The sequence below is a fragment of the Athene noctua genome, chromosome 5, assembly GCF_965140245.1.
Source record: "Athene noctua chromosome 5, bAthNoc1.hap1.1, whole genome shotgun sequence".
In the NCBI taxonomy this organism is placed as follows: domain Eukaryota; kingdom Metazoa; phylum Chordata; class Aves; order Strigiformes; family Strigidae; genus Athene; species Athene noctua.
This window is the reverse complement of record NC_134041.1, coordinates 60787779-60909674: the sequence shown is the minus strand read 5'-3', so window position 1 is coordinate 60909674 and position 121896 is coordinate 60787779. Positions and strand designations below refer to the sequence as shown.

General features: G+C 42.7%; 4 protein-coding genes and 1 non-coding gene across 5 annotated transcripts; 3 read left to right on the top strand and 2 right to left on the bottom strand.

Annotated features, from left to right (window-relative positions):
* Positions 1–224: 224 nt before the first annotated feature.
* SFXN4 (sideroflexin 4) lies at positions 225–13293 on the top strand. Its single transcript, XM_074907827.1, has 14 exons — positions 225–282; positions 377–442; positions 2531–2605; positions 3557–3583; positions 3681–3735; positions 4518–4543; positions 5987–6037; positions 6123–6188; positions 6312–6380; positions 7629–7719; positions 9341–9456; positions 10421–10506; positions 11598–11712; positions 12897–13293. Exons 1-14 carry the CDS (start codon positions 244–246, stop codon positions 12972–12974), a joined length of 960 nt encoding a protein of 319 aa, XP_074763928.1. The 5' UTR covers positions 225–243; the 3' UTR covers positions 12975–13293.
* Positions 13294–17811: 4518 nt separating this feature from the next.
* DENND10 (DENN domain containing 10) lies at positions 17812–27563 on the bottom strand. The gene is made up of 9 exons (XM_074907826.1): positions 27487–27563; positions 26684–26880; positions 25367–25446; positions 23681–23829; positions 23382–23493; positions 22932–23032; positions 21742–21849; positions 21062–21156; positions 17812–20388 (listed from the first exon to the last, which is right to left on the bottom strand). Exons 1-9 carry the CDS (start codon positions 27530–27532, stop codon positions 20212–20214), a joined length of 1065 nt encoding a protein of 354 aa, XP_074763927.1. The 5' UTR covers positions 27533–27563; the 3' UTR covers positions 17812–20211.
* Positions 27564–30364: 2801 nt separating this feature from the next.
* Positions 30365–64334, top strand: EIF3A (eukaryotic translation initiation factor 3 subunit A). Its single transcript, XM_074907825.1, has 22 exons — positions 30365–30499; positions 34121–34311; positions 34508–34644; positions 35679–35842; positions 37147–37346; positions 38735–38943; positions 39942–40113; positions 41138–41242; positions 42025–42123; positions 42836–42952; positions 43951–44136; positions 46820–47167; positions 47711–47815; positions 49552–49665; positions 49951–50073; positions 51064–51217; positions 52242–52426; positions 53976–54064; positions 58538–59319; positions 60636–60810; positions 61245–61414; positions 62772–64334. The coding sequence occupies exons 1-22, from the start codon at positions 30451–30453 to the stop codon at positions 63011–63013; spliced, it is 4116 nt and encodes a 1371-aa protein (XP_074763926.1). The 5' UTR covers positions 30365–30450; the 3' UTR covers positions 63014–64334.
* On the top strand, positions 42494–42627 carry LOC141961560 (small nucleolar RNA SNORA19). Its single transcript, XR_012633792.1, has one exon. It is a non-coding gene; the product is annotated as a small nucleolar RNA SNORA19 (small nucleolar RNA).
* Positions 64335–70496: 6162 nt separating the features above from the next.
* NANOS1 (nanos C2HC-type zinc finger 1) lies at positions 70497–71705 on the bottom strand. Its single transcript, XM_074908475.1, has one exon. The coding sequence runs from the start codon at positions 71598–71600 to the stop codon at positions 70815–70817; it is 786 nt and encodes a 261-aa protein (XP_074764576.1). The 5' UTR covers positions 71601–71705; the 3' UTR covers positions 70497–70814.
* Positions 71706–121896: the final 50191 nt, after the last annotated feature.

Sequence of the window (121896 nt, the reverse complement as noted above, 5' to 3'; positions counted from 1 at the left end):
TCCGCTCCGGGGCCTGCCCTGAGGGGAGCCCCGGGCTGCAGGCCGCGGCCTCCCTCCTCCTCCTGCTGTGCTCAGGGCCCAGCCCGCGCCTGAGGGCGGGAAGGCGGCCCAGCGCCACGGCCCGGCCCGGCCCGGCCCGGCCCATCCCGGCGGGCGGGATGCCGGCGCGGCGGCAGCGTTCCCGGGCGGAGCGTGCAGCCGCCGGACCGTCCCCCGGCGGCGCCTTTCCGGTGCGGCGGCTCCATGGATCCCAACCTGCGGTTCTGGCGGGCGGAAGGCCAGGTCAGGGGCTGCGGGGACGCGGCCCGGGGCAGCGCGGCTCGGGTGGGCTGCTGCGGAAATAACGCCTCGTCTCCCTGAAACGTGTCTCCATCAGTCTTTTTTCCAGAGGTTTCTTCTCTGGGCGGACGTCTTGGATCCTTTGCTGCTCCTGAAATCCGCCGTGAGTACCGCGGGCCGCGCTGCCGTTCGAAGCTGGGGGTGACAGGAGGGACGGTGTTTTGGGGCCCGGGGGGGGACACAGGCTCCCCCCGCAGCCCCTGGCGGCGGGACGTGGCCATACGTGTATGCGTTTCTGTGTGTAATTCCATAAAGGTCATTTCTAGACACCGCCGTTTCAGCAGCCCTGTTCACGCCGTGGCTGCTGTGCCAACAGCTGAATTAGCCCAGTTATAAAGGCAGGAGCGAGGAAGCGAGCACCTGGGCGGGCTGTTCTTAAATACAGACTCGTGGCGGGGAGCTGTCACCGTTTTGGAGAGGACAGGTTTGCTAAACAGCATCGCAGGCACCCAAAATCTCTGCTGGCTAACCCATATACCCATCCTTGCAGTGCAGCTTAATCTGAAGTTCATGAAGCTCTTTGATTCTCCTCCAAGTGGCTATACTGAAATTAATCCTCCCCTAGGAGGGAGCATGCCTGATTTGGAGGCCCTTTTCATACCAGAGAATGATTATTACAACTTTAATTATTGAAAGCATGACACGAAACACATCAAAGTGTAGCTTCTAAATTTCATGAACTGTCCAGAGTGTGGAGAAGAGGAGGCTGAGGGGAGACCTCATCCCCCTCTACAACTCTCTGAAAGGTTGCAGAGAGCTGGGGATGAGCCTCTTTAACCAAGTAGTAAGCAGTAGGACAAGAGGTAATGGTCTCAAATTGCACCAGGGAAGGTTTAGGCTGGATATTAGGAAGCATTTCTTTACAGAAGGGGTTGTTGGGCGTTGGAATGGGCTGCCCAGGGAGGTGGTAGAGTCCCCATCCCTGGAGGGGTTTAAGAGTAGGGTCGCTGAGTGATATGGTGTAGTTGGGAACTGTCAGTGTTACGTTAATGGTTGGACTGGATGATCTTCAAGGTCCTTTCCAACCTAGCTGATTCTGTGATTCTGTGACAGCAAAATTCTGGGGGAGATGTGCTTTTCTGTCAATTCACTTCTGTATAGTTTTATCAGGGGTGACAGCATATTGTATGAGAGTTGGCTGGTTGGTCAGGATGTTAAAGAGATTTTTTTTTATAGATTTTTTTTTTTAATTTTTAAAGGGAAAGCTCCATTAAAGCAAAAGAATACCCTCAAAATTTGTGTACATGAGATATTTCCTTGTCACTTTCAGAATTAGTGTGTTGTGTCTATCTATTAATCTATCTATATTTGTGTATATATGGTATGAATACATATCTCCATATATATTTACATGTGCAAATAATATAATTTAGTAAAAGTACATTATATCTATAAACACCAACAAGAAAATTTTATAGTACATTTAAGGATTTGGAACTCTGGGATTGGTTTACACCTCCTTGAATATAGTGTTGTAAATAGAGATGTGTCTGTTGAAGAAAAATCACATCATCTCCTAAATTCTCCCAGGAGGGGCAGCTTTTTTGTGTAGCCTGTGGCTAACTACATGAAGTTACAGTTTTATTCTCTTCTTAGTGTAGCTGTTTCGCAATTTATATTATCTCAATATAAATTATCACAATTTATATATATCACAATAATTTAAGACAAGTTTAAAGGAAGAGTGTAAGATGCAAAACTTCATCACACATTTGTGCACATGTAGGAACATCTAGTAATGCTGTGACTCATTTCTGGTAATTTTAAAAGTCTGGTTTGGAATTTCATTTTAAAGTCACCTAGTTGCCTGTGGGGATATCAGGTAGTTGCTGTGGCAGCACATCTTTGAGTTTGCCAGCACACGTGGATGACTAAGTGCAATATTAACATTTGATTTCAGTGAGGTTTTTCATATGTTTCCAGTGAAATTCCAGTGAATTTGTGTAATGGGTTGAGGGATTGATACTGAAAGGGATCAAGGGAGCCTGAATAATCTAAAAGTTTCTATGGTGGTGAACTGGTTGTGTGTCTAGGTACATTCTTCCTTTCACTGCTCTGGGGAGGGAAAGGAGCATTATTAGCTTGACATTCTAGGTTTGTATTTAGAGTGTCTTATAATTGATATATTGCACTTCAGAATATTTAAGTCTGATGTTTTTTTTCTGTTTGTTTTGTTTTTTCTCAAATGTAGGATGAAATAAGAACCACCAGGTTATTCATAGAAAACAGTGGGAAGACCCTAAGCGAGCCCATAAAGAATGATCAGGTATTTTGAAGTGCAGTTTATAGGAGATTGAGGTGTCCTGTTTCACGGCTGAAATAGTTGATATTAATATAAGATCTATCAGACAAAATACTGAGATTTGGGTACAAGGGATAACGTAAGAAAAACTCATTGCTACAGAGATTTTTCTAATCAATGAATCTAATAGGAATTACTTTGTGACTTCAATGCAAATTGCAGTATTATCATCCTGAAGAATGCTAGGTTGTGTATCCTATAGATGAGTTTAAAAGACGCTTTCAGATCACTCTTGGAATCACTGCTTTAAACTTGTCTGTCCTCAGCAGGGGTGATATCGATAGGTGATAAATATGCAGAATGGTTAATGAGCTCATTTTGAATCCTAGATGTTGCATCACCATACAAAGGGCAGGTTGGTTTGGTTTCACATCTCATAAAATGACCAGTAGCAGTACTTGGGTGGGAAACCTACTGTCAGAATTACTGGAAAGTAGTGCTGAACCCTTTCTTTGTTAGGAGTCTTTCTTTTGACTCAGTGTGGGCTCAGCTCTTCCCATCTGGTATTTAGTACCTTGTGTGTCAAAGTCTGAAAGGAGAAATGAAAACTTCTGTGTTTCCAGAAAAACTAAAGTCTTAAGTAACTGTTCAGGCTTTTAGCCATATTTAAGTTGTTGTTTTCTGTTTTAAAATACCGACTAGCTTAACTTTTTAAAATTAACTTTCTGTTCTGCCATAGTGTGTGTTTTGGTGCTGTTATACAGCACATGGGTTGTGAGTAACTTATGTTCTGCAAGGAGTATGTGGAGATAAATGTTAGGGAAAAAATAATTAAAGGGCTGTATACATATATAATACTCCATATTAAAAAAAAAAAAAGTTACTGGAAAAAAAAGGATATAATAAATTTAGAAAGAAGATTTTATCCTGTCTCTTCTGAAACTTGACTACTAACCTAATTTTCAAATTGTTTAGACAAAACAAGCCTTCCTGCTAAGCCTGGTAAGTTTACAAAATACTTAGAAATCTTCCCTCTTTCCTTCCCTCTTCCCTTTCCAGGTGGTCCAATTTGACTTTTTTCGTTTTATTTTCTTTTAAGTCCAGTGTACATCCTGATACAGGCAAGATAATTCCTGTTGTGTTTAGACCTCCGGGTAAGTTCCCTTAAGAGAAGTTTTGTGAATGTGACTGAAGCATCAAAGGGGAATAGCTCTAAGGAAATAGCCACAGTGATACTCTATATAGAAAAACAAGTAGACTTTTACTTCTGTTAGTTGCATTGTCATGTCTGTTGAAGATTTATTTATTCCTGCAGTCATCCTGAGGAATTTTTCCCACAGTTCATCTTCTCAGCTAGAATGGAAATAGTCCGACCAGAGTCTCTGTTTTTTGTCACTACAGAATGAGCTCCCAAATCCCTCCACACGTAAAGCAGTCTACTATAAGCTAAGTTTTCACTTGATGGATGTGGCTACTGTATGAATTTACTTGCTGTGGTGGCAGATAAAGTCTGTTTGGGGTAATGTTGGAGCCCAGACAGCACAGGCTGTTAATCAGATATAACCATACTTAGGCTATTTACTTATTATCGTGTATAACCACTCACAGCTGTGACAGCCTTTGTTGCCACCTATCTCTTTTTGAACTGAGTAAGGAGAAACAATTTTTTCTTAGAAACTGATATAGTTCCCGAGTAGCCATGTTGAGTGGAGTTCATAAGGGTTCTTTTTGACTAAAACCTGTGACTAGATATTCTGGCTTCCTGAATGAGGAACGAGAGACAAAGGTTAGAATTGAAGTCTGTGGTGATGGTGGATTTTTGTGGGCAGTGATTTACTTAGAGCTGAAACTAGAGAGGGGATGTAAGGGTAATTTTCTGCTCAAAATCTAGACTCAGTAGTTATTTTTACTGAAATTAAGTTTTCTTTCTTTTTAGCCTTCTTGCCCATATGTCTTCCATTGGTGAGTAATCATGAAAGATACTAGTGTACCACAGGGCTTACATTTTTCCAACAAAGCCAGGAGTTGGAAGGAGAGAATAGAAGGTTTAAGGCTTCTTAGTTGTATTTTCAGCATAAGTTTCTTAAAAGACATCTATTTTATGGGAACTGCTGAGTAATCTAGAAATTGAGCCCTTAAGGAATCTCATTGGGAGTTCAAACCTGTTAGCCCCCTGCCTTCAACAGTATTTAGGGAGATTGTTCAGGCATGAAGGTCAGCTTTCTGATGCAAGGTAAAATACGCTGGGTGTTGAGAACAAGGCCTGGTTTTGGTCTGTTTAATTTATAAAAACTGGAACTGCAGTAGGAAGGAGTCAGACCTTCTGTTCTGTGTTTCAGACCCAGAATATGATTTTTTTCTTATGTAAATTGTGCATTTGCAAGTTAGAAGTGGTGTGGTTAAGAAATCATAAAATATATTATAATAAATTATTGTACTGCTCAAAAAATGCACCATTTTGTTTAATAAATTTGTAGCTGCAGTTATACACATGCTTATTTATTTAGATGTGTTTGCCTTTCGTTTTGGCACATGAGTATACATACTGACATGTGTCATTCCATACAGAGATTACAGCATGAACTAACATGCCGCTACTAGAACGTGTAACAGCCATCAAGACTTTCATTAAATTAATTAAGAACAGTTATAAAATTAACATAAATATTTCTTTTTGATATTTACAGCTTAATGCTCTTTTGTAGATGTGGTTAGATTCAGCGCTGCATTAAAAATAAAGATAGTTGATCCACTAGTATTAAATGAATTACTGATCCTCCTCTGAGGCTTTGGGCATTCCATGCCTTCCCTTATTCAATATTTGCCTTACCTTGATTGACTCTGTATTTTGAGAGTACTCTACACCTAGTAGGCCAGACCTCAAGAAAGGCTGTGGTTTATCATGAATTATGCTGTGGTTTATTATTATTGATATTATTGTTATTCACTGTCAAAATTGGGAATTAAATCCTAGAATCTTTGATCTTGGATCAGGTAGATCTAGTATTTATATACCCACTAGCCAAAACAATCTGATCCTTTCCCAATCACTATTTTAATTACATTTTCATTATTTTAGTGGTTTTATTTGCATCTATTTAGTCTTCACAGGTACATATGCTTTTTTTATTTTGGATAAGAAAGGATCTTGCCCAAATATTCTTGCACACTGTGTTTTGATCACTGTGTGTTTTATACTGGATAGAGAAAGTGAGTATGTGACATCTGTGGCAAGAAAGTGTGTTAGCCTAGAATCAAGGCAAATGGCTTTGGGTGCTGAGTGGAGCCTTTGACACCACTGCAAATAATAACACAGCAGTTCTCTTTGTGCTCTAGTCCACCACTGCTTACCAAAAAACTTCTAGACTCATCAAACCTAATTTTCTTGTGGGGCTTTCTTCTTAGGTCATTGTTTCTTCTCTTCATAGCCAGGTGAAGAAAAATTTTTTTTGTCAGGTAATTCCTTCTTTCTTTCTACATTTACAAGTCTTCTAGTCTCAATCCCAAATTCATTTTTGCTTATAATCTCTTGTTTCTGCAGTTTGCATTTCACACATATACCACAGGATTTGCCCTGTTAAATGGAAATGGTACCACAAAGGCTGAAGTATGTGTCAGTTTTTATTTTTGAAATCATCTTAATTCTACAAGACCATTGTGAATGTGATTTACAAGTGTTTCACAAATGTATTTATGTACTTATGTAGTGTGTTTCTTCTGTCCTTCTTAGGAGTACTCGGTTCAACAGAAGCAGATCTTCTATGGCTTGGGAGCCATTTCCTATGCAGCATGTATTGGTGTATGTATTTGCTCAGTGATTGCTTTCCTGAGAAGGAGTAGGCACTGAGATACTCACGCTGCCAGATATCCTTCAGGATTGTGCTCCAGTGCTCTACTCTGATGTTTTGTCCCAAAACTGTTCAGAAAGAATTTTCTTGATCATCTGTCAGCCTTGCTTGGCTTCCTCTGATGCTTCCTCTTCTGTCCTTCTATTATTCTGCAAGCTTTAGAAAATGGGTAGTGAGAGGAAGTAGCCAGGGTTTACAAATGCAGAGTAACTCTGGGTTGCTGTAGCTGATTTTTTGATGTAGTGCTATGGAAGAGGTCTGTCTCAGTCTAAACAAGTGATGAAATCTGCGGGCATCTGCACTGGAGAGAGTTAGCTCAGATCCCAGCAGCAGCATAGCCATGAAAGTGCTGCACTGAATGCAGGTAATTAGCCTTCCAGGAGGGGGAGGTACCTAGCTAGCTCTGTGCTGAAACAGGAATTTACAGTTTCTGGAGTTTGCTACGTCAGAATGAGCTCTGGTATCCTCATGACACTCATTGCAAGTGTAGATGCCCCTGTGATGCATTTCCTCACTCTCCACGCTGAACTGTGATTTTTATAAGCCTTCTGGCATCAAATTAAGGCTGTTCTTATTTTTGTTAGATGGACTTTCACCTCTGTCCTCTAGGCAAAACAGCTGGGCCAGCAGCGCTCAGGACTTTGCAGAGGTCTGAGGAGGCAGCTATGCCCACGGGTGCATGTGGGAGTTCTTCCCCTTTGTCCGCCAAGGGAGGCTCTGAGCACTAACTGGTGTCCTGGCCATTTATTCCTAAACAAAACTTCCTGCAAGTGTATTATGGGAATATAGAATTGGGCTGAAACTGCAGAGAATCAGCAACAAATACACAAGTAAACCAGGTTTCCTGTTTGGGGGAGAGAGCGGTATGTGACACAAGGCAATTGGACAGATGTCCAAGGAATATTAGTCAGAGGTAATTGTTTCCCTTTTACTGTCTTTGTATTCGTACTGCTATTGTCCTATACATAATAATGTTTAATGCTTTTTTTATCATAATATTTTGTATTCTTACCTCAGAGAGTATACCTTCAGTAACTAGAGAACATAGGTATTTTGTTGGAATGTTAAACCAAGGCATTTATTTTTATAGATGATAACTATGTATCAAGTCACAGATTTATTTTCCTAACCTGTTACACGTACTGAAATGCTGCACATTTTTTTTAATAGAAGGTGCCTGTTTCCTCCCAATGCCTTAGGCTCTTCCTCTTGTCTTCATAAATCGTTACAAGCTGAAGAGTTCGTTAACGCAACTAGTCGTCCAGAAACTTCTACCTGCTCCTCTTCTTGGTGAGTATACAGAAACTGGGCAGTGTGCAGCTGGTCTGAGGAGTTTTTGCTGCCTCCCTCTGACTACAGAATTCCCCTGCCCTTGCACAGATGTGGTCTGACTGTTGCTGAGCGGCCCTCGCTGGCTGCATTTGAGTACTGTCCTCTCCGTGTGAGAGTTAACACTCACTGATCAGTGTAGCTGACCTCTCTGATTCTTGCTGGTTTTTAGTTTTAGAGCTACAGAGCACTCTCCTGACCTTTGTATGCATGACGGGGGACTATTTTTGCAAAGACACCCAGGGATGCAGTCGGTATTTTTCTTTGACTTGCACATTATACCTGAAACCTTCAGGAGTGCCAGGAGGAATCAGGAGGGCAGTAGCCTGGAATTGATGTGACCTGGTGTGGCACATACATGACACCAGAGTGTGACACAGCTCTAGGTGTGCATTGGCGTAGTTCCTTACTCAGGCTGGGGCTGCTGCCAATGTAGAAACTGCTGACAGGGAGTTGTTACAACAAAGTATTATTAACCTTGCAAGGCTACTGAAACAGCTCTACTGACATAGTGAAGTTGTACCAGGACAAATTTAACTATTTGGTGTCATTAACTGGTTTTCTAATGCCATTGAAGAAACTTTTTACCTTTCCTAGGGGGAAACTGGTAAAATTAAAACACATCATCACCTCTGTTCCAAGTTGTGTGAGAAGGCTACCCAGATCTTTCTGATGATCTCCATTAGAGCTTTCTGGCTTGTTTTCCTTGGAGCAGGTGTTAAAATGTGCTTCCATTTTCTTGAATGTAGAGAGAAACCTGAGAGTAATTGACTAATATTAGTCCAGCATTTGAAAAGTGTCATTTGTTACACTGATATTTTTATTAAACAGCCCTGCCAAAAACTAATAAAAATAGAAATCTGCTATTTCAAGCAAGGTCAGTTTGCCAGACTATTCCCTGTTATGCCTAGACCTTGGTCTAGAAAAGAGAAAGGAGAAAACCAGCTAGATTACTAACTCCCACTTGATATGGCCTTTGTAAGTGCCGGTGGTTTAGGCTTCTCTTCTGAGTGACTGACTGTGGGATGGGTGTTTTCAGGTACCTTGTGAAGCTGGGTCTGGAGAAGACTGAGACATTCTCATCTAGGACCCAGCTGAAGCACTGCCACTTGTGACAGACATGCAACTGGGCAGAGAAGTGCCATAATGGAACATATTAGAGCCAGTGCTCCCCTGGCACCGTGCCTTTCAAATTAGAGGTGTGGCCTTTACTTAAAGTCTGTTCCCTTCAGGGTCTTTTCTTCTGTGCTGGATTTTGCACTGACCACTACAAAACCTACCAACACCACAAATCCCTCCCCTTTCTCTTCAGAACAAAGTACTCGTAGTTTGAGCTGGATGGCAGTGATTGAAAACTCTTGAGTCCATAATGATAAAGCACCTTTTAGGTCTGGGGCCTTAAAATCTTGCTCAAGCTTCTGAAACAAAGATCAAGATCCCAAGTAGATTTTTATGGGGCAGTCTCTTAAGCTGCCAGGTTATTCAGTTGTGAACTGTTGAACTGGAAATGTAAAATGCATGTAATTATGAATGTTACTATTGAGATAGTCCTTTCAAAGCAAAACCCTCTTTAACTCTGCAGGCTTGATGAGTGCATTTACTGTGGTGGTGGTGAGAAGCCCAGAATTTGAGAATGGAATTGAAGTGATGGACAAGAATGGCACGGTTATAGGAGTGTCACAGAAGGCTGGTCAGAAGGTAGGCGAGCGGGTGGAGGCCTCTCTCAACTTGCCTTTCATTCCCTGCTGAGTGCAGAATGTGATGCTGAGAGTAGAGTTGGATATATTGAAATGAGGAATCCCAGATCAGGTGCTGAATCTTTGGGTAGCCTTGGACTAGGTCTCTGGAACCAGGTTCCACAACCCTTGTGTCTTCAAGGGTTGGCAGCCTCCCTAAACCAATATACTGAGTTGAGCCACAGAGACACCAGCACAGGCATTTCTGCTTTCCCTGGTCACCTCAGAAGGAGACAAGACCCTTGGGACCTTCTTCTGATGGGGCACCTCAGAGAAAAAAAGCCCTGTGTTGTACCTATCACATGCACCTTCTACAGTGGGAGTATTATTATTTAAAGCCTGTGCCTCCCACAGTGTGCGAATGCATTTTATCCTGGGGCTCCAGTTGCTGATCAAACCAACTCTGTATTTCCTCCTTGCCTTGCTCATCAACATCCACTGTAGAGCCTGGCACAGGAATTAGAGCAAGGAGTCATATTTTATGTGATCCTCCCTTTCTATGCTGCTGTCCAGAGGGGAAGAAACAGCTAGATAAGCATAAAGATTTGTGGACTGCTAGAGAGAACTTCAAATTTGACACAGGGTACCTAGGATGCCCAGAAGTTATAACCATTTGAAAAAAGTTCAGCACAACTTAAAAAAACCAAGTCTCAGCAAAATGATTACTGTGGTAGGAAAACTCAATATGGCATCATGAATTCCTTTTGAGGAATTTCTTAGTCACAAGTGGAATATTTGTCACTCAGAGGAGTTTAGTTCCCATTTAAGAAAGAATTCCTCAAACAGTTGTTTTTATCCCTCATTTACTGTTGCTTGAGAAGTCTAATACTTTTGAGTATTAGACAAAAAAGTGCTCACAGCAGCATACAGTATTTGAAGCTGCACGGAGCACTGCTTTTAACATTTATTTTTCTCTCTCCCTGGAGGCCGTTAAAGAAACAGCATTGTCGAGAGCCGTCTTGTTTGGGACAACATCCCTTGTGCCACCTGTGCTTATGCACTTTGTGGAGAGGTAGGAGCTACTGCAAAAGGGCTGGGGGTGTCTGGTCAGTGTGTATTCTGGTTTTTCATCTGGCTGTTGCCACTTGTCAATTTTCTTCTTGGGTTTGTTGTATTACTTGGCTTGGTAGAAGTGATTATCTGGGAAATTTCTGTTCAGCTACTGTGATTTCAATTAGATAAGTAAATGAATCTGGTTTATGTCCACATCCATGCTTTGAGGGTTTGCAGGAGATTGTGTAAAAATCTGAGGATCTCCTCTCTTCTCCCATGCAGGAAACATGTTTGTGCTCTCCTGACAGGCTGTTTTCCAGCACCTGGGCTCCCTAACTTGATTTGAGTCCCCATGTCTGGTGTCAAGGTTGTTCAGAGCATTTAGCTTAGATTTGTTATTGCTGAAGAGACAATATGGTACTTGGATTCGCAGCTAAACCTGAATCCCAACTTCCAAATAGCTTTCCATGTGTTATAAAACATTTTATTGCTTTTTCAACGTTTAGAAACGCTGTATCATAAGAAGAATTCATTGTATGTTTTATCAGAGAACTCTTAGCCTGCCCTGAGCCTTTGGTAGGGATCATCTATGTCATGTAAACAATACAGACAATTCAGTATTGCCTAAATCAATTCCCTATCCTGCTTTGTTAGCTTAAAGCACTTCCATTATCAGAAGACATTAATGCAGATGTAAGATAGAACTCGATATATTTTTTAAATTTTAAGTTTTCCACAAGGCAAAGCAGGACTGCCCAGAGGAAGTAAATCTGAAAGGAAGGAGGGTAATGCAAGAAAAATCTTAGTCAAAGGACCAAACACTTTAAAGCACTATGCCCCTTCTCTTGTCATTTTGATCTTGCTGCTTATTTTCTTAATCTTGTATTGGTAATCTGGGCCTGTAAAATGCTGCAGCTACATACAAAACAAAGGGAAAGAACAGGAAGTTAGGAACCAACATAGGAAATAAAGTAAGGAAACGTCTTTGGGATTCATAAGCCGAAGTTATTACTAATTTCAGTGCAATTTCAACCACTAAACCAGTAGCTAATTCTCTTTGTCTCACTGTCAGATTATTTTTCATATTTACTTTTTCAATGTCTTGGACAGAGCAAAATTTAAGAGAACTCCACATTCTTTGGCTGCAATGAGAATGCTTGCGATTATGACTGTTATAGTAGGGATGCTGCCAGTTTCACTTAGTATGTTCCCGCAGTGTGGGGAGGTAAGTCCTTTCATTGGAACTGATTTAGGATTATTGTTATATTAAATAGTCACTCTGTTAACTATGGCAAACAGTCTTAAGGCCACATAGAAAAAATCAATAGGATTAATGTGGTTGTGCATCTAAAATGGGGCAGTGGAGAGGCTGCTTGTGAAGGCCTGTGTACTAGGTGAAGGCTTACAGGACTTGCTAGGGCTACATTGCCTTGTGTGTTATTTATATTTACACCTTCTAAGGCAGATTTAGCAGATTTTTACCACAGTCTGAAGCAACCAAGGTCAGGAGAGCTATCTTAAAGATTAAAACCAAGGCTCTCCAGCACTGTTTTCAGTCTTGTCAGAGATAGGAAGGATATAGATGAGAAATTTTTTTTTCATGCAAAGTCAGCATGAGCTCATGGGAGGGGTAAACCAACTCCCAGGCAGTATCTCTTCACCGTGCCTTACTGACCTGAGAAGTGTGATCTGTTCCCTGGCAGAGTATGCCTTCCTGGAAGGCCTGAAATGGGGGCTGCAGCCCTTGAACCTTGGGCTTTGGAGAGAGGAGCCTGGGGTTCCTTTCTGCATTTATGTCTTCGCCCTCATCAGCAATCTGTGAATATTCTCGGAAAATCACAGACTGGGCTCTTGCAATTTTCAGTGATTATTTGCCTAAACTTTCTGCCATTGTAATTTTTTTTTTTTCAGATTTCTTAATCTCTTATGGCAGCAAGGGTAAACTGAACATAAATGAGGAGACTTGTGAGAAATTATGTACTGAGAGTTGGGCTGGTTGGTTCCCTTTGAGCTTCCCAATTGCTCAGCCCACAGCAGTCACCCAAATATATTTATGGTTGGACTTAATGATCTTAAAGGTCTTCTCCAACCAAAATCATTCTATAGTGAATGAAGGTAACATCACTAATGCTCTGTTTAGATCTCGGGAGTACCTCTAATTTTAAATAAAACATATTTATTCCCTTATGTGTGTGCATGTAGAGAATGTCAGAGAAGAAAAAAAAAAAAAAAAGGCTCCAAAACAAGAAAATCCCTCAAATGCCCAAATAAACAAAGAACCCAAAATCCCATAGAGTCTTGCTTGTGAATAAAGTATTTCAGTTTGTGCAAGTTCAGTGCAGTAAAGATGACTTAATGTATACTTACCAGGATATGGTGGTGTTGATTCCCTTTTACTATACATTGCAGATAAAGCGAGCAGACCTTGAACCAGAACTTCTCTCATCTACAGAGGAAACGGAGTTATTCTACAATAGGGGAATTTAGAGATTGGCTTTAATATATCGGTGTGGGCTCTGACTGAAGTAAATCTTGAATGCATCAAGAAATTCAACTGGCACATGTGACTGAACCATGACTTTGTGGTGGTGTGTGTACCAGATTTGGTGTACAAGTGTGTGGTCTATAAAGAGGCAGAACTTGCAAAATGATTTTGCAAGCCCAAGCCCACAGGCAGGTATGTACATGTAACTCAATGCTGTAAATGATATTTGTACTAGAAAGCACTGTAACACAGCATCTGTCACAAACTGTGTTCTGTATGCTTCCTCGTGCGATTGATTTCTTAATTAAAAAACTGTTGACTACGAAAGTTTGCTTTGCTGCTGCTTTCCAGGAACACAGCTGCTAAAGGCATTAACATCAGTAGTCCTTCGGGTGAAGTCAAGCTGTTTCTTCTCAGAATACTGACTTTGTGTGTTTCATTGTACTATTAACACTCATTTCAAGGATGATGCAGGAGTGAGGTAGCCATTAAAGTGGTATTAGACAAAGCAACCCTGACGGCAATATAATATTAATTAGTTGTTTAAGAATGTTCAGGAACTGGGTGCCAAACTTGGCTACAAAGTGACTCCTGACTTACTCAACATCCTTGAAGGAGGTTGTGAGGCCTGATGCTCCTTGAGCTTTAGAACTACTTTTTTTTTTTTTTTTTTTTTTTATTTTATTTACACTGAAGCCACTGGGAAATCCTGTGGCTTTCTGCCCTTGTGGTGGGCAATCAGGAATCCCTGCTTTTGCAGGTTGACAGTGTTTACCCCAAAAAAAGCTGTCTTTTGAGATGTGGCATAAAGGTTAGCCTGTTGGTCGGTGCGGTGATGAACTTTGCTGATCATACAAAATTGTTCAGGGACCAGGGCTGTCTGTGAAGAGCTGCAGGAAGAGCTTGCAATACCAGATGTAAAAACAGGTAAAAAACCAAACAAAACAAAAGGAAAACTGAAAAGTATTGAGTTTGGCAGAGGGTATAACCCAGCTCCACAGGTGGGCTGTGAGCTGACTGCTAACATAAGGAGTGGGATTAGGGGTAGTGGCAGATGGCTCAACATGTAGATGAACTTGGGCATTACAGGTACTGAAAGCTGACATGTATTTAAGAGGACAATTGGCATTTCCATCAAAGGGAATCCATTGAAGGATACTAAAATCATGGAGACTACAAAAGCAAAAGTTCATAAGCTCCAGAGTGTGGAAGGAGTAAACAGCTCTTGCTCTCTTCTTGTGTCTGTTTTTGGTGGCCACTGGGATATGACATTTGGCTGAACAGATCTTTGGTCTGGCCCAGTACAGCTGCTTTCATATGGTTTGCTGACCAGCCACAAAATCAAGATCAGACCTTCTCCTGGGGGAACAAGGTAGAAGGAAGCTCCACAAGTCGGGTAGAAGACCCTGTGGTTGTGATAACTACAGGCAGGGGTCATGGGAGAGGTGGCTCTAAGGTCACCGAAGATGTTACGTGTGTGAGGTCCTGCTAAGGCTGTGCATGACAAGGATAAATATGCACTGAATAACATAATTACTTTCTCAGAAATAGTTTTACAAGTATAGACTCTGAAGCCTGCCATAATTTAACTTCCTTAGTGCACATTACACAGGTCCTCGCTCTCCTGCTGGAGGACTTGATTTCTTTCCACAGTGTGAGGGAACCAATGGCTCCCCAATCCACTCCCTGCCCACAGGAAGACAGCACCATAGAGCATAGTGAGGAAAAAGAGCAGGCCTGGTCTCTCGCAGGAAAACTGTTCCTGCTGTGCTTTTGGCACTGAACAAAAGCAGGAAGTAGGGGGTTGAGTTTAGTTTCTTGTTTGAGTTTTGCCTTTTTTGAGCCTTCCTCTAACAACTTACTGCAGGGAAGGGTCAGACAAGGAACAGGAGAGGGGAGAAGCAGCCCATGGTAAGGAGCTGTAACTTGAGGGGAACATGCTGTAAAGCTCCAGGAAGACCATGTGGATACTGTCTGTAAGTTGCCCAACCTAAGAGTGGCAAAGAATTTGTACTACTCCACTGGAGGACTGTAGTGAATTTTTAAAGGTAAAGGCTTATTTACACCTACTGAACTCAACAGAGATGGCTTAGCCTTGCCTTTGTGGGTCATGCTCTTAAGTACATAGTAAAATCCCATCACAGTCAACAACACAAAAGCAATAAAAGCAATTGTACTGTGCCAGACCAAAGGTCTGCCTAGCCAGATGTCATCTCCAACGGCAGCCGAAAGGAGACACAAGAAAAGATCACATCAGTCTCAGCTCCCCTGAGCTGAGAGGACACTAGGGAGAAGGAGTTTGCCCTGCTGTTCTTCCTTACATCCCACAGGGTCAGGTGGAACAGGCCTGCAGTCCCAGCCTGCCCCTCTCAATCGTGTGTTTCCTTCAAAATCTTTGAGTGGCACAGCCACTGTCCTAAAGTTAAATAGAAAAATAGGGGTTTAGAGAATTTATCTTATTTCAATAACACACCAAAGACAAACTCAGATGGGGTCTAATTCCACTCTCAGTAAACATTAATTGGCACTACAATGAAGACCCACACCTCTCCCTACTGCTTTTTTAAACATAATTTAAGAACAGCTGAAGTAAATGCTAGTTACATGAACCACAGTGGAAGAAAAGAGGAAAAAACACAAAAAAGTAGAGCAAAGTCAACAAATTGAAGGTAACGCATTCACAAACTTCAAATTGTCATGGTAACTAGACAAGCTATAAATTCTCTGGCACCACACTTGGATGTTTTAAGCAAATTGATGTCATTACAACTTTGTGAGTAAGGCTTATGGAATAGGTCTGGTAATAGTGTCTGTTATTACAGCTGCCCATTATCAAACCCTACCAGCTTCTTACTGAATACATGACTGGAAATTTGCCATATTAAACTACTCAGCCCCCTCAGGGTTATTAAATACCTGTTTTCCTTCCCCCACTCTCAGAAATGTTTCTATTGCACTAACCAGAATTTTCCAGGAGAGGAGGGCAGACCCCTGCCATTTAAGTTGTCAGCCTGGGTGATTCTGCTGCTTCCCCAATTAGGGCAGGGCAAATACAACGCTAAAAAGGCCCTGGCGTCCTTAGTCTTGAAATAGTCATTACAAGACTAGACCCAGAACTGCTGATAGTCCAGAGGGATGAAGTAAGTGAGGGGAACAAGACTGGGACAAGCAGGAAAGCATCATGTTTGAAGGACTTGGAAGAATCAGCACCTACAGGAAGACCTTCCCTATTGTAACTTGGAATAGATTAACAACACACCAGCCCAAGGCAGGTCTGCCTCCTGCCTTTAGCACCAGCTGGTGTGTTAAATGACAGTGTTTGTGGTGGAACCAGTTTAAGGTGGGATAAATGACAATAGATGGAAGGTTTTGGCTTCAAGGAAGGTGTAAGTCTCCTGCTAGCAGTACCCCACCTACTCGGTTTGTCATCTTGAAATTTAAGAATGTACAATGAGGCTTCCATGTCCCTTTCATGTAGCTTAAAAAAAAAAAAAAAAAAAAAATCAGCCACTCCCCTGTTAGGAACTCCTGAGATCAAAGCATTTCCTCAGCTGGAGGTTGTGCCCGCTTATCCCCACGGGCCACGGGGTGGAGGAAGGAAGGATGCAGGCAGGGAGGGAGCCCTGCACTGCGGCTCCTTCCCCATCAGAGAGCGAACACCATGCCCCGTGCTGCACAGGGACGCTGGGGAAGGAGCTGCTGCCCAGCCTTTAGAGACTCCCCTCTGAATCTCAGATCATTCAGCAGCTACAAGGAATGACCTCACTTGACCCAAAAATCCCTCTGACTCAAACTCCAGTCAGACAGCTGCCATGGGGAGGGGGTAAGGCAGCTGTGAACTTCCTACCCTGAGCTTTATGCTTGTTTTTTTATCTAGAAACTCAGCTGCTTCAAATGGCATCTCACAACACACTATTTGCACATCTTCATTACATCTTCCTCCTTTCAGTAGGTGGGGGACTTAAGCAGTCGGAGGCTGAAATCAGAAGCAGCCTGTAGTTTTAAGACAGATGCTGTCAGATGTCCTGCATCAATTTTTTCCAGGTTACACAGCCTTTTATTGCTCTCAACCAAAACATTCACCCTCACACTTGCCCATGGAGGAAAACAAGGCTGGCCAGCTTCTACCAGGGACTAAAACCCCAGGGATAACAGCATTAGAAACAACAGAGTTAGCCTTAAGGGACTACCCTAATTTACTCAGCAAAATCACAGCTGAAGGGATTGACTGTAGTCCAGCTCCCCTCTGCAAGCCTTTGCTCCATTCACTATCTACCTTCCAGTATCTGCAACCATAGAGCAGATGTTATGCTACAGCTGTCATCACACTGGTTCACACCAGCAATGAGCAGGGCCTATCTTTTGCCTCAGCTGAGGAAGGAGCAGTGCTGCAATTTTCATTTGAATTCTAGGCTTTCAATTATTCTATGTGCTGCATGCCTTTTGGAGGCATGTCTCCTAGCAGGTCGACAGGAACCATCATTCACCACTTAATATTTATCCAAGAACAGAAAGGTAGTAAGATGAGAAGGCATGAATGAAAATTTCATTTTACACAGTATTTGCTTCTAGGAGGAAAAAGAAAGGATCTCATCTGACTTTGCAAAACCAGCAACTGCACACAGAGTCTGCTCGCATGCAACGTGGGGAAAGGGAAGTGAGAAATAAGCCGAAATCTTTCCCTGTCCTGACCCTCCAGATTTTTCTATTTTATTCTAAATCTTTTTAAGAGGAAACAGTGTCAACAGTCATTATGAAAATTCAAGAACATCAGGATAATCTCTTGAAAGTACTGAAGCTGAGGGAGGCCAATACAACTTCCTCAGTGCTGACAAAAAAAAAAGCACATATGACAAAACTGTCTGAATGTATAGTAGTACATTTCTGACCTAAACATCAAGCTGTAGCTTAATCCCAGTACTGAGAAACTACGAGCCGAGGCCTGTGATTCAGTGGTCAGAACTACTCAGGAATACATTTACATAAATTAAGGGTAGACTGTTCAGGATTTTTTTAATGACACAAGCGTACTATGAGTCCAGTTCCTTAAGTGCAAAATTATATTTCATTTGTTTCACACAAACATCTGAATACAAGATCTAACACAACGCCAAGACTTTCAACTTAAACATTTCCAAAACAGAAAGCAAAGTAAGCATTCAATATTTAGTTTGTAACTGAGCTTCTCTGCTTTTTGTGGTTGCCTCTAACACCCATACTACCCTAATAATATACCTTAAAGCTTTTTGTTAATATGAGAAGCTATGTGAATTTCTTCAGTTACAATATGGTGTTAAAACAGATGACAGAAAGCATGGTCAGGTTTTTCTTGGTTAAAGACTTCCATTTCAGTGGACTTTAAAGAAGGTCCTGAATGGAATTTTCAGCATAATTTTGCAGTTGTGCTATTCCAACTGTTGTAGAAGTCCCAAACCAGAAGCAGCAATACTAAAGAATCATTAAGGAAAAACATTAATGGGCAAATGGTGAGAAAAAGCTGCAGAGCACTTGCAGGTAAACTAAGGCAACTGCAGTATTTTTCTCAAAGTTAAAAAAAAAAGCACACTCTTCTGTGTTCAGAATTTAAACTGCAGAGTAAGTGTTTAAGGTAGAGTTTCATACCCCTGAAAATAGGGGATTATTCTGAAGCAGTTTCATTTACTGACTGTAATAACGAGCCATTTTATACAGATGCCATATTCCTTACCGACATTCTAAAATAGATTCCCTTAATGTATGCAACATAACAAAAGGACAACCCTTTTTCAAACCAATATTGCTTGCACATAGTTATTGATGAGCTCTACCAGTTTCAGAATAGCAAACATCCAATTATTTAACAATATAAATACTGATTACTAAAGTTTTAATCATAAGTATAAAATCTCTATGTAAAACAACATGCCACAGCCTATCTGTACAAAGGCCAGGAAAAAGGTTATTTTTTCTTATATCAAAGTGCTACTGCAGAACTGAGTGATTTGTTGTGGACATTTCTGAAGAAATACAGATCATTTGGCTCAGAGTATTTCCCTACAAAGAATCAAAGTTCTTCTCAGAAGATTACAAAGCAGTTAGTTTCAAGCTGCTCAATGAAAAAAAAAAAAATAAAAAAAAAAATCTCTGGAGTTATGGCTATGCAACCAAATAAGTAGGCAAATTTTAATTTTCTCGAAACTATTTCCCAGTTTTCACTGTAACTTCAAAAGTTTCCATCTACATTTAGCCTACCCAGAGCACCATCAGATAGTACCTGTGTTACAGCTCAAGCAGTTTAAGAGGTTGATGCTCTACCTGTGGTACCTGGCCATTTGAACATTTCTAGTCCATTTGGCTTTAACTAATCTGATTTTCTGTCAAATGGATCAGGAATGAATGGCCAGGTATCTTCTCAGCAGAGAACCCCTTCTTAAATGACTCCAGCTGTAAAGCAGCACTTCTCTGTGAGCGCCCTAAGAAGTTCCAAAAGTCCTCTTTTCCCACCACCAGAGGCGTGGGATGGAGTGAAAGAGGGAAAAAAACTCTAAGGCAAGAGTGTAAAAGAGATGCAAAAACTTCCACTTGAGCTTTAGAATACCTCTTCCTTTATACACTAAGGCTACCACATCAGATTTTCCCAGACATCCTTTTTTGTACCTGGACACTTTAAAGTAGAAATAAGAGAACTTGTCTATTTATTTGGGATTCCCAGGGGCAGTCTAGAGCAAGAGCAGTATCTGACAGGTTGACTGACATACCTGAAGCCCAGAATGAGCACTCAGACCACCAGCACGTTCCGTGTATCCCTGTGCAGAGACTAGCACATCCAAACCACACTGGTTTTACAGCACATGCACTACTGCCCGTGTTCCAGACCCCAGGAAGACAAGTCAGAGCAAGAACAGAGATGTCCGACACCTCAAACCTGCAGGTCGAACAACCACTAGGTTATAACCAAGTCTGGCACAGCCAGGACACACGGGTCTATGCTGCTTGTCTACACACTCACGTTGTGATATGAAATACAGGAGCCATAATATACAAAGTTATAGTTGGGGAAAGATAATGATACCAGGAATGTTCCCAAATACGCCTCCATATGTTCCCAGTCAAGCTCCAATATTCTTCATTATATCACGGTAAATATGACATTCACTCTTATACCTTTAATTTTTCCATATAAAGTATCAAGTAGTATACCTATCTGTAAGGCAAAGACAGTATTTCTGAGTTGGTCCATAACACTGTGGTGCATCAAAATCAGATTTTGAGCATTTGTTCAGCAGCTGCTAAATGAAAAAGAAAGTTTTCCGTAGCTGGTGGAAATCGCTTTTGTTTCAGGGCCTCTGAGTTAAGGGTTGGTTTTTCATTGCCATCGGAAACTTCAGTAAGTGAGGCTAAAGTAGCCAAGATTTCTTTTGTCTTCAGAGAAATATCCTTCAAGAACAGAAAAAAACCCAACCATGAATACAGTATGAGGTATTATAACAGGTTTTAACATACAGTTACTAAAAAAAAAAATCAATATCGAGCAAAAAACAAATAATTAGAAATAGTTAATTTTAAATAAAGACCTCATTTATTTTAAGGGAAACTTGCAGCAGCCCTTCATCCTGCTTTGTGTAATGCTGAATAAAAGGAGGACAGCCACTCCACAGGCTCCTCTCACTGGGCTGAGCTCTTTGCACTAAGTTGCTCAGTTGTGAAATGTCTAATAATCTATTAGACAGAGGAAGAAGTGAAAAAAATCATCATAAAAATCAAGCTTTACAGCTGAGAAGCCATAGCTCAGTAGGACTTTTTCAAAGGTATTGAGCAAAATACATGCTTTGTAGAATAAAACTGGGAAACTAGTTTTACTGGATGTCCTATAATCAGTACAGTTTCTGAAGTTTCTTCAGCAACGTGATTACCCAAGAGATAATATAAACCAAGAATGTCACCCTTAAAAACCTGTATGAAGAATAAAAATGCTCATTTGTAATAATGCAGAGGGTAGAAAAGACAGACTAATTCTCAGGGACAATCTTCCTCCTACTCCCCTCCTTCTGCCAAGATTTAGCAATAGAAAAAATGTCACTAGATTTAAAAATAAAAATACGGTATTAACCTTAATGACTTGGCTGTCTGATTTATCTGGATCTTCTGCAGACTGAACAATTAGTAGTCCAATTTCTTTATGAAGTTTTCCCATTGTCATTGCCTCTGAGTAAGAAAAAAGACACACATTCATATAAAATGACCATTTTTTGTGTTATCTAGAAATACATATGAATAACAAGCCAAAACAAGGAGTCCTCTTCATGACTGCCATTTGAAATCTATCAGTAAAGGCAGTAACCTGACGTATCAATAGCCATGCCAGCACAGGCAAATTGTCTACCTCTAAGTGGCCCAAAGCAGATGATAAGGAGCAGCAAGATGACAAGCAACATACAAGCTTTCCTTTCAAACAGTCCCCAGTCTCCAAGTATTTAATGCAATGTTTTTCCAAAGGCTCATGTGGTATCTCAGCACTCAGCTGAATGTCTCTTCCATGTAACTGTCTAACATGGATGCTTTGAAATCTCAATTGTACATTTGTTGGAAGATAAGCATGTCTTTCCAAATTCCAACTTTCATCAGTCTTCCAGGGTCTCAGTAAAACTGAAAGACAAAAGCTTACATACTGACTTTTCAGACCCTGGATAGAAGAAGGATCAAGACTGCTTGACCTACAGCAAGGTTCAGCAATTACAATCAACTCTGGAATAAACAGCCTCTCAATACAAAATATAAAAAGCAACCAACCTTTTACTACAGGGGAAATAGTGATCTCACTATCTGCCAAATTCACATGCACATCATAGAGGTCTGGTCTACTGTTCACTTCGGAATCTGTAAATCCAGCAATGTAACCTAGAGAGCAGAATTTCGGCAAGATTATAATCTTCATAACCAAAACAAAATCAAGATATTGAGGAAAATCACAGTCCTAAAGTCTGTTCTAAGTTTGATGTAATACTCATTAGGCCTAGGTTGCTCTCTTGATATTATCAGTCATTTAACAAGCCCATCCAGCAGAATGTTATGCTTCTGAGGAGCTTAAAAATCAACTTCGAAAATTGCTTTGAACATGAACCACTAACACTACATGCAATATAAAAAAAGTTATGAAATGTTAAACTCTTCCTACCATGCTACTAAAATTATTCATTTGAAAATGAAAAAGCCACTGAACTTCCTCTTTAAAACAATCTCCAGATAAACCCAGAAGATTTTCTTGTTTATACACGCCAGGTGAGGAAACTTAGAGCAGCTTTTCTCTTCAGAAGATGTTTAGTGAGTTAAAACAAGCACTGTTGGTAATGTAATAGAAATACTGAAGATGAGCAGTCTTCTTGCTCAGTATTCTGTATAAAAAAAGACTCTGAATTGTCACGTTATGTGTCACGCTAATCTCTCCATACACCAAGGGCTCTTTCTGGATTATGTGTTAAGTACTACACATCCACAGCAAGGTGTCACACAGATCAAACTCCTACATAGCTGGTAAAGTCTACCTGTGATTAGGAGCCAGAGACTTCACTGACAACACTGAATAAAAATTTGGAACTTCAGAATTAGGAAAAAAAAAAAAAATCCTAAAAATACAGTTACTAGCTATGTGTAGAAATTGGAGTAGCTTGTCTGAAGTGAGCTGCTTCTGTACAACAGTGACTTTCAATCTCTCTGATCACAAAAGTCTCAAAGCCGCTTTGCATCTGTGATTAGGGGTATACTGATATGGATCCACCCAGAACCACCAGATTAACTAGTTATTTTTTTAATATACTTGTTTAGTTGATTTGCCTTTTCCTCAAGAAAATTATGCTGTTTAACTTTGAACAATAGCATTAACAGCAAAGTAACCATTTTTTCCACCCAAAGAGCAAGACCTTGCAGCAACAGAAAATGGAATTAAATTTTCTTTATATTTTTGATTAATAAATTATCACTACCTGTGCAGGCTTTTAAAGCTTCCACTTCCTCCTCATTTAGATGGACATATGAATGAAGAATTGACCAGTCTTGTCGATGCCACACTAAAGCAGGCAAAGTCCTAGAGAAATGAGATTGGTACTTGACACACGGTAGATTTTTACTTACACTAATTAAAGTTTCACAGTATGAAATGCATGTTCTAAAAACAAACTAGTATGACTAGGTCTCATTTGGCATGCATATACATGAAGTAGAGACTTCTATCGGTGCAAGCAGAGTTCATCACTCATACTACAGTTAAATTTCTCGAGTTGATGAACTCATGCCTAAAGCTTTAAGAGGGATTTAGCACAATTTCAATAAAGAGGTTTAATAAAGACTTTTTTCCCCCAAAATACGGGCATTTCTCTTAATGAAGGTTCAAAATCTGTTGGATTTTTGGGGGTTGGTGGGGATTGATGAAGTACCTGGTAAACTCCTGGATAGCTTCTATTCTAGGATGGTACACTACAATTCTCTTCTTTAACATCAGTGCCGTATATAAGATAACTGTTTCCATTCCAAACTGAGAAACTATATCTAGAGAGGAAAATTATTTTATAGAAAAGATATACATGCTTTTATTATAATTTGTTTTTTGAAGAAGCTTCATCATAACAGCAGAGATAATACTTTAACAGTATTTACTTGAAGAACACATGAAAACTGGCTTATATTTTATATTGTACAAATGAAATCGGAATAGAAACTTCTGGTATTAATTAACCTTTGATGGAACCAGCAAGATAAGCCTTCCGAGCATCAAAATCCTTGCTGAGGAAAGATCCATTCTCTTCGCTTTGGCAGATCCCCTTTGTAAGGACTGCAATGTAACTCTCCATCATTTTAACTGGACTTCCATGCTTCCAGTAGATTCTGTGCGAAAAGAAGAGTCTGGTATTTTGACTGCAATCATTACAGCAGACATGAAAAAAGAAAATCACAGTATCACAAATAACAATATTATTGGCAAGAATTCTTACTTTTTGCATACCTGGTTCATTTTTAAAATACTAAACTAGAAGTGTTTCAACATGCACACAAAAACATGTTTGTCTTTCAGGATAAAAAACTACCTTGTATTTTTATTTGAGTCTCCTATTTTATGGAAGAACCAACATTTACCAACACAGAAACATAGCATAAAAGTGTAAGCAGGTGTTCAGACTAAGGATTCTTTGCAGACTTGGAAGGTACCTGCTTTATGAAAGAGTAACTACTACAGTAACTTCTGTTACTACATGCAGACCATATGACTAGTTAGTTTTTAATTTTTTTACCCAAGTATCATTAGACCCTTTTTTTATACTCTGTTAAATGATAAAAGAAAAATATAGACGTGTTCTTGATATTCATTAAAAAAAACCCCAAACACCTAACAATCACAAAACAACCATACACCAACAAAACCCACGCACTTCTAGCTGTCTTCCAGACAGCAGAGACACACCATAACCTATTTTACAGGTTAGGGTACTTCAGGAATAGCACCGAAGCTCTCAACTACCTGTTTTCCATATTAACTATAATACAAAGCTATGTCACATTTGAAACTCAATTATCACGTTTAAAGGAATCCATCCTGTAATTGAAAAGAAATATTAGCTGATAAATCAGCATTAATGTGATTCACAATGAATCTGGTATTTCGTATTTCAGTGAAAAGGAACAATTTGTTTTTCAATGCCCATCAGAAGTGGTAAACCCAACAGCATTCCCACGTCTGCAATACAATAACCTCACAATTGCACACAATTAGTGGCAAAATCTCAGGGAATACTCTTGGTATCAAAAACCAGGACGTGACTAATTTGGGAACTGAAGGAAGAGCAAAGAAAGATACAGAGAGAGATCATGAGAACGGGGATGTGGAGGAAAGTGAGCAAATGGTACAAGGGACGGAGAAGATGGCAGCCTGGTTGGAAGAAGGGAGAAGAGAGAGCCACAGACCTCAAGAGGCAGAGGGCTGTCATTTTCCTAGAGGAAGGGCAAAAACATCCCTGGGTGCTGTACTTAGCTCAGGAAAGTTGCAAGTGTCTGTAGTAGAGATGTAGAAGGATGCAAGTTGCCCACTAGACACATGGTGACCTTTGACTACACAGCACTGACCTCTTCCCAAATGTTTATACTTTTTAAAATACGCTCTCAGAGAAAATGAGCGGGTGGGTGAGTGGTGGTGGCATCTGTCTGGAGAAGACACATGGAAACCTATCACATTCAACCAACACTTCCTGCATGAACTCAAGATAAGATCAAATCAAAGATTTATATAAACGGAGACACAGTTTGTAGGACTGAGTTTCCAGCAGATCATTAGATCAAATGCAAACACAACACAATGACATTTGATCTTTTGCCTTGGCAAGATCTAAACGTGCAGCCAGCAGTACATCAAAACAGCTTTTATACGGACCTACACAGTATCCTAGTAAAGGCTGCGTATTTCTCTGGGTTGAAGTCTTTGGCCATCAGAACAATGGAGAAGTGGGTCACCTGGGCAAGACACACGCACAGAAAAATAAACAGCTTATTTAATGACCTCATACAAACAGTCTTTTTCACATTATTGAACTTACTCCAGTACTTTGACAAGGTGTTTCAATTAAAAATGAAACACTGAACAGTAGTGGCAGATCCCAGTTACTAACTGCAGAAAAAGTCTGGTTAACAGACTCCTGATGTGACTCATTTCCATTGAGTCAGCTCTAGTACATACTATCTTTTGCTTAATCTACTCTTACAGAGTTGCTTTCCTTTTAGCTCATGAGATTATTTTAAAAGAAAGGCATTTTTCTTCCCCACAGCAGGTAGGAAACTTCCAGAATCTGTTGCCAAAGGAGGCTGCGGAGGCAAACAGCATCAATATATTTAGAGAGAACAGAAAAAAATTCACAGATAGCAGGTCCACAAACAGAAATACTGTTTAACTTCCCTAATCAAATGACTGTGGGTTGAGACAGCATGAGGCTAAAAGTCTGCAGGCAGTGACTAGGCTCACACGTCCTCCTTAAATAGCACCTCCCACTGCAACTGTCCGAGACAGCACTGGGACACTTTATTCTATTTTATGTTTTTCACATTGTTAAGGTTCATAGGAGATGTAAGCTTGGAGTGAGGAAACACAAGCAGCATTTTGCTGTGGGCATGAAAAATTACCACATTATCTTTCTACTTAAAAAAAATAGCGTGAATATGAAAAATGGAATAAACTTAACAGACAATTTAATGAACTACATAACAGGGAAAGTATAGAACATACAAGTATACTTGCAGTCTCCCAGTTATCAGTGCAGTAGAAAAGAAAGTACTTATATAATTCAATCCTTTAGAGAAAAAAGCATCAAGTTCTATATGAACAAGATTTTGGACACTATGAAAGACCTTTTGCAGAATTTTTTTGACAAAAACAGAAAAAAATTGCTGAAGTAGAAATGCATAGTGACTAGAAATAGTGGCATGAAATAGCATTTCTATTTTAATACAAGGAATCTAAATTGGGTGATGAGTATCTCAATCCCTCTGCGATTCCATCAAATATATGTCTTGGCGAAGAACAAAATGTGGACTGGTTAGCTAGCTGGGTAAGAGCTGCATCTGTTGAGCACACAAAACCTTGAATCCCTTCCTTTCCTCAGAGCATACAATGGGAAAACACTGCTTAAACTGCCAGAGGAAACTCTGCACAAGTCTTCCCTGCATTCTACTGAAAAAACAGATGACCAGGTCCTACCTTTTTCAAGGCTGGAGAATCTTGAACTTCCACAGTTGTGATGTAGAACCACGATCTTTTATACTGGCCAAATACAAACGTATGAAGCAATTTATTTTCATCTGTGAGGCAGCACTTTCGCAGCAACAGACTCCTCAGTTCAGCTGTTACAGATGGATAACACCAAACCCACAAAGCATCTCCATTGGTGTCTTTTTCTATGGTGGAAAGATGTTCACTGTGAGAATGCCAAACAGCAGCAAGGAAGTAAATCGATGGGTTAATCAGGGTTGTTTCCTGGTATCAGATTAAAATTCCACTTTACCCTGACCCTAGACACCCAGTTCTGCCACTACAGTTGAAGCTGTAGGGCAGCACTTGTGCTACGGGTCTTATTTTTAAAGTGTTAATAAATATCCACTCTTGATCTGCTTCACGAGGTCAAAACAGCACCAAGAGTTTGAATACACATTATTATGAGCAAGGCACTGACCAAAGAGCACCTAGATCAGCTAATTTATGATTTCCCCTGCTTTTCCTATTTCTGCTTTCATACCAAAACCTCAGAAGCCGCGAACCCAAGACACTTTGCCCTAGTTCTGCACGGTTTAGCTCTGCAAGAGGCAGACCGGGACGCCAGCCCCAGCGAACCGACACCCTCCGCCCGACCACAGGCTGGCAGGCGCCCGGCCGCGACAGGCCCTGCGGCCGCTGCTCGGCGAGGCACTGCTAACCGGCACCCCCCGCCAGCCCCGAGCCCCGTCCCAGCCCTCCCAGCAGCCTCCCGCGCCGCAGCCCTTGCCCCGGGCCGGGGGGGCCCTTACCGATGAGCCCCACAGCCAGCAGCGGCTGCGCCTCCGACTCCGCCATGTTCCGGCCCCGCCGCCTTCCGCCCGCCGCAAGCCCCGCCCCTGGCCCCGCCCCTCACCCCGGGCGCGCCCCCTCACCCCCCCCCGGCCGCCATTTGCTCGGCGCTGCGGCACCTCCCTCACCCTGCCTGTGGTACCCGCCCGCGTTTTCCAGCAGTAACTGGAGAAAAAAACAAAAAAACCCAACACCTTTTGAAAAAAAATACCGTTTTCCTCACCTTTATTATTTCGCTTTGTAAGCCGCAGGAGACAATTTACATGGAGTGTTACACAGAAGGAGGTGGCCTTGCTGGCAACCGCCTCCCAAAGTCACAGCCAGACTGTGTGGAATTAAGCCCAAAATCCAGGCCGCCCCAGTGCTGCTGCTGCTGGGCTGGTTTGTGCCTGAAACACGGCCTGAGTAAGGTGAGAAATATTCATAAAGCGTAACAGTAGTTCCTGACTAACTAGATGCATCAAGTTTACCTGAAAATTAAGATCTAGTTTTCAAGTTTGGGTGAACAATGGTACCTGAATACCACATACAGAAGCCATAGTGCACAAACTCTGCTGATGGCATTAATTAGGAAGAGACAGATCTGGAAGAAAAAAACTGAAATACCCTGGATAACTACATAAGCATCGGAAGCCACTAAAGAAAATGTGCAGTCCTGGGAGAGAGGCCAGGCCTGTCAAAGATCACGCCTGGCTAGGCAACACACTACAGGGCAGCCTATCATATGATTTTCATAAAGGCATAAATCTAAGGCATTTCATATACTTAACTACCATGCAGAAAGAAGCATGAGGAGTCAGACTGTAAGAGCTGCTCCTGACATAAAATTGATTCAAGCCTGGAGGGCTTTCAGGAACTTCAGAAAGATTTTTAAAAAGTGGAGCAGGCTCCCAGATAGCAAATGCTGCTATGAAACAGCAATAAATATCAGGCAACACAGCCGTGGTCCCCTGTCAGAGCAGGTGCCCCCCAGAGAAGGCTGCCATCCCTTAGGGTAGGCACTGGCTCCGGCGACACGGTGCAGGCGGCCCACGGATGCTGGGGAGCTGCCACCCAGACTTAGGTGGTATCTCTGGTTCTCATCTGACAGACTTCTAAATTAATTTTATGAAGACAAGAAAAAGACTTGTTCAGCACGATGAATAGCTTAATGAAGAGTCTACTGAATGTATCACTGTGGTTTGAAACAGGAACAACTAGGCTGCCAGAGAGTTCAGAATGCAGACCGGACTAAAATACCATCACAGAAATCAATAGTGTGGCCTGATGGAGAACACTGTGTATGATACCCACCACCAGATCTCACAGAGGTACAGAGGACACAAGGACATGGAGAAACTCCCAGTGAAGAGAGCCTGAAAGGCAAAGTTGCACTCCCTCCCCGGCTTTTTTATTAATTCTGGAATGAAGGCTCATGCAATATTGTGAAAACGCATCAGTGTTACATGGATACGCTGATGGTGCTTGAAGCTTCCATACGGTGACTGTGTCTTCTTAGTCTTAACTATTTTTTTGTTTAGCAGGAAACTGGGATTACAAGCCAACATTAATTTTTTTGAATATGTTTTAATAATGGTTACAAACCTTTCTAGTGGCCATGCAAGATGGTTAATATAAACAGTACGCAAAAAGAAACCAAGCAACAAGTATACAGACAGAAATGTATCAAAACAGAAATTCAAAAGACAAGAACAGGCTGGCTGTCTTCAGTCATCATAAACAGACTTCCTCTCCATCTACCTACATATTTTTTGAAAAATCATACTTAGATATACTTAAGAAATCAGTGTGAGACAGCGAGATCTGCAGAGGTTCACAGCTAGTCACGATGTCATCCATGATCCAGCTGCAGAGGGGTGCATTTCTGCTGAAAGGCTGAAAAGCAGTGTTTAGCACTTACATGGAGACACACTATTCTGGTGTTTACTCATCCAAAATATCCCATTAGTCACACATTCCCTTGCTACTGTTCCACTGCTTTTGTTGCTGTTGTTACGAGACTTTCGTGTCTAATTCATGTATCTTTGTACAGCTTCCCCTGTCTCTCCACGTGCCAACAGAAATTTTCACATCAGTGTTTTTGAAAAACACATGCTAGCACTGGAAGTTATCACAGGTACACTCATATGAATATTACTCTTAAGACTTAAGAGAACAGTTGTGTTCCTCTGGTACAGTTTCTCACATTTTTAAGATTAAGAACGAAATCTGCAGCTGATGACTACATACACCCACAGGGCCTTTCTGAAAGTTAAGTGCACCCAAGTACACTTTCTGAACCAGCTGAACGAGTTGTCAAGAGCAAAGGCTCAGCATACGTGATGCCTGCTTTGCGAAAATATTCTTCTGCATTAAATTTAATTAATTCAATGCCTTAAGGCTAAGTTAGCCAAACGGCTTCGTGGAACTCCACAACCTGGCCCCCTTGATTGGGAGGGCTGCCACCCCCTCTGAGGGTCTGATCGAGCCAGGGCCTGCCCCGCGCTGACGGCTACACGGGGCTGGCGGCCCCCGGACAGGCCGCTGCGAGCGGCCCTGCCTCTGTGGCAAACCTAACCGGGTTCCTGCCCTGTAACGCCGCCGTGCCCGAGCCTCCGCCGGGATGCCACTTGGGCACTAACGACGGGAACCAGCCGCGGCAGACACACCCCACCGGGACCTCCCAGCTGGCCGGGCCGGGCCCTGCCCCGGTAAGGCCGCGCTCCGGGGCCGCCGCCTCCTGGCGATGGCCTCCCGCTCCCGCCGCCGCCGCCAGCCGCCCCGCCCCGCCCCGCCCGCGCGCGCGCCAGGAGGGGCTTCCGCTTCCGGCGACGTCAGCGCGCGCGGGTGAGGGGCCGCCCCTCCCTTTCCGGCCTCGCAGGCTGCCTGGCTGGAGCACGGAGCGAGCCGCCGCCGCCGCCCTGTGAGGAGAGGCCGCCGCCATCATGCCGGTGTACTTCCAGCGGCCCGAGAATGCCCTGAAGCGGGCGAACGGTCAGTGCTGGCCGCCCCTTCCAACCCTCTGGCCCCCTCCCCTGCCCCGCCGGTTCGCCTCCCGCTCCCCCGCGCCATGGAGGGCAGCGTGCTCCGCGCCGCTCCTCTCCGCTCCCTGCGGCCGCGCCGGGCCGTGCCCGCCCTAAGGGCTCCTTCGCGGCGCGGGGCCTCGGCGGGCGCCTGCCTGGCGCTGAGGAGAGGCCTCCCGGGAGCGGCGCGGCGCCGCCTTGCTGTGAGGAAATGGCCGAAGCCTGCCGGCGTCGGCCGCGCCGCATGGCGGAGGCGAGGCCCGGGCGGCCGCGGGGAGCGGGCCCGGCCCGGCTCCGCCTCCCTCTCCCCGGCGGGGCCCCCGGCCGCCCGCGGGTGGAGGCGGTGGGCAGGCTCTGGGCGAAGGGGGGGTCGCGGCGGCGGGAGCTTGTTCCGCCGAGGGCAGCGCGGCCCGGGCCCCGTGGCCCCTTAACCTGCGGCCCTGCTCCGGCGGGAGCCGCGGCAAAGCCGGCGCCCTGCCTGTCGCCGGGAAGGGGCTCTGCGCTGGCCGGGGGCTTGGCGTGAGGCGTCCGGCCCGGATCTCTCACCTCCTCTGGAATGATTTCAAAACTGGTCTGATCCCGGGCCCTGTGGGCTTCATATTTAGTAGTCCCATCCTTCATGTGACTCTGGTGAGAATGCAAATGATTAAACTTCTTAAAGGTTGCACAAGCTGATGCCTGAGTTTGCCCCTGGAATAGAAACCACTGTGCTGTAGCTGTCACTTGCTGACTGCCACATATAAAGCTGGACTGGTTATACTTATCAGCTCTCTTCTTTCAGGCTAAATATATGGCTTTGACTCTTCTTTTTTTGTAGTACGCTATTTTAAGCACTTAGCAAGACCATTTAGACCCTTCATTGTCACAGGTCTGATGAGACTTAAAGACATCCAAATATTACAGATAACGTACAGATCTTGAAATGATAGCTGAAGAGGCTGCGTAGACTGGGGGCTATATGTAATTCAAGCACTTGGTATTTTAACAAGAAAATACAAATAAAGTAGTGCATGTTCTCAAGATTTCTAATCTGAAATTCATTGTAAAAATCATTCCCACAAAGATGAAAAGATAGAAGGTAGAATGGGCTTCAGTCAACTTTCAAAGATGAAATTGGTTTTTAGCAGTCCTTTTACTGGAAAAGATGTACATGCCATGGTTAATTAAAATTCATAATTGTTAGGTAGAGTAGGTTATACTTACTTGGTGAGCAAGTCACACTGCTGGAATATTGACCTTAAACTGTTTAACATTTTATCATTGCTGTCAGGGTATTGAAGAGCAGCTTTAAATTGAGATCTCTTGCACTGCTGCAAGTCTACTACATTCTGAGGAAATGAAGGAGTAGAGTAGTACAATAAAGAGTGAGAAGTCATACCTAAGGCAGATTGTATGTTGCAGGAAGCAGTTTAGTGTTAAACTGATGTTTCAAATTGGAACATTCAGTGCAGTCCAGAGTTTCAGTGTTTGTATGTTATATGTAAGGCTTAAGCGAGCATTTAGGAGCACTTAATGCTTTGGGTTCTCAGTGACCTCAACGTAGATACGTGGTGTTTGGAAAGAAAGCTTGAATAATTGTCAATATGAAAGGCTTTTTTTCCGTATAAATGATAAATGTAGGTCAAAGCCAACGCTTAGCTAGCATTAATATCTGTCATTGCTTTGTAGGCAAGGATGTAATGCAACTTTTGGGAGTGTTTTATTGTTGCAGACACTGAGTTTGCTCTCTGCTAGAGATATTGGATAACATGTACATCTTTACAGAAGGTGACAAAGATGTTACATTTTCTGAGATTGAAAATACAGCTTAATTTGGGATTTTGGGTTAGCACCAGATGAGTTGTCAGTGGGTGTCAGCCAGTCCTCCTTCCCTCAGAGCTTCAGTTGCTGTTTTGGATACCTTTTAGCATTTTAATTGGTATAACAAAAAAGAAAAAAAATCTGACAGCTATTCAGGGGCTGAGGCTTTCCATTTTATCTGTTACAAGTCTTTGTTTCCATCATTTGCAGTTTCTACTGCCAGGCACGGTGATGTGTACTGTATTTGGCTCTTCGGGTTCACTTTGTGTGGGCTTTTACTACAGTGTCTGTTAAATTAGCCTTAAGTATTTGACGTACTCGTAAGAACTTGCTTGACCAGAGTTAATTAAAAGTTTCAAGACAATATGAATTAATTTTTGTGCTTTGTCCAGTTGGTTATAGATCACTGAGAGTTGTGGTTGGAGTGGCCTGGCATTGTTGCAAGATTAAACTTGCCTTTCAAGTTTATTTTCATAAATTAAAAATTGGAAAGCTGAGCAGTAATTGTATCAAAAGCAGCACTTGAGATAGAATAACAGTGCAATTTATGGGATGGAGGATAGCTTTATTAAACTTCACTCAGTGAGTAAAAAAAATACTGCTGAACACTCTCACACTGTAACCTTAATTATCTTTGGATGTAACAGTATGTTTTTTCTAGAAAGGAACTTGCTCGCCTTACGCAAGCTCATTATTTACATAAACTAAGCCCTGAATACATGCTGTTGTGGTTCTTAAACTAAAACTACGCTACTGCTTTCAAAATACATCTTTTAGCCATCTTTAACATTGAATCTAACATTCCAAAACCTAGAACCTCTGATGTCTGAGCACCTCGAGCAGGCCCCTGCTTTAACCCTGCCTTTATTTCTTCAGCTATGTAGTGATTTCCAAAGTACTCCATGGGAAGTACTGATGCCACCCTGCAGCCTTTAAGAATATAGACATTTCCTTTTAGCTGTACTCAACTTCTCTGTCTTTTAAACCTGTTGGCTTCCCATTCTCAGTGCTCTTTTGTCTTGCTTTTCTGCAGTTAAGAGTACACTTAGAGTAGGACCTGTCTGTATGCTGATAGCTGGCTGTGCTGCTTGGGTATTTGCTCGTGGATGGTTTGCTGTATTTTGGTCTGAGCAGAACAGTGGTATATGTGGTGTATCATAGATGGGAACCGTTGTGATGCTGAGAGATCCTGTTAGTAACAGCAGCTGCTTAGGAAATGAATAAATGGGGCACTGGTTCAAAAAATGTCTGACCCTTTAGACTGTAGCAGCTTTAGTGTAATTGTTCTATAAACAGAATGTCTAGACTGTTTAGAGTTTAAAAAAAAAATCCTGAGTGAGGTTTGTTTCTTTCTTGGCTCGAGGGCAGAACTTTTTTAAAAGTCACATTCACGGAATGGCTTGCAGCTTGTTGAATGATAGTGATAGGCGCTGTACTACAAGCCTCATGGTGTGTATTTGTTGTCCTTCTTGATGAAACTGGCTTTAAAACTGGATGTGTGTACTTTATTGATATCTAAGAAGTGCCCAGTCACACCTTGATGAATGGAGAAACAACGCTCCTATCCTGAAATGTTCATGTTAATGGAGAGGTCTGCGTTTGTTTGCCAGTTATGTCATTGAAAGATTGCCACTGCAGTTGCAGCTGCCAGATTTTTTTATATGGCCAGCTAAATCAAACCATCAATGAACTTTGGTTAGAGTTGATTAAATTCTGAAAGTTTACAGTGTTAAGCATAAAAACATGCATCTTCTGGTTTGCAAGTCTTTTGCTAATTGGATTTTACTTTCAGAATTCCTTGAGGTTGGCAAAAAGCAGCCTGCCCTTGATGTTCTCTACGATGTTATGAAAAGTAAAAAACACCGAACATGGCAGAAAATCCACGAGCCAATTATGCTGAAGTACCTGGAACTCTGTGTGGATCTCCGCAAGAGTCACCTGGCCAAAGAAGGACTGTACCAGTACAAGAATATTTGCCAGCAGGTATGGCTTTGGATTTTTTTTTTAATTTGTAGCAAGCATAGTGTGTGTCAGCTGATATGATCTAAAAGTAACTGGTTGGTCTTGGGTTAGAATTAATCTGCCTTTTAGATGTTCCTAGTTTTGTAGTATTTACATTGCAAATATTTGCTGCCTATTGTGGCTGGAAACATCTTCCCATTTTTTACCTTTGATGTAGGTGAACATCAAATCTTTGGAGGATGTTGTTCGAGCCTATTTAAAATTAGCTGAAGAAAAAACAGAAGCAGCTAAGGAAGAATCCCAGCAGATGGTACTGGACATAGAAGACTTAGATAACATTCAAACTCCAGAAAGGTAAGTGGCCTGTTTTTAAAATGTAGCAATTCACACCAAAGTGTCCTTATTTTCATGAAGGGTGTTGGCAATTCAGAGAAGTGAGGTGTAAAGATGTTGAATTGAATACTAGTGCGTGTTCTAGAGGTTCTAAATGTAGGGGAAAAAAAATAGGAATGGTATTTTGCATTGAATAAAATCCTAACTCCAAGTAAAGAAAAGTAAGTAGTAAAGAATAGAAAACGTAGGTACGGTGGAAGCAGTTCTGGGAGTTTAGTTACTCTTTTCTAGGGTCTGCTGAGATTGCATCTGTAATAGTATTGGAGAGTTTATTATTGAAAGCTGCTCATTATCAGTTGATGTACAAATGCTATTAATTATATTAGACCAATTTAATTCTTGTATGTGATAACCTCCAGCCTTTCTGACTGCGTTGTGCACGTGCAAATGAACGGTAACGTTACTCTATACTTACCTGGGTAACTGATGAAGTAATAGAAGAAAGGGCACAGAAAGTAAATTCAGAGTGTTACAATTAATTGGATGGATAATGAGTATGTAGAAGGAATGACAAAAACAATCAGTAAATATATCTGCTTTAGATTGTGTATAGACCTTCACTTAGACTTGAAAGCATTGCTGGTGACTAAAAAGAAAGTTTCAGCAAGTAGGGAAGTAGCTGAGTAGACAGTGATATTTGAGTCTAACAGTGTGCAGCTCCCTGGTAGAAGAGGAAAGGTGAAAATCCTGGGATTAGTTTCCTTTGTGAAGGATGCAAAAGCTCCTGATGTCTCGTATCTCTGGAACTTGTACATGTCAGCTGTATATGCAGGGAGCAAAGTGAAACTTTACAGCAAGAAAAGTTACCTACATCCTTTAAAGAAAAAGGGAGAAGTCTGAGGGACCAGTTCTAAAATAAGCAACAGACTGTTCAGCAGCAATTAGCTGTTCAGATTTGTGCAGTCTCACCTTAGATATTCATAAGAAATGTTGCTGAGAATTGTGGGGAATAAAACACTTTTTCTCTCCCCCCCTTACCCTCCTGCCCTGACTAGTGTTCTTTTGAGTGCTGTAAGTGGAGAAGACACCCAGGATCGTACTGACCGACTGCTTTTGACACCCTGGGTTAAGTTTCTGTGGGAGTCATATAGACAATGTTTGGATCTTCTCCGAAATAACTCACGAGTGGAACGCCTGTACCATGACATTGCACAGCAAGGTATGTTGAAGAGATGGAAACGCAGGGAGTTTAATGAGTATAATGAGATCTAGGACTTCTGTATCACATCCTGAAAACTAGAAAATTAAAGGTTATTTCTGTTTGGATATTGCTTCAGAGTCAGAAATACATTTATCTCTTAAGCATATGTATGTATACATACTGTTCTTAAAATTACGGAGATTTCTTAAAATTACTGAGGTTTCTGGGCACCGATCTTTTCTTGTAACAGAGCCTGCAAGGAAGAAGTTATTTTTTCGTGAACATATTGAGAATATGAGAATTACTGGTGTTGCATCTTTATTTTTTCTAACTTGCTGATCAAAATTAGTTATGTTTATTCAGAATGGCAAATGTGTCTTCCATTAATATATTCTGTGTCAGCTAACTTCAAAAACTAGTGTACACAAGAGGGTACTGTAAAATTATGATGCGCTATCAATTTTGACACAGATGTAACTGAGCAAAATATTATGCAGAAGGTAATAGGAAAAAGTTTAATTCTTTCTGGCATTAGTCTGCAAAAATTGACTTTATAAGAATGAATATTCACAGGTTAATCTTTTTTTAAGGGTGAGAGATGAGCAGAAAAATGTTTTCCTTTGTTTATATAACTTAGGGCTCTGTATTTTTGAAAAAAAAAAAATCTGTTAGATTTTTAACTCTGCATCCAAATTGTGCAGGTACATTAGGAAAGATGACTGTCAGATGAGTTCTAGGTGCTTTAATGTATTTAAGCCTTTGTGCTACAGTGTTGAGGCATCGTTTTGTGCCTGTTTCTGGTTGGTAGAGATACTTTAGAATTTTCAGAGTGACAGTGGCAGAACAAAACCAGATTTTTAAGAGGAGCTATGGGATCGAAGACAAATTTTTTTCCACGTCCTTTCCAGTCATTTGAACACTTCATTTAGCTTTACCATATTTAGATGACTTGAGAATTTTTTCCCACATTTTACAAAGCCAAAACCTGAATCCATGCTATTCACAGAAGTTTATTTGCATTTAGTTCAAAAGAAAAGCTAGAATCACTGCTTAAATTAGAATGTTTTTAAAGAGACTCAAAGGATTCCTTTGCTCCTTAAGCTTAATTATGTAGAAGCATCTTCATTTTTTGAGGTCAAGATGGAAGTGCTCTGCTCTGTCACTCATTAAGCGTGACAGTTAGATTGCATTTTGTATGATATGTCTTTGGACTGTAAATGAAGATTCTTTAAACTTACTAATTTACATATATTAATCCCATCTAGAACTACCCTGAAGTCACCATTAGTGAACATTCTTAATTTATATTGTTATTTTTGCAGCTTTCAAGTTCTGCCTGCAGTACACGCGTAAAGCTGAGTTCCGTAAACTCTGTGATAACCTGCGAATGCATCTGGGGCAGATCCAGCGTCATCATAACCAAAGCACAGCAATCAACCTCAACAATCCTGACAGTCAGTCGATGCACTTGGAGACCAGGCTTGTGCAACTTGACAGTGCTATTAGCATGGAGCTGTGGCAGGTATGCAGCAGGGCTCCTGTAATCACACTGTAGTCGCCAGCTTTTCCAGAACCTGTTCCATGCAGATCATGTTTCATAGTATATGCTCCAAGGTAAAGATGGGATAACAGCTAAAAAATAAAAGTTAATATCTAGCCTGTGGTACTACCTGCATATTTAATATTTACTCTGATGTTCCTGTGTAGCATTTCAAACTAAGCTTTTTCTGGTAGTAATAAATTGTAAAGTACTCACTTTGAATTGTTAAAGTGAGAAGTTGATGATGACACCTTCATCTCTGCCATCTTGCATTCTCGTGTACTATATCACAGGGAAGTTGTTGATAAACGTTAAAGCCTGCTCTTAGGCTGGGACCCTGGCATTGCTGGTTGAATTATCACAGAATCATAGAATGGTTTGTGTTGGAAGGGACCTTAAAGGTCATCCAGTTCAAACCCCCCTGCCACGGGCAGGGCCACCTTCCACTAGCCCAGGTTGCCCAAAGCCCCGTCCAACCTGGCCTTGAACCCTTCCAGGGAGGGGGCAGCCACAGCTTCTCTGGGCAGCCTGTGCCAGGGCCTCACCCCCCTCACAGGGAAGAATTTCTTCCTTAGATCTAATCTAAATCTCCCCTCTTTCAGTTTAAAACCATTACCCCTAATCCTGTCCCTATGCCCCCTGATAGAGTCCTTCCCCATGTTCCCTGTAGCCCCTTTAAGAACTGAGAGGTCACTATAAGATCTCCCTGGAGCCTTCCCTTCTCCGGCTGAACACCCCCAACTTTTGTATCTAGCCAATGAGGACATTATCAAAACAGACTTTTCAAAGAGGTGCTTTGCTTTGCCAACCTTTCTAATGTCAAATTCCTTAAAAAAACAAGGTTGTAATTTTTTGATTTTGTGAATTTTGAGAATGTTCTTTGTTGTGTTGTTTCCATTTTAGGTATGTAAGTAGTTACATGCAAGGCATTTCCAAGATTATGTGTATTTTTAGGAAAACTATACCCATTTCGATCACAAAAAATATTTCTATGAAAAATGGTAAAACCAGTAAATAGTAGAATTGGTATAATAGTAAAAAAGTAGAAGTTGTTATTCTGGTTTGTTAGGGGTTTTTTTTCCCCTTGGTTTGTATCTTGAAAATCTGAAAGAAATGAGTTTTCAAAAAATTATGCAAACTATTTGCAAACTACCAAATTCTAAGCAGGTAGTTAATTAATTTGCAGTATGTCCAAATCATTTCTTTATTAGGAAAGAAGTATTTAATTTCATGTAGCTGGCAAAACTGAAGATCACAGCTTTCGTTAAGTATATTATAGCCTTACAACCTTTAGTGAATGTATATTTTTTTGGGTGTTGCCAAAGACTTTCCTAAAACTAAGTGTATTTTTTTGGGGGTGTTTTTTTTAGGAAGCTTTCAAAGCAGTGGAAGATATTCATGGGCTATTTGCATTGTCTAAGAAACCACCCAAACCACAACTGATGGCAAATTACTATCACAAAGTTTCAACTGTCTTCTGGAAATCGGGAAATGCCCTTTTTCATGCATCCACACTTCACCGGCTTTATCACTTATCAAGAGAAATGCGAAAGAATCTCACACAAGAGGAGATGCAGAGGTGGGGAAAGATATTTAATGTGATCTCAGATTTTATTTTTAAACCCATAGATTTAAAAATTGTACCCCAAAAGAAGTAGATGACGTGTATGGTTATGAGCAGCTCTGCTTAAAGTGGCCAGCACTCATTGCCTCAAAAGAAACTTAAAGCAAGAAGGGTGGTTGACAAAGCTACTGTGTAAATAATGTAAACATCAGGATCACCTCAGGTAGGTTTCCTTCTCTGTTACTGACTGGGAAGCTAAGCAAGTTAATAAGTATCTGTGTTTTGCTTCCTTTTTCTCTTCTGAGTGGTGGTATTTACTTCACGAGGTTTCACTATAACTTGTGTAAACTTTTCCTTAATATATAAAAGTCTGTATAGCCAAATGGCCTTTAATTTTGTGGTACCAGGTATGATACTGGCAAGGCTTTTGAGGAATGTAGAATCGTTGACTGCATTAGCCTCTGAAGTTCATGTACAGGCCTTTATAAAATCAGAATCTGGGGGGAATAAATACCCTATGGAAATTCTTATATTCCTGTTCATCTGGGTACTAAGGTCAGAATTTAAATATTTAATGTCATTTGTATTGTTACATCAAAAGGTACATCTGGCTTGCACGGTAGCTTTTAAAAATCAATGCAGTCAAAATCAATGGTATGGATTTGCAGTTAAAATAAGTTTTTAAAGGTGCTGCTTTCTGCTGTTTTCATTGTTTTATAGTATCTTGATGTTTACAGAGGTGTCTTAAATTTCCTTATTATTTCTATGTATATATATGTATATACACACATTGTAATTAAAGATGTTTATTAAAATATTTCCCTTGGTTACTAAGAACACTACATTCTGTACTTTTATTGCACGGTTTGTCCTGTTTTCTGTTATTGCTGGTATTTTTACAGTTTTGCATCATGAATACTACTCATTCCTACTCTTGAACTGGCACATATATGAAAAGAAATTAATTGGTGTTCTCTTGAAGTTCATCTTTTGCGGTTGTACTTTGTCAACAGGATGTCTACTCGCGTCCTTTTGGCTACTCTGTCAATTCCTATAACTCCTGAGAGAACTGATATTGCTCGCCTTCTGGATATGGATGGCATCATTGTTGAGAAACAGCGACGTCTGGCAACCCTGTTGGGTCTTCAGGCCCCACCCACACGTGGCAGTCTCATTAATGATATGGTAGGTAGTGGTGGTCAGGTGAGCAGCTTTTAAATATTGAGTCCTCTTTTTGGACTTTTCCTTCTAGAGCACTGTATTTAGTTACGGGACAGCAGGTCAGAAGTTAAAAAACAGCTCTATTGTTAATTGTATAACTTATGCTATAGCATTAAAATTTCATGTTGACAAGGACTGTTTGGAAATGGCAGCAATAATGAGAGGCCTGAATGCTTGTGTGCACTAAAGAGATTCAGTATTGTCCTTTGTGTCACCCAAGCAACAAATGTCAGTTTGAAACTGAGGGGTTTGGAAGGGTTTGTGACCTAGAACTGTTTTTTTTCCCCTACTCTGAGGTATGTAATTAACTGATCCTAGTGTTTATTCTTCTGTTTTAAATGTATTTTGGATAAGCACAGATCAGATATCAAATTGCGGACCATAAGGATCTGAGCGACTATGAAAACTTCCTTGTGTTTATTTTGAAGGGAGGTTAGATTTACCTGTCTTCAGATCTTCTCAGATACTCATAAACAAATTAGGCATTCAGTCATAGTTAGGTATTTTCAGAGGATGCTTGAATTTCTTGCAGTCATTTGCATGCATGCCTAAAACTTACATTCAAGGTTCATTTTTTAATTTATGTTAATTCTTCTGGTACCTCTCCAGTTTGCCTTAAAACCACTATTTAAAGCTTCAGAAGTTTACTCATGAACAGAGATATGTGGCTTTTTTAGAAGTGGGCCTACATCTGTGTACTAAGACTTGTGTCTTAGAAATGGCTAATAAGTTGAGGGTGTTACTCTAGTCTAAACACTTATTTTGATATATTCTTTGTCTACTTTCCATTTTTAAATACAGTTAAGTGGTGTAGCATAGAGTTATTTTCAGTGCCATTAAGAATGCAGCAATAAAAAATAAGTAGTCTCCTGTATTAAAAGGTACATGTGGTGCCTATTTTACTTCATGAATATAAAATTCTTAAAGCACAACTATTTGTTAATGCTGTATTTATTTTGAGATCTTTGGATTTTTTTGTTGACTGTAGGTAAGGTTCAACGTAGTGCAATATGTTGTTCCAGAAGTGAAAGAACTTTACAATTGGCTTGAAGTAGACTTTCACCCGCTCAAGTTATGTAGCCGTGTCAGCAAGGTAAGTTTTGTAGCGCTGTGTATTTAGTAATTGGTCTTGACTAATAGTCTGTTATTTGAGTATTGGTTTGTGGTACATACCAGCTAGCTGCTTCTATTGCCAGAATTTTCAGTGGTAGGCTTTATTTGGTCAAATTCCATTATAACGATGTCTAGGTAACAGAATACACCAGTTTATTGAAATAGAATGAAAATTCATTCAGGTCTTGAGGGTGCTGTTCATAGGGCCCCGCTAAAGGTGCAGAGTTTTGGGAACGTATCAGAAGAATGTCTTGGTGGAGATGATACTTCGTTAAATCTTGTTTAAATAGGCAGAAATGAGAAAACTGTGTGCGCACATGTACATGTGCATGCAAATGGCTTGCGTGGGAAGTGGAGAAATACACCAATGACTGTTTTTACTATTAACATGTAGAGTATTGAGAGGTAAAACAATGTGAGAGTGTTGATTAGGTTAACGTAAGTTCTGCAATTGATGAAGCACATCATGTTCTTTTTCTTTGATAGTGGGAACAAAGATATTTGAGGTGCTAAAAGGAACGTGAAGGTAAATTAGCAGTGTGGTAAAATGTTGCCAGTACTGTCAGTCACCTTCATACAAAAAATGCTAGCTACCCATTAAAAGTATCAAAAGACACACTTCAGTAAAACAGTGTAGTATCTGGACAGAAGTGCTGTTGTTTCATGAGCTGTAGAATAGAAGTATTTAAGAACCATGCTTCGTACTTTAATGTTGAAGTTTTTAAGGGGTGCAGATAGAGTAACTTTTCAGAATTTTGATAGGTTCTGAACTGGGTGAAGGACCAAGCTGAAAAGGAACCTGAACTCCAGCTGTATGTTCCTCACCTGCAGAACAATACCATTCTTCGCCTTCTGCAGCAGGTATGAATAAATAAAATGTGTGTTCCTAAGTATACATAAGTTAGAAAATGCTTTAGAAGAATGCTAAGATGGAAACTTCCATGTTGAAATAATTTTTTTCTATTGAATAGAATACCATTGTGATTTCGAAATACTTTTTTCCCAGTATATAACCTGTTTCTTCAGGTTTGTACGTCATTTAGGTACAGCATAGAGTAGTTATACTTAATAGTGGCTGCATACAGTGGCATAGTCTCTTGCCTAGATTTTTTTCATTACAGATCTGTGATGTCTTTTTTAAGGTAATTCATTGTTTCTTAAAACGTTTTGTGGTGTAAGGTTTGAGTAGGGTGGTTTGATTTTGTTTTGTTGTCTTTAGGTGTTTTGTAAAGTGCACATTTCATTGACCTGCTTTCGTTACAAGTGACGAGCAGTGTTATTTCTGATGTGCTAAAGAAATAGTTGAAGGCTAATTAGCAGCATAAGCTCTCTGTAGTTACTGCTGCCAGTCTCCTTCATACAAAGAAACCATTCAGGAACAGCATTTAATCATAGGTTTAAGTTTGAATATAGTACAGAAATAAAATCCTGAAAGGGTATTTGTAATTCTGTGAATACGTATATGTTCATTTGTTGACAATTGAGTATGTTAGCTTTATAGCCTGTACAACAACTTTTATTGCTGATCTCTTTTTAATGAGGAAAAGTACCTGCTGTTTCTGTTCACATACAGGTGGCCCAGATTTATCAAAGCATTGAATTTTCTCGTCTGGCTACCCTGGTGCCTTTTGTTGATGCTTTCCAGCTGGAACGTAGTATCGTTGATGCAGCCAGACATTGTGACTTACAAGTAAGTGATGTAAAAAGTCTTCTGTGAGATGGTGTATGAATTCCTGGGTATTACATTGAATGAAAAACTGACTGACATTGAACCCAAGGAAGACAATTGATTCTGATAGATGGAGATAAACTAAAGTAAAATATGCATGTGACAATAAATTAAGAACTGATAATTATTTGCATTCTGGTGTGTATTTCTGATTTAGGTTAGCAATCATTAATATAAGTCCAGTAGAAGTAAAAGTTGAAATAAAATTTGCTGAAACTTGCCCTGTGAACCCCAGTCATTTAGTCCAGCATATCCTGAAGCAAATCTAACAAACAGGGATGCGAATTTCTGCCTATGCTGAATTAGTTGTGCAAGACCAAAGAGCTAGCAGTTGCTGACGTTGGTTTTTGTCTAACCAAGTGACTGAAGTAAACACCAGTGTCTGAAATGTGCCCCGATGTCTGAGACGTTTCAGCTGCTGTTGAAGATCGCATTTTTGGTAAAGTTGTCTTTATTGAAAGAACAGCCTGTAATGAAATGTTTAAGCTGGTGATGAGATACAAGTAGTTTTCGTTGAGGTTGCTTTAGTAATTACCCATTTAGGTTTTTAGATAAAGCTGAGTTAATGCATTTAGGTTAACACACAGATTCAGCTTACATTTTAGATGTTGAAATTGTCTGCATTAAAGTCAGGATTCTTGTTTTGCATATTGATAATGTGGAGAAATAGGCAACAATCATTTGTCTAGCAGTGCTTGTTTCAGAGAATCATTGAAAGTTCAGCTTCTTCAAGTGGAATTTTTTTTTTTTGTATAAACAATGGAAATCAAACCTTTATTCACAGTGCTATTTTTCTTCTACTAATTTGGGATTTTTCATAGTCTGGTGTAGCTAAAACTTTTTAAAAATAATTTCTGCTTAGGGCTTCTGTTGAGTCACATTGGTCGTAGGCAGAGCAACAGAGAAATTGTTTAATAAATAATAGAATGCTTTTTCTTCCTGTTTGTTACTTTGCAAAGGTGCGCCTTGATCATACTACCCGGACACTGAGTTTTGGCTCAGATTTGAACTACAGTACTCGAGAAGATGCTCCACTAGGCCCTCAGCTACAGAGCATGCCTTCTGAGCAAATTAGAAATCAATTGACTGCTATGTCCTCAGCTCTAGCTAAGGCTCTTGCAGTCATTAAGCCTCCTCACTTACTGGTAAGCCATTTTAAGTCTTCTGAAGATGTTGACAAATTCTGACGTTTCCCCTGTGTGCCTTGTGTGACGTTTATCTGTTGCCTTTATGCAGCCTTTTATTTTTTTTGCCTTTTGTTATTTTTTTGCTTGTCTGATTCACTGCTCCAGGCAGTAGTATGTTCTCAGTGCAGTGGCAATCAGGATTGTTACTGCTGTCCCCTTTGCAGAATAAATAATTGATCCTTGAGGTGTTAATATATACAAATGTAGTGTAACATTAATGTATTTATTAAAGACAAAGTATTCTGCATCTGTTACATACTCATCTATTCTAATAGGTGTAAATTTTCTGGTTTAACAAGACAAGCTTGTTTTGTAGTTGTGAGATCATACTTGAAGGAGTTACTTGGTTTACCTTTCCTTGACACAGGAAGGGCAGTCAGCTGTCTAATGATTAATTTAACGTGACACTGCAAGGATTTGAGCAGGTAGTGATTGATGCTTTTGTACACTGGTTTATTTTCAGAAGTGTGTTGCTCTGTTTTTCAGAGCATTGTGGTAACAATCTTTGATCTAATTTGACAGTAATAACGGTCTTCATTTATATACTTGTGGATTAAGTAGAAATGTAAGCTAATAGCTTTGGTATAAAGTATTGAGTTTAGATTTTAAGGAATGTATTTTCTCAGATGAGATGTACATTTTCATTTTTTTTAGCCTGGTGGTAGTCAGCTATTTGTGCTTGTAAAGAAGAGTAAGTCATTCTTAAATGCACCCAATTAGTTAGTGTTTGGTCATAACTAAAATCATGTTAAAATGTACACAACAGGCCCGAGTAAATTGCCAGTGCTGCATATATCAGGTTTAGGATGTACTGAATAATAATTTACCCATAGGTGGACCTACAGAGCTAGGATTTGTTTAAAATTTTGCCAGCATTTTTGAAAATCCAAGAGTCTGCTTTCTTTATTCTTCCTGGAGAAACTGCTGTTGTGAAGAACCTGGAATGTAACTTCATAGTGGAATCTAAAAACGCAAATAAAAGATCCCACAACTCAAGAACTGTCCTGTCCTTGTCACTCCCTGTCCTCCTCAACTGGGGCTGTTGGCTTCAGGGTCGACTCACCGATGAGCTCACATTTCAGGTTCTCCAGAGCCTCCTAGGAGCAAGGTGTAAATCAGTCTCGGATTTCCAGCATGCTTTGGTTGTGGCAAGTTAAACCTTCACTTCTCTTAAAAGAGCAGTGGTAATTTTTTCTTTTGTTCCATGTTTATGAAGATTTCATAGCAAACATATCAAATATTTTTATATATGGAAAAAAGGCTGATAGCAAGATGTCAATGTTAGATTCTTTACGTGGTTTGAAATACTAAGTAATGTTCTCAAAATACAGACATGCAAAGTAGGACTGTATCATGATACCTTGCTTATGCTAGCATGAACATATATTAACTGGTTTATAGTGTTTAAAAATATTTCCGTATAAGTTTCCCCTAAAAAGATTTTATTAATGCTTGGTATTGGACGTATTGTTGGTTTGAAAGAAAAAACATGCTTTATCTGTACATTAGATAGAAATGACAAATGGGCTTATACTTGACATGTTAGTACAATTAGCTGAATAAGACATAAATGCTAGTAATTATGCTTGTAAAATTGGAGTACAGTATCAAGGTTAATACCACTCTGTGTGGTTAGAGAAGCTACAGAGCAAGTTGAGTTGATACCCTTTTTTCCTTTGCTGTTCAGATCAAAACTTTTCCCTTTTTTCCATGTGCTTTCTTTCAAATTTGTTATAATTCACAAAATTGTTAAATTCATCTAAAGCTTTTCATTTTTGTATTTCTGGCACCTCCATTTATCTTAAAATGCTTGCAGATCTGCAACAAAGTATGGGTGTCCCAGTGTTTTTGTTGAATGCCCTAGAAGTGACAGATGACTAAAAATACCTCTGAGCTAGCTCACATTTCAAGAGCAGCATGACAGAGGGAGTGTAGTGAGCTGGTAGGGCTGCAGGGTTTTGCTGCTTGCTGGGGCAATTAAAATAATGGGCTGGCACAGTTACACCTCTTCATGTGCGCAGCATGAATCTCTACAAGGAACTGTATAGGTACTCTGGAGGAGAGTGGCAGGGCGGTGAGAATTAAAGAACAGTCCATATTCTAGTGTCTAGAAGTCTAGTGCTTCTTATAATTTAAACAGTCTTATAGGCAATGTTTATACCGAAATTGCTGATGCATCAGTTTCTTATTATCTCACAGATAGTGCTTTGTGTCAATTACGATATTTTTCTTTTGTGTGTTTGGAAAAAACCCAAAACTTTAAAAACAAGGGAGCTTTGGTGCTCTACTTGTTAACACATGCAGAGACAAGCAAGGTTGACACTCCCCTTTCAGTTAGAACCTTAAATATCAGTAACATATGGGCATGCAATATTTTTGGACAGAAAAAGTGTGAAACTAAGATGTGTTGCAGAATATTGTCTTACAGACAACTTTTTGCTTGTGCATGTGGTTCTAGTCAGTTGACAGTATCTTGTATGCCACTTGGATTCGATTTGCCAATACAGTATATTTCCATGCACTTGGCAGGTTTAGAGGATAAAACTAACCTTGAGTTTTCTCTGAGAAGCATTTGCTATGCTTTCTGCCTTTTTAAAGAGATGCTATGTACATCATTGTCTTATTCTTAATTTCAATTCAGCAAGAAAAGGAAGAACAACATCAGCTGGCAGTCACCGCCTTCTTAAAAAATTCAAGGAAGGAGCATCAGCGTATCCTTGCACGTCGTCAAACTATAGAGGAAAGAAAAGAGCGCCTTGAAAGTTTAAACATTCAGCGTGAAAAAGAAGAACTAGAACAACGTGAAGCAGAATTGCAAAAAGTCCGGAAAGCTGAAGAAGAGAGACTGCGCCAGGAGGCAAAGGAAAGAGAGAAGGAGCGTATCCTGCAAGAGCATGAACAAATCAAAAAGAAGACTGTTCGTGAGCGCTTGGAGCAGATTAAGAAGACTGAACTGGGAGCCAAAGCATTTAAAGATATTGATATTGAGGTAGACAATTTATTATTGAAGCTTTGAGTTATTTTTTTATGCTTCTGGTGTTAAGTGCTAGGCTGCCTGAAATTCATGTCCTTTACTAGTTTTATACTGTAGCTGGTCTTATAAACAGTCTCTCTTAAAAATGAGACAGTTTGACACTTAAGTATCTTAATTTGTTCAACAGTGTAAGTAAAGCTGGATTCTGAGTTTGGCTAGGACCTTTTTTACCTGGAGGAATTAAGTCTAGCTAGTTGGTTCCCCCCCTGCCCCTTGTTGCTTGAACAATATCTGAAATACAAAACAGACCTTCAGATCCAATTCTGTAGTATCTGGACTGTGTCTCAATTGAAAAACTCTCCAAGGCATGTGTATCTTGATTTTAAAAAATGCAATACAAGTTACCCGGAAGAGAGGAAAAGAAACTGAGAAAGTTTCTGAAGAAAATCAGTTTAAAAGTTCAGGGGAAGATTGCAGAGAAGTTTAAATAAATAAACAAACCACATTTGTAACAGAAAAAAATGTTTATTTTCTAATGATAACTTTACTTGGTTGTAGGATCTTGAAGAGTTGGATCCTGACTTCATTATGGCTAAACAAGTTGAACAGCTTGAAAAAGAAAAGAAGGAACTCCAGGAACGGTTGAAGAATCAGGAGAAAAAGGTACAAAGTAGGAAGGGTACAAAACAATGTCTATACAATGCTTTAGTTAGTGATTGTGAACTCCTGTATTGATACATAAATATATATGCACATATATAACATTGGTGTTGAAAATGTTATTGTATGAAATGAAAAAAAGGTAAACAGGTTAAAAACCCATTTAAAAACTGATTTTCTAGTATCAGTGCACAAATCTTCTGTATTTAATGGAGTTGATTTGAAAATGGACCCTTAAGCTGTGTGTGAACTGAATATTGGCTGGGAAGACTTGTAATTCAAAAATGTTCAGAGAGGATTAAAAATGCTTACAAAAGGTGAGCCATTACAGAGAAGCTAAATTTAGTTGTATTAGTCCTCACTGAAACAGAAGAAATTCCACTACTAGAGCCCTTCTAGATGGCAGAATAGAGTCTGCCTGAAACTGGAGTGACTATAAGTGTGAGAAACATGTTGTCCTAGTAAACAGAAATATATATATAACCTGGTCAAGGTGAAACTCACCCAGGACTTCGGACAGTATTCAAGAATGAAGCAGAGGTTATATGATACAGTTGATAGTTCACTCAAAACTTTCTAGTATCGAGGCAGCTTTAATTTACTTTAAAAGGTTACAGCGAGGATTTTTTATGCTGCAGGCTTGTAAACCTCATGCTCATACTGGGCAAAGTAGCAGAAAATTAAATGGTAGAATTAGTAGTCACCTGGGTAAATATGATCAACCTGGAATGGTCAGCACGACTTCTGTAGAAAAATTATAAGCCAGGGCTTCCTCTTGGAGTTCTCTGAAGCTGTCAGAACAAACACAGGAGTGAGGATGGTCTGGTTGGTGTAACTAAGTTGGATTTTCCAAAAAGCTTTTTACAAAGAAATCTTAGCAGCTGTGGGGTAAAAGGAAGAATCTTCAAATGAAGTTCAGTTTACATAGATATTTTGTGTAGGGAAAGTGGGGAGAAAAAAATCCCCCAATCTTTAGCTTTACATATTAAATGATGGGCTCTAAACTTAACATTCTTAGCAGTGAGAACTTGGTGGTTCTGCGTCTTGAGCACTGTGTGCAGTTCTGGTCTCTCTCAAAAAGGACATGGTTGAACTGTAAGTTTGAGAGGAGGCCAACAAAAATTATCAATGCTTGGGTTGGCTTCTGTGTGAGAAATGTCTATAAAGTAATACCCTGACGTCCAAAAGACTTGTGGAGGAAGGATGTGGTAGCAGTCTAGGAGTGTACCTGCTGTAACAGCTGATGATGGGGGAATAGTTGTTCTTGCAGTGACTGCAAGGGATAGTGAACTAGGAAGCATCAAGTGAGGCTGGTAGCAGCTATGATCAGAACTGTTCATAGGTAGGTGGGTCCTCATGCCGTGTGCCAGACACGCAGGAGTTCTTCCCAAAGTACATTGTTGTATAGGAAGAGCGTCTTCGAGTTCAGAAGGACGAGAGGAGAAATCCACCTCTAGATGCCTGCTAAATACAAAAAAACCTCCACAGGAAGTGCCGGGAACTGAAAATTGATGATGCTGAGAGAGCATTGTATATATGCCTGCCTCTGTTCTTGCCTCCTTGCCTAGCAGTGCACCAGTGGTAGAGGCAGGTTCTTGCTTAGCTGGACCTTTGACGTGGTCCAGTGTGGTTGGAGAAGTCTCCACATATCGGGGTTTTCTTTGGGGATGCTGAAGATTGAGTCTTCCAGGTTCGGTATTTACATTATGACATGCTAAAGGTATGTTATCTTTATTTAGATTGACTATTTTGAAAGAGCGAAGCGATTAGAAGAAATTCCTTTAATAAAAACTGCATATGAGGAGCAAAGAGTGCGTGACATGGAGCTGTGGGAGCAACAGGAAGAAGAAAGGGTAAGAATTTTTTGTTCCGATGATAAAATCCATTAGCAATGAATGAAAAATAGTGTGTTTTGCACTTATTTTTCCCTAGCTCAATCCTAGGGAAGAAGGGAAAAAGTTGATACGAAGAATGAAGTGTTAGCTTTGCAGTTTCCTTGTGCTAGTGGACAGCAGTATCTTCTGTCTTGGATCTGAAAGAGGAAAAGAGAATTTCTCTTTCTAGTGGCTGAGGTAGATAGAATGCAAATATATAGTAAGATTTTGATTTGTAATAGTTCGTATATTTTCTGTTTTTAGATCACCACTTTGCAGTTGGAGCGCGAGAAAGCCCTTGAGCATAAGAACAGACTCTCAAGGATGTTGGAGGATAGAGATTTATTTGAAGCCAGGCTCAAAGCATCACGACGAACAGTTTATGAGGTACACAAGATACGGTATTGTAATAAAATATTCCCCTGAAGTGAGGAACTAAACTTGTGACCCAGTGATTCTTCATGGAAACTAGAAACAGATGAGTATCTAGAATGGCTCACAGTTACGGAATTCTTTATTTCCTGTTCTGACTAAAAAAATAAATTTGTGCATCCATTCATAGATAATATCACTTACCATTTTTGACAACTTCTGGAATAGCTAATATGGAAAACAAAAGGTAAATTATTTCTATACAGCTATTAGTAAGAGAACATTGAGTAGCATATGAGCAGCCATCTGTATCTGTACAAGTGCTTGGACTTACTGTGGTGATGGAACAATATTGACAATAATATTGAAGCTGAGAAATAGATAGAAATACTTGTCTGTTTTTTTTGAATCTTTGTGTTTGAATCTGGAAATTATTTTGGCATTTCAAGAATTCTTCCAGTTATGTTTTATGTTTGCAAAATTTAATAACAAATTGGTGCATGAGGGCAGGGAAAAACTGCCTTTGTTTCTTGCTCTACGTATAAAAAAAAATCTACATTTGCTGAGGCTGTTCATAGCTTTGATTATTTGGCTATGTTGCAGTAATAACTGGTTTAAAAAAAAGAAAAAACAAAAGAGCTATTATGTTAAAAAAATGAAGAAACTGCAGATGATTCTTTGTAACTATATAGGTAACTTCAGGTAATGTATTTTAGGACAGGTAAATTATTGTTCAGGTAATTCCTTTCCTGAAAAAGCAGGTGAAGGACTAAAATTATGCATGGTGATTGTTTTCCTCCTAAGTAGGAGTATGTTCCCTTATATGAAATCAATTGCAGAAAAGTTTGAAAAAGCAAACAGGTAGTTGTTTTTCCAGTGGAGCAAAGTTAATATGTTGCAGTTGGTTTGTGTTTCTGAGCAGCTTTATTTAGCAATTTGTGTAACTGTCTGACTCTTTAAATGTTAAAGGTTCTGGTGTTTTCATGTGTATTCTTTGTATTTCAGGATAAACTCAAGCAGTTCCAGGAACGGTTAGCAGAAGAGAGGCGTAACCGTTTGGAGGAACGGAAGAAACAACGCAAAGAAGAGAGGCGCATTACTTACTACAGAGAAAAGGAGGAAGAAGAACAAAGATTACGAGAAGAACAGCTGCTTAAAGGTATAATCGAAAGTGATTATTTTACCCTTTGCATCCTTGACCCATTCCAGGTGTGTATGCAGCTAACTTCTGGTTTCCCTGTTTCATGATACTGGAGGAAGTCTTTTCACTTTCAGTCAACATTGAAGACTGTGTTCATTGCTGGTAGATACTGTACCTTCCCATTTTACCTAATGCACCTTCTGAATGCTTAGGTGTGCAGCACAGAGGTGAAAGTAAAGCTTTGGAGGAAGAAGGAAAAGTGAATGCAGATGAATGCTTCCTGCCCTCCACTCCTCCCAGACAGAGGAGATAAAGAAAGGGAGGCTAATGAAGAATTAAGTCTTTGATTTTAGTTGTTTACTTCGAGTTCTGGCCACTTGTTTGTGCACATCTTAAAGAGAATAGAAAGGAAATGTTGGTGTCAGATGAGAAACTTGAGAATTGTAAGCGACTCGCACAACTTTCTTTGTGAATTGCATTGTCTGGTAGGCTTTAGAAGAGAAGAGGTGCTAGGCATCCTGTAAGGTAAATTTGTGTCCTGCTTGTCACTTGGTGGATGAAGATTTTTATGTATCAGAGTTCAAAATTGTGCAGTACTTAAAAACCAACCAAACAAGCAAGCAGTCCTGAATATCTAATTTCTGACACTGCTAACTGATTTTTTTGTTTGACTTTTTCTAAGGAAGGGATTCTCTACCATGCTTGAGAGTAGTTACCAGTATTTTAGCTGGCTCATTTGTGGTCTGTACATCAAATTAACATATGGGTATTGGAACATTTTCTTACCTTTCTTGACAGGTGTTGTTCAAGATGTCATATTAACGGATGTATCAAGGTTCCTTTTCGTATTCCTTTTGAGTTAGGATACTTCCAGAAAACAGGTTCTGTGGTTAGTTAAATGCATCTTGTGAAATGCTTGGATTTTTTTTTTTTTTTATTTTGTAATAAGGAGTTAAAAGGAGAGAGATTGTATTTTGTAATGCTTCTGTGGATACAGATTTTTATTGGTAATAACGTTCTATTTATGTTTCCAACTCTGCAGAGCGTGAGGAAAAGGAACGCATTGAGCGTGAGAAACGTGAGCAGGAACAGCGTGAATACCAGGAACGTGTCAAAAAACTGGAAGAACTGGAGAAGAAAAAACGTCAGAGAGAAATGGAGATAGAAGAAAGAGAGCATCGTCGGGAAGAAGAAAGGAGAGGTCTGGATGACCCCTTTTCAAGAAAGGTAGGTAATACCTGCAGGTTTGTTTTCGTTCTGACTGCTCTTTCTTCTGTAGATCATTTGAAAGATGATAGCATTGCTAAATAGTAGGTTGGGGTTTTTTTTAAGTTGTAGCATAGCTGGCTAATTTAATAGTGAAATTATTGTCACTTAGTTTCAGCTCACTGTTAGGATCTGGAATATATAGTTTAGTAATAAAGTCAAACAAAGAAACTACCAAGAGATCAAGCTGTTTAAAAACTAAACTAATAAATAATAAAAAGAATATTGAATAAAATTTTCTTAATGCAGAACAAGGAAAGCTATATTGGAAGCAAGTATAGTGACTCATGCCAAAATTAGAAATTAGAGTAGATACTGAAGCGAAATCCCAGACTAAACATAAAAGCATACACTTATATTTTATAAAAAATACGCAGTAACATAAAACATAAAAACAAGAGGTGTGTGCAACTTCCCACTTACAAATCTAAGTATTGGGGAAAATCATTACCCCAATCCAACAGGAAAGAAACCAAAAGTTATTTGCAAATAAACATTTAGTGATATAAAAATGTAACTGAACACCACAAACCTACTCTCTTTTTCAGGAGTTACCAATAAGAGGACTAGTTTTAAATTTCATCCACCATAGCCATTGTCTGTCTTTAATGCATGCTTCATTGAGTAACACTATGAAGATAAGTGATCAGAGCTTGTATAAATTGTTTTGATAGTCTATCAGGTAAATATTCATCACAGTCACGGAGTAGTGGATCTGTGAGATCTTGACCAACCTGTGTTATTCCCCGTAGTGAAGTGTAGACCTTGATGAGTAAAAACACTTTTCAAAGAGCAGTATAAAACTGGAATACTCTTTTGTAAAGAGGTTGGTCGATAATGTGAAATTGGGTATGGTTTAGCTAATTGGCTTATTGTGGTGGAATTAAGGAAAAAACTATGTTAAAATAGCTTAAACAGTTTGTCCAGAAAAGGGAAGAGACATTTTACGTTTATTTTAAAAAATTAAATTATTGCTCTGCCCTGCATCTAAGCAACCTGTGAGAATCACAGATACCTCATCTGTTCTGTGCATTGAGGTACTCAGAACAAAATGGTCTCTGCTACAGAGAGCTTTCAGTTTATTCAGTTACCTTTTATGATCTGATTAGAAAGCACCAAAGCAAATAATTCTTTGATGCCATTCCTACTGTCATTAAGCACCAGGAAAGTGAAACTGTTAGAACCTCTTTTTTGTGTTAACAGGTGTTACAGCTATGGATTACTGTAGCTGTTGTTCATACACGTCTTAGTGTATTTGCATATACCCTACCCTACTAGTAAAGTATGTGGCACAGAGGGAACCAAACCATATTGGTTTTTAAATTGTCAGAAACAGTAAAGTTACTCAGTTAAGACCATACTTAAATTATTCAATAAATTATTGATAGTTCAGTATTCTCTACAGTGTAACAAGGGGAGTTTTTAATTATATGCTCTGAAAGGAGTAAATTATATGTTGAAAATGTTAAAGTATTCAGAGAGAATGTTCCCAATTTCTTTTAACGCACAGGAATCTCGTTGGGGTGATAGGGAGTCTGAAAGCTCCTGGAGAAGAGGTGGTGAGGCAGAATCTGAATGGCGACGAGCACCAGTGGAAAGGTAATCATTGGGTTACTAAGGACCAGTTGTATTGGACTCAAAATACGTTTGTTGCTACTGCTAAAGCTGCACTAACTGAATATTATCTCATGCTTCTACATCTCTGAAAGTTACCTTCTGTTAAAAAATTGCTTTGTAAGGATCTCAAAATGAGAGAGAGGTTTTATCTTGGAACTGCATTCAGGTAACATTCCTGTTTTATTTATCTTAGATATGTGAAAGCTAGCAGACACCTTTCTGCATGTGATAAACAACTTGCTTGTTTTCTTTTTTAAATTAAAAATTTCTGTCCCACTCAAACATTGGTGTCAGTGGTATAAATACAGAGTGGGGAAGGATGACAAGCAAATGCAGGGTTCCTGGATGATAAAACTCTTCGAGATTTTTCTATTTAGAAAATTGACAGTAATGTATAAGAAAAGTCAAAATTCAGAGTCTTAAACTATTCAAGTCCCAGAGTGAGTCATAGAGCAGAAAATACGTGCTATAAACTAAAAGTTCTGAAAGACTGTATTGAACAGAGAAGGAATATTCTGAAGGTACTTCTCACCTTTTTAAAAAAACCCTGCTTGCTCACATCTATGTATTTTAGGGGATTTGGATATGTTCATTAATAACGAAGACTGTTTATACGAAGTGTAGCAAATAAGATCTTTAACATTTGTCCATCCCTCTGCTCCACAACTGGATGAGTTGTACCTAACACATTTCTGATGGTGCGTGTCTAGTTGTTCTTAGAAGCCTGTGCGGATGGAGATACTGCCACTTGTTCCAACTGGCAGTATGTTTTAGTGCTTAATTAGCCTTCCAGATAGATAGGGGGGGTTTTAATTTTTTTTTTTATATATATAAATGTCTAGCCTTAATTTCCAGTGCAGCAATTCAAATCCATTACAACTAACTCTGACTCCAGTGGAAGAAAATAATTTACTCTATCTCTCTCTAGTAATTTCTTCTAACGTATTGGAAGAATGTGATTTCTTGATAAACAAAATAGTCTTTCAGTCTTTCCTTAAAAGCTGTGTTGCCATTTTTGGTAGTGATCCACTTTCTCCTGAATTGCGAAATCAAAACTTGGATGAAACTCCTGGGTGAAGCCTTTAAGGATTAACATACTGCAGAAGTGTTTAATGCATCTATTTATATGCTTCAATGTGATTTTTTTTCCACACAGAATGATACAGGTGACCCGTATTAATTTTTTGATCATTGTATCATAGAGTTTTTCTGTGTAAGTTTTGTCTTAGTCATTTATCATTCAACTTTTTAGTAATTGAGCTCAGTGACTGCTAAGGAGTTAAAATTAGGTGTATTTTGAATTATTATATAGCATGTTTGGTAAAAATTTCCTTCTTTTGCTAAAAGGAATATACTGAGGAATACTAAAAGGAAATACTGATAGCAGTCAAAATTAATATCTCTATGGAATTTTAAGTAAAGCCATGTTTCTCAATTATTTTCTTTTTACTGAACTTAGGAAATAGCAAAGTAGAAGCAGTGATGCTCAGACATAATTGCAGAAGAAAAGTCTAATTCTGCATTCTTTAGTAGCCCCTAGTCTACCTTCAGTTGGATTTTAACTCTAAAGGGAAAATGTGCTGGATACCAAGACAGCAGTGCAAACCTAACTGTGAGTAAAGTAATTGCAAACTGTATTTCTGAATCAAGTGATAAAGGCACTAACATAGAGGACAGAGCATCAGATTTAATTTGCAGCATGTATCTAGTTGTAAGTACAGCTATTGGATATATGCATTAAAAAGTCCTTAAGGATGCTAGTACAGGAAGAGGAGCTATAAAATTTGATTCTCAGTTTCTCACGGAAATGGCACAGTCTTGGCGTACATGCCATGCTGGTACACAGGTCCTTATGGCCACAGAGCAAACAATTGTACTGTGCAGCAGTCCCCAGAGTGCTGGAGTCCAGGTGATGTTCTCAGTCTTTTCTATACCATGGTTCTAGTTACAAGATACAACAGATTTTACAGAAAGGTAGAAAGTCCAGGAAAGGGCTGGCTGTCTCTTGGACAGCTAGTGGCTTTGTTATGAATTAACAACTAGACTTTATTTGCTTTCTGTACTTGACTGTGCAAGAAAGGTAGTTATTGTAAGAAAAAAGAGGAAAATAAAACTAATGATGTAATCTCATAAGGAAGAGAATAAAGCTTTCTGATACAAAAAAATATTACAAATATTGTGATTGCAGGAAAAAGAGGTTAACATAGAAGTGCTATGTAGGAGTTAAATTAAAAGCCAGTTGATTTAGTAGAAAAAGTAATTTTATGGAGGTACCTCTTATTCTTTCCCTAGATGAGAGAAAATCCATAAAATGCTGTCAGGAACTGGGCACTTGCTCATTGAAACAATGAAATGGCAACTAATACAGACCTGGTATTCATGAAAGGGGGTGGGACAGTGCTGCTGGCTGCCACACTTGGCACAGCTCATTAGAGTTGCTGCTGCCACAGATCACTGTCCCAAAGGATCAGCAAATCCTGTGTGCTTCTGGTCAAGAAATACTGAAAGCCAAAATGTATGGAAAAGGGGGGAGTTGACCTCTAGTTTATATCTGTGCTGTTTGTGTCTGAGTTAAGACAAGCAAAGAAAAAGTTATAAACCTGTAACAGTGATAGTCACTACAGTGTGAACTTTGCCAGCAAGTTTCTGCTTTTTTTGGTAAAGCTGTCTGCATGCTTGCAGCTCTCATAGATCTGTGTGTAGGGTTTTCAGAGGTTGTTGAAAAACGGGTTCTGTAATAGAAAGTGGATTGCATGACTACCAGTGACTGCCATTCAATAATATTCTTAATATTCATGCATCCCACTGTTACTAATTTATCAGATGCTCTTTGCCTCTTAATTTCAGTAAACTTTTAAAGTGGGAGTTAGGATTTCTAAAAGAGAAGGAAGGACAAAAGCTGAAATAGGAACACTAAAGTTGTCAAACAAGAAGAAAATGTAAAAAACAACAGAGGCATAATTTCGCCTGTAACTAATAGTTTAAAATTAGAGTAGTAATACTTTAAAAATTGATTTAAAAATCCTAAAACCCTGAAACAGTACCTAAGTATGAATTAATTAAATACTTGTTCATTTGATGAACTTCATAACCATTTCTCTACATGTCTTTTATGTCAAAATAATCCAGTTTTTCAAAGGAGAAGATTATCCAATTTGAGTCTAAATGGAAGTTAACAATTTCCATGTCGTATTTTTATCTCGCAGCTCGATGGTAATTGCATTCTCCCTTATTCTTCCAAAACTAGGAAGTGGGCTGCTCACAATTCCTCGAATTTTGTGAGATGCACAGTTCTCGCAGACTGTTGCCTCTTTGTTCTCACCTCTTGGGGTCCTGTGTCTGCTGTTTTGTAGCAAGTTGTTGCTATTCTTTTGTTTACATTTTAGTGGCATAGTGGATTTCTAAACCTGTAAGGTTTTTTGTTTTGTTTTGGTTTTGATTTTATTTTTTGAATCCATGAGATTCAACCCCAGTGCAGCTTCTCTTCTCTTGTCAAGCAGCAGATGCCAGTGCATCTCTGTCTCTATTCCTTGTTTCATTTTATTGCTGAGGAACTGGCTTAGGACGGTTAATTTTCTGAAATAAAGGAATCAATCTGGTGACAAAGCCAAGGTTTATGGTCTAAGTGTATGTGTAAACTCTGTAGATATTAAACTAAAGGGTGTGTCCAGAGAAGTGACAAGAGTGGAAGGCTCTATGGGTTGTTCAGCAGTGTGTGATCTTTTCAGTGTTAAAAACCCAATTATATTTCAGAGATTAACTGATTAGTCAATAGCCCAGGGAAAATTATCACCGATTCTTTACTTCCCACATACATCCTAGTAAGGAGAGTCGGTGCAAGCACTGACAGCCTGCCAGAGCCTGGTGCACCCTGCTTGCTCTCAGGCAGCAGCAGCGAATTGTGATCACAAGTTTACGACATTGTCCTGCTGTATCCAGTTGTGGAGGCTTGTCCGTGAAAGTATTGCCAATCTGTTGGGCTGGAGCTGTGCCAAAGTATATGAAAACGGGGATTGAATTGTAGGGTTGGCATGTGCATGAAGAAGAAGGGGTACGTACTTGATGGTTGTGGGATTTTAATACTGGTTCTTTGAGACTTAGCTTGAGTTTGTCAGGTTAGGGTTGGTGCAGAAGCCAAACCTCTTCTCTGTTGTGTTGCAGCAGATAACCGACAGGGGACTGTAGTATCCCCTTTGAACTGTAGTTTTGAAGGAGATGGTAAACTGCTCAGTCTTTACTGAAGCTGTAGGGACGATGACCCACCACTTTCCCAGAGGAATGAAGGTGATTAGAAGGTACATTTGAAAAATGCAAGCTCTGTAAATGTGTTTGCAACCACACATCAAGTGGATGCATTCAGAAATGGCCTTGAGGGGTTTGGTGCTGTCAATCGAATGTGTAAAGCTTTCCTGGATGTCAGCTTCTACATTTTGTTCATTCCTTGTGGTTTTGTAGAGATTGGCGTCGAGGAGAAGCAAGAGATGATGAAAGACCTTTCCGACGCGGGGATGATCTGCCCCGACGCGGGGATGATCTGCCCCGACGCGGGGACGATCTGCCCCGACGTGGTGCTGCAGAAGAAAAGGAACGTCCTTCTCTGGAATCCACGGAGGAGAGGCCACCGAGGCGTGAAGGGGATGAGGAGAGGCCACCGAGGCGTGAAGGGGATGAGGACAGGCCTCCCAGACGTGGATTGGATGAGGACAGGCCGCCCAGGCGTGGTTTGGATGATGACAGAGGAAGCTGGCGGGCTGCAGATGATGACAGGGGTCCCAGACGTGCTTTGGATGACGACAGGCCACCCAGACGTGCTTTAGATGACGACAGGCCACCCAGACGTGCTTTGGATGACGACAGACCACCCAGGCGCGGCCTGGACGATGACAGAGGCAGTTGGCGTGCAGCAGACGATGACAGAGGGCCCAGGCGCGGGCTGGATGACGACAGGCCACCCAGACGGGCTTTGGATGATGACAGGCCACCCAGGCGCGGGCTGGATGACGACCGGGGCAGCTGGCGTGCTGCAGATGACGACAGGGGTCCCAGGCGGGGGCTGGATGATGACAGAGGTCCCAGGCGGGGGCTGGACGACGACAGGATGTCGAGGCGTGATGATGACCGGGGACCATGGCGCAGCGCGGATGATGACAGGCTCTCCAGGAGAGATGATGACAGGGGTCCGTGGCGGAGTGGTGATGATTCAAGGCCAGGTCCTTGGAGACCGTTTGGTAAACCAGGTAAAATATAACTATAATCTTCCCTCCAAAGCTTGTGTTAACCTGGTAGATAATGGTTGTAATGTACTTGGTGCCAGAGATGGGAGAATCAACTCTGAAAGTGTCTAGATTAATTTGGCTAATGTGGATGCTCCTTTACTTTGTATAATTAAAACTTTTAATTTGGTTGAATTAAAAAAAAAATACAGCAGTGTTGGTTGCTTGCCTGGAAGATACCTACAGGTCATGTAGTAATGCTGGTGATTTACCCATGGGCAAAACCAGAATATACAAGTTGAATGCTCTGGTGGGAAATAAACATTCCAAGTAGATTAGCACACCTTGGGCTCTTTCCCAGCCCCTTCTCTATGTCTGAGATGAACCTCCTAAGGAGGATTCAGATACAGTGTTCAAGTGGGACTGGTTTTGATACGTACAGAGGCATTCCTGTTTTTACCATTCCTTTTTTGCTTTTGTGTCTACCTTTCTTGAAAGTCCTGCTTTGAGCAGGAGTTTGGACTAGTGTGACCTGAGGTCCCTTATAGTCTGAATTACCCTATTCTTATACAGTTTCTTTCTAGTCTTAAATCTGGTTGATGGTGACTAGAACAACTGTTTCTTATTCTTTTCAGAACTGTTGATGACATTTCAATGGTAGATATGATTTTGATTTCCTGGTTCTCATTCAGATTTATGTATTCACAGGTGCCACATCAGCTTTTACAGACATTAATTCTGTAATCCAAACCTGTAGAAAAGTTACTGTAAATCTCAAAATTCACACTCCAATAGCTTTCTTCTCTTTTCTATTTAAAGACAAAGCAGGCTGCATAATAAAGAGCTCCCATTCATAAATAACTGAATGATATTGCAGGAGGCACTGTGTAAATAGATGGTAGATGCAGTCATATTTTAAAGTAGTGCTTTAAAGTAAGTTCTTAAAAGATTAGTTTGCCTAAAATCTCACTTGTAGATTTTCACAAAGGAACCTGCTGTCTAAGCTACCCTTTACTTCTTCCTGCGCTTGTTTTGCGCAAGACCCGTGAGGAGTTTGTAGTTTCTGACTGAAAAATGCAGGGTGTAATCAGCTCTGCTGAACTGTTACAGGTAGCCCTGATAGGGGAGGTTTATATCACTGTCTTTCTGTTAAGCAGTTTCTGCAGTGTTTTGTCTATGGCTCCCACTCAATGTGCACACTTTTCTCAAACATCTGGAGTTGGATCCTCAGGGATCAAAACTTGAAGAACCAGTTTCTGTGAGGGAAGTAAAGGTTTCTTTGTCTACAGAGAGATCAGAGGTCAGCCACGAATTCCTTTGACTGTGTTTCTTACTTCTAGGGGGATGGAGAGAACGAGAAAAGGCTCGTGAGGACAGTTGGGGGCCTCCCCGCGACTCCAGACCTCCAGGAGACCGTGAATGGGATAGAGACAAAGATCGTGATGAAAATGAAAAGGATCGTGAATTTGACAGAGAGAGAGATTTTGATCGAGATGATCGTTTCAGGCGTCCCAGGTTTGACTTCCGTGTTTAAATACTTCTAGAATGTTTCTGTTAAAAAAAAAAAAAAAAAAAAAAAAAAAAGTGCCCTGCTGATAAATAATATGACATTGCAGAGTGAAAGGAACAGTGGTTGGTTTGTTTGAAATTAAGTACTCTAAGGGAGTAAGTGGATAGTGGCATTTTGGGGCCTTTTTGGGTTGTTATTTTTAAGAGGACGTTAACTACAGAAGGAATTCCAAAATGCTTTACTGACTTTTTTTTTAACCTGTTACCAAGAGAATTTCGTGTTACGCTCCAGAAGAACAGAAAAGGTTTTCAAGTATGGCAGTATGTTAAATAGAGACCCACAGGGCCTGAAAATACCTGTGTTGTGATTTACTGCTTCTTTCCACAGCAAAGGTAAAATCTTAACATTTAGTCTTATTGTACATTTTGAATGGCCAAAGGGATGACGCTGGTTGGAGAAGAGGACCAGCTGAGGAAAATTCTAGCTGGAGAGATTCAAGTCGTCGTGAAGAATGGGACAGAGGTGGTCGTGACATGAGAGATCGACGTACTGATGACAGAGATCCACCCCTCAGAAGAGGACCGCCACTCCGATCTGACCGGGAAGAACGTATGTTTATTTTAGTGTTCCTCAAGGTTTACATTCATTATGGGGGCCTTCGTGTTAGTCTGACAGTTCTAGGATGTGGGAAAATGGGAGTAAGTTGCATTTTCAGCTCCCTTTGCGTAAGCAAAGTAATAGAAAGGAGCTTTAGCGTAATTGAGAATTCTTCCTTGAATCTTAACTCTTTTTAGTTGTGCTCATAGTAGCATTTCACATCTGCAGTAGAAGAACAACATTTTAAATATGCAGTTTTCATAGTAAGATTATGTTCAGGGTGACTGAAATTCTTGTATTTAAATTATCAAGATAGATGTCCCAGAAAGTAATTTCTGGCTCATTTCTTAAAGCCATTAAAATATGAGGGAAGTATTTCCAAACAAGGCCTTACGGGTTTCACGCTACTAATGGTACTGACTTTGATGAATGACCTATTTTAATTACATACATTAACCTGTTTTAATGATGTACACTTACTAATCCTTTGCCGAGTTTTAAAAATAAGCACCAGCAAATACATTTAGCCTGAGATACCACATCTTCCCATTTTGGCTTTCTCAGGTTCAGAACCTCATTTGGTCTCTGCTCCAAAGGCACACGGGTGCTCCTGAAGGCACACGGGTGCTGTCAGGCAGCAGGTCTGAGAGCGCAGGCTGGGACAGAACATGTCATAAAGGATTTCAGCTGGCAAAAAGGCTGAGGGTTCTCAAATGTAGGGATTTTTTTGGGAAAAAAAAAAAAAATTATTTATGTAATGCATCAAGAAGTTTTGGTATTTGGCTGTCTGGTTTAGTATCTGACAGAGCTTTGTTCACACATAGCTGGGGTAGAATTCTTAACAACTTTTTGGTGGGAATGAACAATTCTACATAAAGTAAAGGATGGTGAGTGCTGATCCCAGCCGAGCCGTGTAATCGGTGCTGTTTATACTCTGATTTCAGTAGGCTGAAGAGTAATTTGCTGTTTTCTGAGACAGTGAACACCTAAACATTTTCTACAAGTGTTTTTAAGTCAGGATTTTTCTGTTTTCAGGGTTCAGTAGTTTCTAAGGAGAGACAATTCTGTGCATTTAATTCTGATAATAATAAGAATATGTATTTACATCATAAAGTCAATGTACATCAACAGAACATTCTTACTGCACTTGGGTTGCTTACAACAATCCTAAAACTGAAAAGAGGCTTGAGCAGTTCTGTTACTTCACTATGAAATTAAACTGTGTGTTTGCCTGTCATCATCGCAATACCTCTTGGCAAGGTTGACAATCGGTAAATCAGACTGTTGGTACCGGGCATATTTGTTTAAACTCTTGCAGGCTGCTGGTGGAGCGCGACAAAGTTGGTTTATTGTCTTTCTGTATTTGTAGCGAGCTCATGGCGGCGTGCAGATGATAGGAGGGAAGAACGTGGAGAGGAACGTGAAACAGTTCGGCGATCAGCTCCTGCTCCTGCTGCTCCTCCAGCTTCTGCTCCCCCACCAGCATCGAAAGATCGAGAAAGAGACGGGGAGAAGGAGAAAGGTTCCTGGAAAACAGAAAAGGAGCGTGAGCCCCTTCGCCGTACTAAAAATGAGACAGATGAAGAAGGGTGGACCACTGTACGACGTTAAGTGAAAATCACAGAGTTTAACCAATGTTTTAGCTTTGATTTGATCGAATCCATGGATATTTGTGCTTATAAACATTCTGAATTGGAATTCTTTAACAAATGTTTTGAGGTAACATGAAAGCATGAGCTTGAATTACTTACTCATATAGATTGATTATGCACAAAACTCACAGCAGAAGGTTGGAAATTGAATGCCAGTTTTTGAAATTTCAAAATGATGCTTATTTCATGGGTCATTTGTTGCTAAAATAAAAAGAAGCAAGCCCAACAGCTGTCTTGAGTAATGCTTCTATCTTGCACCGAAACAGGCTGACCTTTTTATTTTTAGTCTTTCTTAATTTGGAATGGGGTATTATCGTCACAGAACATGCATTTGAAAACACCTCTGTTCACACAGTAGAATTATTGAAAAAGCAGAGCTAAATCAATTTCCATAATTAGCCAAAAAAATAGAAAAAAATATAAAAGCCCTCTTTTACATAGGTATCTTTGAGGGCAGGCTGTTTCTGAGACGTATTTTATCACTATCTGAATTCAGCAAGTTGTTTAAATTTGGATTAAATTCAATAAACAGAACAAGCATTAGCTACACTGGGATATTTTCTGTAGATTTACTTGAATACACAACGCCTCTGAGGCCATTTTGCAGTCATCGTACCAGTAATGTATACTGCTGCGGTGTACAACCACAAAACGTCAAGCTTTCACAATTTCAGTGTTTTGGTAAGCATATGGCTATGTATTTTCCGTTGCCAATATCACATCTGCTTTTTCCATTACTGGATAATTCATGCCTTTCAAGGATTTATAAATATTGTCATATTTAAAATGTGTGGTTTTGGAGAAATTGTTGAATTTTCCCCCCATTCTTTGTCTTCAGGGTCAATTCTTTCCCTTTCCAAAAAAGTGATTTGTAGTAATGGCTGTGTTGACTTCAATTTTGGGGTGCGGTAACAACGATTAACTATCTGGTCATACTGAAGCCAACACAGAACTTGCTGCTGTGTGTTTCTTCAATGATAAATAAACAACTTAAGGAATTAGCTGCTACAGCGTCTTGATTTTAGTGACTTCCTGCAGTGTACATTAATGCAGAACAGCTGTTGAACAACTCTTTTCTGTATGTGTACCTGTTTCTGTACTGACTGAAGGAGAACGTGAGAATGCTTGGGGTAGTTTCTTCCTGAGAAACCTGGTGTCGTTTTAGTGTGTGTGAACAAAAGTTGTAATAGTCCTCTTGTCCTTTTCCTGCCCTTTCTGAGTTACCCAGCACTGGTAAGTTTCTCAGGAAAAACTTGCTCTCACAGTCATCTTCTGGGGGTCAGATTTTTGTGCCTTTGGAGCTTGTCCTGTCTCTGTTAAGTCAGAATTCCTCCAGAGTGTTTTCTAAGCCAAAAAACTACTACATTGTTTGTTCATTGTACAGTCCTACAAAGGATGGGACTAGAGAGTGGCAGCTGTCCTGTAACAGAGTGTGTATTGGCTTTGGAGTTGTGGGTGCTGCTGCTGTTGAGGTGCCTCTTGCTGTCCTTATGGTCTGTGTCATGGGGTCATTCCTCTTAAAAGGGACCCCAGGGGTTCACTTCACCTCTGGCTGTGCAATGACTATTGCTCAGAACCGTGTCTCTCCAGTGTGGTCTTGAAAACCTCCAAGGATGGAGGCTGCACAGCCTCTCTGGGCAACCTCTTCCACTGCTTGACTGCTCCCAGACTGAAAAATCCTGGACTTGGAGAATGATTTCGGTTGGAAGGGACCTTTGAAGGTGACCTAGACCATGAGCAGGGACACTTCAACTAGATCAGGTTGCCCAGACCCCCTCCAACCAGGCCTTGAATGTTTCTAAGGATGGGGCATCTACCACCTCTCTGGGCAACCTGCCCAGTGTTTTCACCACCCTCATTGTAAAATTTTTTCCTTATACCTAGTCTGATTCTTCCCTCCTCTAGCTTAAAACCATTGCCCCTTGTCTTGTTGCTACAGGCTGTACTCCTGTCCCCATCTTTCTTAAAATCCCCTTTAAGTATTTAAAGGCCACACTAAGGTCTCCCTGGAGCAGCCTCCTCTCCAGGCTGAACAACCCCTTTCTTCAACAGGAGAGGTGTTCCATCCCTCCGATCCTTTTTGTGGCCCTCAAAAAGCTCAACTCCCTTTTCAGCTTCAGCCCTGTGTCTCTCCTCTGCACTGCTGCAAAAAATCTTTGAGTTTTCCCGGTAATTCCCTGGGAGGTGCTGGCTGGCTGCTGTTAGGTCTCCCCAGAGCCTTCCCCTCTCCAGGCTGAACAAGGCCTCTTCCCTCCGCTCTCCCTCCCAGGCACACGCTCCAGCCCCTGACTATTGTGTTTACTCAAGTTTGGCAATGATGTCCTCGTATAGGGGCAACAGGACCCAAAACCACACACAGCAAAGATGAGGCCTACTGATTGCTGAGGGGACACTCTCCTCACCCGCAGGCTCCGGTCCTAACTGCCAGAGCTCTGCTGGCTCCTACTCAGCTTTTTTTGCCCACCAGGGCCCTGGAGGCATCCGAGCCCCCCCCCAGGCAGCCCCCAGCCTGCCAACCTAGCTCCGGTGTGAGAACAGTGTGTGAGAGAGCACTGAGAGCCTTGCTGAAGTCAGGATGGAGGACATCCACTGCTCCTGCCCCTGCTCCACAAAGTCCTTTCGTTGCAGAAGGGGGGGGTGAGTCAGGTGTGATTTACCCTCAGTAAATCCATGCTGACTGGTCCCAGTCACCTCCTCCTGCACCTCTGCAAAAACATGCTCTGGAATAGCTTCAGGATTTCCCCAGGGACTGAAGCGATACCACCTGGCCTGTAGCTCTTGAGCCAGTCCCAGCCTTTTCCAAAGATGGGTGCAACATCATCTGCCTTTCAGCAGTCATCGGGGAGATGTAGAGAGTGATTATAGCTCCAGCTACATATTTTTAATTTTAACCAAACAATGCCATTTTAAGTGGGGGATAACTGTCAGCGAGCATCACACCAGCTCAGGGTCTGTTCCCAAAGCTGTGTTCTTAACTTCCGTTATCTGAGGTTGTGATAATGTTGCCAACACATGTAAAAGTCTCAGGGCTGGGCAGCTTGAGAAAGGATCTGCAAGATGTGAGCTTTACAGACATGACAGCGTGTTTATTTTTACTGCTTGATCATTTTAGACAGAATACTAACTACAGTGATCAAAACCCACTACTGACCAAATCCAACAGCTAAAACCTCCACCTGCTGCCGTAATTACACATCGGCACGAAGTCTGGTTTACCTGAAAATGTTGAAGTCCAATGAACTCTGTCAAGCATTGCTGTGTTTCATTCATGTTCAGTTAAGCATCAAGAATTTTCAGTGAACCTTAGAAGAATACAAACTGTCCCATGCTACATTTACAAGGCTGCTGCTGGTTAAATGGATGCTCAGTTAAAACCAATCTCCAGAAGCAGAGCAAGGCAGGTGATCAGGTGTGAACAGTTCAGTTTCTTTCCTACTCCAGGAGCAGCCCAGAGACTGACCCCCAGCTGGCAGGCAGGGCTGAGGACCATCGGGCTGCCCAGCAGAAGCAGCATATAGGTAACTGAGTGAGGTGTTTTTTTTAGAGCGCCTTTGTTCTACAAATTAAATAAAGTCAGTATTTTAATGAGACCTGGCAGATCAGGGCAGGGGCTGAAGTGCTGCTGCTCCAGACTGGGCACAGCCACAACCACATCTGAGGCTGCATCCTGACCTTGGTTAGAGGGGCCTCAGCACCATCCTGGGCAGGATCAGGGGCACACTGGGGAGCTACGGTGCAGGTGGGCTGGTGGCCAGCCAGGAGGCAAGCTCAAACAGGATGAGCATTGGAAGTCTTGTCTTGCTGTAAATGAAGTGTGTCTCTGTTGGTGTGATATCCACGGGCTGCAGTCATTGATAGGAACTGCTACGTGGAAGTAGTTTTCCTTCTGTAACTACAAGGTACTGTTAAATTGTGTAAGCTTACAAAGTGAAGGTGCTTGGTCAGTGAAATGCAAGATTCAAAATTTACCCATTATCCAGGCACTAGTACCCCTCCTGTGTGGTTACTGCAGAATTGCAGGAAGTAGGCACGCGAGTGGCATAACAAGAATCCACAGTTCTTCCTATTTTGCCATGGCAGGACCCGCTAGGACTGAAATGCTCTACACTTCATCCAGTCCTTCTCTTAAAAAGAATTATTAATGCATTTAATTATGGTAGAATTGAGATTCTACAAGCTGTTTCACTGCTTTTTACTAACCAAAATCTCCCTCGCTGCAGTGGAAGCTTTGTTAGTTCTTTCCCTCTTGGGCAGGAGGACTAATTACTAGCTTTGCTCCATCTTTTTCTCTATTTAGCTATCTTCCCTGTTTTGCCCAGAGAACAGGCATATTAGGAGTAATGATCTTCCTCCCTTTGTGACCATTAGCAAACTATCTCCAGTATAACCTGTATATTCAGTGGGTCAAACTGGCCCATCTGTGGGGAGGAAGGACATTTCAGAGCCATCCTGGCTTAGCCCTATGGCACAGCAGCTACTCTGGCCAGCAAACACCATCCAGAGAGCATTGGCACTGAAGATGGGAACAGACTGACCTGACTTCAGCTGAATCAAGTTATCTGTGCATCTGAAAGTAGTTTTTAATTAGAAGTAGATTGCATTTTGCCAAGACTAGTATCAGCTGAGGATAGGCTATCCAACACTGCATTCATTCCTCTTACCAGAATATCACTATGGAAAAGATTCTGTCACTTACATGCTTAGGAATAGTTCCCTGTAATAAAGTGATTTTTTTAAAGATAAAGTATTTGGTTTAAACAAGCAGCCATATTTTGATTTGCAGGTACCTGTAGAATAAATGAAAGTAACATCTGACTTTTCTCAGACCTCTTCTGTAGACCAGCTTCAGCCTGGCCTGCTTTCAGATTAAGCTATTTACTGTTCCTAGGATTTACATTACTAATGTAAATGGTTTCCAGTATTTAAGGAATCCAAGTAACACTATAAGCACTATCTATTGTAATAAGCTTTTCAAAGTGATGAAGAACAAGCACGTTTTAGCTTACTCAGTGTCACAAGAAGTGTGCTGACGCACAGAAAATCACAGCAGCTTACTTAAAAAAAACCCAACAAAATGTCATTAAAGGTTCAACCTTTGTAAGACACTGACTTGTAAAACTTCAAAGGGCAAACTGTCCTGTTGAATGATCATGTGAAGTAACTGAAGGGACTTGCTCTCAGCCTGATTTTTCCTGATTCTGAATCTTGTCATCTCTCTGAAAGAGGATGGTGTGGGTTTTTTTACCCTCCTAACTGGTCTTTTGAAGCTGTTGCTCCACCGCCTTACCTGTTAAGACTTTGATCAGATGCCTAATGCCGCGTAGTGGTTACAACAAGCAGCTCTCAGCCTCCCCACAGCAAGGCTGCAGGTCTGCCTCTGGGACGAGGGGAGACACAGGAGCAACAGGCAGCAGCAAAGGCCCTTGGTGCAACAGTGCTCCTCTAAATAGGCAGAGGGAAGCAAACAGGCCCTGCAAAAGGCCGGGCCATCCCCGACAGGAGCAATTCTGGTGTCTCGACCCATTTCCAGACGTTGGGCTCTTGGGCTGTTGCTACACAGTAGCTTAATGTACAGACCGAGAAGGAGGGGTGGGTACCTCCCAAACACTGCTGGGAGTGCTCCGGGTCCAGCCCTGCCACAAGCACTCTCAAAAAGGACCCCAGTCAGATTTTCTTCCATCTTTCTTGCTTATGTGTCCAGTAACAGTCAACTGCATTAAGACATAGATACTGATCTTCAAACTTCCACAAGGAGGTAACAAAGTACAGAAGAAAACTCTTCCCATAGCATCATCAGACTTGAGCTCGGCTCTTAACATGTGGTGGTTACAGATTAAACCTGTGGCAAAACCAAACACCTCTAACAGCTTAGGAGAGCCCGCAGTGCGCACCCCACAGAATGGGAGACCCTACTCAGGGGATGCTTCGCAAGAGGGGAGGGCAGCTGCCACAAAGTGGTATTTAACACAAGCCCCACTGCATTTAGTAATTACACCAAACACCATCTTTGGAGCCATCTGAAGAAGGTTTAAGCAAACGCTTCCACACAAAGTGAGTTTCTCCCTAATTGCTGCAGCTGTGAGTCAACAGCAGTGATGAATAATGAACCCCAAGCTCTCCTCCCCAGCCCACCCTGCACAAGTTTTGGCTCCATCCTCTCCAGCCCTGCTCTCCCCCTCTCCTGCCCCCACCTCCCACCCTGTCAGGCAGCTGATGGAAAGGAATCCACCCAAGCACTCATCACCCCTCACTCCTCTAGATCCTTTTTTTCTGTCAGGACCCATCTCCTCTCTCATCCTCCTGGCCATGCCCCAGCAGTTCTGCACAAGGGTCTCCTCACCTCCCTGCTTTTGGCCCTCACAGACCAAGCACCCCTCTGCACCCCAGGCATCAGTAAAGCCATCTACATCTCTGCCCAGAGAGCCTGGGTACCTGCCTTTCAGCCCCAGAGGGCTCCCAAGCAAATTACAGCCCTGCTGCTGCTCCTCGTCCTGCCTCCGAGTCACAATAAAAAACATTTCTGATTTCTTGAGGGTTAGAAGCAACATAGCCCTGTCTGACACTTGGTACCAAGGAACTGCCATCACCCAGGGTCCAGTTCTTCAGCATCCACCGTACCTTTTGTATAGTCTATGTAGTGTTAAGGATTATTTGTTAACCACGCAGTAGATCCCTCCCACCTCGCAATGAGTTAAAGCCACATTCTCTCAACTCTTGAAAATACGTCACCTCTCTTCCACGGTTCTATGGTCACAGCTTTCTGCTTTGTCCAGGTCTGTTCTCTCCAGGCTCCCATCACCTCCCCATTCTCCGCCACAAACACAACCTGCATCAAAGCTTATTCTCTGCCATACTTCTGCCTCTCCTTCAGCAGAAAGGTCTCAGTTTGTACCTCCGTCCACACTCATTACATTTTAAAAACATGCACTTTCTCCCTTCAGACCTTCCCTAAAGCCACGTATAAGACACAGGGACCTGCGAGACCAGCGCTGTCCACGCTCACCAGTGGAACGGCTCAAGGGGGACGGTGGGGCACAGCCCTGCTCTACCCCGTGCCGGGTGGGATGCTGCGATTTCGGGTAGGAGGCGTTAATTCCGGAGCGAGTAACCGAGTGCAGGTTTGATGACGATTTGCTTCCCGCTTTGAAGAGCAGCAGAAGAAAATTACTCGGATGTTTACTGAAGATCCGAAACGCGGAGTGTTGTACCCTATTGCAACACCTCGCTACTAACCGGCAAGACGACAGCTCTGCCGCCCGCCCCCCCGGGGCAGCACCAGGCTGGAGGGCTCAGCCGGGCCCCCCGACGGCACGGAGCCGTTCGAGAGGCGGCCGGGGCCGCTCCCCCCTCCCCGCAAGCGCCCGGGGACCCCCGTCACCCCCCCGCCCCGGCCCCGCTCGGTGCTTGTTTTAACCCGTCCCTCTCCTCCCAGTTAGAGCTCGTCGTAAATCCGTTTCCGTAAAAATCACATATATATATATTTTGTTTTTTCTTACAATAAACAAATACAGTGCATCTAAGCTGCGCAATTCCCGCGGCCCGGCGCCGGGCTCCGCGCGGGCCAGCGCGCACCAGACGCCACGGGCAGCGCGGCACCGGCCCGGCGCTCCCGCTCGCCAAGTCTCCACCTTTCATATATTAACGTGTGAAAAGAACAAACCGGCCATCTGCTTTAAAGACAAAAAAAAACAAAACAAAACGAACCAACCCCAAAAGACCTAGAGGGGAAGCGGCCAGGGCCACCCCCGGGGTCCCGGCGCCTAACGGCCCTTCTTCCCCAGGGCGGTCCGGGCGTGTTTGAGCTGTTTGGCCGCCTGCATTTTGGAGAGGGGACAGTACTTGATGGTGTGGGCATTGTCGCCGCTGGCACCGCAGAGAGGGCAGGTGTAGCGCCGCAGCACCGGGCAGAGGACGCGGCCGTCGGGTCCCTTGAGGATGTGGGTGGTGTAGAGGGCCACCGCCTCCTTGTTGTTCCGGCAGAAGACGCAGACCTGCAGCTCGGGTTTGAGGAGGCGGGAGGCGGCCCGCGGGTGGGTCGGCAGCCGCCCCGCCACCACCACGCCGCCCCAGGCGTGGGGGGAGCCCTCCCGGCCCGGGTGCTCCCCCGAGCAATCGAAGACCACGGCGGCGGGGCCGCCGCGCCCGGGGAAGGGGCTGAAGTCGGCGAAGCGCTCCTCCAGCAGCCCCTCGCCGTGGTGGTGGTGATGGTGGTGGTGGTGATGCCCGCACAGATCCAGGTCGTGCAAGTCCAGCGCGCCCTCGAAGTACGGCCCCGCCGCCTCTTCCTCCTCCTCCTCTTCCTCCTCCTCCTCCTCGGCCGGCGGCACAGCCGCCGCCACCACCACCGAGGGGGGCTCGGCGCCGAAGCCCTTGCCGGGGCGCACCGCCTTGGTGATGAGCGTGGCCAGCCCCAGGTAGTCGTTCCAGGAGTTGAAGACGTTCCCGCAGGCGCTGTGGCTCCGGCCGCCGTAGCGGGGCCCCGGCAGGCGCTCCACGGGCGGGAGGTGCCGGTGCTGCTCCACCTTGCCGCCGGGGAAAGCCTCCATGGGGGTGCAGCCGCCCGGGAGCGCCCGCTCCCCCGAGCGCGCTGCGGTGCGGGGCTGCGCCGGGCCCCTCCGCCCGCCGGGCCGCTGCTCCGCGCCGCCCGCGCCCGCCCGACGCTCTGGAGCGCGCGGCGCCGCGCCGCGCCTCAAATAGGGGGCGGCGGCGCAGGGGAGGGGGGGCGGGCGCTTCGCTCCCATTGGCCGCCGGCCGCAGCCCCGTCCCGCTCATTGGCGGGAGGGGCGGGGCGGGGCGCGCCGGCGGCGCAGGTGTGGCGGCACGTGCGAGCGGGGCGGGGCCGGCTGAGGGGCGGGGCCAGGCGGGGCGGGGACCCCGCGGAGCTGCCGCGGAAACTCCGCGGACATCCCCCCCCCCCCCCCCCGCCTCCGTCCCGCAGGGTCGGGGCTCGGCTGCGGAGCGGCAGCACGGCGGGGCAGACAGAGCGGGCCGAGCGGGACGGACCCGGCAGAGCCCGCGCCCGCCGCGGCGGGGGGAGCGCTGCCGCCGGGACCGGGCAGGGCTCAGCTCCGGCACCGGCGGGGACGGGTCCTCTCTCCGGCGGAGCCATGGAAGAGTAAAACACGTTTGGTAATGCACCGCCCAGACTGGGAGGCAATTAGTTTCCTGGTCAGCTCATGCAGGGCAACAGATGCCTTCCCGTAGTGCTGCCACGCTGTGCGGGCAGAGGGGGTCTCTTCTCCGGACGCCCCCCTCTTAATCACTGGGTTTGACTGTTATTACCTGAAGCTGATAAAAAGTTTTGAATCAGGTCTCAGATGAGGTGTGTCGTGCTCGGTCTGGTAGATTCAGCCCAAAAAAGAGCAGGGGCTGAGCGACGGCACAGCTGCGGGCGCGTTGTGTGCAGCGGGTGCAGGCGGAGGGGGTGACGCAAGGTCCCCGGACGGCGGGATGGGCGCAGTGTCCCGCAGCACCCACCTGTCCAGCCTGACGGGTCCAGGTTTGGGTGGTCCAGCTCTTGCCCCTCTGAGGAGGGCTTGCGGAGCAGCCACTGCGCTGGTGGAAGAAACACGAGTCCCCGTTCCTGCCTCTGATGATTATCTTCTGGACGGGCCCCCCAGAAACCAGATCCTCCTGCGGGAAGCATCACGCATGTGCTCTTCCATTTGGGCAAGAGGAGTTAAAAACACAGCTGCAATTAAAAATCTTATTAATTTCCAGCTGCTGGTAAGAGCTGCTGGTCTGAGCACGGTGGGTGGAGTTCTGTCAGTAGTAAATGCGTCTCCCCTGAGCACGGCCTTGATTTGTAGGTCTGACAGGCGCTCCTCTGGCAGGTAGAGCAGCTTTACCATGTGGTTTGTCGGCAAGTTTCATGCGCTCAGCTACCAGAAATACCTCCCGAGGGGCTGGCTCCCTGCACCGCAAGGCCTCGGTACGCTGCTCCAGCCCCGGGAAGTGGCTGGGAAGGAGGTGTACCGAGGACCAAGGAACAATGCGGATGGCTGCAGGGAGCAGAGCTGGCTGGAAGCAGCATTTCGGAGCGTGAATGCTCTGGTTGGAAAACGGGGACTCCTTTCAGTACTGAAAACATTTGAAAAGAAATCCTGTTCTGGAGCCACACTCGTGGTGGGATGCGGTTCTGCACCAGGTGACCACAGGGACATTTCACAGTTGTGCGGTGTCAGGCTCAGCCTAGAGCTCTGCCCTCAGACACATTATGGGCCTTTTCTCTCTTCGGTGGAGTGTCCCGGGCCCTGTCCGGTGAGGCACAGGGATGTTGCCTGTCGGAACGCAAATGGATGGCCCAGATTTCACAAGGGGTGAGCAGGTTGCATTGCAGCCAGTGGGGAATGGCCGAAGTAATAGATGGGTGAAATGGCACAGGGTGATCAGTCAAAGCGGTCGAGCACCACATCCTAGGGCAATAGTTGTCGCTCATCTTCTCTAGACATTTTAAGAGGAAATCTTGGAGAGTGAATAATTTTAAATCACTTCATGCTGTAGCAGTATAAGTAGCACAGGCAGAGAGGAAAAAGGTCCTGTTCCCCTCACTGCAAATGCAGGGAGTGATGAAAACCATGAAGTAGCGTAAAAAATATCTTCACTAGAAAAATACTGTGAAGGACAGATACCCATCACTAGCACAGCAGTAACAGCTCCATCTATTTGACTGACAACCCTTCTCATGGGCAGCGGCAATCCAAGTGTACAAGGAATGCAGCAAAAGTTATTCTGCTGCTTTCCATGTCCAGACTTTTGCAAATGGCCCCTCACGTTCCAGGTGTTGAGCAAAGACTGGAGAGCTCGACTCAGGGGTTGGGTCTCTTCAGAGCTGTCAGGCGTCACCAGATTTCAACGGACCTCACAGTGGCTTGTTGGGTGGCACGTCACAGTGCTGGTGCAAGAGTAGGGAACGCCGCTGCTGACATTGGAACAAATTGATGTCTCAGTGAAACTCTTTCATCAGACAGTTTCAAACAGTAAACAAAAAAATATGGTCATAAGCAGCTAATGGAGGAGCAGCTGCTCCTAGGAAGGATGCAGCACTGGCATTTCGGTGTTCTTTGAAAATGTTTTTAATTTGAAACGTTGTAAACTGCAACAAAACCTACAGCTTTGTCCTTAACTGGAGGTTGGGACTATTTCTGACTCTATCCCAAACTACCTTTTGGCAACCGCTGTAAGGACTTTTGACAGTGTAAGACCACAGCTGTCTTGGTGGTATCTGATGTGAATTTTTCCAGCAAGGCTGCACAACAACCCTGGAAAACTGTCAGCTGGAGCAGAAGTGACAAATAGCTGTTGGCACAATGAATTCCACACCACGGGCCAAACTCTGCCTAGCAAAGGGGAAAGTTTTCTGCAGTCCCTCAGAGTAGGGAGAAGCCGTGTCACAGATTTAAGCCGATCTGAGCGCAGGAAGCCATCAGATCTGCCGGGAGTGAGTAATCTGCTCGAGGGGACTGGTAGGAGTTTGTTGAGCCCAAGATTGCTTCTGGGAATATATATATGAAAACTATGGAGCCATAGAGCCATGGTAGTGGACACCACTGCTCCCGAGGGATGGAGCTGTGGTGTTTGGGGTCACCAAACCACGTCTGGTTGCCGAGTGTCATGGGAAGAGCCTGTCTGGGCAGCGCTCCCCTGCATGCCATGGGTGCAGTGTCCCTGGACATCGCTGCTTCCCCGGGAACCCTCCGAAACTTGCGAAGCCAAAGCAACGTGGTGCTGCTCCTGTGCATGCCAACAGCAGGTCAGTGAGGTCTTTGTAAAGGTTTGGAGGAAAGATTTTTTTCTTCATATTAAAGGAAAAATGAGCTAACAAGTCATTTAGCAAGAACGATAGAAGGATTTAAGCACAGGGGGGTTTGAGTGTATGCAGGACAGCTGTCGAGTTTAGAGAGGAGATCAGCAGTTCATTTGAAAGATACATTAGGAAAAAGAGCTTACTCCGGGGGGGCTCTTAGCTCCCTTGAGGCTGGGGAGGATTTAGTGTCTGTAAGTGTTGATGTATTGTGCATGTTATGAAGCTTGCCATCCCAGCAGCTTTGATATGTTCCAGCTTTTCTTTAAAACCCCTGTGGATGTTAAAGTGACTTTCATTTAACGTGGGAGATGTTGACAAGCTCCCCCAGGAGGCTGGCGAGTTCTCAAAAGGGTCTTTTAAAATATTAGCTTCGCCGCCAGTTTTAGTTGATTTTTTCCCCCCTCTGGAATATCAGGGAGTGGTTTGTTTCTGGCAGTGCTAAAAATACATTAGGTGTCTGCTGACACAGGAAAGATATGGCCTGTGCGGGTTGGACTCCCAGCCTGGTGTTTGGGGATCCTATCTAAAGCTTTTGGTTTAACAGATGATGCTTGTGTTTGGAAAGCTGAAGTTTATAGCACAGAGAGATCCTTCTGTTTAGAAGACTGGAAGCAGCTGGTGGGACTAACACAGGCCAGCTAGGTTCCAGTGGAGGATACATACACAAGTCCTGCAAGCAGAGCTTCAGCTTGGAGTCTGCTCTGGGGCTCCAGCACTGATGTTTGGTGCGCCCACGGGCTAACCACTTTCCCCAGCGTTTCCCTTTTCAGAAGGGAGAGGTGCACAAGGGCTTGTGCTGTAAGTGCACGTGGAGCCGCCGTGCCGGCGGGGGGCTCTGGGGAGGAAGCCCTTGCTCCTTGCTTCATGTTGCTGGTGTGAGGAAGGTGGGGGGCCCCCAGCACAGCACGTCCCAGGCTTTGGGGAAAGAAGGGCTTGAGCTGGCATGAGGGTGTCAGTAAGAAATGTAATTAAATGACTCTAGGCCTTTTTACTTGGGAAAATACACTGGGATGGAGGATTAGGGAAATAGAAACCAGCTACCAAGTATGACCTGGGTTTTGGGATCCTTTCTCTGAAGATGTACTTTTGCTTTTGTTGTGTGGAAGCAGCTGATCCCTCAAGGAGGCAGAAATCTGTTTGTCTGCAAAGGAGGCAGTGGTGGTCTCACCTTTCTCTCATCTGTGCTGAGCCCAGTGGGCTATTTCTGCATAACCAAACACGTTAGGCATTTCTGTACCAGGGTATCAAACTTCTCCATGGTGTAGACCACAACCTTCATGCACAGTGCTGGAGGCAGGAGCAACTGTCTGGATCCGTCGTCTTCAGCCATTTTAGAGTTACATGACAGTCCTCAGGCAACTGCAGCAAATGTTTACTGGGGCAAACAGAGCTGGTGGGGGGTGTCATGTATTTTTAGCTGTCTTTTAATTTGATTCAGCCATTGAAAATGCAGAGCAGCACACAGCAGTAGTTAGCTCTCTAAGAACTGCTGCTCCACCTCTTTGGATGGAGACAGCTAGAAAGAGCTGAGAGGAAAAAATAAAGGTGCTTCCAAGAGTACATCGTTGCCCGGTGAAGAGACAGCATGATATTTGTCTCCATTTCATGGGTGTAAAACCAGAGGAGGCAGTTGTAGGTCCCCACTGAAGCAGAACTAGACTGTTGGCTCCCAGGTCTTGGCACCTAGTGAGACCTCCCAGCTCCCCGTGACTGCAGTGGTATCTGTTCAAGGTTCAGGTGAGGAACTGGACTGCAAGAACTGGGGCTGTAATCCCAGACCAGCTCCTAGAGAATCACGCATAAATGAATAATCCTATTTAACTACAGACTTTGACAAATGCCACCAGTTGAAAGACCTGGAGTAAAGTATTGATGATCTATCTCATAAACTGGGCACTGTACAAGCTGGGCTTTGGGTGGCGTAGAGATTCCAAGTAGTGATTATGTCAGTAATGTGCACATCATAGCAGAAAGTTATATGGGCAACCTAAATACAGCTCTGCTTGACATTGAGTGCTCAATTTTCCAGCAAAATTAGATCCTTTCCCCCGTTTTTTTTTATCTCTAGCAATGGCAGCTTCTGCATCCCGTATGGTTTGAACCTGAGCCTTTAGCAGAGCCCAAACTGCTCTGGCAGGATTGGTCTGGCTGTGGCCAAGCCAAGCCCTCTCCAAGGGCTGACAGCAAATAGGAGGAGAACAGACTTCATGTTTTGGGGACTGACAGTGCAAAGAGGAGAGAAACTGATTTTCCTCTCCCCCAGAAAAGTTTGTCAGCTGAAGCTGAGCTAGTTTTTGGGTGGCAAAGTGTTTTTTGGACACAGACCTTTTTCAAGCTGTCAGAGCACAGCTGAAAGTGTTGGGAATAAAAAAAAATCCATTACAAGACTATTTTTTACAAACATATCCACTACTCTAATTATTGTGGCTGATAAACAGTAGACACTATCAGCTCTTCCATCATCTCCAGCAAATGCATGGAATTTAAAGGAGAATGCAAAGGTCGTAGATGACCAGCCGGGGTTTTGCCTTGCCCATCCAAACTACTGCAGAACACAAATACCAGTCACGAATAAAGTGTTTATCAGCAGAAGCATATTTTCTATATATAGTTATATAGAAAAAAATATATTTATCTATATATAGGATATAGTAACTCACATTAATATCTCATGGAGAAGAATGTCAAAGCAGTATAGAAATTCACATATACTGTTTATGAGAAAATCAAACAGTTTTTATGAAAACTGAAAGGGTTTTTTTATTAAGAACAATTTGTGTTTATGCATTTTATAAATACATGAGGGAAGTGTAATAAATGCTATAAGCATTTCAGGTTCTAAACGTCGAATGAGCTTTCCCTCTTACAGCAAATCAGACTCATGCTGGAACTGAAAAACAGGTTCGTCTGTAAAGATCCTATGAGTTTGAAATGGCACGGAAACCACATTCATTTTACAGTTTTGTAATGAATGAAATCAAACTCTGTATCATTGGACTTTATTATTACTGGATATCTCAAACTCTAGTTGAAGTGACCAAGGCAGGATGGGTGTTTGGGACCAAGAGCTCTCTGATCCCTGCTGAGCTGCTCGACCGCAGCCGAAGGAACTGTGCCCACTGACACCAGCCTGTGACCTGGCCTGTCTGGTTTGAAATGCCAAGGTTAAAATCCTGACTCGTCGATCTCTGCTGCAGCCAGGGTTTCATCTTCAGAGCTTATCGTGACTGGCAGGTTACTATCGTGTGCCTCTGTCTGTCTGTCCCAGCATCTGTGTGCCAGAGGTTCATGCTGACAGTGCCTCTTGGAGGGTCTCGTGTTTTGGAGCTTTCTCACATCTAATTTTGAAGTGTCAGTTGGCTTTGCCTGCGTGTAATGCTGTTTCACGCTTTCTTTTAACTCCAGGGTAATAATAAATGAAAGCCTAGTTCAGCAAACACTTAAGTATGTGCTTATCATTGCAGGCCTTGCTACAGTATTTGCAGTTTTTCTCAAAGTTGGCAGTTTCTGCTAGATTTCAGGGGACTGCAGAGTTTTTGAAGCACAGAGAGACATTACGGTGACTTGCAATGCAGGGTAAAATCCTTTTTGGTTGATATCAGATTCAGATGAAACTGTTACTTACTTAAAGGGGGTGGCCAAGGGTTTACCTGCTGATTGCATTGCGTGCTGCCCACGCTTTCGTGTCTCCTGTGCAAGGTCATGGAGGCGGAAGGCTGAGCCAATACATTTGGGAAAAAGCAGTGGCTTTCCGTTTTGGACAAGTCTTTGGATTCATTGAAAAGAGTATTTCAAATAAAATTTTGGCTAGACACTCTACATTCCTTTATGTATTCCTCCTCTCCAAAAATTACTGCTCCAGGATATACTAGAGAGAGCTTGATTCTTGCATGAGGATTTGTTGCTTTTAGCTTCTGAATTGGTTCTGAACCTGAATTAGCAAATGCTAGTGCATATTTCCAGTAGCAACAAGAATTCCAGCAGAATTTCTGAGGTCTGTCTGGCTGATTAAATCCAGCAAAGGCTGCTGCTAAGCTCCCAGGCAGAGCCAGCCATATCAAGGACTTTAAGATGACTGCAAATTCAGTTCTGAAGATTTTTTTTTATTATGTGAAATTTTACCAAGCAGAAGACATATATATTAGTTGATCCATATAAATGTCATACACACATACAAGACAGTAAAAAAGTTCCTGATATATTAATTCCACATGGTGAGGATAATAGTATTTCTCCTGACAACTTGATTAAATTTGTAAGAAAGTTCCTAGTGAAAAACAGTCATTGCATTGTCAAGCTGATAAGTATGATTTAAATGTAAGAGAAAAATAACCAAAAAATTAGACTTGTACTTGAAAACTAGCACTCTTCTGTTTTGTTATTTGGTAAAAGGAGTAAACAGAGGGCACTTCATTGTTCTGCTTGTTTGGTGGTGCTGGTTTTCTTAATCTGAAATTGAAGTTGCCTCTATTGGGAAGAACGGTGATGACCAAGAAAATAGTGAGACAACTGAAGAATACTGAAGTAACGAAAACAACAGGACGGAATTTTTAGTCAGTCTGAATGTTCTATGCTTCTGGTATATTCTGGTATCTTTTCTTTCTTCTCAATAGTTAACTCTGAGACTTAAGATTTTGGGGAAGGGAGGCCTTTGTTAAAGATTAAACGCATCCACCCCAAGATTTCCAGCAAACGTGTTTGGGGATGTTGGGTGTACCCTCCAGCTGAACAGAGGAGATTGGGGTTTGGAGTCTGACCTCCTCTGATCTTATGGGAGAAACACAACCTCAGTGAGTTGTTTCTCAGAGCATTTTGTGCTGCACAAAAAGGCAGATTCCCCTCAGACTGTTCATACAAACATCTTGGGTCAAAACACATCTTGGTTCGGGGAGAGTTCTTGGAGATCTCTGAGGGTCAAGGGCTTGGGCTGCAGTGCTGCGTGCCTCTTGGGTCCTGCTGCCCTGAGACTCAGTGCTCCTGTGAGCAGGGGGGTCCCAAGGCAGAGCCCTCTCCCTGGGGAGGCCCTGGTGTGGTAGAGGGGCTGGTGTTTCCCTTGGTGTACCATGGTGCCCGTGCAACCAGCAGTCACCCCAGTGCCTGGCCAGGACCCCACGCACAGAAGGTATTGTCCACCTCTCACTGCTCTCCGCTATGGCGTGTGCCTCCAAAGGGCTTCTCCACCATTCCTCAGCTGCTCCTCTCCCCCAGCAAATCTCATGCCCAAGCTCACTGTTTAAGCTGGGACACAAACTCCATCCGCCCCCAAGGCTCTGCCTCACTCCCTGGACCGTGGGGTCCCTCCTGCACCCTCCTGCACAGACGTTAGGGCATAGCTGGCTCCTGCCCATCCCTGCTCCTTACCCCTGGGCACTGTGGGCACAGCTGCCCATGGATGACATCTGAGATTGGGTCTCTGTGTGCAGCAGTGTGAGTGGATTGCAATTTGCACTTCGGCATCCCATGTCCCCTGGGAGCCTGTGTTAAGTTTCCAAGCTCTTGTGCTCCTGTTTTCTCACAAATCCCATTCTGAGTCTGACCCTGAGAGCACAACTTCATTTCTGTTTTCAGTAAGAACTATTTTGTTCAAAACCTTTGGGTGCTTTTGAATTTCTTTCTTTTTTTTTTTTTTTCCTGAAGGGATAAACCACTAATTATACATGGAAATTGTACCTCAAAGATCCATCTTAATAATATAATTGTAGTAGCAAAGCAACTGGTATGATTATGTGCATCATTGCACTTTTCAGCCATTAACCAGCTTTTCTTGGTTAATGAAGTTAGTGAAACCTAGAATGTGCTTTGCTGGAATATATCCAGTGGCATCTCATTATCACCTGCAAGCCTTTATAATTGGGGTGATAATGCGCAAAATGTTATATTGCTGATAAACGAGATGGGATTAAAAGAGGGCGAAGTTCTGCTCACAGACACATGTGACAGGTTTGGGGATTTTGATGTGTGTTTGTGGAACGCCTGCAGCCTCGTGTTGAGTTTGGGGTGGTCACATTTCAAGCAAGAGGAGGTGCACTTGGAGTGAGTCCAGTGGCAAAATTAATGAGAGCTGTGACCTCTCAGGAAAGGTAGAAAGAATTGGTGCTGTCAAGTCAGGAGGAGACTGCAGTGAGGCATGAAAATGGTCTTAAACGCCTTCAAAGAAGGGAATAATCTGTTCTCCATGATCCTGTTGGATAGGACACAGAGGAATGGGCTTAAAGCACAGTGAGGGTGGTTGACATTGGATATTAGGGAAACAAAGAATGGATAATTAAGTATTTGTTGAAATTGCTTGGAGCAGGGTGCGTCAGAGGGTTCGCCACTGTTGGTGGGCACCAGGCAGAGGTGAGGGAGGCACTGGTGGAAGTGCCACGATGTGATTGCTCCTGGTGTCAGGTGGTGGGGGCTGAAGCACTGGTGGCAACACTACGATGTTATTTTATGGTTCAAGGCACATGCAAGTGAGAGACTATTAGCAGAGAGACCAGAGATCTACCTGGTGCTGGCACAAAACCAGACCAGCGCTGACAGGAGAATCTGGGATCAGAATTATACTCACACCCATTACACACTTGGAATTACTGTCAGGACTGCTGACAGAAGGGAGAGAAGACTATCAATGTTATAAAAGCAAATGAGAGCATTACTGTTTGTTTCCTTGGATGATACAGGTCATAAGGCTGCTTCTGTTTGCACTTGTTTGAATTTCGGCATGTCTTTTTAGGAAAAAAAATCCAGATGTTATTCAAAAAAAACCCACAATCAAGAATCATCCTGTCTGCTCCAGCACTGGCTGTGGTAATAAATTCATTATTTGCACTGTTAAACACGTGCCCCGTGTTTCCAGTCAGAACTTGTCTGTTTTCAGTGTCAAGGTTTTCCTATGCTGATTGAGGACCCTAATCTCAAAATTTCATTCTCCCTGTGAACATTGATAGTCTTTAAGCAAGTCATCCCTTAAACTCCTCTTTTCATAAGATAAATAGATTGAGCTCCTGGATCTGTAACTGTGAAGGCTGTTTTTCCGTCCTTCATATTCCTCTATGAACTCTCAGCAACCTGTCAACATCCTTTATGAATTGTGGACTCTAAATTTAACACAGCCCTCCAGCGGGAATTACACCAGTAATGCCAGGAGCACAGGAAGATTTGCATTCTTTGCTGCAGTACTATACTCAAATATTGTGTATAACTGAGTAGGAACATGAAAATAGGTTCAGACCAAAGATTCATCTAGCTCAGTATTTTGTTTCTGAGAGTAGCCTGTAGTGGGTGGATGCTGAAGGGTGATACTTCCCTGCATAGACCTCTCCTTATCTTTATAAAATAAAGACACAACCTGAAATTCCATGCAAAGCTTTTGGTATTTGTATGTTTTTTGGTGTCTAAATGGTCTCTTATACCTGTTGGTTTTCAGCATGTGCTGCCCAAGGAGTTAAACTGTAAACCAGAAGATTTGTGTCTTTGCTAAGAGTCTGGGAAAGGATATTTTTAAATCACAGCAGGGCCCCGAGAAGGCAGAGCGAGAGCCACAGTCCAGACGGAGGGACAGCGTGTTGCTGCTCCCCGGGGATGGTGCTTGTCAGCAGGCTGGCTTGCTAGAGTCTGCCCTGCCACCCTCACGCCTGACAGCCATGCTGCAGAACCAGGGGCTGGCACCCCAAAAAGGCGTGGGGAGCAAATGTGGGGCCCTGCCAGGTGCTGCTGGAGCTCTGACAGCAGCTGCCTGAGTGCCAAGGAAGGAGTTAATACAGCGTTCTTAATGTCTCCCCGCCTGTAATGACTGTGCTTGTGCTTAGCTGGCTAACCACTGTGATCCCCAAACCTGTTGCAGTGTCTCTGACTCCTAAGATGAAGCCCTGCCTCTTGTGCATGTGGAGGTGGGGGACTCAATGTGGCCCCATCAAAGCACATGGGGCTTCCTTGCATCCCCTCTGCCATGCAACCTGGCCAGCTCCCTGGCAGCAGCAAATCCTCTCCCTCAGTTATCACACTGCTATGTTGTGACACCTGCAACTTTATTAGAGCATGATTTCATGTTTTCTTCTAGTGAGGATGTTACATATCTGAGAATAGATCACCCTGGAGCTTCCTGGAAACTGCCATGTGATGTTTCCTTGTTTACAGTTACACTTGGAGATTTATCAGCTGGTTTTCAGGTTACTTGCTGTGCACCAGGTTCTGTGCTGTTCTAGTTTCTCAGTCTGTGAAGTGTATTAGGTTGGGTGTCGTGCAACGTTTTGTGGCATCAGTGTTAGTACATATGTGAACACACCTCACCGTCTCACAGTTAAAGACACCAAGCTGGTTCAGTAGGATGCACTTCCTGCGGACATGTGCCCTGTGTTTTGGCACTGTTGTCTTACTGCAGCCCTTGTGCTGCTGGAAGGATGAAAGGGTGGGTATTTTGAACCATTCCAGTAGCAGACTAACTAAAATGAGGTATAATCCAGTGTCACGGAATTTTGTTTATGAAACCTCCATGGAAAAAGCAAGATTTCCAAAGATAGAGTCAGTGCTAGATGGAGAACTGGATATGTTTGTGTTTCAAGCCGTTGCTGGCACGCAGACAACCAAAGACATACTTGCTACTGGTGGGCAAGACTGGTGATGAGGAAATGTGTTTTACTGCTGGGTAAGGAGATCAGGAAGAGCTGTTGCTTTAAGGACCTGAAAGTATGAGCAGAGCCAGGTGAGGCCAGCAAGAATGTAGAGATGAGACACAGAGAAAAAAGCAATTTTAAAATGTTTAAATCCTGTTTTCCGCATAGGCAAAACAACTGATATTATAGGCCACTTAGGAGATATAAATGTACACATACAATGTAAATGCAGATTTCCACTATGTCTCTGGATTCTGATACTTTAAAAAAACCAAGCTCATGACACTCTGGTCCCACTGAAATTAATGGGAAGACTTCTGCTAGCTTTATCCGTATTTATTCATTTATTGTAATCATAATATTGAGATAATTGAAACACAAAGAGCCATATAGACAACATGTTCCACTTTTTGTCTCATTACTCAGGCAAAAAGAGTAAAAATTGCAGTCATAACTTCCCACTGCTAGGGAAGGGTGAGTCCCACACACTAGTTATGCATTGTTTCCCCTGGTGTAAGAAAGGAGGGTGGGGATGCCCAGGGTGAGGGACATCTCCTGGGATTTTATTACTTTTGGGTTAGAGTTTTTATATTTTTTTCTATAAATATTTTATCCATTTGTTACCATTTTTTGGGTAATTTACCATTTCTGGGCACTTGGATTTTTGTTTGAGCAGCCGAGGAAAGCAAAAATATTTGTTCATAAGTATATATTGTGAGAAGATTCCTCTACCATTCATATTTCAGGAGGGATCGTTTTGATTTTCTCAGCAGTTTTGTCCTGGTACCAATTGTTATAGCTTTCCAGATGAATAAGAATGATCTTCCCATTTGAAAAAAAAATGCAAATAAACACCATTGTTTCCGAAACTAATAAACAACTTTCCTCTAAGTTTAACGCCTGGATGTTGTAAAAATTGAAAGTGCCTGCTACTGAAAGCCAATATTATTGAACTGATTATATGCAAGGTTTTAAAATAGCAATGATAATAAAAAATGAACAGTGCTGAGATTTGGTTGGATTTTTCTTTAAATTTATGATGCTCCTGAGAGCCTGGATACGCATTACATGTGTATTGGAACCAAAGTATATCCCTTTGAAAACAGTATACTTGTAAGCTTTTACTGAAATGGAAGCATTTCACACATGTGGAATTCATCAGTATTTGAACAACAATTTTAAAACCTTATGGTTAGTTCAAAATGCTTCTTAGTGTTGTTTCAGCAGCCATAGCTGTCAGAACTACAAAGCTGTAGTGTCTTGGCCTTGTTGAAATAAAACATCTAAAACCCCTTATTTAATATTTTCTGATTTTTTCCCAGAAATTGTGAGAAATTTTTAAAATGTCACTATTTTATTCTGACACGTGCCAAGTTTCACCCAACGTTAGATATGTTGTGCTGTTGCTCACGAAAACCTCACAACATAAATTTACCCGCGCAGAATCCAGATGGTTTCATTTAGATAGTTATTTCGATCACGGCTGTTGCTGTGGTGTGGAGGAATGCTGGTGAAGTGACAGTGCCTGCAAAAGAGGGAACAGGAATAAAAGGTTTTCGTTCATCTGCAAAAGAAGTAGTTAAATCCTTCCTAGAACAGGGTTGCTTCTTATTAATGGAGATTTAACAAGTGCCAGGAGCCCTTTTTTACCATTACCAGTTAAGACAGCAGACAGAGGCACTGTATTGTTGTTCAGTGATGTCGCAAAACATCACAACACTGGAATTCAAAGATACTCAATGTGCTTTGAAATATAATAATATACAAGGGTCAAAGTTACTATGAAATGAAACAAATGAATATTGAATTAATTGTTGTTAAATTCTGGGACTCCTGTGAATACAGTTATGGTGCCTTTGATTTACCTTGAACTGGTTTTGCCAGTGACACCATGCTAATGTTTTAATATATATGGGATCTGTATAAATCCAGAATTGAACTGTATAATCTGTGCTGGACTGTCTGCGTGGTGGTGACTGATAGGTTTTCTCTGTGTTGCTTACTGCCTCACTCAATCTCTGCCCCTTTTCCTGTTTCCTTTCGGACTCAGATAAAACATAACCATGCTCTCAGCATTTCAAGCTTTTTAGACAAGACAAAGATGTTTAAAAAATCCAGCCCATCTTTAATCTGCTATTTGGAGAGATCAGTTCCTGTAAACATTACATGGTGTGGCAAAAGGCAACCAAATATTTGGAATTTTATGAAATGCTGCCTGAGGGCAGCCTTTACACCTCTTGCTTGCTAGCTACAGATAGCTGCCTCTACTTGAAGGAGGTTGTTTGCTTTGTAAAATATTCTGCATAGTGAGAAGGGGGATTGTAGGTTGGATTTTTAACATGCTTAATGTGGAATTTTTTGATTCACGGATTTTAGTGTCTTTGCAAAACAGCTGAAATATTTTCTCATGGGGCTTCTGTTATTTTCTTTCACTGTTTGCTAACATGTTAGGAAGAGGTCAGAGACATTTTTATCTCATTGTAAAGAGAAGACCTCCATGGAAACCATGGTGGATACTCCAGGGAAGCCCATGATGTAGTTTAAGGTCAGAAATCAACCTGCATTTAGGAAGGAGGAGCGGCAAGCCTTGCAGGTGAGCCTGGGAGCGGAGTCGGGAGGTCTGGGTGCCTACATCGGTCTGGGGCAGGTGCTCTCCTGCTCTTTCTGGGTGATGGCCATCCCTTAATGACCTGTCATTATTTTAGCAATTTTCTGCAACAGTGACTTTGTCCTTACGTTATTATAGCCATAGACCATGAATGCAGAGGCTGCCCACGTTGGCAGCAGGTCGAGGATGGTTCGAAGCACATCAGCAGCGCTGGCTGTGACTGTGGCTGGACTCTGCCCTTCCCCCTTCCCATGGCTGTTAGCCGACGGAAAGTCCCGTTTTTGTACGTAACCATAATATTTTTGTTCTGCGGCTGCAAAAAATCCGCAAGTTATCTAACAGGGCTAATCCCAGGACAGTGGGAGTCCTGAAGTGGTTTATTAAAAAAAAAAAAAAAAAAAAAAAGGTGTGAGAAATATGAAAATCTGGGTTAGCTTTTACTCATTCTGCGGAAAACCAGGGGATGATGTGTAAAAAGGGAGGAGAAAGAGATGTGACAAGAAGCCAGAAAAAAAAATTACAGTTTGAAGCAATTTAAAGCAGATAGGATAATCTCTCTGAGTCAGGAAGGTGGGAGAAGAGTGAAAACTTTTGCACAAAAGGTGCTTGAAGGATACACTTGGGAGGCTGTGCCATTAATTGTGGAACCGTGTGGACTGGACAAAGTTGATTTTATATTGGTTTCACTGAAGCAGCACAGTCTGCGCCACGGGTCAGGGCCGGGCTGGGCCACTGCAGCAGGACTTCTCCCGCCAGTGCCCTCAGGCCCTCCGGGTGGCCATGGCCTGCGGCCTTAGGGACGGTGCAGGGAGGCTCCTGGCAGTGCTGTGGTGTCGGGGGTGTCGGGGGGGTGTGTGTGTGAGATATTTGTGGGCATCTGTGGGTGTCTGTGGGGGAGCCAGAGTTCACCAGGGCTGAGGCCAGCACAGGCCGCGCTTGCTGTTTCCCCGGCAACGTCAGGCAGCGCAGGGGGCCAGGTGAGGCCTGGCAGCCCTGGCCTCCACCGGTTTATTTTATACTGACATTGCCAAAATGTGTTTTTGTTTTAAATCTGCCAGCTAGAGGCAGGGGCTAAAGGCTGACAAACTAGAGGGGAAAAAAAGGCACCCAGCAGTGTTTTATCTACTGCTGTTCGAGGCAAGCCCCACCAGAAGGGAAAGAGGAGATAAACCAAACTCCAGCTGCCATCTCCTCAGCCTGATTACTGTCTTGCTTTTACTGATTTCTAGTTAGTTACTCGCTGTGACTTCTTGTTTATTCGTGACTTTCTCCTGGCAACAGCAGAGAGAAAGTGTTATTTCACTGTTTCTTTCAGAAGCAAATTAGATAAAGGTGACACAAACTGTCAGGAGTATCCGGCAGATTGAGTGGTGCCTGACACTGCCCATCCGGTGGGACTGAAAGGGTTTGGCAGTTGCCCGCATGCTGCCAGAGTCTGAGGAAATCCCTGTTGCTGTGGGGACTACCTTCAGTCTTAGGGCAATGCAGCATCTTTAGGTGTAGCTGCAATGTCTGTTGGCATAAGTATGCAAACACTAAGGAAAAATGGGAAAAAGACTCTCTGCCTGTCATGTCAGCGCCTGAGCATCCCCATCTCTTCCAATTTATCTCCTCCCCATGGCTAAAGGTGGGGAAAGAGGTTGAAGATGGATGCACACTTGCAAGAAGTCCAACCAGTGGCCTGCTGGAGGGAAGAATTGAAACCGTGTCTGGTCTGCTCGGCCTGGGGTGAGTCATGGAGCACTAGGGCATCCTGCCTCTTCCTGAGGCTGTAATTTCATTCTCATCACGGTCGTTCAAGAGAACAACCTTGCTGGAGATTCATGGAGACTCTGCAACTTAACAAGGTTCATGAGAAAACGTGAGTCACCGAGGGGTTGGAAGGGGCCTCTGGGGATTGCCCGGCCCTGCCCCGAGCAGGGCAGTGGGGGCAGGCTGCTCGGGAGCAAGGGGCCCCTTGCCCTTCTGCACGAGAAGCCACAGTCCAGCAGGCTGTGTGGTAACTGAAGGTGGGAGTGAAGGCACGCCTGTCCCTTGGCACCCTGTGTGGGCACAAAATGCCGACTGCTGTCCATGTTGTGCCTGGAACAGCTGCGGTACTTGATGGCTTCTCTTTCTTGCAGGCAGACTGCTGTTGGGTAGGATGGAAGGACAGAGGGAAACAATGAAACTGCATTTGCTGCAGGTGCTGCTTAGAGACGCAAAAGACCACTGTGATCCAGCTATTCCACACATGCTTTTAAAGCTAGCACAGCAGGGCTTTCTCTATTTTAGTCTTTACATTTTGCAAGCATTACTGTGACATTCATCCCACTAATACCTGGACTCACTGCATCCTCCTGTGAAAAAGGGCATTTGTATTTCCTTTTTATGGTGGGGGACTCCTAAGGTTATAGAATTTGTTCATAGTCACCTACTAGAGCCGTGAAAGAGCCACAAATAGGTTTGCTTCCCCATCATGGGCCTTAATCACAACAAAAATCCTTCCACTCTAGTGAAGCAAGTCACGTCGAGTAGCTGCTTTTGTGCCTGTGTGCATTAGTCCTGCAGTTCGTAGACCTCCCTCATTAAATGGTCACATGCTGCAGACTGAATGCCAGGCTGATCTTCCAGCCTTGTGTTTGCAGGCTGGAAAGGCGAATGCTGGCACAGAAAAACTCAGCTTTCATTAGGCACTGTCTGAAATCAGCTAATCTTGTTTGAGTGAACATAGAAACTGTGATACCGTAAACAGAGGGGTTTGGTGCTTGGGGTACACTGGGGGATACAGCCACATCAGAGACTGTCCTGGCTCTGCTGAAGCCAGCAGCAGCCTCCCACTGGCTGGGAAACTGTTTAAGCAAAGCCAAGAGAGAGCTGGAAGTGCCGAGCACACAGCTACAGACAGCTGGTAACTAACAATCCTGTTTGGAAACAGTAAATGAATAGAATACATTTGACCTTTGGTATCTTCAGGGAGCTTTGTGGTCCCCAGGTAGCAGTTCAGGTGTCACTGCCGAAGCAGGAGGGGTTATGATAAGTGATGGTCTAGTCTTGAAATATTTCTTCTCATGTTACTAAATTCCTTTTAATAGCAAGTGAGCAACATCTGCTTTCCCTCTCTGGTGTCCCGTGCTAGCACACCTTCACGGTGTGCCTCTCTTTCTTCTGACTCCCTTTTCAAGGCCCGCTGTGGGGCCCTGGCTTTCCACTGCTTCGGGAATCGTCCCCACATTTGCATCTATATTTGTGTGTGTATTTCTTCCTGCCAGCAACTGTCTTTCTGCTGGGTTTATCAGCAGCACTGAGCACAATGGGGCCTCCTCCCTGCTCCAGAGCAGAGTGATAACTGGTGATAGCAACCTGTGTCTCTGTAGAGTAGTTGCAAGGAGGTATAAACAATCTCCCATGGGCCCAGGAGGTCTTTGGAACCCTTGGGTTCACCCATGGTTACAGGGTACATGACAGAGGACTGGAATCATCTCAGTATCTTGTGTCTTCCATCCCCTACATAGCAGCAATAATTTTGAATGGTGCTCGTTTTACATCGGTTCATTTACAGTCCAACTCAAGCCTTTCTGCAATGAGGGATGTTTTTGTAGAGGCTTCTAGCGACCATTCATTGCTTCCCAACATGTTGGACCTGACGTTGGTTGCTCTCTGTCTTGCAGCACAACATCAGGAGATGTAGCTTGGGGGTCCTGCATGTGTGTTGTGTGCCTGGGGTGGGTGTGAAGGACGGGCTGGGGTAGCTTGGATGTACGGGGTGCTGTTGGTGCAGGACTGGCATGTCGCTAGGAGTCTAATTATGTTTGGGGTGTGGAGGAAAATAACTCAAGTGTGAAAGGAACATGTCTTAAAACGAGCATTTTGCTAAATGGATTTGCTCCTCTGATTCATTGCTCCAGTACAGGCTTTCAGCCTCCCCAGAGTAGCTCATTGTTCACTCATTTTTGCTCTATTAATAAACATGCACAAGCACTTAAATGGAATAATGTGCTTCACAAAAAAAAAAAAAAAAAAGAAAAAGGCAACACAACTTAACGTCCCTATGGGGGAAAAAAAAACTGCACAGAGAAAAACAATGTCATTCCGCTAGATTTTTCTTTGCTGAAATAAACTCGTTGCTCAGTCTTAGCTCTTGGGGCTTTGCTCTGTGGGGCAAGGGCAGTTTATATGTTCCTCTGGTTTAAGGTACAGGTCATCTTTCTTCCCCAGATCTTTCCTTTTCACTCTCCCTTCATACATGATGTTTCATATTAGGGTCAAACCTAGTACTAGTTTTCTGAGGTTTTGTTTGAGTTGAGGTAAAATCAGTATTTAACAGGGGAGCTGTGTCAGGATCAGTCTCACAACAGTCATTGTGAACAGGGGAGATAAAATAATGTTGGAGCAGATTATATGTAGTTTGGAGGGAAAGAACAGGCTGTTGTGACATTATGAAAAAGCTTATTTCTTAGGTCTTTGTTCTCTTAGGCAAGGTTTCCTTTCCTTGAATGGCGCTAAAATGTGCAGTTACATCACTTGTAGATGTGTTTGGGGGTTGCCTCCCCTTTTCTCCAAGTTGCTCCTTGGACACTGCAGGTTTGCCAGGATTTTTCTTCCACGCTGGAAGAAATCTTACAGCAGCTCTGAAATTCCCTCACCCTGGGGAATCATTACAGGTTTTCACCTGGGCAGATAACAGGTCTCAAGGGACTGATCTCCTCCGAGCTCCTGGGTAGAGGTTGTATTTTATACTAATATTGGATTGTGTGATAATGACACTGTCGAGGATTTCTTCTGTTAATCTCTGTTTTGTTTCCAAGCCTCTTTGTGTGCGTGTGTCTAGGACAGAGGGACAGCCCGTTCCCGAGCACCAGGGAGTGGCACTGATCCCTGCTGCCTTGCCAGGCTAATCCCAGGGGCTCTCAAGGGTGGAGGGCACCTGTGGTTTATCTTCTCCCCCTTGGACAGCCCAAGCTGTCCTCCACCCCACAGCCCTCATTGCTGGGCGGTCTCTTGTATCAACAAAGGGTGCGTCCCTCCTCTTCCTCCCCTCAGCACCGTTGGGAGAAGCAGTCTGGCTGCCCCCGGGCTCCCCTTGCAAGGGGGAAAGCAAAGGATCTTGAAATGAGTCTAGCGTATTAATAAGTCAGGCTGCCCCACATAGCAGGAGCAAAAGTGGGACAGACAGCACACTGCTAATTTTACACAGGCCCAGGGGGATTTTTTTCTTTTTCCAGGGAGCGTGTTATCATTATTTTGTGTCCTAAAGGGCCTAAAATTAGTGCTTGTCGGAAGCAAGCCACTATTGGAGCCTTCATCCCAGGCAGCCCAGGCCTGGGTAGAGCTGAGTCTCATGCACACGCCCTACCCCAGGATCTCCTCAGCCTGGCGAAAAAAGAGACAGAAAAAGGTGTAGAGAGATGCTGGCTGCAAGTCCCTGTCTGCAGCCCCCATTCCTGTCCTGTGCTTCTCCTAGTCTGGCAGCGAGGGACATCCACTCCCCTCCTCCCCAGGGGCATCCCTACTGCAACAGGGCTTGGCTGTTTCTTCGTTTTCCCTGAACCAGGCTGCCGCTGCCGAGTGGGAGTTGTGGCCAATGTTAAATGAGGGATGTGCTTTTGAGCGTGAAGACTTTCAGTTGCTTAATTACAGAGAACATTTGAAGCTTCTTTTTAAATCCTAGCACCACCTCTCTGCACCCTCTTCCATAGGCAGGCTCAGATGTCATCCAGGAAGGGAAGGGGGGACACACTGGTGGATCCCCAGCTCTGCCAGGGCTCCCGGCTCACCCACTGCCCTGCTGGGCAGCACCCAGGGAAGCCCAGGGATGCCCAGCACCCTGCTTACAGGGCAGCTCTGGGATTCAAATCCTGGTCCCCACCCGCAGTTATGTCACCCCTAACACCTGGGTTGAAGGGTCCCATCCTGCAAGTGGCTGAGCACTCTAACCCGAGCAACGCAGCGTTTAGTCAATGGTTTTGTTCACGTGCTTAAAGTTAAACACTTCGTTAAGTGCTTTTGCTTAATTAGGCCAGACTGTGCTGTTCCTTGTGGGATTGAGTGCAAAGTGAGGCACACTAGATTAGAACTAATATTTTCAAGTGAAAAGCTAAAAATGAAGCACTTAGCCCCCAGTTCTGCAAATAATTAAGCACATGGGTAATTACTGAGTTCATTCCATTCATCAGTTTTGTTGATTTCAGTAGGACTGTGCGATGCTAGTAGTTACTCGAGTGTGTAAGCATATGCAAGGTCGGGCCCCCAGGTTAAAAGATCGGAGAGACTGGGGAAATAGATATTTGTAGACTGTCTAGCACATGGGGTCTGCGATGCCTGTCATGTGTCCCTGGGTAGTATGATAAGAATAATAATGCCATATTTAAGTACTACTGATTTTTAAAGATGCTGAACACTGGCCTTCCCCACAGAAATGTGGCTTGGGCTTTCGGTGTCAAGAAAGCCTCACGTTAGTGGTGTAAAAGAAACAGCACATGATATCTGGACAAGGAAACCTGTAGCCTCGTGTCCACCTGGACTACTATTTTCCTATTGTCTTCACTACTGCAGCTTCTGATCCAAAAGGAACAAAGTGAAATCTGGGCTGCAGTAGGTTTTGTCTCAACAAGCCAGTGAGAAAGAGTTTTGCTGCTATTCTTATGTCTGTTTGCTTTTCCCTGGGTATGTTTTGTTTTGCCTGTTTTTTTTTTTTTTTTTTTTTTAATTCCCTTTAAAAACAGACACAGCCCTTATCTGCTAGGAAAGACTTAATTCTTGATATCTTTTTGTTCCCCTGCAGATGATTTGACAGTGATGTTTACAGAACTCATGATTTAGAAAAAACAAGAAGGGAGGAAATAATAGGAGCGAACTGAACTAAGCTGACCCAGGAGAGCCTCCTGCCACTCCATGAAGCAGCTGTTAATGATGCCTTTGATAATGTGCCATGCTGAAGGGACCGTTACATGATTTCTTTTCTGTATCCAGACAGACGTGTTTTTAAGCTGATTGTATGTGCCCTCAGGGGGGTTACAATACCATGTTTTCAAACACAGCCACCATGAAGCACCTTGTGTCGCAAACAAGGCTCATTAGCATAGCTCAGCAATTAAAACCCGCTCGGTCTGCTGTCCTGAGATAAAGAACTCCCAATTTATGGCCCGGTTGACTTTCGCTGGAGATGAATTGGCTGACAGCTTGGAGTGGTGACGTTTTGTCTCATGAGTACAGCTGTTCGCAAGGGTGATCTTTCAGAATGTGACTTTTCCACAGACTAACCAAGGGTATTAGCACCAACTAATTACAGGGAGAAGCCAGGGGCGATGGTTTTCTAAGAGTGGGAACATCACAGGCCCCAAACAGCTGGGTAGTGCTAGTGCTTTTCTCTCTTTGAAAACAACAGCCCTGCTGGAGGAGAGCTCCCCATCTGGCAAGCTCTTCTAATTCGTATAATAAATGCAAATTATATTTATCTTATTTATTTTTTACTAGACTTTAATGAAGTTTAGAAGGGTCCGGATGCATGTGGCAAGATGTGTGCCTTCTCTTCAGAACGAACGTGCTGTAGCATTTGATTAGTGATACTGTATTACAGGAGCCATCTCCACATTAGTTTGTTTTCAATTTTATGAACATTGTTTTTAGGAAATGTTTTCTCCTGTTTACTTCTTAATCCAGTGACTTTTTGCTGTTTGGTTTTGGTTCTTTTGGGCTGAGTTTATATAGGAAGACTTTTAATGGTTTTAGGTATTGGTGTCGCTGATTGAAAACTGCTCATCTTCATACAATATTATGCTTGCTGCTCTTAAATGTAGAGTGGCTTGAATCCCAAAGCAACTTTAACCCAGAGATTCTTCATGTAAATCAGCAGATAGAGTATGCTCTCCAGGATCCAGCAGAGAGGGAAACACAAAGGAGTTACTGGTGAAGCAGTGGAAAATGAGTCACTCCAGGAGCTCAGGGAGGAAAAGGGCACCTGTCAGGGTTAGGTCTTGCTTCAGATGGGAATTCAGATTGCAGAGAAGTGAGCTCCCAGGGCCCTGCTGCTTAGACAAATACAGTAGCAAATTTGAGTTTTAAGCTTGTGATCATCTACTTCATAACAGCTGCAGATCCGTGTGGACTGCTCATATCCAGTCCTGTCAAATGTGCAAGAGAATTGCACCTTATAGATGTTTCGGTTTGTTCCGCTAGTAATAAAGACAGTGGGATTGCCACAGGAGGGATCTAGGTGACTGTGTAGGTGTTTGGATGCAAACAAGCTTGGAAGTATGTTTCTAAGCTTGTTCCAGGAGTTTGTGGTTGGGATTTGGGGCTTATAAAATGTTAAATACAAGCCGTTGCTGCCTAAGACCCCTTGGGGAGGGGAGGGATGAGGTGGGATTTTGTGTAAAATATATATATATATATATATATGAAGCTGGGTGTGGCAAGGGAAGAAACAAGTATAGAGTTGAGGACTTGTAGAAGCGTTGTGCTAGTCTTCTGCAACCTCTGGTGTGGCACCACGTGGAGACCTCCCCTCAGTCTAGTTGCATCAGAGCTCAACTGCTTGGTCCATAAAAGGCATTTCTGCAGCTGTGATGGTCCGTTCCATCTCTGTTGGCACGCTCTCCATGTAGCTATGGGGGTTAAGAGTCAAGCTCAAAACTCAGCGCTCTGTTTTTTGGCAAAGGTCAGGGACCCAGCAGCAAAAGGCTGAAAATGTGGTAGGTCAGCATAGTGGGAGGTCATCAGATACTACGCTGGTCAGCATGTGTGGGTACAGGCATAGTACATGAAGGGTGTGCTCTTTGAGGAAGAGAGGCTTAGGTCCAAGAAGGTGTCTCTAGCTGACTTCCTCCATCTTGGAGAATGAACTCTTTTGTGCAGTGAATGTCTGTATAAGCCTTCTTTTTTTTCTTATTAAAAAAATCTTTCCAGTGAGTACGTGGATCCCCACAGAGCTAATTTAAGCCCATTAACAATAGACTCTCTTCTCTTAATTACCCTTTGCAAAATTGTGCTAGGATTCCCAGGTGTCCTTGGTCCACAGGTTGAAAACTATCTATATGTTGAAGGATAGGTGTCTGAAGATGGTGGTTAGGAGTATAGAGCACAGCTTCTGAATTGCAGAGGACCTACTGGTGGTTGTTATGTGGTAATCCCTCTCATTTACCCTGGTTTGTAACTCTTTAGGAAACACTGTGTTCAGAGTGAGAGCCAATAATGCATCCACAGACCAGGTGGCCACAAGTACAGTTTAGTTCTGTGTTTGCTGCAGATGACACTGGTTTTGAGCCTGGGCCAAGCAGTAAGCCAACCTGAGGTACCTAATGGTGAGGAATGAAAACATGAGACTCCGATCTCTGTTTGTCGCCAAATAAATGGCAGCAGGAGGCCTGGTACGTCTGGGGCTGTAAGATGAGCTTGTGTTGATTCTTTTGGAGCCAACATAAATGCTGGTTAATCTGTGTGTGGCTACTTTGAAATGTCACTGCTTTCTTGGCAGCAGTGACTCAGAGATTTCTCTGGATGAATGGTGGTGGGGAGGGAATAAGCTGTGTACACTGATGGTTAACTGCATGGTGTATCTCTTCCCAAGCACGTAGGATGTACAAATTTCTGTTTCTTTCCATAGCTTGCTGCTCCCTGCTACAGATGCTGGTAGGTGCCTGAGGAGCCCTTAACTTCATGTTCATGCACATGTTCAGGGGTATCCATATGGAGTAGAGATGTGGCCGGTGTGAACTCCAAGGACTGGGACTGCCAGGTTCACTATAGCATCTTTCTTTGCTGCTGTGCTGACGCAGCCATTGGATTTTCTTTTCTTAGAAGTATTTTTTTTTTTTTTTGTCCTTTAGTATGTTTGTGCTGGAGAGGACTTGCAAAGAGGACTGTAGTTTGCCCATCCAGGAACAGGGGAATCTTGGTGAAATGAAAAGAAAGGAACATGAGAGGAGAGCCTCGTCTCTCTAATTGTGGTACTGAAGGCTTGTGCAATCCTTAAGATTATTGAACCATTCATGTGGTTAGGAGTGACTGTTTCTTATGGTTAGTCATTTATTTGTGCTATCTAGGGGGAGGCATTTACTGATGCTAAAGCTGGTTTTAGTGAATCTCTGAGAAATAAGTCAAGTTATAATGCTAAGTATGCACACAAGCCTACTGAGAGCCCAGACTTCCCAAAGGATTTCTCAAGGTGGACATGAGGAGCCATCACAACCATTCATCAGCACAAATATGTAGGGGACTGTAACCTTTGCATGAGCTCACTGAGGAGCACTGGTTGGCTCCAGAGAGGCCTCTGCAGGGTTTTCCCACAGGTCATGTATGCAGGAGCCTGGTCTCACAGGGACGTGCTCCTGACTCAAGCTTTGGCTGACTTGTGTGCTGGCTGATTTTGCAGATCTGTGTCACTTGGTATTTGGTGGCACCCATGCTTTGCATTCTTAGTTGCTGCTTTAGTGACTAATTAAATGGCTGTCCACAGCCCTGCTTTGCAGCTTCCATGGGAGGTTGTTATTAAGGAGCTCAGTTCTGGTGTGTGTTTGCTGTGCTACCAGCGTGGGATCAGCCAGAGACCCCTGATGAAAACCGTGATGTGTGCAGGAAATGAGGTCATTCACGCTGGGCAAGTGTCCTGGAGTCATGACCAGGACTAGTTTGAGGCAGGGCCCCCTCTTAGTGTTGTCTTAGCACCTCAGTGTTGAACCTCGCAGTGCTGTGAGAGAGGAAAGTGCTGCCGTTCTCTTGGGGAGGAATTGTGGAACAGCACACAGACCCAGATGTAAAAGCAGATTTAAGTGTGTGGGATTGTGGTGATGGGATACCCAAAGGTCTCTCCTGTATCAATGAAGAGGTGGGAGCCCAGGTATTTCAGGCAAGTTTGTGGGCTGGCTGCTGGGGGCCAGGAGCTGCGGGGCTCCTCAGGCTGGCAGGATCCATCCCACCACCCTCAGCCAGGGAGCAGGGCAGGGTGGGGGGCCAGGCCAGCCAGGGGCAGCCCCCAACCCAGAGCATCAGGCACCTCTGCGGGGACAGGGATGGGCTGAGGCCAGGCAGGATGTCAGCCTGTGGGTCAGGATCAGGTTCAGACCTGTTTGACCCTAAGTCCCAGCAGCCAAACCTTCAGGAGAGGGGAGGATGGTCTCGTGGCTCTTACAGTGTCCTAGCCACGAGTCCTTAACTTCTCAAACATCAGCAGCAAGGATTTCTTTCTCAAATAATTTGCAAAATACAAAGGAAGTTCAGACAATCTCTGTGTTTGTTTTGCCAAGGAAAAAATGTGTAACCTCTAATCAGTTGAGGGAAGGATATTTGTCATCCCAAGGTGAGGACAAGAGTGGGACTCTAGGTAGTGTATATTGATATTGTTACTTCATGCTGCAGAGTATGTATTGCCTGGCAATGTTTCAGGAATTAACAAACAGCAAAATGGAGGCTAGCAAAGCAAGCGGTCTCAGCAAACTCTGTTGAATGTACATTTTTCTTCATTATTTTCTCACTGAAGCGTGATGATGTCTGATGGAACATTATGGATGGGGAGAAGGAAGGAAGTGTTAGCAAAGCCTGAAAACAAGCTACTGCTCTGGCTAATGAGGCAAAAAGGAAATTCTAGCTGTAGCAGCAGTGAAGTCCAATGAAAGAGAATTTGACTTAAGCTGGGGTGAGGGAGTGGAGCTTGCAGAAAGACCCTTACTGGGTCAAACATACAAAACCTTTCACTTTACAGCTTCTCCCTGACTTCTTACCTAGAAAATGAACATTCACAGGGCTGTATAACTCCCACCTACCCACTGCATGGATGGCATGCACATTCAGTTGTGGTCAAAGTGACTGCTATAATTTGTTGTGAATTTGATCCAAGGATCTTTCTAGTCTTCAGAAGATGAGGAAGACTAGGAATCAGCCTCTTATTGCACACCTGGTAAGAGCTGGAGACTAGTCATCCCACACACCAGATAGAAATACATAATTTTTCATTTGAATCAGTTTTGTGAAGAGATGTCTTGACCTTTTTAGCGTAATTGTGAAATCACAAAATGATGAATGAAGGCTAAGATGCTCTGCTCCTGTGGAAGTAGTTTCTTAATTGCATTTTGGACAGATATGGTCAAATTTTCTTTTGAGTGTCCCAGACATCACCATTGGAGAACAATTCCCTGTGGCAGGACATGCACCATAGCATACCCAAATTTTGGTCCCACAGCCCCAGGGAGTGGGGACTGCATCTACTTCTCTGCTGCAGATCTGACGGTGTGAGCTTCAGAACAGCCCAGTCTGGGTGCACTCAGCATAGGCTGCAAAAGTGCCTGGAGATGTGTACAATTTGAAAACTGTCCCAGTTCTTCTCTAGTCTCTTAGAAATCACATCAGTCCCCAGGGTGTTGACTCTCTGGCAGGTTTAAAACAAGATGATTGGTGAAGCACCTGTGCTTGGTGAGCTGTGAGGCTGCAGTGCCTGGTCGGGAGCTGGTCGCAGGTGCAGTAAAACAGAGTATGTTGCTCTCTGTCATGGTTTTTATTACAGAAAACAGAGAGGGAGAGACTCCTGTGTGACTGTTATCTCATACTGATGAGCTGAGCACTTAATGCTGGTCATTTGTGGACAAAAGGTAAACAAGCACTCATATCACCATTGGCCATATCAGGTAAAACACAGGGATAGATAAATAAATAAATAGTATGGATCTGGCACTGCCAAGTTGCCAGGTCTCCCTGTTGGCCATCGCTGTGGCACAGAAGGGAGAGAGCCGTACTGCCAGCCTGGCCTTCCTCCACATAACCAAATTCATCTGTTAAATAGGATTGAGCGGCTTGCGCAGACTCAGTCATAAGCTGGACAAAATCTTACTGGAGTTTAGAGTGTGCGAGCAACCCAAGCCTCCTCACGGCAGCTCTCACGCTTGGTGGTTTTGGAATTCCACACCAGAACATGGTTATAGAGGTAAACACCAGCTGGGTGTCATGTGAAAGGGAGGGAGATTAGTGGAACTTGACAGCCCCTGGATACAACCAGCAGTCTTGAATTTCATATTCCTTTAGAATGTGGAGATCAAAGAGCTGTGATTTGGAAACAGCCAGCAGCCTGTCACGGTGCATTAGGAGTGAATAACAACCTTGTGTCCAGGTGAAAACAGCTTTTGTGTGATTTGGTATGTGGTTTTAGGATGGGAATCCCCAAATGCCCAAGGATTAAGCACACAATACACAAGTCCTTTGTGAGCTTGGCTAAGTGCTCTGCTGCCTGGTGGAATTTGCCACCCTGGGTTACAGTCCCCAAAACAGAGAATGATGAGAGAAGTGCTTGTGGGGCTCAGATGGGGCCAGATGGGGATGGCCAAGAGGTCCTGAGCTGTAGTTGGCACCTCTGTCTCAGAGGCAGGTGCTTAGGTTGGGATCACATCTGTTTTGAATTTACAGCTGAGAGCTGTCTGGTGGAGCTGGGAAGGTCAGGGCTGGCCTGAGACCACTATGAGAAGAGGAGGAAGAGGCCCACAGACACCAGTGAGTTGCCAGGAACACATCAGCCGTGTTAGTGCTATCCTCCACCTGGGCTCATGTATGGACTGGGCTTCGGATAAAGATGAACACATAGCTGTTGTACCCATCTGTGCAAGGGTATCTTTCCTAAAGTACCTCCAGGTTTCTTTTCCATGTGTTTATGCAGTCTCTTTTTAAACCCATACACACTCTTGGTGTTCACATCCATGGGATTATAAGTGGTGACAGTGTGTTGAAATCTTTTAGGGGGACTAGCCCTGAATACCAGACTTTCTGGGAGATTTCTGTGCTTAACTTACTTCTGACAGGATGCTCAAAAATGCTTAGTATGAAGCCTGAGCTCTGCTTTTATTAGATCTGCAGGTGCTGATATGGCCATTTAAACAGGAGTAAAAATAACTTAAGCAAAAGATGTCCTTTTAATAAGCCATCAATATATCTTAGGTAAAATGTTCTTATTCTATAAATAGATGTCACTTTGCCCTAGGAACAGCCTGACATTTTATTAACACTGTCTCTTTACTAGCACCTACCACCTATTCTGTAGTGCTAAACTGGGAAAAGCTCTTAACTTTTATACCCTATCTCAGGTCTTTTCCTTTCAAGTGCTTGTAAGAGCATTGCATTTGGTATAAGGTCCAGTCGTGACTTTTTTTTAATGGACACTTTCTGGTTTTGTTTTGACTTTTTCCCTCCCATTGACTTGCACAGAAAATAACAGCTGAATTACATTTGGCTTCTCCTGCTTCCTTTCTTTTTGAGATGAGGTTACAACGACCTCATCTACGTAAATCAATAATCTGCACCCAAATCTAATAAAGATTTAGCAGGGCCTGTAAAATAGCATGCAGCCCAGATGGAAAGGGAGGTCCTAATGTCCAATCCACTCATTAGCTATTTATCAACCATTAATGATGGGAATAGGAGTGGCGTGTGGGGGAAAGGACCCAAAAGCAAGAGAGCAGAGAACCTTCCTGAATGTGAGGCGGAGACAAAGACTATAAACCACATGTGTACAGGTTACAGCGGGACACTGGCTGGGCAGAGGGAGGTACCTAAAAAGTGGAGTTTCTACATGAGTTTACTTGTATAATCCCAGATTTTTATACACAAAACCTGTATGTCTTCAAGCTACTCTATGAAAGAACATAATGAAGAGCTGAAATATATTTGGTTTCCCATCAGCTGACCCTGTATCCCCCTGTATCCCTTTACAGATGTGAAAGCATGAAACCAAAAAGCAATACTTCCTGAATCTAAGTATTACATCCTTTTTTTTTTTTTTTTTTTTTTTCCAATAAAAGAGAAATTACCTGTGTGATAATGGACCTGTCTCTTGATCTGTGGCAGAGTTAGGAAAAAACCTGCAGTTTCTCAGTTCTTTGCTTTAATTCCAAGATTTTCTTTTGGCTGAAGGAAATGAACATGTGAACTGGCCATCAAAGCTTTTTTTCACCTAATTGCTAGAACACAGAATTAGGCAGGCAGCTAGTGCCAGTAGAGAAATATAATTTTTCATCACTGTTTATTGAACAGAAACTGGCTTTATGTCAAAATGAATCTTTTCAATACTGACAACAACATGTTATTTTGTATTTGAAAACTGAAGCCACTTTTAAATTTTTTTCTTTCCGTTTTAGTGGTGAAGACGGTGTTTTAGTGGTTAAACATTTTTACACAGGTTTGAAGCTTTCTCACTTTTTTGGGGAAGGGTGTTAATATTTGTTGGAGAGGGGAAATATTTTTTCAAAAGCTGGAGCAGTAGAACAAAAAGGAATTCAGTGTCTCTGGAGTTTGTGGTATGCATAAATACAATAATGTTCCATGAAACAATATTTCAGATTCCAGCAATGCAGAACATAGTAACAATTCCAAAGAAAACAGGAAATAGAAGTAATGAGTCAGACAGGAGGAAGAATCTCAAACATTACTAGGATACCAAATGCTTTACAAAACACTAGCCAAAAACCTGTCTTTAAATCTTCTTTTGATTCTTCTTTGAATCTTCCTCTGCATTTGGAAGGTCAAAATCAGTTGCAGTATATTTGTATTCTCTTTAATGAATGCTGACTTCAACTTTATTCATTAAAGAGTTGCAATCATGTTTTTCCCCTTCTGTAGAAGGAACTATTCAGTGCTCCATGTATCTCATCTAGATACCCTGCACTGAAGGGAGCACAGCCAGGGGCTCCTTCTCAAGGGAAGTCAAGTCCCTCTCCCTCTTTAACAGCATCTCCTGCCGCTCGAGCTCTGCTGTGCATGGAGGGGAAGGGTGTCAGCAGAGCTCCTTGCAGGGCTGGCCCTTGCTATGAATGTAGGCAGCTGTGAAGCATTTTTCAAGATGGACTGAGGAATCCACTGCATCCTTCGCCGCTTTGCTCATGCTGTTTAAAATCTGATCTGCATTTTGTATTTGAAGATGTCTGGCTTTAGCTTCCAGCCACGGGTTCTTGTTAAGCCTTTCTCTGCTAGATTAAAGAGCCCTTTATGACCGGTATTTTCTCTCCATGGAGGTGCTTAATACCCTGTAATCAAACCACCTTTGGTCTTCTCTTTGATAAGCTAAACAAATCTTGCCCGTCAAATTTCTCACTGGAAGCAGTTCCTCCTCCCCAACCTTTAAATTATTTTGGTGGCAGTTTTCTTCATACTCTCAAATTTTTCAATTTCTTCTAAGACAGCACAGACCCCAGAGTTCTGCATGGTCTTTCTGAATTAGGCCCACCGTGGTTTATGGAGAAACACAACCGCAGCCCCACAGCAGTACATGTATGCTGAGCTGTGCAACTACAACTGCAGAGGTGCTATGTGTTCCCATGTAGACTTTCAAGGCTGTGGGCATTGCCTGCATTCCTTGTCCCTTGCTGTATAACCGTAATAAAAGCTTTTTTATTAATAAACACAGCCTACCAGATGAGTCATTTAACTGTATGATTTCCTGTGTTTCTCCAGGCAGGAGTGAGGCAGCAAACTGTTCTGCTCAGCCATTAGGTTTCATTTTTGCTTTTTCGGATTCTTTTTCCTGTTGGGTTTCCTTATATTTGTCTCCCCCAGTGCCAATCACGTGTTTAGATTTTCTAGATAAGGGTTAGTGAAGATGAGCTGCTTCTGACCATACTCCTGGGAAAGCCATGGAGTGTCCATAGCTATGAGAAGCCCTTTTGCAAAGCTGTGGAAATAGTGTCTTTTAAGGAAAGACTTCAGGAAGGGAGAGGTCTCCATGAGCATGGCTAGATATGATTTGGCAGAGAAAGGTATTAGACATGGAAGGGAGAGCTTGGCAGTCATCCCATGACACATCAACCTTTCCTCTGTATTAGTTAAACTGTTGTGAGGTTTGACAATCAGAGGTTGTCCAGGTGACGCTCAATGAGGAAGGACCCCACAGCGTGCTCTGCAAGTTCTGCTGTTTTGTCCTGGTGAAACACGTCCTCTTTTTTGACTTAAGTGCAACTAGCTCTGCCGGTGGCTGCTCTGTACCTAGTAGGGTTTGCATGCTTCACAGAGAGATTTTGGATAAAATATATTCACTTCCTCCTGCAAATATGCTCGTGTTTGCATGATAAGTTTTCTTCAACTGTCTTCCTTCGCATCAGGGCTGCAAAGGTGTTTTGTTTTGTTTTGTTTTTCTTTCTTCCCTGGAGCAGTAAGTCAACAGGCTGTGATTAAAGACTTTAAGAAGCTTCTTCATTTGCCAGTCCAAAATTTAATTTACTGAAGCATCTCTAACTAGCTGGCAGCTGAATCACACATTTTGTATTTCTCTTTATGGAGTGGGACAGAAGACCATAGACACCATGCTCAAAGACTTCCAATGCTGTTGAATTTATATATCAGCCAAAGACGTGTGTGGTTGTTCCCCCTCCCTCTTTCAGAGGAAGGTCTTTTTCATTACATAGCTCTAGACCTGTATTTTTCCATTCACTAGTTGCTACGGTTGTTCTCTTTTTGTTTCCAAAAAGAAAAAAAACACAAAAAACAGATGGCTTTAGTGTTGTTTACCCCAGGAAACATTTTGAGCATTCGGTAATAAAACTGGGAGGAAATCCTTCACTTCCTTTATGCCTCCTAGCAAGTAACCACATCAATATGAAGTGAGGATGTTTTTGGGTACTGACCCAGTGTCACCGATCAAAACACAGCCATAAATACTTTCAAGATGCAGTCTTGAATCAGGCTGGTAGATGAGGAAAAGCCACTTCTGTTTTGGAAAGGAATTCTTTCCTTCTGCAACCACTTTCTAAATTGCACTGACATTTAGCAATTAGCATACAAAAGCTTTTGTATCCGCAGGATCATTTTTCATGTCAATAAACACATTCCTTTGCTTTTCGGTGCAATGTTTAATAATTCTCATTTCCTATAGTGGAAAAGAACCCTTGTACTTTATTTGTATTACACAAATTACATGGAAGAAACAAAGCCGTATCTGATCACAGTTATTAAATTAAGAACATTTGCATAAATCCTTTTTTTTCCTCCCCTTAATCTAGTTTGCTGTTGGTAAACAGTGTGTTATCTAGGTTTAGCAAAGCATTTGGCTTCTGGCCAGATTTTTGCTTTCCCCCTGTCCATTTTGAAGTTCTCTTGGCAGGCAAGGTCTGCTTCTCCTAAGCTTTCTGTCATCACACAAAGTGGATCCCAGCTTCAGACAATAAACGAGTTGCTATTCTAGATTCATGGGCTGAACTGTCATTAAGTCACTGCATCCCTGCTCTGAGGTTTTAGGATGTGTCTCCCTTCCAGCCTGAGGCTCTGCTCTGGCAGCTCCTTTGGGGGATCTTCATAAACTGCAGAAAGTTAAGTGGGAAGTTCAGTGGGGCTCCCTGTCTCTGTGTGGATCATGGGACAGGGTGTGCGAGGGGATGACTTGCTGTGCAGGATGGCTACTTGGCACTACTGAAATGGAAAAAGGACTGTCTTGTCTCTGTGGGCCCCCCTTTACTTTCCAAATCTGAGTGGACTGAAGAAAGAAGAAAAAAGAATTTTTAAATTTTTTTTTTTTTCCTGCCTGGAAAGGCTTGTGATGTGTTGAGAGAAATGATCCTTCAAGAATGTGGAGAACTGGTTCTACAGAATAGGACTTATTAGAAATACCTTAAAAATCTGTGAAATTTGTGTGCCTGGCAAAGTGGAGTCCTTGTCCATGGCTTGCTCTTGAGGTACTGTGAGACTTCTGCTGTGTCTCCATACACCATGAGCAGCCTGTGGTGGCACAGTGCAATTTAAGCAATGAATGTTGGTTTCTGTTAAACTTCTTAGCTGGAACCTGCAGTGCACATAGAGCAGTGATAGGAGTCTCCAGTTACTTTTTTTCTTTCAGGTGGCTTGCTTGGGATGCTGGAGTGGTTGTGGATTTGTGTGGATGAAATATAAAGGCTGAGGCGATGTCAGGGCTGGTGCTGCATGTAGGGTTAGTTAGAGTTTCTGGAAGGTTACTCCTAAGTTTTGGTGGCTCTGTGTGAGAGGGTAGGGACTTCTTTCCCATTGCCAGCACAATCTGCTTTGGGACAACCAGATTTCATTCCCCTGCAACCACCTTCTGCTGCTCCCCTCCCTTCTTGGAGAAGTCCTTCTTCCCCTCCCCAGGTCTGCGATTGGTTATTCATTTTCAGCATTATTTCTTTCTTTACAGGGGAGAGAATTCAACAGGGATGTCTTCCAGTCTTGAGTGACAGAGGTTTTGTAAGGAACGAAAAGCTACTGGATATTTTGACAGTAACATTGATGACCATCTTATAAATAGTAGCACTTCGCTCTACTACTCCAGGAAGCCCTGTCAGATCCTAGCCTGGGAATCTTTTCCTGTAAAAAGCTTGTTATTTTGTTGCTAGCTTACTTTTCCTCACTGTCGATGCAGCAGACTTTAAAAGAAGGTGGTGGCAGCCATGGTGAAATTGCCCTGCTGAGATGTGCGCATCCCACGTGAGATGTGCTCACATTGCTCTGGCCTTGAGCTTGCTCCCAGGCGTGTACGTCCGCAGTGCTGTGCCAGCTGCAGCTCCTGGGTCTGACTTCTCTAGGGTGCCTGGTGTTGTGGTGATGGGCTCAGCCAGGGCTGGGGTCTGTCCCGTGTCCTTTCCCTGCCCCATGATGTGGAGCTCCACCTTGTTGTACAGAAGAAGGAGGTTAGACATGAGTGAAATTGGACAGGTCAGGGAGCTGAATCTATCTGGACAACACTACCTCCAGCCCTGCAGGTTTGACTCGTGCACTGTACGTGTCAGGTTGTGTCTCCATGGTGTCTGCAGTTTGGAGCTAGGCCGACTGGGCACCATGAGCACAGCCTGCTGGTGGACAGCCTGCTTCCCCAGGGCTCAGTTTGCTTAGAGACCAACCTTGCAGGCTGCCACAGCGCATTCTGATTGCCTGGTGAATCTGTGACACAAGGAGGAATTGTCACTGTGATGGACTTGACAAATCCTGGAGAGTTTAAGAAACATGTGTAAAAGGAGAGATCCTACATTTTTGGAGCCTTGTCCAACTGCCTTTAAAGGCAACAGGCTCACATTGATTTAAGTGGAATCTGGATTGGCCCTTAGTAAATGACATCATTAAACTTTCATCAAACATGAGGCAAAATTGAAGCCTTTATTTGCCACAATGGAGCCTAACTGCTGGTGGGATCCTGGAGACAGAGAGTCAGGCACTTAACTTGAAAATGACTTTACTGCAATAATGTCATTACGTTTTATTGACCAAGCAGTTCCACAAGTGGTGAAAGGGGATTATTGGGAAATTGGGATGAATGTGCATTATGTCATTTTTGAATCATATCCTGTGCGTGGGGAAGATGTGAGCCCCGATTAAGTGACCCACCAGGCAGAGGGGGTTTGTCTGTGGTAGCTGTTCTATTGCATGCATGGGAGCTGAGGGCTGCCGTGATGAAAGATTTTAGTGGAAACTACAAAGCCATATTAGAGGAAATGCTTTCAACGTATCTAAATCAAGATGTATGGGGTTTTATTTCTGCCTGTGTTACATACCCCTGAGCTCTTTTTGGCCAACTGATAGTCATTAAACAAAGCTGTATTGCTTTGCAATTTACTTATTGCAGGGCTGTGACTTAACTGCTAACAGAATAATATTTTTCCTCATATGTAACTTATAATTTGTTGGATGTGCATTCAGCTCCTGTCATGGATTAAACTTCCAGAGAGGTGTGCCACAGCTCTCCAGGCACTTACAGCCTTCAAATGGCTATTGAGCACAGCCAGATGCAAAGCGTTAGCACAATTGCTTGCAAAGGCCTTTTCTCTTGCATCCACGCTCAGCTAAGAAATAAAATACAAGATCACTGTGACATCAATAAAACATGCTGTCAGCAAGATGCGTAAGTTACCTAGAAGCCAAATTCCATTTACAGGTGTCAGTGGAGTATACTTCATGCATTTTTTTCTTCAAGAATCAGTTTCTGTGATTGATTGCATTTGTGTTATGTGAATCTCATTTCCATTTCTGGCATTTTTATAAGGCTTATGAAAGTGAGAGGTTTATGAGAATGCTTTTCAGGTAGAAACAATAAGACTGGAAAAGATTTCCTGTGTTTGTTAAGATTCAGCTGGTCTTGGCTCCTTAGGTCCTCATACTCTGTGTTGGAGGCTATTCTGGAGCTTGTTCTTCATAGGAGAGTCTTTTGCTATATGTGTCTAAATATACCAAAATATTTCTCAACAAAACTACTTAAATTACTTCCCCCATACTTTTGTGACTTTGGTTGTGCTGAATATGCCCAACTTCGGTGATTCTTACACACAGAAATTCCTGGTATGGTCATCGTTAGACATATGTCCTGATTCTCTGAGACCTCCAAGAAATGACCAGTCTGAGGATCTAAGGCAGAGTTCGGGGCCAGAGCAGAGAGCTGTGGAAGAATAGTCTTGCAGTAAGTAATATTAGGTTTTTCATTCAACAAAATTTCTCATTCAGTGACAGAAGTGATTCTCTTGGATGTTGTCAATGCAAACTAGTAACATATTCTCATCCTCATTTAAAGTTGGTAAAGCAGAGGCACATACCTCCCACTGACCTTTTTGGGGGGAGGGGAAGAGTAACAACTGAAAACCAAATCCCTTTTATTCAAATACTTAGAATATGGGTTAAATGCCATGCTTTAGACAGTGCAAACAGAGCTGAGGCCTAGGCTGGTAAGATGGTGGGAGTTGTTCTACAAGCCATGGTTATTAAATAGTGTTCCTGTTTTCCTGTTTCTTGTGCACTTGAACTCTTCCTTGAGACCAGTAGTGGTCTTCTCCCCGTGCCCAACATGAGCTGTGCCCATGCAGTGTGGCACTGGAGGGCTCCACGCCTGCATCAGCCTGTGTTTCCTGCCTGGGCCTTGCCCACCAATTTGTTTACGTGGCTGCTGGACTTGGGCAAGTGCACGGATTGTGTTTGGCTCGCAAGGGCGCCGATTGCCAAAAAGTTTGTGCAGTCTAATCCATTATTGTCACAGGAAGTCAACATCTCCCAAAGTGACATTTTTCTAATCAATGGCTGGGTTTAAGCAGATTATCAATTTCTGTCAGTGAATTTCTGTTTTCAGAGAAATAAAAGGAGACTCGTAGAGGAGTTTGCCACTAAGATTTGCATGTGTGTGTGTGCATTGAGGATTTATTTATTGGACTTCTAACCATAAACAGTTTAATGTTTTTGAATTACTGCTCAGTCTCATTTAGTTTGGTTGTGACCTTGAGCCATACATTTCCAGGGCTCTTGCTAATGGGCCTTTTAAATGATGACAATGAAATACACCAGGCCCTTTGATAAGGGGACCATTGCTACACTGCGTATTATTTTAATGTTATCCTACAAAATAACCATTATAATATCGTTATTATTTTTTAACTCTGGTTTTATTTTGTCACACCAACATTACAACAATCTACATCTAAAATATTTCCTCATTTGCGCAAAGCACATTTCTCTGCCAGGGGTAATGAAATGACCAAGCAGTGACCCTCATTTTTATGTTTCTCCTACTGTGAAGAGGAATTGAAGATGAAATGTAGAAGCTAATAGCTGTGCAGCCCCAGTGAATCTAGCAAATCTAAAGACCCCAGCCATGGGATACATTTAAATATTAAAGCAGTTTTTATGTGCTCTAAACAATATTTGATGCAGCTCTCAGTATGCTTTAATCTGGCTAAATGGTTATTGTGTTATGTGTCCTAGCTGTAAAACTGTCTAGCTCTTTTGTGGTCAGGATACTTTTCCCCACTGCAATTTAGATTGGATGTGGATAAACATAAAGGACCATTCTCCAAAATGTATCTTGTACAGGTTAATCCTGCATGAAGCAGGGTGTTTAGAAACAACTCACATTTATTTCATACTTTTTTCCTGATGTACATTGTGACAATTGCTTGTAAGTTAGCGAGGGTGCCGGATTTTTGAGGGGGAAAAAATAAGAGGGACTTGACAGAGTTCAGTTGTATAGGGCAAGTGAATCTGGCAAGTGCTTGGTGTATTACCTTTGCCTGGCTACAGTGAGAGTTGTGTGTTTGTGTGTTCGAAATGTTTTCTTGCTGGCTTCATTGCTGTACGCCAGAAAATACCTTTTTCTTCTTCTTCTTTTTTTTTTTTTTTTTTTGACATTCTTCTGTTTCCCATTAACAGTTTTTTGGGGTGCAGGAGCTCCTGTTTTTCTGGTGATCAGCGCTTGGGGCTGCAGGGATGCAGCAGTGCCCTTGGTGAGGATGCAGCTTGCCTGCTCCCCCCAAGCAGCAGCAGTGTTGGGGCTGAGGCAGGAAAGATGAGACAGGAAAAGCTTGACCAGTGGCTTTTTCTTGATTGCTGGCTTGTATAGAAACAAATGAACACAAATGTCTTAATTTCCTCTGTGCCTTGGTCCATTTTGGCTGGTGCATTTGCTTTGGAAAGCAAAATGCTTGCTGGAAGTTGGCTGCTTCAGCTGAGGGAGCATCTCCAGGTAGAGATGTCAGATTAAAAGAAGCTGTTTGCATCCATCAGGACTTCAACTGAATTTCCTACAGGCCTGTGTTTTTTGTGGGGATTATTCAAGGCTTAAAAAGGTGCAGATGGAATTTTTCCTGGTTTTGCAACCTTCCTGACAGAGCTCTCTGGTGTCCATTCATGACTCAGCTCAGGTTGTATTGTTTTGCTGAGAGGCAGCAATAGTTTCTTGCCTCCTTTTTAGCTGCCTAATTCACATTCATGAGATGTGTATGAATCCCTTTGCCATTGCTCTCTCCCAAATGTGGCTGAACTAGGCTAGTGACCTCAAAAGTGAAAAGGATGCATATAAAACCTTATTATTACTTATTTATTTAGGAAACCAGGCTAAATATGGAAAATTTACACATTCTGCTTTTTTTTTCCTTCCAATTATTCTAATAAAAACCCCACCACAACTTCCCCTCTTCTCCCTCCTACCCCTGGAGAAAAAATCCAACCCCCACTGTAGTGTGGTTGTAGTAGTGATAAGGGGACAGAGTGTTTAGTAACCTCTGGGAACGGGCTTTCTGAATTATCTTGAAGTCTTGAAATTACTTTAGCGATCTCCTTTAAATCTCAAGTGGGCAGTGATCCATATTGTAAACCCTTCACACATAATTTGACACAATTAGCAAATTCTGCTTCTGAGACCGTCTTATGACTTGTGCTGAAAGTGTTTCCTACAGAGGAGCTGTGGGCTGTCTGGGTCCCAGCAGAGGTAAATGAATCAGCCGTGGGGGAAAGCTGATATTGTCCAGCTTACCCCGGGTCAGGATGATGTTGATTAAAGAAAGTCTAGTTTATCCACTGTCAAAGGAAATGTTTCCTTGTTTATGTTCCAAAAATAAAGCAGAACACTGCACACAACTCCAGTGCAGATCTTTTCTGGACTCTGAGTTACTTTTGGTCTGACCTGTTTTCCTTAAACAAAGCGATTTCCCGATTCCTGTAACTGACCTTCCTATCGCCTAGTCGAATGATCTTTGTCAGTATGACTCTTTTATGATCTTGCTAATGAACTTTCCATTTTATGCTTCTTGTCTGATTAGTAATGCCAGAGATTTAACCAAGCAGAGATAATTCATTAGTCTGAGCCATAGCTCTGAGGGCACAGTGTCAGACCCTCCCTTCCCCACTCCCTGCACTCCTTTAGTTTCTCTGTGCTCTGAGATCTCAATTTTTCTTCTGAGGGGGAATGCAGAAGTCTCCTAGTGCAGATTGTTTATATATTGGTCATTCTTGACTCATTAACAGTGAAATTCATAGGATCATTTTGGAAAGTCTTAGGCAGGTTTGTTTTTTTTTTTTTTAAAAAATCCATAATAAGTTTCATTCAGATCAGTGGAAACAGAAAAAACCATGCATAGATTCTGACTTGCAGTGTAAAAAAATGATTAATTGCAGTTTGTGGATGTAGCTATGATTATTTATGCTACAATTCCTTGCCATTTTGATGATGTTTTAATTTGTAGCCCTTGAAATTCAGAAATGAAATATTTAATCTGTTACTGAGTAAGTGTTGAAGTCAGTGTACTGTAGAGAAGGAGGGAGATTTCTATGAAAATGACTCTGTGCATGACTCAGTGCGTTGGTTTGATCTTGTGCTTCTTGTCTGCTGATCCAGGGGTATGTCTCCTTTCTAGAGGTGCTTTCTGGGATTGGGAAGTAGGTGCTCGGTGGACTAATGTATGTGCATGCTGCTGCCATGTCTGCACTGGGTTAGTGAACTGTCAAGACTTTAACCATTGCTTGGCCACACTCATTAGCAGGTTGTCTCAATCCCACATTAGAAACCTGGTTCTGCCAAATAGGTAGGTCTGTGAATACGCAGCAGCTGGTATGCTGGGAGTTCAGGTGACAGAGGGGTTAAAACCATGGAAGGATAGCTCTCCCTGCTTCCACTGGTAGAGCAGGTTCTGAGGGTGAACCTAGCTCTAGGAGGGAGAAGAGCTGGGGGAAGGGAGGAGGGACTCACTTCCAAAGCGAAGTCATGTGCAGGAGGAGCAGGAGCAATTGTAAGGAAGATACCTTGGAGTAGTGTGGGAAAGACCTGTAGGCCACTATTAAATATTTGAACAGTATGGATCATACCATTCATATATACTCGTATGGATCATGTCACTTTTTCAGGCTAAAGCAATGGAAGATGTCTTTTGCTCCACTCACAAGAAGTGTGTCCTCTACTGCAGAGTGGCTGGTGTTGCTGAAAAGATCAGTTTAAGCTTCTGGGAGATGTGGGGGAGAGAGATTGAGGACTGGGACCTTTGGCAGTGGGGCCTCTTCATTCTGGAAAGAGAAGCAGAACCAGACTTTGCACAAACTCTAGTGGAAAGGCTGGAGACAGAGCAAGTGGGACCTTGTAGGGAGTAAGCATAGGTAGGGGCACAGGAATCCTCCATGTCAGAACGTGCAGCAACATCCAAGTGAGTTTTTGATTGGAAAATCTTTGCTAAGGCAGTTTGACTGCTCTAGTACCTTTCTTTGGAACTTTCCATTAGCTTTTGCCCAATTTTGTAATCACTGAAAAATTGGGTAGATTCACTCAAGTAATACCAGATTGTGCCAGTGACAATTTTAAAGTTATTTCCTCATAAGAAGTGGGTGTAAACCCCACGACTACCGGAAAAAAACAGTCATTGTTAATCTGTCAGTGGCACGGTCATTGCAGAGGACAAAGAGACCTGGGAGATAATGTACAGAAGGCCGTGTACTTATTAGCTCCATGAAAGTCATACATTTTGCAGCACAGGCAGTATAAAAATTGCCTCTTGGTTCTGGTTTTCCTTCCTGTGTACAGCATGCAGGTATTAGCAGGACACACCAGACAGCGCGTGTCAGGATCTCTTTGTGATTATTTCCCCACTGCCTAACATGTGCCCTTCTCACTTATACTGCTGTTGCTACAGAGGGTAGGCAGGGTCTAATTAAAGACAAGGAGAGATGGATCTGCATATGTTGCTTGTGTTTGGGGACTGTCTGACTTGGAGGAGTAATAATTGGCTACAGGGCCTTTCACCTCAATGGCACGGCTTTGAATGCAGATCAGCTTAGTGACTTTTAATGTCATTACCATGTGACAGCTGTTTTCCGTGTGAAATTAGGTAGTAGTTTGAGTGCTCTTTCTACAGGAAGCCAATATCAATAATTACCACATCGAATGGTGCTATTAGCACCCTTTAAAAATATATATAATTTGAAGTTTAATGAATATGCTTCAAGTATACATATTGGCGTGTGTTGTAACAACACTGAAATCAATATAAATCCACTCAGCTCCATAGTTAAGTCTATGTATAGTAATATATGCTGGAGGTAAGTACTTGGGATACAGTAAGATCTAGCAGTAGCATCTAACTGGAGGACAGCTTTCTGCAACTGCTTTTGAGATTCCCATTATTATATAGGGCAGGTGAGCTTGTAATGCATTTAAAGTTAGACTGTGTGACTATCCCCTAAATGTGTAAAAATCGCAGTGAAAAAGCAGCACCAACAGAAAAGGTCACAGTAGTTCAGGGAAAAGTCCTTCTTGATAAATGACTCCCATTTCCATGGTGAGGGCTGTAAGGAGAGATATCTCATTAGACCAGCTGATACAGCTGAATGAAACAGATAAGCTTTTGGACACATGGACTCTTGTTTTTAACATGCCAACCCTAGATCAAGGCAGCAGCCCAGCTCTTATTAAAAACTTCTGCACTTTGCCAGCTGTAACTGGTTTGTCTCAAGAGGTACGGTACATGTCCTCCTGATTTACAGCATCCATGCTGGTGGCTGTGGTCCGAACTGCAGCCATTTACAGAATGAAGTTTTACCACTTGTTCTGTGGGGAAAAAACAACCCCACGAGAGACACGAGGGAAAAGTGCTGTGCTTGAAGGTTGACTTCAGATTCTTTGCTTGTGTGTTCTGATGCCTTTTGAAGTTCTCTTCTCCATTGCAGCCCTAACAACAGCAATAATACAGCTGTGAACTGTTGCCTTATTCCCCTACCTGAATGGGAAGTTAAAGAAGAGGCTGGGAATGTTGACTAAATGTATTTGTGCTGGAGAGCAGTAGCTCATCAAAACTAAAGCCTTCTGCAGAAAAGTGTTTTTTAAAAAAAATCTTTTTGTGGCATGTTCTTCCTGGACCATAGAGATAGTTCCAGCAGAAGAACCCATGGTTTTGAAGGTCACTGGCAGTGGGAAACCTGAGTCTGTGTCATGCTGTTCCTTGCTTGGTATCATATCATATTTATGCAAAGAACAACAGATCCAACAGAAAAGGCTTGCCGAGAAAGATGCTGTCTCACCCCACTCTGAAGGATGAAAAGGAATATCTGACATCTTGACATTTTTCATAATATGGAATTCTTTTCTCTCAGCAGGTCCTTTTCAAAGTGAAGAGAAATGTTCCCAGCCTGACTTTTCCTTGCTTATGATCTCTGTAGATTTGCATGCAATCCCTTCCTCCTCAAAATCTTGTAATACCTATATATTCATACACTATTATGGTAACTTGTTTTCCTCAGGGTGAAAATGATTAAAACCCCCATAATTCTGCAGTCCCCCATAATACATGTAACCCCTCCTATTAGGTAATGAAACCATTATTCACTAACAAATTAAACATGCAAGTCTGTGAAGGTCTTTTATAAACAGATAAGGTGTTATCTGTTAGGGAAGAGAGCCTCCAGGCTATCACAGAGGAGCATAATTTACATAAAGTGAAGGATGTTCCTGAGATCCTGGGAAGACACAGTAATAGAGACTATCTTTCTTTACAATGACAAGAAGAGTGGCTTCTCAGGCCCAGTTTCTTGGGGGTCTCCATGGAGTGCTTTTAGAATAGGTTAGAAACATATCTGTCAGGAGTGCCAGAGTTCATGTCTGTTTCTGGATGACCTCCTAAAGCCCTCTCACAGACCTCTCTCGTAAGATTCTGTGACAGATTCATGCCTGGGCAAGCTCAGGAACCCATCTCTACCAAAGGAGGTGGAACTTGCACACAGAATCATTCAGGTTGGAAAAGACCCTTGGGATCATAGAGTCCAACCATCAGCCCTCTCTACAAAGTTCTCCCCTACACCACATCCCCCAGCATCTCATCTAAACGACCCTTAAACACATCCAGGGAGGGTGACTCCACCGCCTCCCTGGGCAGCCTATTCCACTGTCTGACCACTCTTTCTGTGAAAATTTTTTTCCTAATGTCCAGTCTAAACCTCACCTGTTGGAGTTTAAAGCTGTTCCCTCTTGTTCTGTCACTAATTACCTGTGAGAAAAGACCAGCACCAACCTCTCTACAGTGTCCTTTCAGGGAGTTGTAGAGAATGATGAGGTCTCCCCTCAGCCTTCTCCAAGCGAAACAGTCCCAGCTCCTTCAATCGCTCCTCAGAGGATCTGTTCTCCAGGCCTTTTACCAGCTTCGTTGCCCTCCTCTGCACTTGTCTAACACAGGATTACACAGCAAGGATAACTCATTGACTATGGCTATGGATCTCCTAGCAGAAGACTGTAGAACAGATTGCAGACAACTTCTTATTGAACAAAGCCACCCTCTTGCTAGGGGCTTTCTTGTTCTGCCACTCTGCAGTCCCCACTCCTGGACTCCTTTCTGCCCTGTGACTCAAACTGCAGACTAGAAAGGAAAAGCTTCAGTAACATGAGTGGCGAGACAAAGGATTGGGACTACTTGGTTAGCCCTTTGTGCTGCCCGCTGCTGCTGCTGCGATCCTGGTACTCCATTGCTTTTGAGCTTTTTATCCTTTAGAAGGCCTTGCTGACAGGGGGCCCAAAGGAGAGGCATGCAGGAGATGTAGTAGGCTGAGAAATACCGAGCTGTAGTATTGACCTGGGCTCCAGAAAGTCTAATTTTACAGGTGAAGTATTTGATGTGGGAGTCATGAATAGAGGGGTGTTGGTCATTTAGCAATGAGGAGCAGAAGCAGCGTCTTGTGTATGGAAAAATGAGCGACAGGAATGGGAAGAAGTAACCCATGGACATGTGCTACCTGCATAGATAGACCCTGTCTCAGTGGGATGGTGGTCTTTTTCATTACTGCATCATGAAAAAAGCAGCCTGTCCTACTCCAGATGTGTTTTATACCTTCATCAAAAACCTCTTTCTGCGTGAAAAGCAATTCCCTCACAAATGGCCCTTCATTAGCTGTGGGGTCATGTCAGAAACAATCATCAGTGTATTGCTGGTGTGGCCAACGCATTTTGTGAACTCTTTGACCCTAGCAGTCAGCACGACTTTTTTATGTGAAGCACTAATATGAAAAGCATTAGCATTAATGAAAGAGCTCTCGACCTGGTTGGTGTAAGGGGTCGCCAGAAGTTTGCAGACACCTTTGCCTCACATTCCTATCATGCCTGGCAGTTTGACTCTCATCTTGTTTTTCACAGCCTCTGATTAATTATATAATTCTCAAATTCTGTTACAGCCTGTCAATATAGCAGGAATCCAGAAAATTTTGAAGCCACCCTAACTGCAAGCCATCACCCATTTTGGGATTGCTCTGCCTGCTCACATTCACTCATTTATGGTGTTGTCTCAACTCATTACCCTGATGGAAAACAAGAAAGGGGATAGAGCAGATGAAATTTTTTTTTTGAGAAACCTTACCCTCATGCTTCTCTTGACCCGGTTAAGAATCTCCTTCATGGATGGCACAATAGTTTCCCAACATCTCTTGATCCAATGTGTTCTTCCCAGAGGATGCAATGATAGATATTGAAGGTCCTTGAAGAGTCCTTAGTCATTACAAAAAGTATTTGAAAGGATGCCGACAAATGGTGGAAGCAGAAGCTCTTGTGAAGGGTAGAAGCCCTTTTTATGAAAGCCTTTTTCTTTAAAATCAAAATTTACTTTTAAAATATGTGGCTGTAAACATCAGCCTGATTTTTACTTAAAAATCTAGTTTGCACTTGGATCAAAGAACAAATGAATGTTGCATATAGGTAGACAGTACACATATATAGAGTAATAGTGTATGTTAACTACAGAACTTGAATTTCAGGCTGTTTTATTTCAGAGCCCCAGAAACATTCAGGTGCCATCTGAGAACCACAGCTCTTCCCTGTGCTCATGGGGATTAGAAAGGGGAGTGTCAGATACTTGTGGATGGGAGCTAAAGGCTTGGTGGCCCTTCAGGGACCTCTCAGCTTACTGAGCAGGGGAGAGGACTGGAAATGTTTTGAAGTGAATGGCAAACAAGTTTCACCCACAGGATGAGCTACCTGTGTCTACAAAAATGTGGGTAAATGAATTTTGGAGTCTTGCATTTGTCTGGGACTCCTGGTTCTGGTCTTTGCAGCAGCAACTGAGCATATTACGTTTCATTTCTGCCACCTGCCTTGTTCCAACTCCAGCTTTGACTCACAGCTTTGCTAAGCAGCTGTGAGTGGAAGAGCTATCTCTAACTGTTTTGTCAGCCTTACAGAAGTGGTGGGATGTGTATAGGTAGGAACAATGACTGTGGAAGTCCCAAGACAATAGTATCTTTTTGCTTCTAGTCTGGAGTGCTCTCCTAGCTGTCTGGCATCTCACGGAGCATGTTATGTGTCAGAGAAAAAAGTATGCGGACTCTTGGCTGAGCTATGGGGCTAAAAGTTCATTTCAAAACAAATGGTATTTCAGCTGTCTGACTTTTTGTAAGAGATGTTTACTTACTGCAGGAAGGTGATTGTATCAGCTAGTGTGAATTTTCAGTATTCTTAACAACATGCTTTGTTTTTATGGGAATAATTTACTTATAAGGTCTGTCATTTTTTTCTTGTTCGGCTGAACTTTTTCAGTCACTTTGTTAGGGTAGCCAAATCCCAGCTCTTTTGAACACATGGGACAATAAAGAGAGATGGCAATTCCTGCTCACAGGTCGGTCCTATGATGGGGTCAACAGTCCAGACGGGGCCTGGAGTCCAGACTCTTCCGTATGATGAGTATGGGACTGACATATGCACCTTCATCATCTCAAAGTCTGCCTCTGCATCCAGCCTACAGGAGCTGCAGCCATTCCAGGACTGCTGGAAAGGTTGAACAACTGAGGGTCCAAGGTGGGAATGCAGAAATGGCAGGGACTTTGGCTCTCTGGTCCTTAATATCCACTGTGTCATCAGAATCCCACCTTAGAGAAACAGAAGAGGCTGCCTGGACAGAAGTGTGGAATATTTCATACTCCGTTTTGGGTAAACATTAGCTTCTGTGGGAGTCGCTTTATTTCTGGATTTGTTATGCTTGGTTTGTCTTGCTAGTTTTAAATATTTGTACAAGTGACTAGAGCTATGCCTAAAAGAAACATGAAACAGGATAAGAATTAACTGGAGGTACCAAAATTCATCAGTATCTTAACTAAAAATATTACAGGGGAAACTGAAGAAATGTGGTAGAAGCACAGGGAAGTAATTACATTGTTCTGACCTGTGGAAGCAAATGTCCGGGGAACGTATTAGTCTGACAGAGAGGCTAGTGGTGAGAACCTATGTTTAAATAGGTTTATAATTTACAATGTCTTTAAAAGCACTCATTTATTTGTGTTTAGACATACCAGTAGGTAGGGGAGACTGCCTGTAAAGTTGTTTGGACGTGTTGGCTTCTGCTACTTTGTTGTCAGTTTAATTTTATTTTTTTTTTTTTGGTAAAGATTTTTGTTGGTAAAGATTTATATAATGAGTGGTTACATTTGAATATGCAGATATGGTCAATATAGCCTCTGTCCAATAACCCATCACTTGGGCAGCACCACAAATGCTCATTGCCATCACATAAGGCAGTGAAGTTTAAAATCACAGTGGACAAGTTTGGGCAGTGTCTCAGGGATTAGAAATACCTAAGCTTGGGACATTCTGCCTTACCAAACACACAGTTTGCTATCTTATATATCAAATGACACGATTACATTTACAAGTGTAATAACTCCACTTGAAAACAAATGGAAGCCTTTTAAATTAATCGATTCTTTCCTGTCAGCTGCTGTAGTGGAAGACAATGCTTATTAAGAAAAATATAATATTGCCAGATGGAACCCCCTGAAAACCGGAGACCTCTTGATATGCAGAGAATAGCAGTGGTAGTGAATAGCTGTTTAGAATGCAAGTACGCTGGGGTCTGCCTGTACTAAAAAAAATTCATTATTGCTGGTGCCTTAACTGCTGCTTAAAAACAACTCAGCTGACAGTATTAATGGCATAAACCCATTAGAGTGAGAGAGAAATGAGGGAATAGGTTTCCTCTAATGGCATTGTTCTGTAGACAAGCACCTGAAAATCATTTTTAGCTTGTTTGCTGAATAGGGAGGGATGGGGAGACTGCTTTGATGTGATGCTAATGAGATCTACTTGCTGAATATCATCCTCTGGAAGAAAGAGGGGTGATAGCTGAGTGCCTGTGATTCTTCAGAGTTCATGACCAGGCTTGGGCAATCCAAGACTTCCTACTACACAGTGGAGAGCTACTTTTATCTTTCTCCCCCATACTTGTTTCTCCCTAGAAAAAATAGTCCCTGATACTGTTAAAGATTTTTTTTTTTTTAAACATAGGGAGGAGGATAACAGTAGCTAGGTGTTACTTTTGGGCACTCCAGAAATGAAAGTTTCTCTGCCTCATTCCTGATTCCTTGACCCATCAGTTCTACTATCTAGAACTGTATTTTGATGTTATCATTTTGTTTGGTTGTCTCCAGTCTGCTCACTGATTATGTTGAATACAAGTGAGCTGAAATCTCATTCAGTAATTGGAAATATTTCCTATTGTTTCATGAAAGTGTAAAGGAAATAAAGTTAAAAGTATTCTGCAGAGGGAAGGAAAAGACAGACTTAACAGCCTGCTGTCCCCTTACAGCGGTATGTTACTCTTTCAACTTCAATGGGAACCTCAATTCATACCCCAAACTCCCCAAAGTATTAACATTTTGTAAACTGCTGCAGACATTTCTGTGAGCAGCAACAAATTGTAGGTGGCAAAATCAAAGCCTGCTAAAACTTGCTGTGTATGAAGACAAGCTATTTTCCATCTTTGCTCTTGCAAAGCAGAATGTCTCCTGTAGCCTCCCTGTCTCCATAGATGAGCTGGGCTTTATTCACTAGCATACATGCAGATTTTCCTCCTAGGAAAACATGCAGGTTTTGGAAGACAGCACTCGACAGAAAGGACTATGTTTTTTGGCTCTCACTTCCAAATGAATTTGTAAGCATGAGAAAAAAAATGCCTTCAGGAGGTTTAAAAATAGTTCTCATAGCTGAAATTTTTTTTTTCCATATTGCTACATAACCTTATCCACTTTTACTCCCCTGTTAAAAACTGAGGTGGGAGAAAAATAGCAGAAGCAGCAAGTGTTATCTGAAAACTATTTAATGTGATAGGATTGCTATCTAACAGGATTTGAAAACGGTGTCTGGAAAAAATCTTAATTTTTAAACCTTCATGTTCTGGCAAACAGTTTGCTACAGATTAGCACTGTAGTTATGATTAGAGTACAATCTGCATTATTCCACAATTTTCCCTTTCATATGGCACATTATGCTAATCACGCTGTATTCCATTTTTCAATAAAAGGTCAACAGTGCACTGTTTGTGCAGAATGTGCAATTTAAACTTCATGTCTGTCATTAGAGATAATCTAGGTTTGCTGTATCAAGTGAGGTTGTCATAGAAACTAGACCTGAGATCTCTGTTTACAGCCTTTGGAGAATAAACACTTTGCATTTATTTCACTGAAAAATAGGCGAACAATTAAATAAGGTTTGAAAACAAAACCATAATGGCCCGGAGAGAGATGTCATTCATCAAAAATCAATATATGTTATGCAGCTGGTAAACTCCAAGCATTCAAGCAGTTGACTGACAGCAATAGCGAAATATTTCCCGGGGGGTAAGGGAGTAACTGATAGTGTATCATAATGCCTGGAGCAGAATTAATTTAAATTTGCTAATAAGTTTTGTTCCAGGAATTACAACACTGAAGAATATTTGTTTAAATTTTTGTTTTATGTCAGGTAAGACTTCCTGTGTTAGCTCTTCGGACATTTTCAGTAGCACTGTGAAGTATTTTAGTTTTTGTTTTTCTGTAACATTCTGTGTCTTCCTATCATAGCTAAACTTTTCTTTGTGGATTATAGCAAGGTTTGCAGGCATCCTAAAAATATCTCTGGTATCTGCAGCTTCATTAGTGAGCAAAAGGGCTACAGCCTCAAGCTTAACACTGAGGTTTCAACTTGCTCTGTCTGTGACGTGTTATTAACTTGTAGAGCTCACCTTTGTCAGGCAATGGTATTTAGTAATGTTTCAGGAAAGGATTAGAGAAATATGTGGACAAAGATGGCTTCTGTTGTTATAGCACAGTAAAATCACCACGACTATCAATCTTTTTTTCCTCAGGGCGTAATCATATTACCAGCTGGGTGTTTATGTAGGGGTTTTGTCAATGACATAACATTACTCTACTGACAAGATGAATTACGCGGATTGTATGTCTTCTGAAGCATCTGAATACTGCCTGATGTCCACATGCACAGTGCCTCTTAAAAGTGTGAATGGACTGTTTGTCTGCCACATCCTTAGACACAAAGGTGTGTGCAAAACAGGTGGTGTGTTACCAGCTTTTGAGAAGAAAGTGGAACACAAAAATTAACCAAATCTTGAAATGAAACAGGAAAACTGGCAAAACTCCTAGCTAAGGTAAGCTGAATGAAAAGCTTTTGATATTTTGCTTCTGTGTCAAGGTAATCATTTCTCTCCCAGCAGACAGGACAAGTGAATCCTTCCAGGCGGGAGGTATCCATGCTCTGCTTTCCCAGGTGTAAAACAACCCACCAATGCCTGTTTTCTGCTGGTGGAAGCTGTACACAGCTGTGTTTTGCTGCAGCGCATTTCTCTTCATTTCTTCCAGCAGTGAATGTGATCTGTTAGTCCCTAAGCATTGTCTCTGGTATCTTATTTTTCTAGGAAATAAGAGGACAGCTCTGCTAAGGGCTGCCTGCACTGTGTTATGCCACTGGTGAATTTGGCCTTTCAGGTCTATACAGAGCCCCATGTTCAAACCCTAAAAGAGTAACTGTAATGAATACAGGCTAAAAATCTGGTATTTGTAAGCCTTCAAGTCCTTGTTTTTTTGGTGGATGCATTTTCTAACCAATACAAAAATAAGATGCTCAGGTAGTTCTATTTCTCTACCTTTCCAGAGCAGAAAATCTTCCCATGCCTGATGTGTTTGCTCAGCAGCACGCACTTCCCTTCTAATTATCTGCTCTATTTGTAGTTCTTGACCTCAGCTGCATCAGTAACATGGCAGGTCTGTGAATCAAGTCTGGGCTTGTTGAACTGCCATTCGGACAATTTTTATGATACAATATGAAGTAATCCAGTATTAGCAGGAAGATAGACCTTGAAAAGCATTTTCGATTATGCCTGTACTAATGTGGAGACTCACAGCCCTGCCTTTGGGTA

Coding starts and splice junctions, on each gene's coding strand:
- SFXN4 (XM_074907827.1), top strand. CDS start 244: ATGGATCCCAACCTGCGGTTCTGGCGGGCGGAAGGCCAG. Junction 9,457..10,420: donor CACAGAAGGCTGGTCAGAAG/GTAGGCGAGCGG, acceptor CTCTCCCTGGAG/GCCGTTAAAGAAACAGCATT. Junction 11,713..12,896: donor TGTTCCCGCAGTGTGGGGAG/GTAAGTCCTTTC, acceptor TATACATTGCAG/ATAAAGCGAGCAGACCTTGA.
- DENND10 (XM_074907826.1), bottom strand. CDS start 27,532: ATGGCGGAGTCGGAGGCGCAGCCGCTGCTGGCTGTGGGGCTCATCG. Junction 26,881..27,486: donor GCTGGCTGTGGGGCTCATCG/GTAAGGGCCCCC, acceptor TTTCCACCATAG/AAAAAGACACCAATGGAGAT. Junction 21,157..21,741: donor TATTTCCCCTGTAGTAAAAG/GTTGGTTGCTTT, acceptor TTTCTTACTCAG/AGGCAATGACAATGGGAAAA.
- EIF3A (XM_074907825.1), top strand. CDS start 30,451: ATGCCGGTGTACTTCCAGCGGCCCGAGAATGCCCTGAAGCGGGCGAAC. Junction 44,137..46,819: donor TTAAGCCTCCTCACTTACTG/GTAAGCCATTTT, acceptor ATTTCAATTCAG/CAAGAAAAGGAAGAACAACA. Junction 54,065..58,537: donor CGACGAGCACCAGTGGAAAG/GTAATCATTGGG, acceptor GTGGTTTTGTAG/AGATTGGCGTCGAGGAGAAG.
- NANOS1 (XM_074908475.1), bottom strand. CDS start 71,600: ATGGAGGCTTTCCCCGGCGGCAAGGTGGAGCAGCACCGGCACCTCCCG.